We start from the raw sequence: 144,179 nt of genomic DNA, 5'->3' as shown, positions 1-144,179 counted from the left end.
TGACTAAAGCATGCGAAGACCGTTTGAGATATACACGAAGACACAGATGTTTTAGAAAAGGTGTGTCAGCAGACCAGTTTCACAGTCAGTCAGCCTTGTATTTTCATGAGTTTTCAGTGAATGTCTTGCAAGTCTGTCCAGGCACCTGGCTGTGTAGGAGTCTAGGCTTTGTTCTAAACTGACCTCTTTCTCAGCATGTTTCCTTTTCTCAGTATATCCCTTCCCAGCATCGTTTTCCTCGGCGGCCAAACGCCTACCTGCTAAAGCTGTCTGCCATTCCTGAGCCCTGCTTTTTCAATCTGTGTTTGAACTCTCATCTCTCTCTCTCTCTCATTTAGCTACTAGTTTCCAAAGGTAATGGATTTCTTGTTCAACTAAAAAGATACCTGTTATAATTCAATAAGCGGTTTATTTCTCTGTCACACTTAAGAGCAGCTTTGTATGGCCATGTTGGAGTGTTCAGGTTCCCCTCCCCCACAGTCCTATTTTGGTGGGTGCTGTCTCCACTAACAGTAATTCCATCCTCCTATTCCGTCTTGTAATGATCATTTTATACTTATTTCACAAAGTGACCCATTAACCCAGCACCGGGAGGTGATGAGTGGGGGTGACAGGGGGAAGGAAGACCACCCACCTCAGTGGAATGTGAAGTCCTGTGAAAAATCAGCATTTCTCGGTTTACAGGTCACCCTTACAGTAATGGCACGCCGATGCCCTGTCCTAGACTCAGCGTTGTCTCAGCGTCGCACATTAATGTGAACAGCTCATATTAAAACTCCAAAGTCTGCAAATCCAGGAACTTCAGAACTGTATTGACCAAACCAACAAACACACTGGCCCAGAGCCAAGTGTTATGGCTATATAGTTTCAGAGAATACGAATGCTTTTCAAGATCTGAATACGATTTGTCTTTGCTAGGTACAAATTACTATGGACCTGATCAGGAAACCACGTTACTTTCTTACCAGTCAATCTCAGGACCTGTGACCCTAGATTGACCTCCCTGTAGCTGTGTGGAAAGGCAGTGGGCGAGGTAACAGGAATTTTTCCAAATGCCCACTCCTGGGGGCTTGGCACTCCGCCATAGTCAACACTTGACGTCTGAGGAAAATGTAAGCAAATTTATTCACTTATTTATTTATTTATGTGTTTATTTATTTTGGTCAGGCTTCTCCTGGAAAACTTACATGAACAGCCAGGGCTTTGCAAGAGCAGGGCTGGGGGCACTGGGTGCAGTGGGTGCAGGGCCGGCTGGCCGGTTGATGACGTCCTGGTTTGGCAGATGTTCGGGATTGTGCAAAGCTTACAAACACTTTCCATGAACTTCGCGGCTGTGACAGGCAGCCAACCTTAAGCTCACAATGGTGCCTTTTAGGGGACATGCGACAGGTGGCGAGACACACAGTGCTCTCTGGTCCCGTTTTAGTCACACCAGCAAGCAACTCGCACTGTTCACAGCTATAGTATGTTATGCCTGCTTTCATTTTATTTAAGTTTATATCACATTTTGCTAATTTCTACCAGCCCTCTCATTTAAACATGAAAACGTGTCTGTTTCCTCGTTAGTTGTCATATATTGTGTTGTCTGTGCACTGTAGTAAGACTAACAGACAAATGTTCGATGTCTAAGCCCTGAGGAGGGAAACGTCATGCTGATTTTACCACAGCCATATGAGATAAATGACTGCAAGCGAAGCTCGAGCCATCAAGAAAAGGCTCATCGGAGATCATTAGACGTTCTGGTGTAGAGAACGAAGAGTGTCAAAAGATGATGGATGATGTGGCAAAGAAAAACAATCTTGTGAGTAGCTGGAGTTTATTCAATGACAACAGATGGAAATCAGTACACAACCATTTAAGAAATAAAGTATATAGAACAATGCACCCGTGTCCAACCGCTCTTACGAACACACAGAAGCAACAGAGACTTCCTCTGATAATCTGTCTGACCTGCTCATTTCCTCAGCCAATTCATTCACCGTTCACAGTGGCGTAAGTGCATCATTCATACACAATTAAGGAAGTTTTTTTCCTCTGAGTATCTAAAGCAAATGCAGCAGGGTTAATCTTTTCAGATTAATATCCAGTTCGCCTTCCTGAAAGAATTTGCCCCCCCCCCACCTCAGTTTATCTCCGGTAAACAGAATCCTACAAGCGCACACAAGAAACCCAAACTGCACGGAGCATGCAGGCTGGGCTGCTGGTTCTTTTGCAGCTTGAATGAAGTTATTGTTCAAATGCCCTTGAAGTATCCTTTGCAGTCCAAAACTCTTATATTGACATGAGATGTAAAAAAACACCACCAGGCCTGCAAGGAGGCCATTTACAGGTTTGGTTCAGGCAGTGTTTATATTTGCTCATGATAGAGTCTACCACATAATAGAGTGTGTGCCTCCTAGCCTGTAGTGTGCGTTTTGCAATTAAGTCATAGCAGTTACTTGAGTTCATTCAGAAACGCAATAAATATTCCCTCTGGGCAGCCTGGAATAATGGTCACATGTTCATCGATAGCTGTGTTAACACATTAGCAAACCAATGCAAACTGCTGTGTGTGTTTTGAGAGGTAAAGCACCCATCAGAAGAAGTTTAGTATCTTTTTGGAATGGTGCCACCTAGTATTGTTTGTACTTTGTTTCATTTTTAGCTCCCGTTGGCCAAGTCAATTGGATTTTAGTCTCCGGATTGCAGAAAAACACAGAGCTTATGAATTTCCATCCATCATAAATGTTTTTGGGAAAATTGAATGAAATGGGTAATAAAATAGATGAATCTTAAATACTGTATTCATATTCCATCCCTCTAACTGACAGCATTCCTAAAATATACGCGTGGAAAAGTGAAGCCAGCAAACCTAAAATCTTGAATCATCATAGAGGAATCAACTTGTGATCCTATATAAGGCAGACACAGGTGTTTTTGATTATTTTTTTTATTTTTTTATGCACACAACTTAACAATGAAGGCTTTGAACAGACAGAATCCACAGTTCATTATAAAGGTGGGTCATTCTGTCATCAGTAGAAAAATTGACAAGTTTAGGAATAATAAGCTCCTTCTCACTGTGAATTAAATATTGTTCACGTCCCTGACTCAAAGGTAAAGACCGAAGTCAAAACATAATTTAGTTCAGGATCTGAAACTGGATGAAGGAAGCAGTGGGACAGAAACTTCACTGATGTTGGCTGAGTGTGTCCCTTTTCAAGCCTAAGACACACTTACTGACTTACACACTTAAAGTTTGACACAAGCCCTCCACCCCTCCCATCCACCGCATTATAAACTTGTAAACAAAAGTGAGCCTGTCTGGATGCACAGTTGCTTAATTCTTTCAAAATATTATTTAAATGTAAGGTGGGGTTCAAGCTGTTGTTGGGGCTGGGAATGGGGTAGGTAACTTACTGAGATAATACAATGGTAGTGTAGGATCTCTCCTTTTGACACGTGCAGTAACACTGACTATTGTAGGTGGTTAGGTTATTTTTCTGAAGGTTTGAATCTTTATGGAAATCTTCACTCCAGAAAAAAGAGTCAGTTCAGATATATGGGACATAAAGCTGCTGGCATAGAGAAAAGCAAATACACAGAGAATTCTGGCAAAATAATAATTACACTTCAAAGATTTTAATCAGGCTTTCCTTTCTTGTATCAATCTGTTGTTTCCAGTGCAGCGTTCAATTAATAGGAGAACGGCACCTTTGAACATTCAGTTCTTCTCTTCAAAAAATCACGACGGTGTAAAGACTTGGTAACTTCATGGTTTCTAACCAAGGAAACAGTTATTAAAATTGAAAGGCCAACCAGAGAGCTTTGAACTCGCTACTTTTATTATTTCCTAATTTAGGAAACAAAGCAGATTGGCATGGTTAAACCACATAATGAGTAGTTTTGCCATTATTGTCATTATTCTTTTAACATCTTAATCCAGACAGATTTGAAAAATTATCCAAGACAGGTGGTCAAAGGTATTGTTGTATTTTATATCTGGTACAAAAGTGGTTGCTTTAATGGGGACAGATATTTTGATTAGGTTTTTTCTATGGGGTTGGGACTTCACTATGGAACACACTTTAGTTTTAACAAAAACATTGTGATTTCTTAGTTTAGAGGTGAATTAAAAAATAGTCTAGAATAATTAACGAAGGAAAGCACACAATGTGACCTTTTTATCCATGTGTTTATTCACATACTTATTTATTTTTAGTTATCCACTTTGGCTCAAGATTAAGAGGTGTACGGACCATGGAAGTCAACCTTTTGTGGCTCTCAGGTCTTACCATGTGGCATAATTAAATTCAATTCAAAAGAGAAAGAAAATAAGAAGTTCTCGACAAAAACAATCCCGCAATATTCAATGAAAAAAAGACATGAAAGGAAAAGCCTTTTATTTCCTTAATGGCTTGTTTGCTGTTTCCATGTCTTTTATGTTAGATTTTATAGTGGGAGTACCAGACAGAGAGTACCACTAAAACTGCATAAAAAAGCCATCTAATTTTCACGTGAATTGTGTGGTACTCAATATTTTTTTATTGCGGGGGACTTTCCTTATGGAATCGTTCTTCCATGTGTAGGCAGACAATATCACTCAGTATTCACAGGAGTGGGTAAACATGCAGCCATGTCCAAAGAAAACACCCAGCCGCCAATTAATTCTTCATTGAGTTCTTCTGGAGTGTGACAGCTAGGTTCCCTCAGCACATCACTTGACTGGTGTGAGTTCAGTTACCTCCTGTTATTCGTATTAATTAATGTTAATGAAGTGTTTTCTTTAAATATTTACAGGCACTTTCCTTCAAGTTGTACCTGCAATTGATATAATGGCCGTGAAGCGATGTTCACCACATAGCTCCTTGACACCCTGACACTGCAGAAATTAAGTACAGTTTTGACAAATTATCCATAGCTCGGGGGTCTGAGAAGTATGAAATGCATTAACATCGATCCATTTAAGCGATATTTAAACAATTATTTGGGGTGTACTGTCAATGGTTCTCAGCTGCTGCGTTTAAAAATTAAGAAATTAGTTTGCACGTGGGCTCAGGCAGATTTAGCCGAAATCCTCAATCTGTGCAGAAAACACAGGAAAAGCAGGGGCCAGAAAATGCCATGGTTTGCATAGCAGGCCACCTCGATGCATTTTTTTGTTTTTTAATACAACACAATTGAATTCTTACAATGTATGTCTCAGTAGGAAATGTGAGAGGGTGATTAGAAAATGTCCAGTAAAGTGAATAGACCCAGCATTGTCTGCATGGTAAATAATGCCAGCAGTCTTTGACAGAACAGGATGTTTTATTTCTAAAGGTTGTTCTTTGTGTGCTGTTCTTCGGTTGGTTTCCAGTTACATGTTTATAAAACTAAAACGCTGGGACGATTGAGCAAATCTTTACGATTCCCGTTTTTATCTTATATTTGTAACACACCTTAATCTGAAGTTTGAAAGAAAAGCGATCTCTCTCTTCCTCCAATTGTTTTTTCCCCTCCTAATGTAAGCTGTAAAATCTATATCGGAAAAGATAGCCATCCCCTTTTGTTAGTTCTTAAATCTGCCTCCCACAAATCCCGATGATGTCATGGCGCATCTGTGCTGAAACACAATGATACAGTTTGTTTCTGTGTCATTTACAATGCAGAGCAATGAGTCACTCTAAACACTGGATATCTGCCGAATGTCATTGATTCGTTCTATAAAAACAATCACGATGAAGCGCATTTTCTTCCTTAAAAGAAAACTCCCTCAGCACCAACCAAGTTACTTGCCCCTTCGCAGCCCTTAAATGGTCTGTGAACCAGAGGCCGAGGATGATTGATGGCTGGAAATTGAAACAGCACCTTAAAAAGTGCAGGACCATACAGGAGGTTGCACCACCTAGCACGGTTTTAAACACTGAGCTATTAACACTGGAGAAGTGGAGCTCGGAGGCATAAATCCCAGAAAAGGGAGACTTCGTTTCCAACTCTGTGTTTGGAAAGCAATGGGCTTTTTGCATGTCACAGGAGAAGTGTGTTTCTGCTCATATTTCACAATGAAGCGGCAAATGATGTCTCACAGCTGAGAAACACTCCTCCGTTGCTTAATTACAGCTGGCTAAATGTGCAAGTTTTTAAATATTTATCCTGTGGAGGCCCAATTTACCCCCGGAGACACTCAAGTAGGACCCTTGGGGGACGGGGACGGGGGGGGGCTCCATACCTATAGGCTGGGAACAGGACAGGGTTAGGGAAGAGGCTGTTTTTGATAATTGGTGCGATCCCTACATAAATACGAAGCAGGCCTTCTCCAAATGTTAGCATTCCCTGCTAATGGAGGACTTAGAAGTGTCAATAGCAATTTGTTATCTCTGTTTCACAGTGGAAGCATTTAGAAATGCTCCTGCTTCTGTCAGACAAAATAGGCTTATCCAAAGGAGACGACATCAAGTGGGTGGTGTAGAAAAAACAGCTAAGGGGACACACACACATAAATACTTAGGTTAATGCTGGAATGCTCTTCCTTACTGCTACCAAGTCTTTACCAGTTCAGACCTGGAAAAGCCTACCATGGATAAGTATTTCAATAGAAAACAGTTGATTTCATGGCCAGCTGGCCCAGCAGATTATGCAAGAGACGGGGAACTGGCCTTTCCAAATATAAGGTCTGTAAACAGGTATATTACACGACTCAAGAGAATCATAAAATTGTCGTTTCTGTTTCCTTCTCTGCTTTAAGGATGGGATTATGCATTCCAGGAAGACGACTAAATGAGATAAACAGATCAATCTTCACGTCAAAGGCAGCTTCGATTCTAATACGTCCGCATGTCATAGAACAATCCGCTCATGTGCGTTTGCAACACAAGAAAAGAGCCGTGTGATATTTTCTGTTGAACTATACATCTACCACCAGAGCCAGACGGATGGTGTCTGTCCATTTGTCTGATTTTGTTTGCTGCTGGTGTGAGCTGAATTTAACAGCCCATTAGTGAAGAACCTGAAGTCACCTGCATTCTATGGGACATAACAAGAGTTCCTTGCAGGTTCCTTACAATACAATTCAGGCAGATTTGATTATTCGTTTTATTCGTCGAGATTTATGAGCATCCAGTGAGGCAGAATTTACATTCAAACTGCAGTAGAAGTCACTGAACTGATATTTCAAAATGGAGTGAAAGATCTCGCTTGTTAGCAGTCTCTTTAGCTGGCAGCATTTATACTCCATACTAGTAAGTCTTTTCAGAGATATTTTGATGCTGCCATGGCCATAGTATGATATCATTCCTCAAGGGAACTTAACTGGGCAGAACCCACATGGCTTCAGCCTGTTCTTTTCCAGTTGAAAGTTAATACTTTGCATATTGGGCAAAGCTAATGGGAAGCATGCCCCGGCACAGCCTGGCCAACAGGTTTACGAAAGGACTCACTACCGGTGGACCATGGAAAGTGGTTTGCCATTGGGAGGTGTCAGCAGCCACTGATCATATATAGCACCTGCTGCTTAACCGCTGGGAGGTATTTTTTAACTAATAAATCCACGGGCTTCCTCTTAAAGCCACCACTTACACAGTTACTCAGAAGACTTTGTGGTTGACAATAAGGCACAAAATACTTTGGCGTCATCAGGGACGCTTATTCATCAAGGCCAACCATAAACCATAAACAGGCACAAAGGGCCGCCCATGTGTCCTTCTCAACAGCTGCCACCAGGGAATGGAGGTCTACACTCAGCATCAAGAGAATTGCTATGTGTTTCTTGATTCAATGTTTTGCCCATAAGGTGAAAGACCGGAGTCCTGATTTTCATTTGAGAAACATGCCTGGATAAGACCCCACTGTTCTCATAGTTTTAACGGCTTTACAATCCTAACTGTGTGTACTTTTCAAGGAGCTGGCGATATGTGACATCATGTGGATCAGCGAGGGGTGCATTGCCGCTCTCAGAAAAATATGTTAAGAAACAAGGATGAATAAAAATGAGACTTATTGAATTAGTTTGATATTACTTTAATATTTACTCATTTGGCACCCAAGATTATCCAAGATTAATTTATTATTCTGATAAAGGGCACTTTTTATTTATGTATTTTTACTTTAACTAAGAGCTGATTCACTGAATGACTGACCCTTTTAAAGAAGTGGGTTGTTGAGGGAGTTGGGTTGGTGTAGACTTTTATCAAACTTTATGGGCCTTTAGGGATGACTAATTTCCCTGGTTTTGACTCAGTACCAAAGTGTAGCTCTTTCCCAGAGTTTTATTTTTTTAAAGAGTATTATATCATTCTTGTAGTCGGGCACCCATTTACCTTCCCAGGCATTAAAGCATCTTTTTGTTTGACAACATCTTTCTTTTTAATGGTTAAAATTGTCCTCCTTCAAAACATCCACAACGGAAACCATCTGGAAAAGAATATATTCCCTTAACATTAACCATCTATCCTTTAGAAGTTTTATTACGCCAGGCAAGCACGCGCATGTTATTTTTTGGAGCACTGAAATACAATACATGCCATTATCTTAATGTACAGAATGAAGCATACATTTCAACGGTATAAATACCAAGATACTAGAGACAACGTGCACTGGAGGGATCTTAAAGTTCACATTTTATAAGATTTCAATGCTAGATATTGTGTGTGTGTTTTTTCAGTCTTCATTTTTGTATTTTTACAAAATACTTGTATTGTAGCAAGTATTAGAGGTTTGCCATGGTTTCCTAAAAGTGAAAAGGTTCCCTGGGGGGATACAATAAATATGATTTTTAAAAAATTTAACACATTTAGTGACAGTAAGAAAATCTATTCATCACTATGACTACGATGAAAACAAAACACACGAGTTACCAGACGTGTGCAGATTGCATCACTCTCTAGATTAAATCGCAGGAGCAACACCTGTTTGCTGCACACGGCATAAATCACGTCGATTTTCAAGATGATCTTGTTGTGGTAGATCAAGGCATGTGCTGGACTTTCTCTAGACAGGAAGCATTCCTATTGAATCAGATCGATCTGCTACATCTCAGCTATGCCTCACTGCACCGGTCCTAGGTGTTTAATTTCGATAAATCAGTTAAAACGAGCGTTTTAATCTGTAACGGGTATCATGTGTGTGACGGGGGTGTGGGTGTGCACGGGGGCAACAGGTGCAGCACAGTATAATTACCTACTGGTGCCAGAGAGGAGTGATTGGACACTAGACATATATAGGAATATATGTCCACGGATATGTTTTACTGGCGTGTTATCCCAGTTACTTCTGTGAAACTATTAACCCATATAATGGAGTGTATTTTGTCATCTCAGTCAAATCCTTGAACAAAGTATTTAAAAGATGGTGAAAATCGAGACAATCAACTACTAGTTATTTTAAACATAGAGCCTGAAGGAGTTGAGGAATGTATGGAGAGTAAGACAGAGTGGATACAGGGGAAGACTAAGTATAATAATCAGGTCTTCACGATTACCGGTGACAAGATTTTTAAATTGGTGTGCTGGCCTCCCCCGGTCCCTGACCTAACTTTACTGGTACACTAAGCTTCACAGCAGGGTGCTCTGGGTTATTGTATGAAATCTCAAATTTATGCTATATATTAATATATAATATATATATATATATATATATATATATATATATATATATATATATATATATGTATATACATCACTGTGGATGTGGCAACTGGGGCCTTACCATCTATGACACCACAGACGTTGGAGGGGTGGGTAGCCAGCCATCATTTACAATTGAGTGCCGCATATTTGAGTGCGGCTAAGAAGGCTGACTGACAGCAAAAGCAGGACAGGCGCCTCCATAACCGGGGCAGGACCCAGGGAAAGTTGGCTCCACACTGGGCTCCCGACCCCTTTATAGTAGTGTCGTGTTTGCGGGACGGGGGGTGGTGTATCAGCTACGCCCAGAGGGTAGGGAGGGTCCTATTCAGATGATTCATCGGCGTCACCTAAGGTCTTGTCAGGCTTGGGAGGAGTTGAATGAGGAAAGTGTCCCTCTAGAGACCCTGATTGAACACTGACAAAGGAAAAGGAGACTTGCTGGAAACACCAGAGAGTCTACGGAGCATTACGTATTCCACATTTTGTTTATTGGAGAAGGAAATGGTTAAAAGAAAAGAAGTATACTTGGAGTATACATCAAATCCTTTTAATTGAGACCTTGTTTTTCTGTGTTTACCTGGACAGAGAAGGGTCTCTGTGCCGAGTTGCTGAAACTGTCACCGGCTTCCATCCCCATAGTCCTTGCGGTGTGGATCTGTGCCTGTAAACATAAGAGGGAAAAAGATAGCGATTTGATTGCATTCGGGCCTGTGCAATTTGAGACTTGACGTTAACACTTATTTCTTACCTGCAGTCTGGTTGGGGTCCCAGTTGGCCTACAGGGTCCCAGCTACAGCCGAAAGAAACTTGTTCAACATCCTCCAAGAAGAAAGGGGATTTATTCTATGCTATTGCACTTTCCTGCGAAAGAATCAAGAGATTGGTTGCTGCTACTTTCTTATTAGAACAAGGAAATTGAGTTTTATTTATTAATTAGTTCCTTACCTTATTATTTTTCTTGTTATTTTTGTGTAGGGTTTTTATTTGTTTTATTGCCATGTTTTATTATTGTTTATCAATTTTAGATTAGGATTTATATAATTAATTTCCCATTTCCATATGTACTGTGTTCCCCGCTATGGTACAGTCCTCATGCCTTGTCCTAGCTGTGCAAATAAATTACCTTTCTGTGTGGTGGTGTTCTGGGGTCCGCTCGAGCCTGCCCAGGGAGAGAGTTAAAGTGGGTGAACAAGGTCCTCTCTCGTTAACAAAAGAGGTGGCGGGGTCACGCAGTGTCGCCTCTAATCACCCACTAGGGCGTGATGTATACACATTGGATTTTTCAACACCAATTCACATTGGATATGATATTCATAATTTTACTTCTGCTAAGTCAAGAAAGCACTCACACAGGATTTCAAAAGATAAAATAAAATAAAGTTTAGCAAATATGAAATTGTCACATTTCTGGACTTGATCTGGAAATCCCCCTCTCATAATTTCCAGTTTTTCCTGAGGGCAAGTGAAATCAAATCAAAGTGTCATGTTTCCTTGCACTACTTTATTTAGAGAATATGAGCACACCTTAGTGCTCTCGGAATACACTACCCTCTCTACCTGAAAGAGTGCGGTGAAATATGCTTTAAAGTGCCGTCTGCGCGGCTTTGTGGAGAGGGTGCAGAATTAGGAGTTTGAGGCTGTCTTTGAGGTCTCTTTAATCCCTCAAGTATGCACTTGTTACAAAAATGTGGAGGATTCTAAACTTGTCATCTACAAAGTGCTGAATAGAAGAAAAAAAATCAAAGCAAATCATTGTAACATTAGAATGCTCTGTAGGTCTTGTCGTCTTGAGTTGCATTTGTCTCTCGAAGTATTGACTATACAGCACATGTTCTTCCCCTTCTTCTTGCATTTAATACATTTTTATATTTGTGCTTGGGCTATGGTTGAAAAAGAGCTATTAATGGCTGGTTTCTCAGACTTTAGTTCCAGTCTTTAGGCTTCTGACTGGAGTCGTCACTAAATCCATCCAGGGGTCACAGCAGTTAGGGGAAAAAAAACACAAAACGAACATCAACTGCTTGAGTCTTGGGCTACGTTCTGACAGGTTTTGAGATGCCCAAGCTGGTGTGCTAAGAATGATGGAGGCATGCTGAAGACACATCTAAAACCCGTCCTCTGAGGCCTCATCCCAGATGTCACCACTGAGAGCAGATGTATCGGCACAGTTCGCAGTCGGAGGTGTAATTTCATATCTTAATAACAGGCCCTGGAGGTGAGGGGAATAAGGCGAGTGTTGAATGGGTTCTCTTTTTCTTTTTGAAGGCTGGGTTGGCTTATGGGTCTCTGGAAATGAAAAGCTTCCCTGTCAGTAATCCTCAGTTCCTTACAGCCAGGGTTGAGTGATGGATTTATTAAGTGACTGGGAGGCCAAATAGCCGTGCGAAGGACCTAACGGGCTCAGATGAAACTGTCAGTGAAAAATTCTGTGGCCCATTTTCCCCTGTTCACTCCCCTGTTCACTGCCTGTCAGAAGTTCAGGAGTCTGGGAGAAAGCCACCTCAGAGGGTATTATTAGCATTCGGGATCCCAGCTGACCCACCGCAGCAGAAATACTATTGTAATGCAGAGCCGGAGGCGTGATTGTTACTGCTTTGTACTGGTGGTATTTGTATTTACAAAAAATTCTATATTTGCAAAATGGGGGGAATGTAAATATTGGAGAGCAGTTTCCAAATTCTCTTACACAAATGAAAAGAGAGGATAATATATAATTCCAACCACAGCAGTGCAATTTACAGTGGCTGTTTATGTGGTTCGTGCCTCCGGTTTGACATGTTGCCTGACAACTGGAGGACCTATTTGGTGCTGCTGAAATGACATCCTATGAGGCCTCCATCGCAATGACCTCATGAACGCATTACATCTCGGTGACAGAAGCAACATCGTGCTATAGGGGGCGCTAGAGTTGCAGGCATTGGGCTCTCAGACCTTTGCCCATGGAAACCTCCACCAAAGAGGGGAAATTGGCGCGTGTCAAAGGGCACCGCGCTGAGGAAGTGGCGCTCGAGCACACTGGATACGAGTGTTGATGTCTGTCTCGCAGAATTCCCCGTCAGTGTGTCAGAAGCCTGTTTACCGTTTTGAGGCCTCAATCAAGGCAGGAAGCCTGTCTAGAGGCGTATTCCCTGGGCCCGCGCTCCATGTTGCTATATTCAGAATGTGCTCATTAAACAGTCTGTGGGGGAAGCTGAGTCAGGATCCTACTGTACCGGCTGAGGAGCAGGCTCCCTCCCTCCCTCCCCTGCATTTCTTGATGCTAGGAAAGACATGTCAGTCGCATTGAATGGCACAGGTTCAGTTTCACAGGGAAATCACTTGTTTTGTTTGAAGAAATTAGTTACTAACCAGTATTAGAGCCTCCAGGCCCAATGAATGAGTCTATCTAATCCTTTACTGCTCTTGCTGATGATGAATGAATGAACTAACTGACTGACTCAAGCAGATAATAAATTAGCCCTTGTGAAAAGCACAGTTATCCAATTTAGTGCTCCAGGACTGTGATTTACACAAAACAACAGCTCTGACCAAGGGGGGAAACCCAGCGATTAGAGAATTCCCATTGCAGCTGAGCTCAGAAGTGGGCCAAGAACATTGCAAGCAAAAAGCAGATTTTGGAAGTTGTGCTGGAAGATGAGAAAATGGCAATAAAACAAGACAGGGGAGAGATTTATTTATCTGGGCCAGTAATTTACAGCTGAAGTCCAAACTGGAGGCATTCTGAACCAGCGGTCTTGCTGAAAACCATGATAACAGCCATAAATGTGTGTGTGAATTGTGCGTTTAGGTTATTAACACAATCCTTCTGCCACAGCTGTGCTGGTGAAAGTCTGTTTCTGCCCACTTCCAGAATCAATCGGGATTTAACAACCTGCAGCCATACCACCAGACCCACGTTGTTATTGCGCTGATTGTTGTAGTGCGCTGTCCAGGAAATTCCAACGGCAAAATAAACCTCAGGCAAAATTTAAAACCATAAAAGTCTGAAATGCTACAGCATGCAGGGATTGGTATATTATGACAATAAGCACAGATCTCTCATCTTTTAATTGTGCAGATTACGGGGGACGGGGGAGAACTTATTAATAAAAGACATTTTAAAACAAACAAGCACCTACAACTAGTGCATCCACTTCTGTGTCTACATTAACCAATGGAGGTCGTGTAATACAACTGGAAAACTAATCACATTACCAGTATCACATTAAAGAGTGGAATTCGTCAACCTTGAAAAAACTGAATAGATCTCCCATCCAAGTGCTTTTCACATTTGTACATGACACCTTACTCAGCACTTACTCAAAACTATGCCCGTAGATCCTTTAAAAAAAACATCTCCCTCCTTTGTGACTTTCTGTAATCACTAGCACTGCTACCTGACAACACACTACACAAGACCAACATCAAGAGCAGCTCTAAACGTGAGTCTCAGGGATCTGCAAGTCATATTTTGCCTGGCAAGTCCTGCTTTTTCAAATTTTGAAAGACAGCTGGGGGCAGAAATAGTGCATTACAGTGCTATTATCATGTCTCCCAACATGGAGCCATCTAAAAGAATTCTCTCTTTAAAAAAAATAATTATTATTAAAAAAGTAAAAAGTTTCCATTTGATGTGACAGATAGTCCACCTCTGGTTACAGGTTGTGACAGTGCACAGGCGTCACTCTGACCTCAGGGAGTTTAAATAAGAAGCTGAAATATTATTTTTATCATAAGGAACATCTTCGTGTGTTGTAAAGGTGTGGAAAAATGTAAAATCAAAAATAAAACGTGAGACACACAGATCCCTTTTTGTATATTTAGTGTACTGGTGCTGTTCTGACTAGACTCCCCTGGAAAATATAATTTCACTTGACAGTTTCTGTAAACCAGATAACACCCTACTATCTTTAAATCCGGATGCTGTCGATAACAAAGCAACTCAGAATAAACTTCAGTCAGAAACAATAACTCACTTTCAATTAAAAGGGTCTACGGTGATGTGTAACTGGCTTGAGGTGGTATATTAATTTCTATTAGAACAATTTCACTCAATGAAATACATTTTTGAGAGAATTGCATTCTTTGGTTCATACTGTCCTACTGAAACAAACCACATTTTAGTCTAGATGACATTCCTGAACTCGACCAGTTAAAAAATAAAGTATCAAAACCCCTCAGCCACGTATCATATAGTACTGAAAACTATTTGTTAACATTTATATTATTATTTTAAACAGATAAGTAAGATTACCTTGGAGATTACAGAGCAAAGTATACAGTATTACTTTATCCCACACTGAGGCAGCGACGTGATGATGTATAAGAAGAGCTATGTTGTTCATAAACCAACTGCTTTCTTTTTAATCATGTTCAGAACCTGCAGTAAAACTTCCCCTTCGTACTCAGAGCACGAGGCTCCACCCGAGTTGATTCTCTCAGGAAACAGTTAATATTTATTTGAATCTCCTTTAGGCCCCTGTAGCTTCACAGCGCAGAGGGTCTGAATGGTCTACCTACACTCTGTGGGATTATCATAACAGCTGTGAACCACCTGAAGTATAAACACACAACTTTAATTAACACCTCCACAGTTAATAAGTCATTAGACCTCCCGAGTTACAAGCATTCTTTCCTGTTGGAATCAAGGAACAAATGGCTCTACGAGACAAATGATAGGTTTTATGTTCGCAGAGGTACACCTGGCTGTCGTAGAGGTTTATCCACAGCCACCGCTAAGGGATGGCTTTTGTATTTGAAGTTAATAAGCAGGGATCTTAAATGAATAGCCTGTTCGCAACGCATGCATTTAAACTTTCACCTGAAGCATTTTAGGCGGGAATACACCTTTGAGTCATTCACCAAGAGAAGAAAGACAATGAACCATCGAACAATAGTGAAACTGAAGATCACAGTTGAGTGACAGCAGTCTGTGGCTGCTCTCTATCGCAAGTTTTGTGGAAAGAAAATAAATGCTGGCATGTGTTTTTGCTTTCGAAAATTCAGAGAAAAAAAAAACGTTAATACTCTTTTTTTTTCCAACACTATTTTCCCTAATTTAAAGCTGGCTCTGTCGAATTATACTTAGACGTCAACAAGTCCACATTTAATCTTCTGGGGTCTGAAGGATGTGGTCAGCTATCATTTGAGAGCGGGGATGCTCCTATTTTCACAGAGGCCGAAATCTATATTGCCGCATGTGTTCCCCAGCCAATAACAACTTGGTATGTACCTGCTGCGACACACAGAAGCTCCTTACAAAAGCTAGAGACCCATTCCCCAGTAGGTTCCACTGTGCAACTTGCTCTGGGATGTTTCCCAAGAAAATAAGACATATCAAGTTTCTTCATGCAGTTTGTTACACAAGACTTTAATTCTTTTTTTTTTTTTTTTTTTTTTTTAAGTAAGTGGTTCAAAGTTGGGCTCTGTGAATGTCAACACACCTGAAATGGCTTAGATGTTAAACCGCTTACAGACGACCCTGGCTGCGTGAACATTCCCCTGAGTAAACGGGCCCAACGCATTATATTTTCTGTAAATCCAACTGTGTCTTTCATGCCAAACATTTAGCCATCTTTGTTCCTTTTTCCTCATCCTCATAAATCATCCATAAACATCAACGGCACCCATTATAAAGCCACACATACTGGGGGCATCACAGTTCTCCTAGGCCTGACTGGAGCCTTGCTTAGGACAGGGAATAGCATCCGGTCAAGTGCATACATTAAAAAATCTAAACAAACAAATACGTCTCTGAAGTATATTTAGAGAGTAGAGGATTATTATTTCATTTGGAAATGTTTTTCTGTACTGTGAACAGTCACTGATGCATCCAGAAACACGACATACCAGCCTCTCCGAGAGCATGCAGTATACATGGGACGTTGGTAGCATTTATTTACAGACTTCAAGAGAAGAGAAGGAAATAACAGGATGCTTGATACAGCCACGAGGATTAGCCAAGAATCTGTTTAGGTTTGCTCTCAAGAAATAATGTGTGCGCGAGACATGGAAAATTACCGCATACCTCGCGTTATACTATGCCTGATGTTTCAGGAATTCTGATAACATTCCTCTCTAGCAGGGAGACAAATAGCTGGATGAGGGCACTTGCCAGAATAGGAGGAGTGGACTGCACAGCACAGCTCCTTCCAGCAGGCATCGAAGGCAACGGCATTTTGTAATCATTACATTGCAAAGAAAGAGAAACCCTGAACAAAGCAGCCTGAACACAGATTACAGTGGTTCAATACATTCCAAAGGAAGGAAGATAGGGTGCAGAAGGGAGTGAAAACCACACTCGGGCTTTCAAACTCAATTTGGTATAAAAAACACTTTCAAATCCAGGATGTAACCTTCTTGACCATAATGTCAACTCTCTCATCTCTGTAATAAATTTCTGGGCTTGTGTGTGGCACGAGTTTATTTATACTTCACTTTTAAATCTTGTGTGCACCTGCTTTGAAACGTTATGCGTGCCACCGACGGTCTTTTATCAGGACCAGATTTACTGGATCTGACATTCAGAAACAAAGCTGTCTCTATTTGGGTAATTTGATGGTGACTGACATTATTTTCAACAATGCCATCGCAAGCGGTTGTGGATCTGTTCCTTCAAACACATCATGTTTTGCATGAAAATAAAGCATTACGAGGCATACATCTGCCAGCAGTTTGAGCTTTCATCACTTCAAATTACTGATTCTATATATAACCAAAATGTGCCATTGTTAATAACTCTGTTGCAAAATGTGCTAAAACCATATTTTTTCATTTGCCGGTTTGATTCCTGTCCTTTTAGGTTAACAAAAACTTGCCTGACATAAAGCAAGGGGGATAAAGCATTCCACTTGAATACCTTGTAGACTTATTATATCAGCTTATCAGCTATTTCATCACACAACCAAATTCACAGACTTGAAGGTTAGCTTGACAGATGTTCGTCACATTTACAGCACCTATATTGATGAACCAGATGATGGAGAATGAGACATATTCCTTGGTTGGATTTTAGAAAACCTGTATAACTTTCCAAATGCCCTGAAAATGCCCCTTTCAGTTCTAGGAACCAGACTGTTTGCTCAGAGCCCTCCTGCTGGCAAGAAGGGTACTGCAGCACCGCGGCCCGACCACAGAGCCACCTCTGCAGCTTTCCAGGGCAGCGTACAGAAGACAAAAGCGTTCACTGTGATTTCTGGGGAGTGTCTCCAAAACCCAACCTCTAACCATCTGCCTTGTGTACAAACAACATCAATCTCCGGTCTACAAGGCACCATTCACAAAGCAGTCCTCTCTGGATTTTCCAACACGAAAACCTCATGGTGGAGCTGTGCATAAAAACGGCAGAGTCAAAAGGTTAGACCGAGCTGGAAACAGCCTTCATTACGCGAGCTAAAGTGAACCCCACCAAAGGCAATTAGAGTGAGTTAAAAAGGCCTTCCCACTGTGGAAAATCCTGGTCAAAATTAAGCAAAGAGGAAAATAAATGTAAAAAAAAAACTGATGTCCAGATTATATTTCCATTAAAATATTATATACAGTTATTACTTATTATACTTATATTTTACTTAAAATAAATGTTAAGGTTCCTTTGTGCAGTCATGACATCACTTGATCTATAAAGTCAACAGGCGTGTTTTTATTTAGCAACATTAAAAGACACCAAGGCCGGTATTTATAAAGCCGTCTGACAGTCATAAATACTTTAAGGGGCTTTTCTTCAGCTGGCACCCTGAAGCTATATGTATTAGACATCCCAAGTCGTCTGGATACATGCTGATGTATATCTCCAGTGCCACACAATGAGGTTTGTTGAAAACCTTCAAGTGACTCATAGGATTTGGCGGAGTGCAGGGCAGCTTTCATGTTACACACACCCGCAAGAGGGAAAATATTTAAAATGGCAAATTATTATTATTATTATTAGTAGTAGTAGTAGTAGTAGTAGTAGTAGTACATTAATCATTTTGAATATATCTAAAATGACCCGTCTCGAGGCCCCAGAAACGACGGGCTCCTCGACCCTTTTCATTCCGACACGGGCTCCTCTCCAGTTCACCTGACGCTGCTCTGAATTGACGTGACGTGGGATGCGGCCCTCGGGAGCTCAAAGGAGACCACAGAGCCCTTTCCCTCTCCATGCCAGCCCTTGTACATTCAAATCGCTGCACTGTGGCAGTAGCCCCAGGCACCACCGTCTAGTACGCGTGGTATAAATATCACTGGGTGGGTTTGCCTGGCTTGTGCGCGAGGTGCAATAAAGTTGGGTGGGAAGGAATGACTCAGGCTCTCTTATCTCACAGCGAGGGAAACCAAAAGCCACGTTCACTCTTCAGATGACTCACAGGATTCCTGACCAGGATGTCTGAGGCAAGGTTTTACGGGAGCTTTTTGATCTCCTACCAATGGATGCTGAATTCTGTAAATGATGTCACACTTTACTGACTGCATTACAGCAGGAGTTGTGCCATAGTCAGAGAAATTCAAACCTGTGCTTTGTTCAACTCCCCTAGACAACCCTTACCTCCATAGAGCATCACTTTACTCCCCTTCTCCCCTCCGCCTCCTCTCCTCCATTAGACTTTTTCACCAGGGTACAAATCAAAGGTTATCCCAGGATTTGGGTGGAATTGTTCTTTTTCTAAAGGAAGCTGTGCAAAGCTCCAGTCTCTTGTTACAGCAGCCGGCATTTACCACTGTCAGCAAGAGCTTTAGCAGCCCTGTGTGTGGCAACCCCCTTTATCCAATGCTCCTTGTGGCCACAGCCGCGGCCCCTGGTGTGGTTCTCCTGAAATTCCTCGGCCAACACAAGAGTAAATCTGACCTCAGGCCACCCCAGAGCCTTCGCTCCCCGCAGAATATATCTGTGTCTCTGAAAGGCTGTTTGTAGTGGTCAACACAACTAATCCCAGAAAATGAGGAGGACTGGCCAACGCATTTCATCCATAAACCTATGACTCTTAAAAAGCACATAGTGGGGTTCCCAAAAATAAAAAAACAACCTCTTCACGACAGAATTTGATGTTTTATGTTTGAGAATGGTGGGGTGGGGTACAGGTGTTGCCAGCAAGGAAACATCAAAAAAGGTGAGTCTAGTTTTTCTTTGCTGAACTCCTAATATTTCCTTGACCTGGAGTTATAACACTGAATTAGTTCAATCTCATAATGTGGCAATAACAGATTGTTGCATAATGGTGAGTTCATAAACTGCATGTATACAGACAGTCCAAACAGCAGGAGAAAAAAAGGAGGGAAAAAAGCAATAACAACTCACTCATACAAAACAGCTCACCCTGAAATTGAAGTTTGAAGGACAGCCATCAAGTAGGTAGGTGTGTTTGATTGGTTGGGGCAGTAGCTCTGAAAATAATACAAAAATGCCACAATCCCTTTGGCCTGCCAACGGTTTCCATGTAGAATTAGGTTCAACAGTCACTAAACACACTTAAAATATAATAAAAGCATTTTATTTTCCCTTTTAAAGAAGCACATTCACCTTATTAAAAACCATGAACGACCACCCACAATTGCAGATCTCTGTCCTTTCAGAGTCCTACCGATAATTTTGACCTTCCTGCTGTTTTTCCTGGCGAAAGAAGACGAAAGCTGAGGGGGTTTTATCTAAAGGCATCCCATGGTTTGGGTTACCTTAGACTCACCGTACAGTACCTGCTAAGCAAACAGTACCGCGAGTGGTCTGTCGCACATTGTAGCTATTTATTGCTGCACAAGCACGCAGAGTTTATGTAGACTCAAATTCCCCTTTAAAATTAGAAACTTGTGGACAGCCGGCTGGAAGGTTTTTATTTTAATTATAAATATTCATTTGTGGTTCCTATGCTGCGATTATTATTTCTTTAATCTAGGGAATTTATTCTTCCCAAAAATAATCAAAACAAATATTTGCCCGAGTAAAGACCAGCCTGCAGAAAAGCGGTGTGGTTTGACAAGTAATTGCAGTGTGGCCGAGACCTCCCCAGCCCTCCCTTCCGCGGAATATCACTGCTGGTGGCTCCGACTTGGATTCGGAAAAAACAAAAAACAAAACACAACAAAAAAAAATCTAATGAAGGACAAACATCAACCTTTTTTCATCTTTCGGAAAAAAATCCAAATTCATCGGTTTTATTAAAGGTTACACAAGTACACAGACAAGCATTAAACATTTCCTCATTTGGGGTTTTGATGATGGTGGTGGAGTTATTTATTCAGTTTGGGCCCAGGTCTTTGATGTCAACAGGACAGTTCATCGAATGTCCAGCAACAGAGCTTTGTTTCAACACAGACACTGCTTGTTTTGCGACTCCAAAGCTCGAGACAAGCTGGTGGAATTGGACCAGTCAGCATCCATAAAGCACTGAGGGGGGCGAGAAGGACAGGAAAAGACAGAAATGAAAAATCATGTAAAGAAAAGAAGAACCCCCTCCAAAAAAAGATAGAGAATGATGCAAGAGATATGCAACACAGTGCAACCCTGAGGGATACAGTTCATGTCTGATTGGCGAGGTCAGCAGGACTGAGCTGCAGTGAGGAGGAAGCGGTCTTCAGAAGGAAAAGGCCAAAGCAAGCATTTGGACAATACACTGAAACACACAGCGCTTGTTCTTTATTTTTATCTTATCATTACTATAAAATCAGTGGTGGAATTTTTTCTGTGTGGTACTTTTATTTAGAGTGGGCTCAGTGCAGTATTTTCATACATTTTCCTGATGGCAAGATATCCCAATATCTATAACCAAATCTAACACCTTATAAATGAACTCATGACATAAATATCCAGGGTTCCTGGAAATGATCAATGCTTCTTGTGAACTAACAATAACTCTGTCTAGGGAAATTGTGTGGGATTCAATTTGAACAGTAGCGTTTACTCTCTGCTTTACAAACATATAGAAGCTTATCTCAGTTCAACATTAAAAATAAATCAAACAAGTTGCGCCACTACACTTTTCACTTGGGCTTCAAGTGATCTGTAGAACAAAAACTGTTATTTCCAGGTGGAGCTGCTGTCTACCCAAGATCAAGATCAAGAATTAAGGAAGGTATATGTGAACGCTGCCCTTACTCGTCCTTACTGTAGAAGAACATTTCCACAGAAGGAATTTGGTGAGCTGTGACTCATCCCAAAATTGTTTTAAATATATAGTATTCAATAAGGTTTTATTGTATTTTTAGATTTTATACGCGACTGGATACGTTAAGAATGTGCAATGAAAACAAACACTGATTAAAGGTTGTACAACTATACCCCCTCAAACACACACACATACACACCATCCAATATGGAAATGGGAAATAGATGTCTTGTGTTCCTTTAATAATGGAAAAATTGAAGAAAATAGTCACGTAAGACAAGGCAAATATTACAGACTGGAATAAGACCGATATGTACTTTAAATGTGAATCAGAAAGACTTTGCGCATGTTATTACCGCCTTGCCAGATCAGTTTGCAAGGTCAGGAGAAGTGACAGACAAGTGATTGATGCCAACTGACAATGGTTTCTGCTGCGAGTCTCCACAGTGATGTAATCCGAACTACAGCCCCCCCACACACTGTAAGAGTTCATTCATTGTCAGGGGGATGCTTTTAATATTTTATTAGAGGCTTTCTCTTAAAATACTTTTTTGGTTATTGGTGGGTTTTTGGGTGGAGGAATTTTCAAATTTCTCCTGTGCTTTCCTTTAGAAAAAAACAGGTGCTGTAGTGTTCCTCAGCACACAATCTTGCAGGATATTGTGGGCCAGATTAATTGTGGCTTCCTGCAAACATCCTATATTCTTCCTCTTAACCCTCATAACTCTGTCAGGTTTTAAAGCATACTTCAAAAAGATACTGTGATATGTCTCAATTCCCACATGGAACTGTCTCTTGTGGGTCCCGAGAACAAGAGGAGTTAAACTGCATTAAAAAGCCATTAATCATCTCTTTTCCTTTTCACTTCCTGTACTCCTGCTCTTTACCCCTCTACATCGGTTGAGAAATCTTATTTTTAGATTGGTTTGGTGCTTTTTGTGCACGTTGTTCCTCAACACTGCATGTCCTACTATCATTATTGTATTATTTATATCTTGGCAGACACCCATATCCAGGGCGAAACAGTTTGCTCAAGCATTAATACAGTGCAGTAACACAAATCAATACAAACTTCAATTCAATCATTAGTAGTACTGTATATCCCCTCATTAACAACAGGTGAGTAGCACAGAATATTAAAAGAAACTTGTAAAAATCTGTTAAAAGCGGTCTTGCCAAATCAACAGATCTGGTGCAGAGCACAACACCCCCTGAGCCCTGTCTCTTGCACACCATGTCACCAACAGGAGCTGGCAGGTGTGTCAAGGTTCATATCCCACAGCACTGCACACGTGACCTCTGTGAGGACAAATGTAACTTTTATAACAGAATGGTTTTGCATTTTGCACACTTATTTGCAGGCACTAAAAGGCTACAGTCTGAAGAACAATGGGCAGCTGGTGATTTCCCTGCACCGAACCCAACTCACTATCTGATTAATGGAATAACGTCAAAGCAGATTCAAATCGACATGTATGATGTGGTTTGGCTTGCCCATTAAATAATGTTCCTTATTATGCAGTAGCTAGCGACAATGGGATTTGCTTGCGCTTTCTGTATTCTTTTTATGTTCATGTTATCATTAGAAATGTATCACTGAGTTGAGTATTATGTTTATATATTATTAATTCACCCTGTAGTGTTTAAATGGTGAAGGCATAAGGTTTAGTTTCATAGTATTCTATAGGTCAGTCATAAAATTGTATATGACGTATATATCTGCAGCCGAAAATTCAAAATTCAAGAAATTGGTTAATTTGCATAAAAGCAAACTGTAAAATGTAATTTTGAATGTTGCACCTTTGCCAACAAATGTAATTTTCCTGTTCATTCTGTGAAAAAAAATATTATTTATAATAGACAGTGTCCTGGACCACTAAATTAAAGCTTGATTGAGTGTGACTTGCAGTTAGCAAGTAGGTCAAAAGTTTGGATGGTCTAGGCCTACATGTGAATACCTGAATTCTTATTTATAATGTGCACAGACAATACTATTTTAGTCTGTCCATTGACTGTTTCTAATCCAGGAAGCGAACAGCCTGCAGCTTGTTTCAGATGGCCGCTGATAATCTCCCCACATTTCTGTTCTGCTCAGAGCTTCGAGAAGCTGGCCTGTTTCGTTGACCTTTTCAATGGGTAATTGTTTCCAAAGTTGTGGTTACAGCTACTAACAGACTAAAAGGGAAGCCTCTAGCAGTAGCACAATTATTTCTCTATTGTTGACACAGATGACCTGACAATCTCCCAGGACCACCTAAGTTCTCATACCCCTAATGCTTCTGAAATACCTGCATTTTTGGCATGTTGGCTTTAAAAACAAAAAACAAACAAAACTCTGTATTCTTTACATTCCTTCGCAAAACTGAAGTCATTAACTTCGAGAGGGGCTGACAAAGACAAGTTGAGGTTGAGAGAAAAATAGTTTACCTGGGTGTTGGAAAGAGAAGGATGATTTAGGAGGAGTGTGTTAATCTGACCCTTATAGCAGCTTCTCAGTGTATCCCCCACCCACCGCCTTCACCTCACTACCACCACCTGTTGGGGTAACTTGGAGAGTTCTACTTCAAATGGTTTATTTCATTGCCATTTCCAACATGACTCACTGGTCATTCATGAAAGCCTAATGCAAAAGGGGGATTGTCTTGTCCTAATGTATTTCATAGAGTTCTGACGTGTAAGACCAAACTCCGTACCGCTTCCCACCCCCAAAAACTCAGGACACGGGGTTAGTGAACTCTAAAGGTCACCCAAGGTAAGCCGAAACTTAATGCGTATTTTTCAGGGGAGTTTTGGGCGGGTTAATCGTTCCGCTCTCTAAGGCATCTGGTTCCCATCAGACTGATCGCAGATCGCAGGCACTGTCTCATGTTATCATTTTACACATCATGACAATTTTTATTCTGGGAAGAAATTCCTCATTTGTATGATATTAACTGTTTGTTTGTTTGAAGACGTGTTTTGCTGTAACCCCATAGCTGCGAATGAGAGAGACAGCACAGACCCAATATAAATAATGATAACACCCAAGCTGTACATATATAGGTCTGCGATTCTATATCAGGCTCTTCAAATTATACAGTGAAGAGGCTGTGTTCGTCTAGAGAAGCACAATGGAATGCTGAACCATGAAAGACCTTTTAATTTGAGCTTCTTTGTGAAACCACCTCAAACCACGTCTGATTTTTTTAACAACTGCCACCAGCACGAACCATTCAAAGCAGAAAAACAGAGGAGGGAAAAAAACAAAAGTAAAAAGAGACATCAACTAAGACTTGAGGATTTTAGCACACTACTTTATGAACTTCACGTTTTGAACAATGGGATAATAATAATCATAACACACTTGTGTGATATAATTCACTGTTTTAACACTCTCACTGCTTTATTTCCAGTGCTATCAGGTTTGGATATACAACTTAGTTTGGTGCAGTTTTGTTAACCCCTCCTGCTCCCAGGTACTACAGTGTCAGTGCAGTAAGAAAGATTCCTTATTCCTTCACACAATTAATCTAGAGGTGTGTATGTCGTTCCACAATGTTCACAAGGGTCTGGATCAAAGTCAAAAGCTCGACCCGGCTGACAATCGAACATTGTGTTTGGTCAGATCCAGAAGACGTCTAGTGAAACGAAAGCTGTCATCAACTGACAAGTGCGGACAGTGTGATGGGCGGGCAGGATGAAGTTTTTTTTTTTTTAATTCCACCCCAGTTTTGACTTGTCATTGACCCTGCATTCCTCAATTCACACAATTCGTAATGGAACAAGATGGTACCATCATCAAACATTGATAAGGACCACAAACAAATACCTTCACATACCTTTGCACACTTTTTACGTAGCACAGCCTTGGCTTGAAAACATCACTGCATTACAATCTGGAACAAACTCCCCAGCAATGTGGTTGAAGCTGAAAATTTGGGAACATTGACAAATAGACTTGATAGGATCCTTGGATCAAACCCAAACGAGCACGATGGATCGAATGGCCTCCTCTCATTGGTCAAATTTCTTATATTTACAAAAAGAGGGCAGACAGAAACGCAGATCAGCAAGCTGGGACAAATGGTCTCCCCAGTGTCTATAGAAAGCATTTTCCCCAACCCAGTAGTGCCTCACATGTATCTCTGCTGGAATGAACTCCATCGTGCAATTTTGGGAGCAGAATTGTGATGTGATGAGAACAGACAAAAGAGGAGACACTACATGACATTGGGGATGATGTCATCAATTGTCTTCTGATTCTTCTGTCACAATCTCTCAACTATTATAGTTTGAAGATTATTATCTACAGCCAGGACTTCGAAAGGTAGTGTCATCTCAGTCCCTTGTTAATATCACAGAGCATGATGTTACTTAATGATACGCCACCTATAAGCAGGTAATTTTATCCCCTCATCCTAGTGTTTATCTAGTATCTCACAATACAGTTCCCGTTCAGGAACGTCCCTCCTCTCATATCAGTGTGTTTTAGGCTGTTCTGCACATAGAAAATTGTGTTGATGGCATTCGTGATTTAACAAAAAAAATGGTGATGCTGTGATTTTCATCGACTCTTTCTAAGAGACAGCATCCACACTAAAGATCTTTGTTTAAGGTGAATGACAACAACAACAGCTACACGGCCTTGCTGGAGAGCAGTACAAGGAATTCTTCATGGGTTGAACACCTGAAGGGAGTTGGATGTGGAATAACTTTCCACTGGCAATTTCGCATGAATGAAATGCTACTTGAGATGCATGAAAATAAAATGCATTTTAGTTTTATTTCAGGTGGAGTTTTGCAATACAAAGTAAAACAATTCACTGGAAGTTCAAGTTCCCCTATGAGCTGTTACAGCATCCGTTTGTAAAAGGAAGTCTTGTATCTTTTAGTTTTATTTTAGGCAAAGTTTTGCAATACAAAGTAAAACAATTCACTGGAAGTTCAAGTTCCCCTATGAGCTGTTACAGCATCCGTTTGTAAAAGGAAGTCTTGTATCTTTTAGTTTTATTTTAGGCAAAGTTTTGTAATAGAGAGTAAAACAATTCATTGGAAGTACAAGTTCCCCAAAGCTTTTTAAAGCCTGCAATCACACTGGCGTACCATGTGAATGAATGAAACGGTAACATCTCCAACCAGGTTGTGTTTTCTCTCCTTGACATGAGCTGGGAAGGAAAGCTATACTTTCTAGACATTTCTATAATTCAAGGTAAACATGGACTGTTCCAGTTTGCCAAGCCAAACAGTATTTGCACTTGTTCCTCTACTTAATCGGTCATCTAAACAAGCTCTTACGAAAGGGAGCTTGCCAAAATAAATGTATGAATGCGTCCTTTCACAACCTAGTCTTTTGAAGTGCGCTATAATTGCACTTCTCCTCTTCAACTGTTAGACCAGCAAACGGCTGTGCTGAAGAAGCATGAAGCAAAAAAGATTGTACTGTAAGGGCAGACTTTGGGACTGTTGGTTCTGTCATTTACAAGACTGTCTCTTTCCATATATTTCAGGTCGTTTTCTTTTTGTTTGTTTGATGGTTCTCTCTTTAACTTACATTCTGTAGCCATTCTCTTAAGACTCCAGTTTCTAGGAATGATACTGGATGCCAAAACACGCAAGCTTTGCTTCGCAGCTCAATATTCAGAAAACATTTGAATATAAGGACATTTTGTAACTGTCCATTACACAACAAAGAAGTATATATACATTTTTTAATAATAATTCTGATTTGTACAAAACCCAAAATGAATTTGTCACCCTAATGTAAGAACCCTGACGATTATTCAAAAGCATGCAGCACAGAGCAATCATTAAATTAGAATCCATTAGATCATCTCTTGATCACTAAAATACATAAATATATTTAGATCTAAAACAGTATCTTTCAATCTTAGATGTTTACGTATTTATGCTCGACTGTGTTGGAGTCAGGAAAAGACTGCTTCTTTTAAACAGCGAGGGCTTGTAAGTGAGAAAATATTACTACATGACAGACCCTGTCACTGGTATCAAAGGAAAACGGTACAAACACCTCCAGAGCTCCACCCCCAGCTGAACTTTTCGATTTTATATTCATAAAGAGACATTCATCACTAAAATATTCACTTTTTTAAGGGTGTCATTTAAGTGACTCAATCTCATTTACACAACAAAGCCTGTGTATACTGGGAAGGGTGGGGGATCAAAAGCAGGATTATGTTCTTTACATTTTACAGTCAAGGGACGTGTGAGAATTGTGAACCTTGTAATTAAAGTAGACATCTTGTATCTGCCCAAGTTATACATTTTTGAACACCCTGCTAACTTCCCGATCTTATTAAATTTCTCGGCAGAACACAAGGAACAATGCGTCTGTTTAATGAACACTTTTTTTCCCCCTCCAGGGCATGGGTGTGCTGTAGTTTAAAGGGTGAAACCCCCACATTGTGTATGTTACACAAAACCTACAATTTTACCATGGTAATACTCAACTGTCTAGTGGGCCTACCATTCGTGTTCAGGACTATACTGCACATTCACTGTTGTCTGAGGTGACATTCCCAGCCGTTTAGGAGAGTTATAAACAGCTCTTTCTGTAAAAGGAAGTCTTGTAGATGGATGGAACATGTCTTTAGCCCTGGGTTTCTTACCGAACCATGCACAGTCCCACAAACCACCCACCACATCATGAAGGTGTTCCCATCGCTCCCGAAGACCCCAGATGTGTGCCATCACATGTGCCACACTGGGAAGTTACAGGTGCTACAAAGAGGATGCTGGGAACTGAATCTAGTTGGGCAGGTTTCTTATAATTGACCGAGGGGGATGAGAGCCACCACAAAGATGCAGACCACTAGTACTGTTGAGTAAAGTTAAATTATACTATCATTTTCTTAACATCACTTTCCCTTCTGCCTGCATTGCCATGAATGCATTAGTGCACCTCTGAGGTGAATGTGCTACGGCTCAGTCCTGCAATTCTGGTGTGGGCGACTCTTCACTTTCATGTCAGGGCCCCGTGATCTAAAATAAAGTAAACTAAGAACAGATATGGTCATGAAACATAGCTCTTGCGGGTTTCCCTAGTAACAGATAGTTTGTTGATTTGTTTTTTGGCAGGCATGGGGGGATTTTGAATCTGCAGAATGTTTCTCAAATTAATTTTAGTAGTCTTCTTCATACACACACACACACACACACACACACACACACACACAAATGTGACTTCTCACTGCCAAACACACTATGAAGAATCTCCCTCCTGAAGCTAGGCAGCACTACTGTTATCTTCTTCCAAAAAGCTGGATTTCCACTGAGCAATATCACTTTCAGGGTGACTGGTGAGAAACGAAGTAAAGCACATTTTTAAAATCCTTCTAAGGAGCCTGGAAGCAGTTTGCTTGGTGATTTAAAGCCTGCCGATGTTCTCACACTACAGTAAGAGGCTTTCCATTTGAATACAGGACAGTGTGGGGCTCGAATAAGGTTTCTCTTGAACTGGAGTGGAATTATACAAGTTCTTTTCCAATATCTTGCAGCATGTGAAATACATTTAGCTCTTGCTGACTACCATGATTATAAAACACTGTGCAGCCAAGTTAACCATAAATCACATGCCAACTGCCCAAATACGCACCGCAACACTTTGTATACCGCTCCATTTCTATTTTCTGATGTTTCTCGGTTGGCAGGTTCTAAAATACTGAGTTGTGTTGTTTTTTTCTCCAGTTATTTTGTTTAAACATCAATTTTCACTCTGCTGAAAATTTGGATCATGTTTTTCAGGGGTACAATTGTGTAAGCAATCTTCAGATTCTTTTGCGTAAAAACACATCAGCAAAACAAATGGAAAACCTTCCCCATGAAGTATCACAGGTCACAGTTTCCAGTTATTTTTTGCCATCAGCCATTGTTTCTGTTGCAATTAACCCCCTAAACAACTCATTCAAGGACACTATTATACACACCTGAGAAGACAAAGGCCCTTATATTGGGGTGGGAGCAGAGAAAAGACTTGTTTAACGTTCACGTACATATTGCTCTATTGAGCTGGAGTCATAACTAACACCACAGACTGTAGGAACAGTTTCACATTGTACAGTTGTGCGTCTTAATGTTTCTCTTTAGGATGAAATTACATTAAACCATAAAGGCTTCAATCCTGCCCATTATCCACGCATGACAGAGGACCAGACGAGACAAATACAACAGCCTTACACAAGTTCTTGTATCTTGATAAATTAGCAGTTTAAAAGCTACATTCACATTTTATTTATTCCATAACTTCATGGAGGATAGATTGCAACCAGGTTTTGAACTGAACAGTGCAATATCTTTGTCAATCATAAGGATCTCTGCTCACTTGTAGACCTTTACTTATAGAGTGGTGTCGCCCAGGTGGTCAATTAAGTGTTCAATTGTCTGCTCTGACAGGCAGACAGCAGACTCATCCAATTAACTAGCCAGGTGACTCTACCAGCCCCGGCTCCCAAAATAGACAGAAAACAAACACAAAATCTCTGGGAGAAGAAACAAACCCCTTTACTTGTGTAAACTATTATAAAATATATTCATAATATAATGGAAAATATACCATATATTATAGAAAACATATGTACATTACATTTTTTTAATGAATTTAAAAATAAATTAATAATTTATATACATGTTAGCAGCTATATATATATATATATATATATATATATATATATATATATACATTTACATTATCTGTATTTAATACATTAACACACCAAATATTTAGAAAAAATACATACATTTCAATTTAAAATGCCCCTCAACAAAATACATTTATTGTTTGTCTGTTTCTTTACAGTTTTTTTTTTCCAGTTGTTTGTAAATCTATTTAAACCTATATGGTGAATTAATGTGACAAATACGTGGATATTAAACTATATTAAAAACATACAGGTATAGATCAACACATACATATCAACATATTAGTCTATTCTGTGGGGATTTTCTGAAATATTCCCCCAACTCAAAGACAGAGAAATAAATCTGATGTTGTAGTATTAGTATGAAATAATGCACAACAATGGGTTTGTGTGGATGAAAGCTACTGAAGTGAATCTGTCTTGATTGATGTAAAAAGACAAAAGGATGTAGCGATGGTGGCTGTTTCAAAGGGAAATCCAGGTGGTCCAACTAGAACAGGCAAGTCTCAGGGCCGTCCTGCCCGAGTCGTTTAAACAGAACGGATACTTTTTACCCAAACCTGAGAGAACAATGGGCCTAAATTAAAATTCCCTGCAACTGATAGAACGGGAATTACCATCCCCTCCTACAACGGGAATTCCCCAATTCTGACAGACATTTTCATGACGTGTTGGGATTATCTTTCAGGAGAGCTACCATCTAAAATAGTTTTCTGCCGCTGGTCCCGATCTGACATCGAGACCAGCAGCAGAAAACACTGCACATCACGGGCAAGAAACATGAGCTTCAGAAAAACTGGCAGTTAATTAGACATTTTGTGTTTGAAAACAGATGTATTATTAGTCAATACATGCTCGTTCTTAGTTTTTCTTTTAATTTGTCATCATATCACTCCATATGGTCTCTGCCCATAATGTAAAGAAAGGTAAAGCACAAATATCACATTATTTGGATGAATGTCACATATGGCCCCCCATGCAATCCCGTCAGGCTTTAGAAAAAACTATTCCCTGTGCGTGTCTCGCGACTCGTGTTTTGAGGCCTTGATGATAGCATCACACCTGCGTAAACAAAGCCGATATGCGCAAGCTCCTGCAACCTCCTCGTCACAGAGCACCTTGATATTAACTTGATTCGTTTCTAGCAGATCTACCCCATTGCTCCACAATTACGCCCTTTCTTCGGTACCTGCAGTCGCTATCGGAACATCTCTCGTAGCGCATTGTCTCGTCAGATCAGCCCGGTTGCTCTCTTATCACTCACCCCTCCACGGTGTTGGCAGCCTTCCCAGATCATCTCATCTCAGCCATGACCAGAACGGGGCTGTTTTCTTCCTTAGTATCCAGCTCTCAGCACCTGGGCCAGAGATCTCTGGAGTGCCAGGCTTCTAGGGACTACAGCGTGTTTGTGAGAGTGCCATCAGGGGGGGCAGATGCAGGCTGAAAAGTGTATGATAAAAAAATTAATAAATAAAGCAGTGTTAAAACCACACAATGCATTCATTCAACCCAACTTTGAACTTTGATCGAAAACGTACGCAAAAGTGTGGAAGCACTGACTAAACCTTGGATGACAGACTGAATCAAACTGTTTCATAGTGCAAGCTCTGTCTGAATCAAGCGTTCCTGCTGTAGCTCACAAACCACATTCAGTCAGTTGATTCATCCGTCAGTTCAGCATCCTTTGTGTCTCCTATCACCCAGTTGACGACTGTGGGTCACACCTTACCTGCTGGAAAGCTTGTAATTGTTCAGCTGAATAATGAACGATCTGTTTGAGAGAGTTTGCTCTGCAGAACGGCTGCTACTGCGATTAGTGTAAGATTTCAAACCACAATACTTTTTTTTAACATTGCAGTTCCTTCTCCTCAGACACTGCTTTAAAAGGTATCAGGATGTTTAAACTAAAGTGAGAATTAAAGGCCCAAAGGGAAGAGATTAATCCTGTGAAAGCTAAAAGGTAGAGCATTTAATATTTCAGCTATCCGCTTCTTAATTCACAATTTTCTGTCTAAGGCAGGCATTATTCCATAATTACATATAGCAAGAGCACATAATTAACCAACTTAGATAATTAATATAATTCCTTTACTCTCAGAGCCAAAACTATTGATTATTACAAAAGCAAAGCATGTAACTCTTTATTGTAAGAAGTTAAATAAACATATATATATATATATATATATATATATATATATATATAATTTAACTGTACTGTATAAATGCAATTGATTTAATACAACAAATGTAAAAGTCACATAGCTGAACATTTTAGATCAGTCAACGGTGTTAGAAACTAAAATAAATATAATAATAACAAAAAAAAACATTGATATTTTTCCAGCATCCTGTATCTTTTCTAAGGGAAACATGTGCAGCATTTTGGATCAGGGAAGAGGTTGTAAAAAAAATAATAATAATAGAAGAAACGGTTAAGGAATGGAAAATGTACTTAACTTTCAACAGCATATGGAAAGTCAAACAGACTGATTTGTGTAACTGTTAAAGTGAAACGGTAATGGAGATGCTGAGTACTACCATATACACATATGAAAGCTAAAATAAATATAATCAAGAATACATATTGCCAGACCTGCTGGGGTTTGCCACTGTTTTCAACCTGCTTGTCATTCGCTGTTGACAGCTAAAATCAGCGCCACCCCCCACACACACCCCCCCCACCTGTCAGTGCCAATTAATAAATATTAACTTACACACTGCAAGAGGCCGCAGCTCTGACCAAACCACGCATACTTGATGCTATTCGACTCTTTCTATCTAATTAGCACGACTGCTGAACAAGGGGCCTTTCAGTACTTCAGATGTTATTTTAAAGTTAATCTACCTCTTACATGGGCTTCAAACAGAACAGAACAGTATATACTACAGCCCAGCTCTCACCGGAAATAAATTGCATCCTTCTGCAGTTTTCAGATTTCGTCTCTTCAACAGACTTTTCTTACACTGAAAGTGGGATATAACTTACAAAATACCAAATCATTTATAGGCAAAAGAATGCAGTTCAATTAAGTACAGTATACTGCACGGCTACATGTGGCTACAGCTGTTTCAGGAGTGTGCCAGTATACTTTATTTTAGTTTTCACACAGATTTGTTCAGCCAATCAATCAGTCGCTTTCAAAACAAGGAAGCTGCACTCTGTGCCATTTAAAGAGACTCACACGCTTGAGTTCTTCTGGGTTGGTGATTTCTTGATGAGATCCTTGAATCAAATAAGGTTTTTTTTTTTTAAGAGAATCATCTCTTCAATCGGTACAGATAAAGCATTGATCTTAAATACCTGTACTCTCTCTGATAAGTTGATACCTTGCTGTTTTCATGGCAATGTGAGATCATGTTCTGCCAAGCCCTTTGATCTCACAACTCTGCTGAGCTGACATATTGTGGTACAGCATGTTAGACTGGGTTTCAGGATAAAAACTAAAATATCTAAGCCATGATCAAGGAATAAATACATTTATTTTAAGGAGAGCTGAAAAGAAAAGTGTCACCACATGTTATCAAAGGATGTTTTTGGAAACATTTTATTGCTGCATTGGGAGACTTGTGCTATTTCTGAGGATGTGTGATGCTTTCAGATAACCGGCACGTTTGCAAGACTGTGAAAACAAGGACCTGCACATTTAGGCTTTCCAAAGACAACGCCTAGTGACTAAAGAGTAATTGTGTCTAGATCTGTCCCCACGGTAGCACTAGCTAGGAAAACATGAAAAGTCACATACTTTGGTTGGCCAGGTCAAGGGAAATATATAAATATATATATTATAAAAACAAAGCACTACAAAATTAGTAACCAACAGCCAGACAGGATAAATCTGATAGACCGGTAAACAGGTGAGTGTTTTGGCTCCTTTTTTAATTGCATTTTTATTTCTGAATGGGTGTATTTCATTTCCAGTCTGTATTATTTATTCCTCATAAAAATAAATAAATAAATAAATAAATAATCTTTCAGCTGCAATATTTCACATGTTTTACAGCTGTTAAGGTGCAAAGTTTCTGAAAGGCATGTGGCAAATCTTTATAAGCACATCAAAGATATTTCATCGAGGTTAGACTGACCCAGGCAATTAATTCTACTTCAAAGACGACTTTTTTTTCGCCAACGCCTTCTTCCTACACTTGAAGGTATTTGGAGCAAGTAAAGTAAAAAGACATCTATAGGCATATAGCTGCACTGATGAAAGAAAAGTTTCTCAGCAAGTCCTAACGTCTTTGTTTTCTAGTGTTAAGCGTCGTGATTTATTACATGGAATGCTGTCAAAGTGTGGTCTGCATATTAATAAGTTTGTGAAAATAAATGAGAGGGAAGGTGAAACAAAAAGGGAATTTATAAAACTCTATGACTATAAATTCCACATTTGCTGTGTTACAGGCTGTTTGCTCGCTTGATTTTTATCAACATGCCTAAAGTTCAAAAAGCCTGTTCCCGTGCAAGGCAATGCTATTTGTTTTTCTTCCCAAGCACAATTAATCTAGCACACCACGCCGTGCATCACTGTTCACCATATTTCACCTATTTCCGGCATAATCGAAGCCCCCATAATGAAATTAGTCGGATTATTGCCCACTGGGGGTAGAGCCATGACAACACAGGGCCCGTTTTGCATGTGACCTTAACTAGATTTGAACCCAGAGGTTAAAGACTCCCAAACACCGAGTGAATTAACCTCCCACACCAGCATGACTTATTGGAGGTTGAATGGTGGACTCTCTGTGACTCTCACAGGCCGGCCTCCACGGATCAGGCAGACAGGAGCGCCTCTCTCGTATCCCACACCAACACAAGAGGAGCAGGAGACAGTTATCGTCAGGAGGAGGCTATTCAGGCCAATTTGCTCGTACCATATCCACCGTGGAACACCAGCATGCCACCTCTCATACAATCCCGGGGAGTCTGATTCAACGGCCGGTATCTTTTCAGACACTGGTGACTCCCTGACCAAATAAGTGTCTCTTTCCACGAAGTAAATTACCACTCATGTTCTGTGGTCCTCATCTCACTCTCTTCAACTCCTTCCAGGTCCAACTTATCATTGTCGTATCAAGGTGCCCAAAACTGAGAGCAGTGTATTAAATGAGACAATACAGAGGTATCTTTGACATGTCTCCACCCACAATAACTATCAGCTCTTCCGTGCCTAATCCAAATTGTAACCCAAATCCATCCCACAGACCTAATGCTAACCATAAATCTAATCCTTACCCAAACCCTAACCCTAATCTTAAAACACGGCTGGCGTGTTCAGGCTACAAACACCCTGTATATCTGAATACTCCCATCACGTTTGGCTGGATCAGGAACGTGGTTTTGAGTTTCCCGCGGACACCCAGGCAGTGTCAGTTTTGTTTTTCTTTTTTTTTTGTATTTAGCCTTGCAGTAGCCAGAGAAAAACATACATTTGTTAACCACATAATAAACAATTACTTTTCAGAACTGGGCTTCCCACCCATCATTTGATAATTGCATCAAAAAACAGCATGACTCCCTTTTCCTACCATTACACAATTTTCCCTTTTGATGACATTCAATTAAAAAGTTAAACTCCGGTTTAATAGCCGTGATTTACTGGGCCTGAGCAGCGTACAAAGCAGACTCCTGCTTCGCTCCTTCCCCCTTTATCTCAGTGAAAGTTGCCATACATTCCCACTGTACCTCAGACAATTCCTCATTTGTGTAAAACCTGCACTTCATTAAAATGGAAAACCTTTCAGAGAAAAAGAAACGTTTCTACACAGGAAAGAAATCCTCTGAAGATTAGATTTTTCACATTCAGCGCACCTTTACTTTAATCTTCCCGCAAAACTCAGCATCTCACAGCTTTGTAATCCCTCTAAATACTCCAAAGCACTTTTAAACACTTGTGGCTTGCCAAGGACGTTGTATACAATCAGGAGGCATGGACAACAATACCCGATGAACTTACATTTCATCAGGATTTTTTGTGTGTGTGTGTGTGTGTGTGTTGGAACAAAAGAAAACACACTCCATTTGTTTGCAGGAATCCTATTTCAGCTTCAACAGGTCTCTTCACAACCTCGGGAAGTGTGCGTTGTGCTTGCTGCCATCAGCCATGGGACGTTTAAAAGGACACTCAAAGGTGGGCGACCCCTGCATTTTTTAGCCGATTGTGTTTTGCATTAGACTTCGGTGTTTGTTCTTAAAGTAATTCATGAAGGTAAATCAACCCCCCCGCCCCCTCTCCCCCTTGCCTAGTAATGGTACACTCCTGCCACTTTAGTCAAACTAGAAAGGGGCAATAACTCAAAGGCAGTGACTGTGGTGACGACAAGCTTTCCTCGATTCAAGGGTCGCTAATGATCTCTGTGGAGTCAAATAAGCAGGAGACCTGACAAAACATGGATCTTGACAGTATGAAAAACAGCCACACCAAAAAAACATCTCAGAAACAAAACAAGAATGACTGTGGATCTCTCCGCAGTTCCGCTTCAAACAAAGCAGGCCCTTTGTTCGATTCCTTTGTAGGTTCAAGCTCACATTCCAGATAACATCTCTGCCGAGGTAATGAACTCTGATATGACCATTAAGGAGATTAAAGAGGGTGAGTAGATTAGTGCTATCAGCCAGAACCTAGGTGAGCAGGGTAAATGTGTATTTATTTTTCTAGCCGTCCGTTCTCCCTATTGCTTCATGAAAAATAGCACTGAAGACACATCACCTGAGAGAGGCCGTGGAAGACAATCAACTGAGAGAATTGTTATTTTTATTATTATTTTATTTTTTATTTTATTTTTATTTCTTGGCAGACGCCCTCATCCAGGGCGACTTACAACATAAGTGCAAACAAAGTGCAAAAATACAGTGAAGTACAAGGCATCAATCAAGCAGCACATTGATTGATCCCAATGTGCTATTTCCAGCACATTGGGATTAATTAGATGAGCTTCTTAAATACTTAAATAGGATCGTTGGCTGATAGAAAAGACCGTGGAATGAGGTGAATGAAGTACAACTGCAGCAGGCTCATGTACACTTGATGAAATAGTTTCTAAGAACATAAGAAAGGCTACCAGAGGCAATTCAGACCCTTTATCTCATTTAGCTGATTGTCGTTTATCAATCCAACGATCTCAGCCAGATGTTTTCAGAGGAACACATGGCCGGGTTTGCTTCAAACATCCGCGACTCTTTGTATTAAGTAGAGGCTGCTGTTTTCAGTCCTAAGTTCACCCCCAATTCATTTCCATTTTGTGTCTTCGGGGGCTTAATTCTGTGGGTTGACTTTTTCATTAACTTTCAGGACTTTTTAAACATGAATGAATTAATGCCTTGAAATGCTCTCTTGAAATGTGACAATAATAATAATTCATTGATTCTGTCAAGCGGTTCCTTTATTAAACATTATCAAGGAATGGGGTCTGTTAATGGATGGTGTGTTTAAAAAAATATGCCAGCCATGCCAGTTTGCAAAGTCTTCTCCAAGGGCATCTGCTGGCCATTGCCCAAGAGGGGCTGATGGTTAGTGACAATTGCTTGGAGAGTTGCCAAGACACAAATGTTCTCCAGGGCTCACAGCACAGATTTTGACTAATCTCCCCCCTCACATATAACCCCCTTCTCTATAAACCTTTCTATCAGAGTCTTTGACCAAACCACAATTTAGAGCATAATTCAGGACCGTAATTTAAACATGAAAGCCGAGGTTTACAGCCGTTTTTTAATGGTGCTCTACTAATGACCTCTTTCCAGGAAGCTGTGGTGGTACAGTACAATCTTTTCTGTACAAGCACGGCCTTTCTTCTGCCTCGTCGACAGCCAGGGCTACTTTATACAATGATTAAACCTGCAGCAACCTATTTTTAACATCGCCTTTATATTGAACGTATGGTATTGACTGTTAAAAGCACGCCAATCTACAGAATGGAAACACATTTTTGATTTAGAGACCTTACATCTTAACGATATAATACCATGAAGGACCACAAAAGCGAATTGAATTGAATTTTAAATTAACATTATAAAATGTATTACAGTGTTTGGTCGTTTTTTTCGGAGCTCGTTTTTGTTTAACGATCCTCTTATCTTAAGAGTACATGATCTCCAACTGGCTTTATGGAGTAATAGATTTGTTATACATTAGGTATTAAATGACTTAAAATATGAAATACTTCAGGTTGCCTGATGAGTAATTGAAAGACCCTGGAGATAACTTTGTTGGTGTGCGGGGGGGGGGGGGGAGTGTGTAGGAGGATGTTTGCACATTCGGAGCAGGATCTCTCCTTTCAGGCGAGCAGGAGCTGCCGTCAATCGAGTTGTGACCTCTCCCAGTGGTCAAGGGTCACCAGGGCTGTGTGAGAGGAGGACCCTTGACACCCCAGGAAGAGAGAATCTATAACTGAATATGAAGGAGTACGGAAGAGGAAACGGAGAGACGCAGAAAGAAAATCTCAAGTATCTACGAAATAAACAACAAGCAGCTGAGAGCACCTGGGCTTCACCCCTCACCAGCAACAACAACACAACTCCTGCAAGACACCCAAATCTCACTTGGACCTTACAGGTTCCTACAAGTATCTTATAAGATGCCTTATCATTGCTCAAGCTCAAATTAATAGAGACATGACCTCTGCGCCACCTTACAGTTGCTATAGAAAGAAGATGAAAACATTACCTCACAAGATTTATTTAAAAATATCAAGATGTTATATATATATATATGTAGACAAAAAACAGATTGAGTTGGACACAGCTGCCTAAACTATCAGTCAATGCTGGAATACCACTGAAAGAAAGAAAACTAATCCAAAAACACACTAAACTGAAGAAAAGTGTATAAATTATAGGGGTGTCACTCAAGACATCACCTCAGCAGCATCCCTGTTTTTGTCATCTCCACGACCCCTCTGACTTCCAGCCAAAAGCCCATTCCCAGTCCTCAATGGAGGCTGGGGAACCGGAGGGGCAGCCCTTGTCTTTGGCTGCTGGGTTTCAATGCTTTATTAATACTGATGGAATGAGAGCTGTTAAGGTGATGGTGTAATCCAACTGCACATCGTGGATTTCTTAGCTGGCGCAGAAGGAGCAGTTACATTTCAAAAAGATATCTGATACACCCTGTTACATTTCAAAATGATCTGAATGTTTCCGTTGTTTTCTTTGGTTGAGGAACAATTTCTTCCTGAAGCAAAACATTGTATGTCAGCTTTCTGAAGGAATCATCGACTGTCAGACAAGCCATGATCATTTCCACACTCCAGGACTCCAAATCAGTGAGACACAATGAAGACAGATTCATCTTCTCAGACATCCCTGCTCCCCTTCTCACATGAGGATCTTAATCAGTAAATGTCCATCACCCCCCCCCCCCAGGTATAGGGAACAAATTGTGACCTCTCTACCCCAATGTAAGAGCTTCTCACTTGATGTTTGCCCCAAGCTATTCGGGGCATCACGTTCTGTGGAAGAGTTTGATTTTAAGCAGATGAGGGTATAATATTTTCCTGTAGTTCTGTTTCAAGCACTAATAATCCTAGTCACTCCATGGCTGCATGGTATGTCAAATACAGATGGCTTACAGGGCTCCTGTTTGGTCTAGAATGCAATATTTCTTGAGGAACTCTTGCTCAAACTGCTCAGAGACATGGAGAGGATTTCCACAGACTCTCTGTCCGCCTCAGACCTGCACCTCGGACCAGAGGGAATCCATAGATGATATTGAAAAACATTGAGGACAAAATATGCTTTGTTTTGTGTTGTTTTTTTTATGTTGGGATTATAATAATAGAGCCCTGATCCTTTGATGGACTTCAGCATTAAATTGGTACAATATAGAAATATCCCGCTGAAATATTTACAGAGGGACTTTCCCGTCTCTTATTAATGAAAAAATAATAATGTCTATAATAGTCATATACGTGGTTTAACTTTCTATGTCTGGGATTATGAAAGGACTGAGGAGCATGTTGCCTCCCTTGATTTGAGTTAAAAAATGTTTTACAATATGCCCAGGCATTCGGTCGAGTTTCTTTATTGCTTCCACCTATTGTGTAGAACAGGAATTTGACAAGTGAGCACAAACACCTAAATCTTTCTTATAGGTTGCCTTGTAAAGTTCAGTACATCCTGAATGATGTTGAATAAGTTACATTCCTCCAACGTGCGTTCCAATGCCGTACATGTGCTTACACTGAAATTCATTTATCACGTACCAGCTTTCAAATTTCCTTTGTCACTGATATAGTCTGTAATTACCTGGATCAGTCCCATCCCCTTCCTTGCAGTTTTCCCATACGGTGGTCCCTATTTTTAACACTGCTTAGAAGGTCTCTGTTACTGTTTGTCTTGTGTGCCAAAAAATCTCTGCCGAGTACAAAGGACTTATACGAATCCTACACAGCTTCAGAAATGTCCAGCTCTTTCCAGCATGTATCAAAGCACACCATCAGCAAACTAACACCCCCCCCTCCACCCTGCGTGTTCACATATTTTCTAAGGCCCCATTCCACTTTGTTGTAGTCACAAATAGATAGTCTGGGTGCACAGGAAGAAAAAACAATAAAGCAAATAATTAAAAAATAAAAGAACGCCCAGCGGAATAATCAGTATTTTCACATATAATGCGATTTGAATTCCCGCCAGACAGCAGTGCAGTCAACCACAAGAAAAGTGGGTCGGGCTGCTTCCAAAACTGCGCCTGTGAAGTGGCTAATTTGTTCAGATAAATAATGTCACAACCACACACACAGTCAAAAGGTCAGCAGGGAACAGACGGCTACAGTGAGATTTAGCAGTAGCAGGGCATTCCTGAGTCCCCACATGTCAGACTCGGGCAGTGATTTGTTTCATATGGCTTACGAAGACTCAAGGACAGAAAACGAATTGTTGGGGAATTGCACAATAGCACCTCTGTGACTCTGGGTTTCTCTTCTAAATTAAAAGGAGCCTCGGCCGCTAAATATAGCTTCTTCTTTTTTAAGATGACTATCTTCCATGGCTCCCTGGTAAATTACACACACATAGGGAGAAGAAGAAAAACATTTTACTGATAGTTATCATTGTAGCTGCTGGATAACTTATTTCGAGATTTTGTTTCATTTTGTTATACTCTTGGCAAAGCATAACAGCAAACACATAATCGGCTCTGATGTTTTCAGATTCTATTCATAATAAAACAATCCTGGTCAGGTTCAAATGGAAAAACTTTTTTTATGAAAAAAACAGCATTTACTGCATCCCATAATGTCTGCCTATGCATTCCAGTGTTTGTTGAGTTTTCCCAGTCTATAGAGGGGTAATTACATTCCTACAGAGTTACATTGTTACCTTTGGCACATACCTTGCTAGTGCTGTCATAGGTGTTTACAGTCTGAACTTGGTGGCCGGCTACACACTCCCACTGTCTGACCCTTATCGCTTCTACCTTTAAATTTCACACAAATATCCTCTTTCGGGCTCGGTGATTCACTTACAGCACCATAGGCATCTTCTTATCGCACCTTTTTAACTTGCTTATCTTTCATATGTAATGGCACCTCCTACAATCTAGATATAGATGTTCGGTAATAAGAGTTAAAAGAGAAACACTTCCCTCTGACAGTGATAAGTAATATCAGTGTAACACGTTACTGTTTTATCATCTCAATTACTGGAGTAACTAAGGCAACAAAGCTGGAGGGGGATCTGCATGTAGGAGAGCTAACCAGGGCTTTATTTGCAAATTCATTGCCCCATCAACGTAGCTGAGGCTTCCAAGAGCTGCAGTCTGTGGAGGGGTTGCAGCACAGGACACAGCTGGGCACCGGCGTTATATAGTTTCACCTGGGAGCATGTTGGGTTGCACTTGGTTGGGTGGGAAGTAGATTATATGCAGAATATGTAGCCAGATAATAAATAAACTAACAGCTGGTTGTCACTGCATGAAACATGATTTTAGAGATGGTAATTGCAAAATCAATCATTACCTGGAATATAAATTTTACCAGAGTATTAAAAGAGTGTCATTCACCTGATTTCTGCTGAAGAAGAATTGTGTGCTACTAACAAAAGGTAGATTCTAATTCAGTGTTAGTAGCCATTCATTTGAATTTCAAATGACCGCAGTGTCACAGGAGACGAAGCCCCTGGTCTGTCATGCAGCTCACCGATTTGATGATGTAAATCTTGGCTCACACTTATCTGATATTGACATCTCCCCTGTTGGCAAGCCGGCCTGCTCTCTGAATGTTGTTGTTGGAACAAAGTTTGGCATTTAGGAAAACATCCAATATGAATAGATGCTTGTTTCTTTTAAAACGATATCCAGGATCCTAAGATGACAGCATCGGGCAAGCACCTCCATGGGTCGGTTCAAAGCCAGGCTGGAATCGCCAGAAAGGAACGCGTCAGCGAAAAAGAGATTGCTGGTGACGGCTGAACCACCACAAACATGGCGCATTTCAAATGGCAGTTTTCCACCCCGTCGTTGTTCATTACACCCCCTTCTCCTTTCTCTTCCACCCTCACTGGCTGTGGAAACCAAGCGAGCAGTGCAGACAGCGAGTATCTCATGGCCTGTCTCCACTGGGTTGGCACACTTCTCGTCTGTACTTTACGATTAGACTTTAAATTGAACATGGCTCCACTTCAGATGGGCATGTTTATCAGGGCCACTCTGACCTGCAAGGGTAATTCACAGCCGCATCAAAAATAAAACAAAATGCTTCTACTGTGCTGCTGTGATCAAATTTAGTGAAGATATTTACATAACGAATGCAAAAACACCTCGTCAGTGCAGTCTGTAAGAGACAAAAAACTGCAGCTCTTGTGGGGTGTTCCCGGTCTGCAGTGGTCAGTACCCATCAAAAGTGGTCCAAGGATGGAAAAGCGGTGAACCGGCAACAGGGTCATGGGCGGCAAAGGCTCATTGATGCACTTGGGGAGCAAAGGCTGGCCCGTGTGGTCCGATCCAACAGACGAGCTACTGTAGATCAAATTGTTGAAAAAGTGAATGCTGGTTCTGATAGAAAGGTGTCAGAACACACAGTGCATCGCAGTTTGTTGCGTATGGGGCTGCGTAGCCGCAGACCAGTCAGGGTGCCCATGCTGACCCCTGTCCACTGCCGAAAGCACCTACAATGGGCATGTGAGCATCAGAACTGGACCACGGAGCAATGGAAGAAGGTGGCCTGGTCTGATGAATCACCAGTTCAAGGTGTTGACTTGGCCTCCAAATTCCCCAGATCTCAATCCAATCGAGCATCTGTGGGATGTGCTGGACAAACAAGTCTGATCCATGGAGGCCCCACCTTGCAACTTACAGGACTTAAAGGATCTGCTGCTAACGTTTTGGTGCCAGATACCACAGCACACCTTCAGAGGTCTAGTGGAGTCCATGCCTCGATGGGTCAGGTCTGTTTTGGCGGCAAAAGGGGGGCCTACACAATTTTAGGCAGGTGGTCATAATGTTATGGCTGATCGGTGTATTTACAGTGCAATAAATAAAGGGTCTTTAACACAGAGTCCTTCAAGGAATGAAAACATTACCAAGTCACACATCCCATCTATGACAGAGTTGTCCACCCCTTCAATACACCACAGGGTTCAATTCTCAGGCGTTGGGATATTTGAGATCCCACAGCCGACAGGACATGGTCCTTGTTACACCCCCACCACCCTCCTCAATTTGAACAGATAATAGGGGAGAAAAATGAATGTTGCTTTTCTTGCCAGCAGGGGATTTGATTTCACATCTTTTATCGCTCCCCCCCGATAATGCAGTTAATCAGACCCATCGGCGCATCGGCCTCATGAGATCAGTGCGGTGCGACGTGGCTCCTCAAAGGGCTGAACTGTTTATTGTGCTTCCCTTATTTAATGTTTATTTTCTTCAGCATGACGTTGAACCCTCCGTCTGTCAGCACGGCCAGCCAATGGGAGCCCTCATGGATTCAGGACACAGCCCAGCTTTCTGTTACTCTACTCCTCTTCTCTCTCTCTCTCTCTCTCTCTCTCGCTCTCTCTCTTATCTGATAGTCCTTCACAACAGCAGGCCTTCATCATTCTCGGGAGCTTTTCCCTGGAGTGTTAAGAACCTTAATTGGCTATCCTGAAGTAGTTAAAGTGAAGGGATATTGAAACCCCCTGTGCCCTGCATTGATAGCGTTGACATAATAAGACACCCTCTAACAAGCCCCTTCTTTGGCAGATTAATGTTGAATAGCTCTTACCAGAAACTGTCGGCTAGCATCTCTAGCGATGGTTGGATTTGCCAGCTTGGCCCCGTAATTAAGCTTCTAGAAGCAGCAGAGGAATAAAAAAACTTTTGACAATTCTCTATCCCGTCGCTCTGTTCACACACACTTCATTAACTGCGAGAGATGGAGAAAAACAAACAAAACATTGGCCCAATTCTAATTCTCTGCATTTAGACATCACACATGACAAGTTAAAACAGAGGCAAATGATTCTCATAAAAGTCTACTTGGAAATTTTAAAAACACTTTTAATGTTGGCTTCACAACCATCAGTTTATGCATGACATCATAGAGGCAGAATGTCAAACTCTATTCACACATACATACACACGCATGCCTGCAACACGACATACCTGAAACTACCAGATAGATCAGTGCAGTAACTGAGAGCTCTGCTGGAGTGAAAACCAAACAAACACCCAATGCAACCAATGTAATGACTTATAATCTGAATTATTTCTGGACAGGTCAATTAACAAACAAAACTCACAATGATGTTGGTAAACTTATTCAAATGCAATTTGTCTAATTAAAGGGATAACACAATTATGTATGTGTGTGTGTGTTTAAATATAGACACAGCATTATTATTTTACTTTACAAGAGACTCTTAATAGTTTCATCATTAACAGCACCATCAAAAGCCTTTACGACAACAAAACACTGCAGAGACTCAATAGCTTAGCTGATGTCCAAGAGGGGCGCGGTGTGGCTCTCCAATGAGGGATGGCCGGCGCAGGAGAGTGCTGCAGGGATGAATATGAAGGGGCTGGCCATTGATGCCGCGCTCCGTGTTTCCACAGGGGATCAGCAGGACAATGGGTAGCAGCATGCACACGGCTGGCTTCATTCACGCGCTGTAGTCGGAGGGAGAGTCACAGATCACCGTCACTTAAACCAAGAGCTTCTTTGTCAGCCTCTTATCTCATTGTCTTTGTCACGCAATGAAATGCCTAAACTTTCGGGAACAAAAGACGGCTTCATTTAAAAGCTCTGCTGGGAGAGGTTCGGTCCTTTCATCAAATTACCGACTGCCGATTTCAACCAGCCCCCCAATAGCCGTTCAAGTGTTAAAACCTGAGTTTCAAACGTGCTTGATTGTTACGATCAGTTTTCATTCACTCAACAAAGTTAAAACCACAGATATTACACCAGGCTGAAGGTATTTGGAAGAGTTTTCAAAAAATGTATTGCAGTACATTTCCTACATTGAAAAAAATATTGAACACATCCATTCCTCCCAATTCCAAAAGACGTCCAAACAAAAAGTGTATCATAATCCCAAACATCATAATTTTCCACCATGTAAGTGGTACGTTCCATTCTACAGCATGTTTAAAGTAAGCGGGTGATTTTCGACAGCACCGGGACACATTTTTATATGGGCTAAGAGGGAAGTAAATCTTTTACATCAAGGCCTCAGAAGACAGAAGGCACGCATGTTAGTAAATTAACCCGCTGCCCCAGAAAATGTATAAATATCCCCTGCCACTCGCTGATGGTTTCCAGAGGCAGATATTTCCGTGCTCTGGAGTCCTCTCAGTCGTTCCCAGGGCCCGGGTCAACGCCTGGGCTTCGGGTTGGGTGCTGGGCCCCGCAGGGTCGCAGCGAGGCAGGCACAGCAGGCTTGTCTGAACGGCTGGTGGCCGGGTGCCCAAACGCACTTGAAAGTTGTTTCTAAAAGCTGCTGACACACCTCTCCTAATAGGTGACACATGGACGTAAGAGCAGTTAGAGAACGGGACTTGCCTTTCCAGAATAAAGCATCTGACAAATTCCTGTCTGCTGAGCACATGCTCTCCTCTCTTCTTTTTTCTTCTGTTTTTTGTGCTGTTCTGGCGGAATTCAGCAGTCAGATTGGGGAGTGGGGGGGGGACTGAGGGCCGTGCCGTTCCAACACACTGGTGATTTATTCTTGTGGGATTGTGTCGAAACTTGTGTGTCATTTAAAATAGCAGGTGTTCACATACTGCACACACACACACACACACACAAAGGAGATGGGGGGATGACAATAAATTTGGAATATACTAATGAAGCCAACTTTAGTGCTTTCTGGGAATGAACAGCTTTGACTTGATTGTCTTTTTCAACAGCTGAGGATTCAACTGCTTTTTCCAACAGCTTGCTTCTCAGAATGGTCAGTACCTCTAATCTCACTCTGAAGGTGACATTACACAACACAAACATAATGGTCAAATCCAGTTTTTCTTTCTTTCGTTGTCTGTGTGGCCAAAATCTGTCCCTGATTCCAAAATCTATTCCACAAAGCAAGACCTCAGCCTGGAAGGGGGAGACATCTACGAGCAACAAGCCTTTTCACAGCCATGCTGCTGGGTGGTTCAACTCCCAGGCCATTCCCAGCAAACTTTTCTTAGACATTAGACAAAAAGCAATTCGAAGGGCAAGGGTTGAATATGTCGAGGAAGCTGCGTTTTGTTTTTATAAACTGCACCGGAACACCCAATGACCACCCGACCACGGGAACAGCCCAAAAGGGGAATGGGTCAGGAAACAGACTTTCTCCTCATCTGGGTTGGGGGTAATTTAGGCAAGGAAAGAAACAGATGTAATTATTTGCTTAATTGGGCATATTCAGACTTCATTCCTGAATGTCTCGTGCTGTGTGTCCTGAACTTTGGATGAAAATACAGATCCACAAAAAATGTTAGTTTGTTTCTTAATTACTGAAATAATTGAGGCAATTTGCTGAAATTGAAAGGTTATCTGCAAAATAGTGCATGCATTTTTTTGTTGTTGATTGCACAAAATGCAAACTCCTATTCTAGCAATACTTTTCTCTTTATGCCATTCAGTCCTCTTCTTAGAAGATGAATATTTGAGTATCTTGTTTTCAAAACATGTTTTATCTCTATGCTGGTTCGCACAGCGAGATCTGAGTGGGAAACATTCTGAAGCCACAGCTGGGATTCGGAAGGTAACAATGGTGGGGTGAAGAACAAAGAAATTAGGGCCCTAAGCTGAGACAGATGGAAATCATCCACATGCCCCTGTCCACTGGGGACAACAGATTATTGTGGACAAAGGTTTCCTGTACATGCTCAACTGTGAGCAACTGCAAGCCCTCTGTGATATAGAAGGGTGACGGAAGAGGACAGGGGTTGAAGAGGAATGGACAGAGGCACTTGACTGCAGTGGCAGAATAGGACAAGCCAAGACCCTCTGGATACCATCTGATCACGTGTGCCGTCCAGTCCGAAGAATCAGAAGAACAGACAAGTGCAACAAACTGCTCGGATGGGAGTACTGTAGAATAGGGGCCAGCCCGGGTCCCTTGGCCTCCAGTGGGAACCCACACAGTTTAGAGGCAGCTGGGAAGACAGGCATGGGGGATCCTGTCCAGAGAAGCCCAGGAGCAACCAAAACAATGGTGCCAAGAACAGCACCTGACCTGCAGGGCCCATCCCAAGGACAAGATGCAGGGGGAACAGCAAGAGCCGGACTGAGCTGCCCACAACTTCTGTGAGCCACCATCAGAAGAAGCTCTGGGACTCGGCTGATTGGTGTGTCACAGCTCCTGATGTCAGGTAAGACTATCAGGAGCTGCAGGACTCTTAAAAGGAAAAGAAGAAAAAAGCAAATGTGGACAAAGTGCCCACATTCAGATTTCGTCTTTCTTTTTTTTCTGTAAGGACTGGGTCAACATCAGAGCGGCTTTTCATGATCAAAAGAACAAACAAAGCATTGTGGGGAAAAGGGCTCATTCTGGGATGTTAACATGTTGTCAGCGGAGCAAGGCGTTCAGCCATCAGGGCTGCCTCCCACACATCCCCCGACAGTCTCCCCACACTTTCAAAGAGGTCTCCTCTCATCTGGGGCTTTCTCATCATCAAAGGCCGCGTTCTGTGTTTTGTGAAGAAAATCCTGTCTAATGGCTTCTCCTCAGAAGGCACGACTTAAACTGAGGATTAGGCCAGTTTAAAAATGGTGATACTTGCAAGCACTGCAATTACCAAGGTATTCCTGCTAAGTCATAGAGAGACCTCTGCTTCTTAACACCTGATATTTTATTACCATAATTATTATGATATAACATTCGCCCACTTTTCTCGTTATTATTTGCTGCACCTGAAGACTCTGCCAGTCAGTTTCTTTATGTGCAGCTTTTGTGAAAGGCTTGCCTGGCCTCTGATTCAGAACATTCTTGATTCCTGTCATTTATATTACAGAGATCTGGAAGAAACCGGAAAACAGTCACTATGGATCGAGCCATTGCCTTCTCCCGGAGAGTGTCGGTCTGCGCAGTGTGTCACATAATTTTTTCAGCCTTTGTTAATAAATGTGCTTTCCCATAATCAGATGCTTTTCCTTGTCAGTGTCTCTGCATTAGGGGAGTTGTTGAGCTGGGAGATGACCATTGTTTCTGTGATAAACTTGTCATAAAGGAAAATCCACAACAGCTGTATTTTTATAGATCTCATTAGATGTTTTGTCACATCCAGTCATCTTTGGTGGGCAGTTATACTGTCTATTGCTAATAAAAGTGCCGGAACGCTTTTAAGATAAGGACGTCTTATCGCCAGCGATGTGCTTTAAAAGATGAGATTAAAAGGGTTCAGTGGATTAACAGAAAGACTCTATACAGACCCCCAACCCTAAAAGAAAAACAGAACAATTGCTTAGCACCTTTCCCACTGGAAAAGACAACCTTGGGAATCCAAAATATAAAGAAATGTGGACTCTCCTTTCATGGATTTTGGCCATAATTAAGATTGTTTAACCAACGACAACAAAGAAAAATCTCCTTTCTGTCCAAGATAACCAGGAAAGGTTTAGTAAGACTGGCTTGTGTTTAAGGTTGAAATACTTTCCCTTATTCACACGAGCATGTCTTCATGTTGGAGCTGCTTTGGTTCCCATGTTCTTGAGTTCGATTACTGCCTCACTAACCTTATTGTTGACAAGGAAGATTATGCCAGATAATAAAGACATATTAATAATGTAAGCCTTTGTCCTGAGACCTTATTCTTATTAAATAATCCTTGGCTTTAGGCAGTCTCCTGTGAAGGCCACTCCGAGGGGATGAGCGCTGCCAAGCCTTCTGTGTTTTGAAAGCTCGTTGTTGACAGGTATGTGCTGGGCTGTCCCAGAAAAAATGAAATGCCAGTTATAGTTAATAATATTGAACATACATTTGAACTAGACGGGAGAACGCCTACTGTTAAAACAGATGGTTACAGACTTTCAAAACTCTTGGTGCAAAAAACATCGCTTTCAGCAGCAGGACCAGGAATTGATTTCAAGAGCTTTGAAACAAACCCAGGTGACAGCAAAAGCAGCAGCAATAATCAGATCTGCTGATTCAATGGGATTCTTCAGCAACTGACCCTCCGAGCACCTCGTATGAGTCGCCCCGGCAGGCCGGCCCAGTCTGTACAAGTCCTCCTTCTCCAACATCACAGCACTGAACACATATCCGGAGATGTTTTGCATTGTGTCTGAGTTCCTCTGTGGCTGGGGCTTTATTTAATGGCCCAAACCAGACTTGAGCTGAAACAGGCTATAGAGAGGCTCAAATCACTTCATTTAAAATCTTCCTTCATGTGGCTTAATGACACACAACAGTTTCCCCCAGGTTTGCTCACTGTCCCATATTAACTGGACACATGGGGGGGTGGGGGGGGGTAGGATTTAATAGTTGCCTCTAAGCCGACATACATACATTGCAACTGAGCTTGATTAATTAACGTAGTTTGTTAAAGAGTAAAAACTCCACCAAACACTGTCAACTATGTGGACAACTGATCATTGATCATTTTTGTCAAATAATCTGAAAGACACAATTATCAAGCATACAGCAAACACACAATATGGGTAAGCGCACACAGAAAAAATGTGAAATGACCAAATATGCCAGGTAACTGTGATGAGACTTTCCTGTCCTCACGCTGCCTGGTAATAACGCAGCCACGGTGTCAGTCCTTGTCAAAGCAAAGGACAGTTACGAGGCAGGTAGTTTCAGTTCAGTGGCAGCCTGACAAACCTGTCCCGTCTCAAAGTGTCCAGTAATTATGGAGCCAGTGGGTAATAAACCTATTTGTACCTCATGAGTAACAATGGTCATTAACACGTCAGCAGGAGGCCCAGTTTCTCCTCACGGTGACCATTATCCCTTCAGAAAAACAACGCAGAACAATGCATTCATTCCAAGAGTGAATCTGGCCGTATTTCAGATGTAGGGCTCAGAGAATATGTGTGTTTGTGTTTATAGGTTTGTTGCTTTCTCTGCTCTTCCAGGCATATGTGAGAATGCCAGCGCAAACTTGATTACATCATCCGCGGAGGGATCTGATCCACAATTCTCTCGCCCCGCAAACCAAACAGTGTTTCCTCTTCCTGCTAATTATAGATGCTTTTTTATGAGAGAGAGAAAAAAGAAAAGCTCGGTACACAATTTCACTCCACCCACAACGGGCATGTAATCTCAAAGTTAACCATTTCGGTTCGGTCAGCATTTGCTTTCACTGGGTAGTTTTCCCAATCCTATGCAAGACCGGTGAACTCCCTGTGGCATCCAGGGAGAAAGAGTAAAAAAAAACCTGACACAACAAACTAACTAGCTTACTTTTTTTTTGCTAATTCTCAGAAATGCTTTTCATTTTGAATGTCTGACAAAAGCTACAAAAAAAAAGCCTGCAGACAACTACTCTCTATGCAACAAAAAGTCCTTTGCCTTCATGCTTGGCTTACCATGTACCTCGCTGGGGCTTAAGTGCTGACTTCACAAGGTAGAAAGAAAGAAAGGGAGAGAGAGAGAGAAAAAAGAAAAAGGAATGACCATTTATATGTCATTCAGGGAAATTTCCGGTCTATCCGGCATTCTCTGCAATCGGCAATATCACAGAACACTAAGTGCTATTTCTGATGCCCCCGACTTAATCACTGAGCTGTGGCAACTGGGAGCTCACTTGTCTGTCACTGGGAAGGTGATCTGTTGACAAGTCAAGCAGCTCCCCAATTTTCATGTCAGATTTATCTCGCAAATCGTCATCTGGGGAATTCCTGGGGATCATGTTAGCCAGCCCGGTGTCAGTATAATATTATTTGGGATGTTTTGGATAGTTGATGTGAATCTACAGTTGTCTTTGCAGGAGCTGAGACTGACATTAGTATCCTGGCCATAGAAATCATTATTTTCACTCCCTGACTGTCAGAAAAACAGATACGTATGGTAAACTTTTTTTTTAACAAATAAATTGTTATTCTGGAGGACTTTGTGACTTGATTGTTTCGGTCTGTGACGTGAGATTCTTAAAATATATACTGTTTTAAAGGCCACGTTAAGACAGTTCATTATGCATAAAAATAACAGCCTACAATGCAGGCTTCCATAATCGGGGATTTTAAAAACTTAATACACTGTTTACATATGGATTCACCGTGTAATCATAGCTGTGGGGCTCCACTGCACACTACGAAACGCCACAGAATATGTTTTTACAAGACTGAAAAACGTTAAATACATAATTAGTGGGCAATTTTTTAACATTTTGAAATTTTAGCAGTCTCTTTATGACAAAGAGGACCATTCACAAACATTCCTTGTAATAAAATCACAGGGAATCCTCAAAGAGTATTTCTGTATTCCTTCAAGAAGAGCCAGTGTTTTTTAAAAGGGGTGGGTCTTTTTTGAGGCACAAGGTTATAGTCCTTCTTTCGCCGAGAGATTTGTGATGTTTTCAGAGCGCACAAGGTGATACTAAACTGGAAACCCTTTATAGATGATCTCTTCTTGGTTTCCGAATAGAGACGTCTCGAGTACACACCATCATGTGTTTCTAGACTGGGAGAAAGAAACAGCACAGCTTTTAATCGGAGAATACTAAATGTGTTCATCCCCTGCCATCCCTGCCTTCAGTACTGGGAAGACTGAAGCAAACTGAAATAATTGGAAACAAAAGATATTAACCGCTTATGGCTACAGAGCTTGCTTCGTATCTATAAACCCCGGAGTTTGGTCAATCAAACCCTGGAGATGGAAACTAAAATCTATAGGATAAAACATTATTTGTTTAAGATATATACATACAGTATATAGTTTAATATATTAAGTCACATTAAGAGACACATAAAATCACATCGCTGTACCCATTCAGTGGGAATAGTCACATGACTGGGGTCTGAAGCATTTTTAAAAACCTACAAAGACAATTGAATTGTCTCTTTGGTTCTGCGGGGGCCCTGAGGCCAACTCTGATACCACTTGTCTCTCCCTCATCACCACACTATAAACAACTTTAGGCACGGGAGTCAGAATGTCAGTTGGAGACGTCACAGCAGATTGAGTGACCGGCAAACTGGGTCCCCTCCGGCCTGCAAGACCACAGTGCTCCTCGCCTCCCTGCAGGACGCCCATTTTTCTTCCCCGGCCTGCACTCTGACCCCTGACCCCGGGAGGGCAGCCCAGGCAGGTGACGGGTCCTTTCCGCAGGGACGGGGAGATGTCACGCACATTCAGACAGACCTCCACACCGCATTGTCCCGGCTTTCACACCAGCGCTCCTTTTGTTGGAACAGATTTAACTACGTCGCAAACAACCCCTCCCCTCCCCCCCAAGGAAAAAAACCTAGAAACTCCCCCTTAGAGTCTGATTAACAATATCCTGTGTCATCTTAATCTGATTCCCTATGGCTTCTTATTTAGGTTTGCTAAGTCAGCACTTTCGCACCACAGTAATGAAAAGTTCTGCCGCCTGGTTGAGAGCAAATCTTTTCGATGAACCCCTCGTTGGGGATGCCGAAGTACAGCAAGTCCATCAATAAAGCTTCTCAAGATCATGGATGCTCGGGCACATGGCCTCCGTAACTTTTTCTCACAGCTGGCACCCGAAACACATGGATCGCATCTCCTGTGACGCATTGTGCTGAATACGGCATTCTTCGTGGTATTGCAATCATTTCATCCCAGCCCTTAATGCTGAGCAATTTGTTTGAACTTGAAGTTTGCCACGATTTTGAATTAGCTATACGGATTTGTAATCAAAGCTCGTTCAATTTTCTTTTGGAGGTTTACTGCCCGGCTTACATGTTAAATTCATTTCAGATTAAAAGCACATGGGGGAAAGAAACAACAACCAAGAAAACACGGCCCATGTCTCAAACTGAGGTAATACAGGGTCAGTGGACAACCCTACCTCGAGCCCAGGTGGGGAAATAAAGCAATTCCTCCTACAGCAAATACAAATAAATGAATAATATCTCTACCTAAGAGCAAGGCTTCCCCCACAGTTTAACTCAAACAGGACTGGGAATTGTGTTGTGTGATCTAAACAAAGCCAGGCATGAAGGATTAGCTGATAGATACATTCCACACACGATTTAAGACCATACCAATTAAGACTAAACCTTTCCATTTCTCTGCAGTCTCTGATTGACTCCTCTCATTGTCCGCGCAGCCACATCACACAGCCCTCTGAAGGCAGGGTCAAAAATGAAGCCTTAACTCCCCGTCTTTGTTCTCCTCCTCACTTTTCTCTTCATTTTGTTAAACGCAAGCTACAATGTCCCTTTTTTTTTTCACAGTGAAGAATTCACAACTAAAACACGGGATCAAAGTGGAGGAAGCCACTGCTAAGAACAATTTCATGACTCTTAAACCACTTTGGATTAGAGCATCTGCAGCTGGGTAATAACTTCTCATAGCCTGAAGGACACCTAGTTGAGATTGTATTTTGTCGTGCTCTTTTCTTTATACGCAGCTCTCCACAGGCTATGGCAAATGCCATATTTCTTTGCACAAAGTCCTTACACTCAAGTTTAAAAGCAACATAGATCCCTAGATTTTCGACTAGTAGGTAGATTTTAAGCAGGAATTGCACTGAGTTGGATGGAGAAAACTTGCTTATTTATTCTCTCAAGTATCTTATATTTTTTTATCAACTTGGGTTTTCCTATTAATAAAGCATCTCATGCGATGCATTACCACTGCGTGTGTGTTGTACTGAAAGCGGTTATCTGGCACCGTGTCACCAGCCGTTCAGAGGTGTCGAGAGCTCGCGTCCGCTCTTATTATGGTGTGGCTGCTCCAGCGCTACAGCGACAGATGTTGGTAGCAGCCCGCCCCGCACAGATCTCTCCAGCAAGTCCCGGCATGTCGGCCTGTCTCACGGTCGTTTTTGCAGCAGCTGTTGGCAGGCTCCATCCCACACCATTAAAAATGTGCGGAAAATGCACTTTCCACTTCATGCATGGGGTTTCAGACTCTGTCCTGCCCTTTTGTTATGTCTTTGGGTCTGTAATTCCAGCCGGCCATTAAAGCGGGCTCCTGTAACTGGACCTCTCCTCTGAGATGCTGCAGTGGCATATCCACTTGCGGTGGGCAAACGCACAACGTACCCTCCCTTGCACGTCAGCAGGCAACACGCGGCCAGCCAACCGACACTCAATCTCAAAGTCGTTATAAGGACTGTGATTGCAATTACCGGCACTAACGCCGTGCTGTGTAATTTCCTCTCAAGCATATAAATAAAATGTGATTGAGACACTTGTGATTTTTGATGCTGCTCTTGCCCCTTTCTTTTCTTGCATTTGTTTGGAGAGGAGAGAAAGGTATTTCTGCACAAGGTGCTTGAACAGAATATCCTACGGTACTGTGTCCAAACTCAACAGCTGTAATGCATTTAACGCAAACATCATGGCTAGATGTCAAAACGTTCCACAAACGAACTGCAGAGAAACATTTCAAAGTGTGTAATATGTCTGCAGCAGTATTTCTAAGATGTGGTGTCTGGCATTTCTGGTATTTCACCGAGCCGAGATGCTTTGCTGTTCTCCCTTATGATGGCAAATGAGGATGCCTACACTTCATCAGAAAATTGACAGGACTGCCCTACCCAAACACTTAGGCGTCTTCTCATCAATTACAAACACATTCATGTAACCACAAGTGGCTATAGCTTATAATACAGCATAAGCGAACATTAGGCAAACCGGCTCAAATATAATCAACAGCACAAATACCCTTTCAAATGCAGCACGAAGACTCAAGAATATATTTTTGTATAAAGTTTAATAAAGCAGAAATATATTTATTGAAACCATAAATATATAAATTATTTGTTCTTCCAACTAGCCCCGAAAAACTTGTGGGACATGTGGCACGTTTACGGTGGAGATGGTCCCAGAGTTCGGCTGATGGCTGGGAGAAGGTCGGGGCTGGAGCCCAGGTCATGGACTGGCAGGCTGTGAACACTTCTTTTAAAAATATATATATATATATATATATATATATATATATAGCACCGATTACAATGTTTTCTTTGAAGATCTGACCTACAAAAAGGAAAGCAGCAGTTTTCACTTTAAATAACATAGCAGCAGGACTATCACGTAGAAAAGAAACACACATACTTTGAAGACATTCCCTTATCTCGCTGTTTTCACCTCCCGGACAAATTCAAATTGAGGGTCCAATGGACAGGTTTTGGAAATGCTTACATCAGACATGAGACTAAGTGCATTTTATTCCTACAACATGAGGAAGGTGGTAAGGGGGTCTTTAACCTCCATCTCTTCAAAGGAGTTTCAGTCACCAAGGACCCCTGTATATGTTCTCTGATCTTTGTATACAAGGCCGCCCTCCGCTATTGTTTCTTGTAGAACTAAACTGCACTGATGCTGTTGAAGTTAATGTTACTTTAGTTGTAATCTGATGGAGAGTAGCTATTGCTGATTTGTAAAATGCATAAATTTACACGACAAACCATATAATCAGACAAAGAAATAGCTGTGCTAGGGTCTGTTTACTTGCATACAATATCTGAACAATTTCTCAGTGTGAGTCAACAGAGCAGGGTCTGAAACTCAAAGGTTGTCTGTGTGTTACAAGTCATATTTAACTCTCAGAATTGAAACTGAATGAAAAGAAAGTTAACTGAAACTTTTAAAAGAAGCAACATTAAGTTAAGAAGAGCATTACAATAGTTCACTGGTTGTTTGAAACAAAAAAAAAGTTACAAATACAAACATTCCAACACAACAAAAGAAAATATTTCTTGATGAATATACGTAAGCTTAATATTTTACCAAAAATAAAGGATTTCCCCCCCTCCCCCATCTTTTCTTTCAGATATTTGCAGCCACGTTTCTGTCACTACCATTTTTCTTACACTGAACAAAGCAGCTATTCAGAAATAGATTGGTTTTATTATTATTATTATTATTATTATTATTATTATTATTATTATTATTATTATTTCACACCAGCTGCACGTGTGAAATAGTTCCAATACAATGGAAAAATAATAACTAATAATGAGAGGAACACAAAACACACAAGGGATAACAGTTCATCGATATTCCTACAGAACATGGTGAAATAAAGGAAGAACCACAATAAAAGTCTTTGATTTTGTCCTGTAAACTTATTCAATTTGAATGCCGTGGTTAATATTGAAAGAAAATAAACGTCCAGGTGTATAAATAGTTTATAACTAGACTGGGCGAGTTGCAATTACTGCAGTCGGATGCTCAACTTTTCTTTTGCATTTATGTAAGTTGTCCACTGCAAAACAAAAAAAGGTTAGAAGAGGTTAAAAGAAAGAGGTTGTTTTAAAAGATCCTTGACGTTTGAAACAAAATCAGCTCTCTCTTTAAGGGTTCCCATGAAGAAAGGACTTTAAACTACTGGGCAAGAATGTTCCTCAGCAGCTCTCCAGATCCCAAATGGCTTTTATCCACCTCGCCTTCATTGGCACGAAGTCCATTAATGTCCGTCAGAAAGCAGCACGGATTTTGAGCACAAAGCGCCCCCGACCCCTTCAGCATCACCCCTTTATTCCCTTCAGACGCCTCTCCTCTCCGTGTACGGCCTCAGCGCACTGCTCTTTTCACCGCCTGTCCGGAGAGAGAACGGTGGCATAGTCCCAGAAGACTGCGATTATCCATTCCTTTCTTTTGGTTTCTGTCCGTTTTTATTATTTCACTTTGCAATACCAAAAAAAAGAGGGCGAAAGAAAGGCACACATTGTTCTCTCTCGGCCCCTCAGCTGTCTTGTATACCTGCCAGCAGTGCTGTTGCTATTGAAATGAAGCGACCGGTTTCACATTTCGGAACAAGTTCCCGTCATTGTGAGGAAGCACCTTTGGCATTCTTGTGGTTGTTGCTTTTGTAGTCGTCGTTGGTTTGGTTGTTGGTCAGGGAGTCTGGAGAGACGGCTGCTTCCCTCCCCGAGGCAGTAGTCCTTCCTTAGGCAATTTTCACCTCACATCTGCTGGAGAAAGAAAGTACGAAGATGTTATTATCAAAAGTGTGATGAAGGCCCCTCACCAAATCGATTATATTCTTAGTCTATATTTTCAGTTTAAATACAGTTTAAATTAAGTTTAAATACAATTATATTACATATACTAATATTATAGATCTTTCACTGAAGGGTAGCTCAACCCTAAATTATTTTAAGGAGAATAAATACTAAAAACTAAATTATTTCCTCCCCCAATTTTCTGGAAGATGATTTAAATTCAGGATATTATTAGATCATGGCTGATGAAGTCAAAACTATAAAAAAGTGTCTCAAATACACACACTTGTACAGATATTTTAGTACCAATGTGAGTTTCCTTTCAGTACACTTTGCCCTTATTCCATTCTAGCTAATAAACCTTTCCAAGACATTTTTCAGTGCAAACCTCAGAGATTTTTATTATTTATTTTAAAACACATATATTTAGGCAAAGCATTCAATCAACTTTCCAGACTGCCTTGATCCACTCCTCACCCTGGAAAAAAAAGAAGGCAAAGCTTCTGCACCTTAAATCATTTACATCGTGATTATATAAAGCGTGCCTTTGTGCTCGCTGGAAGAGGAAATCTGGATTTCCCGCGAGTAGGTGCAGGGGGTGGACGGCCGAGACTCAGAGCAGCAGCTCACTCGCGCCGGCAAAGCAAAGGCAAACAGCAGGGAAGACGAGAGGGTGAGCGGACAGGTGAGGTGAAACACACAGAACCCTCAGAAGAATTCGCCAGCAGGTAGATGCATCAAAGCCAATCAAGTCTGATCTCTAAGCAGTCTCACAGTGAGAGCCGTGCCAGAATTATATAAGCGTTTCGCAAGTGGCATGATCCAGGTGATTAATTTCTGTTTTCATTGCTTGTGCTGGCTTGTGATTTATAGCCTGTCATGTAAAGTCCTACCTGCACCACTCACAGGTCCGAGGGACATCTATTCTGTATTTTATGTCTATGTTGGCAATAAATCCTTGTTGCGTTTAAATTTTTTGCGTTTCCATTTTTTACCTGTGACCCTAGTTCTTCCTGTGAACACAAAGGGTGGGGCTGTAGAGAAAGAAGCCCAGAGGAGATGAATTTCAGTTGAATATACACAGAAAGCCATAAATATTTAAGATGTCTATCTGTTCGGCAGCTCTGCTTATCTCTTCAGAGAGCGCTGTGAGCACATCTCGGGATTAACCTGTTGTCTACATGGCAGGGGGTCTTGGGCCCCTAATTCCCAGCAGTTGACTGCTATAACAATAAACATGTTCATTGATTAATATAACTGCAGTGCTTCTCCAGCAACAATGTGATTTATTAAAACTGCGTGGTGGGAGAACTGCTATGCAGGGATGTTTTCTTAAAGGTTCTTGAACCAGAAGCAGTAAAATAATATATTTTTCCGAAGGTATAATGGTCGAAGATAAAAATAAAAGAAGCCAGTAAAATTAATTGAATTTCAAAAAATTCAGCGTACTGGTTAGTGTTATAGTGTATGAAACACAGGTGGCTAAAGCTCTGCTCTCGAGCCTTATCAACTGTGGAGAACTGTACCAGGCACCGACTACATAAAAACTAGCCTCTCCGAGCATGATGGATTCCTCGTGTACTAATTTAGTTTAGATACAAAGGTTGCAGCAGGACGCCCAGTAGGGAAAAAGGTCATTCAGATAGGGAGAGCTGTGGCAGACTACATATCTCACTGCGAAGCCTAGCAGAAGGAATCCGCATCGGCTAAGGAGCGTTAGTAAATCGGAAAAAAAGAAAAAAGCACAGAAACTCAAATATTTAAGGCCCACCCATTCTAATTATTTTTTTTCATCCCACTTAGTTCTCAGTGGTGGGGCTGAAAGTAGAAATACATCACAGAAGGTTCATAAAGGGAGAGAAACGGGTTCAAGCTAACTGAAACAACTGAAAACAGTATGGCGACAACAATAGTGTAGTTCAATACCATACCTGAATCGACATCTGTGTGTTCTGTGACATGGTGCTGTTGCGTACAAACACATTCCAAATGCTCTTCTAACCTCACAAGGACCTCTTTTAATTTCGGTCTTCTCCTGACATATTCAACTTTAGCCACCTGTAAAAAACAAACAAAAACAAAAAAAACATAGGTGGTAAATGCCTGAAGCACAATCCTACCATGGCATGATTAAACAGCCAGCCTAAATAACTCGTTTGGTGCTCAAATTGAGACACACAGGAGCGCTGGAATGTTTTAATCCCTCTGTTATTACCACAACCACACCGTCTGCATCTTTTCATTAAGATCACAAAGGCAGACACCTCTCTGCATCTCCGTGAATGAGTTCACTGCTGCACGAAATCGTCTTGCGTTTCTACAGCCCCGATGGGAAATAACCATAAAGATGTGAAGTGGAAATAACTGATCAGAGAGTGAAACAACTTCAGAAATTATAGACTGATGCACATATGTATGCTTCAGACATACAGAGTGCATTTAGTTTATTTTGCTCAAGAGTGAACAAAGGTTACCCAATGTTGGGACTAGTAAAACGTTCAGTTAATTAAATGGAGGAGGCCAGTACTCTTGTCTGAAACCTCCCACACACTGATATTCATGGCGCCTGAACATTTTTGATTCACTGAGCGCTTGTAAATATCAGCGTTCACACACACAGGGGAGTCAAGATTGGAATAGAAACGCATCTTGCAGAATTTCTGACATTTCCGCCATGGAGATGAAGAGAACAGGATCCCGATTGCAAAAGGCAACAGGCAGAAACCACCACAGTTCTGCAGGCGAAGCTACCGCGAATACATCGCCCACATTCTGTAATATTGCCCGATGCATTGCACACAGTCCCTCAAACAGATGGAAATGATATTCTGCCTCTCTCCGGGTGCCTTATCATTGCACGAGGCAGGATATTGACAGGTAATCTTGAACCGTTGGTTTTATTTTGACAACACGACTGCTGCCTGCAGCCTGACAGCTAAAACACTCTCCTTCCTCTCATCAGAGGAGCCCGATGAAACGTCTGCCTTCAAGGACTGAACGGGACGGTGGGAAGGCAGGGAGAAACTTGCCATAGTCCCAGAATCTCTCCCAGGAACGATCTGATCTCTCAGAACTCAGAATGATTAAATACAGCGAGTCTTGGCACCGGTCCTAGAGCACTTCAGGTGCGATTGCATAAGTCTGTGTGGTTGAAAACAAATGTCTCTCTTTTCGAGCTTATCTGGGAGAAAACAATGACAAAATGTCCATTTGATCGATACAGGGAAAGGTGCAGTACACTTGTCAGGAAATTATGGAACATGAAAACAATAATTTGTCATTCCAGAACAAGAACGATGTATGGATTACCAGAAGAGCCACAAAAAGGAGTCTAAGAATTATAGATACTACAAATGTTCCTTAGAAATTCCAATTCTAAATAATATAGACTTTAAAAAAACAACACCTGCCACTAAAGTGACACAAAGTCCTGTGAAGTGTTCGTTGCATGATGTACATGCAGTGACCCTCAGGGGGAAAACATCCAACCCTGAAGCCCCATATAGATTTCAGATGTCTCCAGGAACCTGCCAGCAACGAGAGCAGAGTGGATTTCTGAACAGCGCACAGGAGCTTAAAGACAGCAGCGCTGACGGGATACAGATGTTTTTATAGGTGCAGCTCACCTCAGTTTACCATGAGACAATGTAGCATGGACAGACAGGACTTTATGTGTCCTACAACAGCTTCTATTCAGCTAAACTGCTAATTTGCAGCTGCATGCAGCCAAGTGTGGCGCAGGTCAAGGACAGCAGTCTGCGTCCCAGTCACACTGTTATGACAATAAATCCATGCAGCCCAGCCTCTCATATCAGCTCTGGACAGTCAATAACAATGCTAAAGTGTCTCCAGTCTTCCTAGCAGCCCAGGTGTGTGCCATCGTCCTCGCCCTGGTGCAGTGCGGTTCACAACACACAAGAGAGACACCGTCACTTCACTTTGCCGACGAGACCCGACAGACAAGGGCCCAGTCAACCAACAGCGAGTGCTATAGTGCCGGGATCGCCACACAGCTCACCACGCCCGCCCACTTTGTCAACAAGGAGTGGGGCCCGCACTCGTTCTGCCAGCAAACAAAAGTCCCTCAGACAGACGAAGCCAGGGACAACAAATTTTTCAAGGCTGTCAGATTTACACAGAGAAAGATTTAAAACTGCCTCCGACATGCAAGAATGCTTTGTGGCGGAGGTCAGCGACGGGTCACAGCCATGTATTTTCCCTCTTCGTTTCGGTCCCAGTGTATAACTGCCAGCCCCTTTGAAAGCCAATGTATTTCTTTTTTGTTTAATCTAATTTGTTTCATCTTCCCAAATAATTAAGTAGGGCAACTTCAAAGGAAGCAAACATGCCCTTACTATTTATATCGGTCGGCTATAATGCAAAGCTTGGAATCTCGGGCCTGAGAAAGAATTTGGGAGCAGTTCTGCAACGATATCCGATATGCCTCGAGGAATTAAGGTTTACATTAACTGACGGGGCAGCCTGGGTTCACTCGTGTGTGAGAGCCTAGTGTCCACTGAGGGTTAATTAAGAATGGGCACGTATGTAAATATTCCTTTACCTAATGTTTGTTGTTAATCCATGTCACACAGGACAGAGAAGACACCTGGGAAATAAGTAATTAGAATAAAAACACACAAAAAGGCATATTTTAATAAACTGCTCCGTAGCTAAATTAACCAATTTAAAGCATAATAAAATATAAATCTGAAATATCAATGAAGCTCTAATGCAAAGAATTAAGCTCTTTATATACCATTAATCCATGGTATGGTGAGAAGGTGAGATGGGACCATTTCTGCTGCAAATTTATATGAATGGCAAGTCAGAGGGCTAAAAATCCACTGCGGTCAAACCAGTTCAGCTATTGATTTAGAGGGTGTCAGTCAGTGACCAATGAACAACCAGCTCAAATGCAACAAATGATCCCAAGACCAGAACAAAAACGCTTTAAGTTCAATAACTGAATTATTGCACGGGACCCAGACAAGACAGCACAGACAGGGAGTTTGTTAACATTTGCAAATCGCCTGGAAAATTCTAAAGTATCCATAACTGGTTTTCAATATAAGGAAAATGTAAATTGAGCATGTTTTTTGAAATGCATGTAAAAATAAAGACCAGTTATTATAATAGCCTTCACTGTACAGAATGATCTCATGGGGAGTTTTAAAACACTCTGCTTTTGTGCAGAACCCAACTCTTCTCATGCCAAATACTGCTGTTAGGCCAAGCTGCAGCGCTGGTCCATTTTCATTGTATAAAATCTCAGACATTCCTATATCTCCCATTACAATGGTGAATTTATCATCAGGCACTGTTCATGCCTTTCATAGTCTGGTGTGACCAAATGTCCCATCACAGCCAGATGTGAAGGAGCATGTTGCTACGGAAATCTGATCACTTGAATCAATAAAAACTCAGGTTGGTATAATTACCCAAAAATCAATGTTTTTATTTAGAAAAAACAGAAGAAAAAAAATGTAAGAAATCCAACCATCCAACCAATATCAGAGATTGAATTGTAAAAACTATTTGCAGGTAGCAATGGCATTGTTTATTTTTGTTAGGTATTATCTTTCAGATCATTATCGATGATGCCATGCATTACTGGTTCACACGGCTAACTCATTATTTCTTAAAAGGGAATACCATCAGAGCAAAGAACAAGTTGCTTTTAGGGTCTTTATTTAACACTCCACACCCTGTAAATAAATTAAAAGCATCCACACTGAGGCACTCCTCCTCCACTAATTATGAAAGTGACCTTGGCGTTAACAAACCCCTGCCGTCTCCCAGCACATTGTTGACCTTCAGGGGGGAGCCCCCCAGCCCAGGTTTGGAAAGGAACTCCGGTGATAACAGGACCCTCAGCATAACACAAATATGGAAACAGCTGTGAGCAGGATTTCCAAAAGAAAACCCTCTCGATACGTGATGTACAGGCGGCAGCATCATAAATTAAATTAAACGTCACAAGGCTCTCTGTGTATTTTTAATGCAAGATCTACGCATCTGTATTCCGGTTAAAGCTTCAAGAATAGCAACACTATCTAACGCTGATCTAGTGTTTCCTGGAAATTTAAAAGACAACACACATTTCACTGTCTCTGAAATACCCATTTGGTACTTTAGGAACCTGTGATCTGTGTCCCTGCATTCTCACTCAAAACCTTAGAGTCACAGAGACCTTTAAGATTACTGCGAGGTCTTTCAAATGGGGAAGCTTCACTCTTGTATTGTTCTTCCCCATGGGCAAAAAGCAGTTAACCGTGGAGCAAAGACGGGGGCCAAAAACACCAAAGACATATTTGACAAGTCAAAGCACAACTGGATATCATGAAATCCTTGCTGTTTCATCTCTTAAAAAAACACCACCTGTTGGGGAAACTGTAATTAATGATCTCACTCCAGCTGTACACTAATAGACAAGTTTATCTTCCCATTTTCAACTGTTATACGGCCTACCTACACCAAGACATCTTTAGCATTGCGTCTCCGGCTTTCAACACAGGAGAAGGATCGCATCTTGCTAACTGGGTATTCCTTCGCCTCCCGCATTCGAGCACAGGGAGTTGAGAATGGCATGTCAAAACCGTCAGAGGAAACAAACCGAATCCATCTCAGATTCCATCAGCCACACTCTTAAAAACACTATCATCTCATTGGATTAATTGTGTCTAAAATGAGGGCCATTGTGCTCCTCATCTAGATATTCCTCCCGCCCCAAAGAGACAGTGAAGGAGAAAGAAAGAAGAGAATGAAATAGCTGAACGGATGTCTCGCAAGCAGGGAGTGGCGTCCTCAGAGTCAAGAACAGCTACGCCAGCAAGAGGCCCTGGCGACACCGAGCGCCAGCCACCCAGACGGAGAGCCAGTGGGTCAGAGACCTGCCATGGTGCCCAGGGATATACTAGATGTAATCCACCTAACGCAACAGCACTCTGGAATGAGGGTCAGCCTTGCTCGTCTTTGAGGTCCTCCTCTGTAAATTTACTGGAAATGTAAGGCTGCATGTTTGAGCAGCAGCCGGGTTTCACTGGAGACTGATAGCGGTTGACCCCTGCAGACCGACTACCGGATTAAGTGTCTGTCCGTCCCCCCCAGCCCCCTGACAGAGAGGAAGTACCCTAGTGAGAACAAAATCGAGAAGCTAATCTCACAGGACTAGTTTCTGACGTGCGAGTCCGTGGACAGGGAGCACCAACACCATGAGGAGAGACACTTTGGGGAAGCAAGGAAAGCCGACAGACCTGTTCTCTCGACCATTTATTTATTTATTTTCCAATACAGTACATGTTTAATTTCACCATAGCTTTCTAAAAGCTCTTGAGCACATTCTTCTGCATTATGTTACACACCCTACTAATGTTTCCTTTGAGATCTTCTTATCGGTAGAATACTCCACGGGGCGTAAAAACTAAAATATGGTTTTGGATTAACATTCCCCAGAGCGATCTCATTTACAGACTGTTTTCCTTTTTTTACCACACTATTTCTGAATGATGTGTAGACAGTTTGTGGTCAGAATTAAAACATTAACCGAGACTTCCTGCACACATGCAAAGCAATGAATATATGAGTGTGTTTTTCCCATAACTGAAAAAATGACTCTCTAAAAAAAATCCCCTTTCACTACACCCTAACACCGACCCCTTCAGAGTCACAACTTGGCACGGGATGATGTTCGGTACACAATATCATAAATGTCTGAACCGAATGGCGCAACCACGGCATCAGTCCCTGACCTTTTCAGAATAAAGCTTTTCTAAGACCCTGTTTTGTGACTCGAATACGGAATGCCTTGACCTCCGCCGAAACCAGCTCTATTAATACTTAAATATCCTGAAGGGACCTTGTTTGTCCACGATCACGTCATCAGAGAGAAACAGAAACAGCTATATGGAACTGCATTCCGGGAGTAACCCACACAAACCACCGGCCGCAAACACGCCCGTCTTTCCCCCTGCGCGATCTGCTCAATAATGGCATTCATTTCCCCTTGCGCAGACATTTTAAAAAGCTCCCATTGATGTCTAAAAACAATCCATTATATCAAAAGGAAGCCCTGGCAGTCGCAAGTTAATCAGAAGAGGCCAGCGCCCTGTGATTCAGTTTGCGATGGCGGGGGTCAGATTCAAAGGCAAGTCCCACAATGAAATGCTTGTCCCAACTGACCTGCTGTCACATCACGTCTTAAACACAACAGGCCACCAGAAAATGGACAACCCCCACCCCTCCAACCCAACAAAAAAAAAATGGATGGGCAAACAAAAACAAAAATGCAAACTGAGAGCTTGTCAAGCATAACAGTGCTATCTTACAATTAACACAAAGGGCCGTCCCACATCAGACTCCTCAGGCAAGTCAGTCCTGTCCAGATCTACCAGTCTGCATTTGTAGTGTCTCCCATTGCATAGTACCGTGAAGTATTGCATGGCAGAAGATAATGTCCCACTGGCGCGTAACCAAACAGGTCTCATGCGATATAAAACAACATAAAACCGCCTGTTTCCCAACATAAAATAGCTTGTTTCCCAGCACACACATCTAATTTTACACTCAAACTTTGTAAAGAGATGAAAAAAATGTCTGGCTAGTCTGGCTTCTGTTCTTTGCATTCGCACTGGCTTCCTCCAACAGCCCTACATCCTGTGAAATCACTACACAACATAAAGAATATCAAAACACAACATCTGCGGAGGCCCTCCAACAACTTTCTAACTAGCAACATGTGATAGATAAAGATACTCATCCCGGACACTAAGCACGCTCCTCAAAAGAAGATTTGCAGATGAGTGGTAGATATGGTGCTTGTCAACATAAACAAGCTTGGCCCCCGGGGGCTGCAGGTCACTAGGGGAGCGTGGTGGGCCGTCCCTGGGTGAGGTGGACAGCGTGTGGAACTGCGGCGGTGAAGACGGGAGACATGGACGGAGGAGCAGCAAAATTGCAAACCTAGTGAGGACGTTAAATATGCTACCTCAGGTACGCACTGTAAACCTCGATTATCTGGATCAGTGTCTTATTTCACAGTTTTTTAAGTTTCCTCTTCTAATATATATTGGGCGTATATGAAAAGACAGAGGGGAAGCGAGAAGCATCGCCCTGTGACCGCTACAGTAATCTGGACGCCACATTCACAGGCCGGGATCAAAGCAGAGCTATTATGTTGCATCGCCGTCCAGCAGTTGTTGCACTGGCGACTGGAGATGTCTCACTTACTGCCTCCGCAAGTCTGCCTGGACGAGAGCCAAGGCGGGGGGCGGCTGTGTGGGATGGTGGGGTGTAACATGGTGGGGGGTGTGGTGTTAAGTGCGCCGGGCTTCGTCCTTACCTTGACCGTCCTGTGATGTCTCCGCGACGGGTGGCACTTCATGTTGTTGGTGTTGCAGCAGCCGGTGCAGCGCTTCACCTCCACGCAGGGCGGCCAGATCAGGAAGTTGGCAGACGTGGGGTCGATCTGGCTGCGCGGGATCTCGTAGATCACCGTCCGTGTCTTGCACACAGCTGGGACGGCTTCCTCTAAAGAAAGGGACGCAGGGAGAAGGGCACAAAGGGTTAAAATTACAAAAACTGCCAATCCAGACCTCGAGGGAGATAAACACGGTCATACCTGTAAAAATGGTATGCAGAGCTCTGCTTTCAATGCGAATGCAAAAAATGACCTCTCAGTTCTTTAGTGCTCTATAACTTGTCTTAGTAGGGGAACATACTAAGCCAAATCAACTTTCTTCAAATAAAGATCCAGAAACTGGCAACTGAGGACCTCACAACGCAGGAGTGAGGATGGATAAGGGAGATAGGATTCCTGAGGAGGCTGCATTTCAAGTGCTTCCTGGTGAGGGCAGATATAAATTATGGTGAAGGGAACTAACATTATTCACTTCAAAAAGAAGGTCCTCCATTAAAAGTCCCTCTCACAGAATGGTGACAAAGCAGACGTATTAAGGTCTCTGTTTCTTGGTTTTGTTCCCATGCGACGAACACAAAGGGAACTGTGGCCACGAGGCAGCGTCCCCGATGCTCCCGAGTACCTTGGCTTCCTGCACACTGAAAAAGCATCTCAAATAGTAGCCATCTCCGTCGCCCGCAGGACGTCCTGCCCCCTCATCGGGAGCTCACTAACGCACGCACCACTTCTCTCTTATAAATACCTTTGCGGTCTATATCTGTCCACAGTGACATTAAATGTCACAGAGGATTCACTGTATCGCGGTTATGGGTCACCACACCCAAGCGACAATGAGCTGACGTTGCTTATTTTCACGTCGCCCCTGGAACACACACACACACATTAAGATTTGCTTTTCAGCACTTTGCGCGACCCCCTGTTTCCAAACGCAAGCATTTCACAAGGTAATCCAGTCTCGTCTTTAACAAGCTGTGACAGGAAAGTGAATTTAAGGAATTTCCTTGCTTGGGGATATATATTTTGTTCCTGTCATGTGCTCTAAATTCTGCAGAGCTAACTGCAAAGAAAATAAGTGGTTGTTTTACCACAATTCTATCCTAAAGTGTCTGTTATTCCTGTATCAGAACGTGCACTATTTATTTGCACTAATATTTGCAGTATTTCGAAATGGGTTTTTTTTTTAAGGAAAATGTCTTAAATGTCTGAGTTTTATAGGAAAAGACAATTTTTTGTCCTGCTGTTCTTTTGGTAGCATGCACTCAATACTCACAGGATTGAGATGGCCCCTCTCCAACCCACAAGGTGAACGACCCAAACCCATGTCTTACCAACACTGCGCTTCTTTCTAACTAGAGTCTGAGAAACCTTCAGGTCAGTGTGACTCGAGGAATAGTCCTTAGAAGATCTGTGTTTGGATTCTGGAATGACGTCATTCCCTGAAACAAACAAAAAATAAAAATCACAAACATGACATTTAAAAACATGTTCTCTCTATAATATGGTTTAATCAGCAAGTTAAAACAGGATTTCAGAACTGAAGGCGAGGAAACAAGTCCCGAAAAGCAAGTCCCGGCTCCCTGTCTGAAGGCAACCCAAACATTTCCTGGCAGAAAACATATTTCCATTGTCAAAGCAAAACTCAGTGAACTTGAATTTTCTGTCAATTGTTCATTTCAAATACCTTCAATAGCTGGATGCGTTTGTGGCAAGTACCGACAGACAGGAGTACATGCTTTCCTGCAGAAATCACATTCTTGCCTTCATATATTAATAAAATAGGACCAGCCAATAAATGCAATAGATTTGTAACAAAACTTCTATCGACAAAAACGATCATGCATGCTCTAGATTATTCACACAGTTATAAAAGTTATATTATAGGCTGGTATTTAACGGGATTCAGAGAACAACCCAATTCCTTTCGCAGATGCAGAAATAAATACTTGTCAATGACCTACACAATCATTTGGCAAAAGTTGCAGCATCGCTGAATAAGAGATCGGCCCGATTCGTTTATGGGCATCAGTGGATATAAACTAAGCTAAAAGACTCTTCAGATGGAGCAAGAAGTATGTCAAAAAGTACACCAACAAGCCTGCTTCGCTCTTTGGTAGAATACTAGGGTCTGAGACAATATGTTAACTGCCTCCTAACATGGGAGCAAAGTTCACACGGAGATTAAGAGGAGAGGCCTAAAGGTTTATGGCACCCAGAGTGAAGTACGGTCAGGGTTCTGTCACTGAGTGGGCTGGGTTGAACTCTTCAAGAAAAATAAGCTGTGAAGTATCAGGTGTGACTGTAGGTCATAGGCAAACTGTAGGTAACATGTTTTTTCGGCGACACCAATCCAGAAGACAGTAACAGAAATTGAGGAGACAAGAACTGGCCATCCATGTGACACATGACCCTTCCGAATCCAGCCATGTCAATGATTTCAGCGAAGACATTCGAACCACTCATCCAAAACACACCTACAATATCCTCAGGCATTCACAAGCTGAAGGGGGATATAGGCTGTGTAATACCAGAGCATTTAAGTGGAGAAACATCCGCTGAGCACAAACATTAGAGAACACAAACTCCTTAGGCTGAAGTAATGAGGACTGAACACGATCCAAACACTATTCGATCAAGAGAGGAAATTCATCTGACAGGTATTTATTTAACGTGTAACAGGTGGCTAATTTGTGTGTTTTTAATTTTAAATCAGTTATTTAGGTAACCTTTGAAATGTGTTTACTGCTTTACCCTGTTAGGTTGACAGTTGTGTGTTGACATTGTAACCTTGTACATACCGTCTGGTTCTCTGTAGCAGTATTTACAATAACACAATCTGTGCTCGGCCAGCTACTTAACAGACTAAAATAAAAAAATAAACGTTGGTGAACAACTAGAGCAAAAGGGAACAAACGCAATGGATTGTGAGAGTGCTTAACACTCAAGTCAATACAAATCCCACGGATACATGGTCTGTATGGCAGAGGAGGCCACGGCTCCACAGCAGGACACTCCAACAGCTGAGCTATTAAACCTCAGACAATATAACGTCTCCAAGATCTTATATAACTGAAGTTTTTTTTTATATCCTTCAGTTGCCTGTGTAGCAAAGCCATTTTAACCCCCACTGCACTTGTGCTGATATGCAAATAGTCACTCAATCTGAGCTCAAAGTGCGTCTTTAAAGAACAACTGTCCCAGATTCGCAGGGAAGATAATGGTGACTCTCTGTCAACGCCTAAGCTGCTTTGAGAATTACCTGGAAACAGGACCGTGTTGTAAAAGCCCACATCAAAATAGAAAGGGCTCAGAGTAGGAGGGATAGTAATATGATAGTTCTGGGACAACAGGTATGATGTGATGCTGAGGAAAGAGGCGTTTTTTGTAGTCCGTGTCCTCAGGCAACAACTGAACAGAGAAGGTGTATTAATTCATATAGATTTGCTTTTCAGTCTTCTAACACCAAAGCATTGTACCGAGACCCCCGCCAAGACCGCCCGGGAGGGTAGGCCAATGGAACTAGATGACTTTCTAGATCGTTAGTGATCCAATGCGCTGAATCTCGAACGCTTTACATTCTTAGTACTTCCTTTAGCATGTATTTTTGACATCTCTTAGTTGGCGGTCTCTTAACCAAATATTTTCCTAGCAGTAAGTGTGAAAAAAGCACAATCCAGTCTGGGGTTTTTCAAGTGCAGCTTCCAAAAATTCGAGCCGTATGCCCATTGCATGTTACCCATCCCTTGCTTGTCTTTTTTTGTAACCACTGCCTTTGTAAAAGGGAGGATATTCAGTCAAACAACTCTGCACAGCCTTCCTGTCAGGGATACATCTAATGACAGGTGCCAGGCCTTTGTGAACCTACATTTAATAGCCCGGGTCGCTACAAGAGAACTCCCAGCACGGGAGCTTCCACTTTCTAACCTTTTCACGGGTGCAGCAACCTTGCCATTAAAATAACATGTGTGAGGCACCTTGGAGACAGGAGTTGTCAGTCAGGGGAATTCAGACAAGGGAAGAGTTCTTTTAGGATTCTCGTTACAAAAAGCAAAGACCTTTTTGTTTTCTTTCACCCCCTGAAAAAGGACAGGGTGGCCCACCCATAGAAAACTGAAAAAACACTTTCAATCTTTGTTAGAAACAGGTGACTGACAGGGTGTGACGGCCCAACTTAAAGAAAAAGACAAGCCAGGGGAACATTGGAGGTACATTTACAACTACCCTTCCGTCATTTGTTGAATCCCAAAGCCACGAAGTCCCTCACTGGACCCTCTGACCCAAAACGTTTCCAAATGTTAAGCAAGAGCTGGCAGGGTACCTCAGGTGACATTCATGTTTTAAACCATTGTTAAATTGCATTTTACACTCTGCAAATATCATGGTGCCTAAATTAGGAGTTAAATTCCCTGTCGCACTGAGACGAACGCACAAAAGGCAGATCATCAACTACATGCCTGATAGACTGTGCTGGAACACGTTGATTGCACAATGCATTTGGCCAGATATCTGAAATTCAGTGGAACAACTTACTCCTCCATCTGAAAACATAGCCTTCGGATATTTATAACGGGGCCATCTGAATTCATCGGGGTGCACTGAAAGAGATGATTTATACCGTCTCCGTCATATTTGCTTTTTCTTTTAGACAAAGAAGTCTTGGGAGATTATCTTTCATTTGTGAACTCTGAAAAAGGTCTGCCAAAATCCAATGCCAATGGCTGCTTAATACTTTATACTGAGACCTGGACTAGAGAGCAAATAGAAGACCCCAAACGTCAGCAGATATATTATATAAGGAGGACTGAAGCCACTCCAGACTGAGGATCTGTGATGGATGCGTGTGACATTTTGCTGCGTTGTCTCTAGCTGTATTGTAGTTAATTAAACCACTAGATTCAGGTTGTATTAGGTAAATGAAGGTTGACATTTCTCATATCAATCCCCATGCCTCTCCAGACACCACTTTGGGAGAACCGTGACTCTAGAACATGTGGCTCTAAGGATTCTAACGGTTCCTAAGCTCCCACGGTCTACGGATGCTTTTTGCTGCAACGTCACATTGTGTATAGCTGTAGCTGAGAGCATATGGACCACTTTCTGGACTCACATAATTACAGGGTGACAAAGTGGACTGGCCTGGACTGAGCAAGCACAGAAGAAGTGAACACAAACTACAGCTGCTCTCCATACCTTCTCATCATCAATGGTAACTTCTAGAATGATGCTCATGTACGCACACAGAAGACCCCATTTCCACAGCCTTATCCTCGTGCCAAATTCAGGTCTCGATCTAGAATCTCAATCTATGCCATCGTCAACATCGCCAACAAAAACCCGCTTCTGGGGGAACAGTGAGTCTGATAAAGGGCTTCAGGTTCTTATAGCGTCATGTACAACTCAAGGGCTGTAAATACACTCTGGCGATAATGGCTGCAAAGTCCCAGACAGTCTAGGGCCTGGCAGTTGAACCTCGTGCAGCAGTGATAGTGTACAGTTACCCTGCAGAAACATTCCTCTGGTTAAAGGGTAGCATTTTAATTCCTTTCTAGCACCTCTTCTGCTGTGTGGCAAGTTCAAAGAAGAAGAAAAACTACTTCCACCATTCTCATTAGCCCTGGGCAGTGCAGTAGCTTACTTAAACATGCATTCAAAGCTTCATTTGGATAGCAATACACTCACCTAAAGGATTATTAGGAACACCTGTTCAATTTCTCATTAATGCAATTATCTAACCAACCAATCACATGGCAGTTGCTTCAATGCATTTAAGGGTGTGGTCCTGGTCAAGACAATCTCCTGAACTCCAAACTCAATGTCTGAATGGGAAAGAAAGGTGATTTAAGCAATTTTGAGCGTGGCATGGTTGTTGGTGCCAGACGGGCCGGTCTGAGTATTTCACAATCTGCTCAGTTACTGGGATTTTCACGCACAACCATTTCTAGGGTTTTCAAAGAATGGTGTGAAAAGGGAAAAACATCCAGTATGCGGCAGTCCTGTGGGCGAAAATGCCTTGTTGATGCTAGAGGTCAGAGGAGAATGGGCCGACTGATTCAAGCTGATAGAAGAGCAACTTTGACTGAAATAACCACTCGTTACAACCGAGGTATGCAGCAAAGCATTTGTGAAGCCACAACACGTACAACCTTGAGGCGGATGGGCTACAACAGCAGAAGACCCCACCGGGTACCACTCATCTCCACTACAAATAGGAAAAAGAGGCTACAATTTGCACAAGCTCACCAAAATTGGACAGTTGAAGACTGGAAAAATGTTGCCTGGTCTGATGAGTCTCGATTTCTGTTGAGACATTCAGATGGTAGAGTCAGAATTTGGCGTAAACAGAATGAGAACATGGATCCATCATGCTTTGTTACCACTGTGCAGGCTGGTGGTGGTGGTGTAATGGTGTGGGGGATGTTTTCTTGGCACACTTTAGGCCCCTTAGTGCCAATTGGGCATCGTTTAAATGCCACGGCCTACCTGAGCATTGTTTCTGACCATGTCCATCCCTTTATGACCACCATGTACCCATCCTCTGATGGCTACTTCCAGCAGGATAATGCACCATGTCACAAAGGTCCAATCATTTCAAATTGGTTCTTGAACATGACAATGAGTTCACTGTACTAAACTGGCCCCCATAGTCACCAGATCTCAACCCAATAGAGCATCTTTGGGATGTGGTGGAACGGGAGCTTCGTGCCCTGGATGTGCATCCCACAAATCTCCATCAACTGCAAGATGCTATCCTATCAATATGGGCCAACATTTCTAAAGAATGCTTTCAGCACCTTGTTGAATCAATGCCACGTAGAATTAAGGCAGTTCTGAAGGCGAAAGGGGGTCAAACACAGTATTAGTATGGTGTTCCTAATAATCCTTTAGGTGAGTGTATATGGTAATAGTTTCTGTCCATTGTGTAACTCACACCGCAAGCTTACTCAAACACTAATGTGCGTTAAAAAAAAAAAGCATATTGTGCAAGATTTACATGACCAAACCACTTTGCTTTCTTCTATAAATCTGTATCAGTTATAGTCCACATATATAATTTTGTTTTCAAGTTATAGGCCTACAGATACCTCCTATATATTTGAACTTGAAATGGCCAAAGACCAACTTGCTGTATTTTGCTAATAAATGATGATTAACCTTTGTTTTGTTAGTAATTTAAAGGGGTTTCCCCCACTTGCCACCTGTGGCCAAACAATAAGAAAAGCACAGTGATATATGGCACAGGGCTGAGTAAATATAGGTTCATGTGAAAGCAAACAGCTTCAGCATCACCCTGAAACACAATCTGTCGCTTAGAAAATGGCCCGACATGGATCCACGTCCAGCACCCAGACCCCCCTTGGTGTTTCGGACTCTTTTTACAACATGGCATATTTTCCCCCGGTGTCATAAAAACGAGATTATGGTGGTGACAACTGCTCGAGGAATGCGTGCCAATAAATACCACAGTGAAAGTTATATGGTGCATGTATGTATATGTATAGATTTTTATTATTGATGTTTGCTCCATCATTCTCTTGCAGATTTTGATTTCTAAGTAACCAACACATGCATATTCTGGGAGACCTTGCATGCATGATAGGTATTCCTTTATGTATTAGACCTCTTTCTTCAACACACAAAGATAAAAAATAATCCTAATAATTGAATACTCTTGTGCCATGGAAAAATAATGGGGTAATGATCCTGTGGACTGTAGCTTGGCTCTGTTTCCTGCGGCACCTGGCTTCACAAACTTCATTTCTTAGCCACTGATGGAGATGCATGCTTTAGAGTTTGGCACATGAGCGCTAGGTGATCTAATCGTTAGTCTAAGAACAACAAAAAATGAAAGAGCAAACCATTAGGGGTAACCATTATGCGATTAGAGATTATTTTTTTCTTATAACAATCTGCTGTCCTATAGGAGCCTTTATTTTTCTCTCCTCCATACCTAATGATTTATTTGTATTGTAATGTACTAATTGATTGTGATTTATTTACTTGTTTATTTTTGTTTGTTCATCAATCTTTGGCCACCCTGTTAATTGGGCTATACAAAATAAACTTAATTAATGTATTATGTTAATATAGGTTGCATGGAAATGTGTTGTTGCTTCATGAAGAGGACCGATTCGCACGCTTTGTGCATTAGATGATGGCTCAAGCATCCATATATATATATATATATATATATATATATATATATATATATATATATATATATATATATATATATATAATCTATTATAGTCACCGCTTCTGCCACCGCTCACCGCATGCCACCGCGCTATCTCTTGGGGTTTTATTACGAGTAACTTATAAACACGGCAAACGCTGCACAACAGACTCTCTTTTCACTTAGCAGACAGAAATCATGGGCATGAGCAAAGTTCAGAGAAGAAAGAAAAACAGGATTTACCTACGGAGTCAAGCTCAAGGAGGCGCTGGAGGTCGCTGATGGTGCGGATCTCGCTGTGAGCCAGACGCTCGATGAGCTCCTGTGGGATCGGCACTTCCTTGGGGCAGACAGACAGACAGACAGACAGACAGGGCAGGATTAGGGGAAAGTACAGTCAGGCATTTCTGTGTACCAGGGCCACAGACAGATACATACACACAACCGAAAGCGCGTCTTTCTGCGTTTTGTTGCCGCACTTTCAGTGGTCTTGAATCCCAGTCCTGCGACAGCATTTGATGGGAACAGGGCGGGCGGTGGGGCTGCAGTGGCACTTGTTGCAAACGGGCTGTCTTTTAGAGGTAGAGGAAAAGCGCATGGGGTTGGAGGTGGAAAGAAGGTGCATGGGTTTGGGAAGCTCGGGTTGAAACCAGACCGACCCATGCGCAGTTAAAACTGGACTGGATTCAATAAGCATGTATTAATTGTGCTTAGCCTACAAGCATTGCAAGAGAGAGAGGATATCGATATATAAATAATCAATCAAGCATTTACAAAGTTACAGAGACAATGCAATGCCCATTTGCTTTAAACTGGGAGCGCTATGGTATAAATTACAGCAATGAGTTAGTGTGGAAGGCAGGGTGGCTGCTGCAGGTCTGCAGTGAAGACCCGGGACAGACATCTGCAACACTGCGTCCATCTGCTGGAGAAGCCTGTCCGGCTCGTCACTGTTACTGTAGCCGCTATGGTGTGCATGCGTGTAGTTTGAGTTTTGATTTAATTTAATATAGGCAACTGCGCAAAAGTCCTATCAAGAACAGTGTATCAATGTAACGGCGGAATGAATTGAAACAGTGTTGCACCGCATAACGTATTCTTCCCCCCTCACCACATGGGACAGCGTTATTACAGGGGAGACACAGTGAAGTGAGGGGTGCACCGGTCCCGTCCCGCACCCTTACCTCAGCCCCGGCGCACAGCAGGTACACCCAGCAGACGAGCACCGAGCACACCGACGTCCTCATCTCCCTTTAATTTCGATTTGCCCCAAACCAAGAAAAACGTGTACAACAGGAGCTGAAGAGTGGCTCCCAACCTCAGAGCAGTCAGTACCATCCCTTAGAAAGAGTAACGGGTGGGTGCAGATCTTTATTGCCGTTTGATTGTGAATCATAGAGGAAGTTCACAGCTGGGGTCCTGGGCTCCGGGCTTGTCCGTGAGGGTGATGAGTGACCAGCCGAAACAAGAGCATGTTTCTGTGCATCAGAGAATCATCTTCACAAAACCTGTTTCAAAGCCACATATGTGAACAGCAATGACCGGGTTTAAACGCAGCGCACCTCCAGTCTTAGGTGTTTCAGTGTCAAGGGCAGAGCTCGGGTTATTCTGTTCAGCTTTTGCAAACTGTATGTGATCCTTGCACAGGTAAGCTTCAAGCTGAAAGTGGTCTTTTATAAGATCCTCAAGCTTGTCACCCAGGAATAAAAGTTTGTTTTTAGTTTTCTGGAGGTCTCTTCTTGCTGGCTTGTTTTAATTCCTGATGTGACTGAGACAGATCCCAGCTGCCCGGTAAAGTCTGAAGTCTTGCACTGAATGAAGCCCAAACCCTCCCAGCAGAGGATATAATTTAGCTCCCCCCCCAATGCGCCTCCCCCCGCCGGGGTAATAATGTCACATCAGCCCTGGTTGGCTGCTCCCTCCTTCCCTCGCCCCTTAGATCTGCCTGCAGGAGCTGTGCAGGCTGCGAGCAGGTCTCCGGCTATTTTTCCACTTTTTCTTTCCAGGCAAACCCAGTAAAGCCTAAGACCAATTTGCAAAGCTGTTATTAAACCTCAGCGCCTCGACCTTGTGTTTGAAACCGGTCTCTTTCAATAGAGCAAGCGTTGCCCCTCTCATTAATATAAGCACCTTAGACCTTGGTCTTGCGTGTGTTATAGCTTCATTGCCATAACTGGTTTTAATGGATGCGTTAAGGGTGATGTGTATAGACAATATAATATATAGACAACAATAATATATATATATATATATATATATATATATATATATATATATATATATATATATATATATATATATATAACATATAGACGAAACCATAACCCCACCAACATGTGATAGAACGAGGGGCTCAGAAACAGGTCCTCCGGCTGCGGATAAGCCAGGACATATGATTGATAATAGTGTTATTAGTGTGGTGTTTTTGAGTTAGTAGTGTTGCTATAGTTGATTTGTTCATAGCAGTTTAAGAGCAGATAGGCCATTGCCATGCGACTGTCAGTGGGAAACAAAAGTATTGACCATATACAAATATTGGCATGCGATTATTATTCAATCGGGCCATGGTAAACTTGATGAAGGTGAGATTTCACTTCAAATATGGAATGTTTTAAAGAAACTGTTCACAAAAAGCATTGAGTTATTCCATATTTGAAGTGAAATCTCTTCAAATATGGAATAACTCAATGCTTTTTGTGAACAGTTTCTTTAAAACATTACAGTGATAAATGAATTGATTGTTTAATTAAAAACATCCATTCATTAATGTCGGTTGATCGGTTGTATTTTAAAGCGCAATGTCTGTAATGCATTGAAAATTGTCCAGAACAAGAAGTGACATCATTCACACGCGGGTCTAATGACGTTCAGAGAAGAAGCGCAATCAGGCTGATCTGCACAGACGCGCTTTTAAAAAGCCTGTTTAGCATCTAAACGCGCGCAAAAGCGCACCATTGCAATGCTCTCAAAACAGCCATTATTTAAAACAATAGACTGTAATGGAGACGATAACCTGCCACCTGCTTCCATTCACACTTCAGCGTTCATTCAAAACCAAAAGGCAAACAAACAGGACAGAAAGTTTGCAAAATGCAGACCGCCAGGGATATAAATAAAACTGTGTAGTAAGCCCTGGGAGGAAGTACCTTTGCTTGCCCACATGCTCCGGTTTCCAACAGCAGTGCTAATGTTGTTCACACGTGAAGCATAATTAGCCTCTCAAAGGTCACATGATACAGCAGGGTCTTGCCGGGTGGTCTCTGTCCAGTGGGACACGCGAAAGCCTACCTTTCACAAATCCCCTGGCCTGCTAACGGAACCGGCGGAGACCGTGGGGACAGTGGCACGTAGTTGACGACAAGTATTCCCCCCAACAGTGTTTTAAACGTCCCTTGAGAGAGATCTAAACCTCCATTAGACCTCTCAGTTACCTGCTATCAGTGAGAGCTGCGCTATAGCCGAGCCCCCTGAGCTGGGACAGATATCTGGAAATGCAGTAGTATGTTGCTTTGGACAGTTTCATTTTATTTTGTAAAGGAATTATTTTGTTGAATTGATTCATTTCAAGGTAAACAGAAATGTCATGAAACAAACGCTTTGCAGCCATGGGGTGAATCTCACCGGTGAAATGATTTGTGCCGCATCAGCCCCGCATCCAGTAGCTGTGAGGGCCACACTGTACCTCAGCCCACCGCAGCGCACTCCTGTACTGTAACTACACAAAGCAACCCTTTCAGTTCAGCACTGAGTTTGTGATGCGCAGGATTGCAGAGCTATGTGAAATAGTGGAGGGATAATTCCTTAAAAAAAAAATAGACAGTCAATTACAGAAACAAGAACAAAGAAACAATCAACCCCCCCCCCCCCCCAAAAAAAAGGAGGAAGTTAATTGTCTACCACTGCAAATCCACTGCAATTTCTAAGCCAGGCCCTCAAGCTGAATCACTAAGCAGCTCATGTTCATGTTCAGGTCAAAGAACATCCACCGCCACCTACCCAAGCTCCGGTCCCATCTGCCCGGAGATCGGACCTGGCTGCCAAGTCCAGATTTGGGTACGTTCTGTTACGCAGCATGTTTGCTGGTAACTAAGGTTTGTGTACCTAACAACATAAACCCCAATAAAGAGTTTTATAGGACCTTAACGCAGTAAATCTAGTCATAAAGACGGGGCTAAGAGGACATTTTTCTGAGTAACGTGATGACTCCTGTTTCCCCAGGCCACACATAACTTAGATTAGAAAAAAGCCCATTTCATTTTAATTTTTTTCTCAGCAAATTCCTTTGTGTACTATGAGAAGTGTGACCTCCCGGACTAGAACCAGGAGATATGGCTTTCCTTAGAGGGCTGGTTTCACCTGCTGCATTTTTCACTGTGTGTTGCAAATGCCTCACAAACAGAACATCCTTGTGTTTTGTATTTTTATCAGCTGTAATCTGTCAACAGAAAGAGATGGAAAATTAAAATGACTTCACATTGAGAAAGAATTTCAAAGGAAGAAAACATCATATTTGAAACCATGACTCACATTTTTTTTCAGGAGACAGTCTCCTTTCTGCATGAATCTCGGTGCAAAAAACAACAAACAAAAAACAAAACTAACAGAAGAATAACACAGTTATGCTAAAATCGCTCCCCAGAACATTCCCTATCCTGCAGGTCTGACATTTCTTTCAGTGTTAACGAGAACGTTAGTATGGAATGCTGAAAGTTAATGACTGAAATTAGTATAAAAAGGACTTAGGGTTTGGTTTGATCACCCTCCACCCTGCTGAGATAAACCACAGCTGGCATTTATAAGAGTATTTATAAGTGCATTTTACAGCTCCCTGAATTGGTCCTGGTTGCATAATCATGCTGTAGGTTTTAACATCCTCCCTCTGGGCATCCAGGTGAAATCACCACCAGCGTTGGTAATGTCCCCCATTCAAGTGACACCACACACCCGTCCCCTTTGTCTCCAGTGAATGGTGTGTGTCTTAACCCCTGCTCGGTGCCACATAGAAGCTGCTCACGTTGTGCCATTGAAAGCGATGTACATGATTTTATCTTAATGCCTCTGCATGGCGCCCCAGCCACTGAATGTTTAATGCGATTTGAGTTCGCTGAAATTTTAATAAGTCAGCTGAACCATTACAGAATGAGGGCGCCAGTAAACAGCAACATTGCTTTATTTATTTATTTATTTATTTAAATTACATTTTTTAAAAGCTTTAAGCATTTTAACAGTTATTAGAAATAAAACCAAAGTAGCCAGTCATGTGAGGCTTGGGTTCCCCAAGTGGATGAGACATAACGAAAGCAGCATCTGTGCTTCATTCTCCAAACCTCTCCAGTGTGTCTTTTTCATTTCTGTGCAACTGGGTGGCAAGGCTGTGATTGCTGTCCTAGGATTTAGGTTTTGCGTGTGGGGAACTATATTTTTAAATCTGTGACGTGACTCAGCTACTGGAAGCGGCAGTGAGTTCTTGTCATCCGTCTTGTCTGCTTCGGAGAGCGACAGCTAGAGGAGATTTAAAGAACACCAGGGCTTTACTCTCTCTGACCACAACGCCTCCATACCCATCTATTCACACTATACGCCCTACACTCTGTCTCTGCCCTGCGCCTCACAGCCTACTGTAAACCCTTATCAACTCTGACTGGTGTTATTTAGCACATTGGTGAATGTAAGTTGCCTGGGATGATGACGATAATAATAATAAAACTGTGAACATGGTTACAATCAGAACACACACTGCTGATAAGGCTGGACAACTTTGTCTATTGTAACCCTGTCTTGATTAATGCCAGAATGGCCCACAGGGGTCAGTCCAAACCCCACGAACTCAGAAATACCCCGACACGACTGATTAATGAAAGAAACACAAGTTCCTATTCTGCAGCGTGTCTCGAAACAAAACCCCAAAACAGTGACTCTTTATTCTGCGTGTGCCAGAATGACACAGCATCGCAACAGGAAAAACAGCAGCGTAATTGCTGGTGCTCTGCGATCTGTCAACTCCTGACCTTTTCAACATCTGTATAAAGCTGGCTCTGAATCCATGCAGAAGCAGAGGTTCCCCTGCACTGTTTCAGCCTGTCTGATAGGCCTGCTCTCCTCAGACCGCTCGGGAGCGTGGGCCTTTAAATTATCAGGACCCATCTAAACGTGTTCCAGGAGTATTTGTTTTAGTTTAAGTTTTGTTTTTGTTTTTCTTGGATGAAGAAGTTTTGCCAAAAAAAGCACAAAACAAAATAGGGGAGGTTAGACAGGGCCAAAGTGATAAGATGAAATACAGGATTTGGACAGAAAGGCACAGAAACCCTGCTCTGCATGGCTTCAATCTTCAGCTCAATGATCCTGGGAACACAAGGCCGTCTTCAAAACTGTATTAGGCGTAAGCCCATAATTACCGAAATTGGCATGACTTTCTTTTTTTCTTTCTTTCTTCTCTTCTTCTGGTGACTAGTTTCCGGCGATCTCAATAGTGCCGAGTACTTCTGAAGGACAGATGATTTTGGAAATGAAGGGATTAACGTGGAATTCGCTGGTTCATCTCGATCCCGTTGGCAGAAGGTCAGAAGGTAGAGAAAGGCCTGAAGCCTGAAGAAACTGACTTCGGGGTTTTCATGTGGCTCGATGGTCCACCACCCAGAACAACAAGTGCAACCCCGTGCCAGCAAACTCTAGTGGTGAGAAAAAAAAGATCACAACACTTCTGTGTCAAGTTGCGGATGCGGATTTGATGCGGAATCTTCTGTGTCTTTTTCTCAGTCAAGAGATTTCAGGATCAACTCAGTTATATTCTGAGACTTTCTCCTGCTGTTATGACCCAGTATTGTACAGTGGAATCAGTTTTATATTGACATTTCCATACTTGTCTCAGAGTACAGTCTGTAAACTGTTGGCAATGCTGCGGTTCACTTCAGTAGCCAACCATCGACGTACTTTATGGACATTATATTTGCAATTCTATATTTTTTTACGTAGCTAATGTAGACTACTTTTAGATTTCCTCACCATGGTGATGAGTTAAAAGAGAAGAAGACAAAAAAAGAAAAAATACGATACTGTATTTTTCCAACTTAGTTTTAAATTGTAATCTATTTTTAAAACTCAACACACACAACATAAATCCCAGATCTGAGAATGCGAACTATGAAGGTAATAACAGCAGAAGTAATGAAGTGCCACGAGCTATGACTGTTACGTAATGATTACAGCAAGTGGTTTTGGAAATGCTAGAGAGTTTTTACCCGGTGATTCATTGTGCTCCAGACCACTGTTGTTACCGCGTCTTGCATGAAGCTGTTCGGTTTTCTCGGGAATAAGGACCCCGTTGTTGAGACTTGTCAGGCGGCAGAGGGAAAAGTTTGTTTTGGAATTAATTACTAATTCCCCGTCTACAGCTATTATAAATGTCCGAATACTAAGTCATTCTTCTGCCTGGGATATTTTATGATGGTATTCATGCAGTACCACATCTTTGTCAAACTAAAACTAAAAACTAAAAACAAAAAGAAAACACAAAGAGCTATAAAGGAAGAACTAAAATTAACTTTTTTATTCTTTCAATTTAAAAATAAAAATACTGTCTACTTATATTGGTCATTTATCATTCTTTCATTGAAAGAAACTGAACTACTTGATTCATCAACCAGAAGCACTGCCACTGTTTCAGGGGCCCCAGGCCGGCCTGGTCTCCCTCCCACTGATGAGCCCTGACCCCCAAAATAACAGAGAGCCGGCTCTCCCCAAACATTACAGCAGCCTCCTCTGGGGATAACGCTGATTTATTTTACTGTATCCAACCTCAACCTCAACATTGGACCTTGCTGAAGTCTGCAGTGATTTTTTATGCATCCATCCCCCAGTGATCAGACAGTTGTAGATTAGTTTCTGGCAAGAATTACAGACAAACTCATAAACATAAACAAAACCTTCTGGCATTGTTCTGTACGTGAAGTCCAGATTTGCCCTCCCCAAATTAATGCACCACCAAGGCCCAGTGTTTAGAAGGAAACAGTAAAGAAGTCTCAGAACCCAACATGCATCCTCAGTGATGGTGATTTGTCTTTTTTGTGCAACACTGGTATGGAGTTGATGTTGATGCCTTTTCTTCATGGTTTTGGTCAAACGGGTTGGCATGTGAAGCCGGTCTCCAGGGGTTTCCCTCTGGTGGTGGTCTTGGCTCGCTCTTTGGAGTCACGAGTGAAGCAACTTTGCAGGTCTTTGCTTTTCTACCGAAGCTGGGCTCCTTTGTTCTCACACTGGGCGACACAAAAGCGCCACTCAATTCGGCACAGTTCAAAGGGCCAGGACTGAACGGCGGGAGACTCGCAGGCGTTCAGATGCACTTGACATGCTACTGTATGGGACAAAGATAACATGACGCTCAATAGCACCGTTCCTGACTCTTCCCACTGCCTTTGGCTGCTGCTGTTTCAAATAATTAATTAATCTGCATTAAAGGAATTATAATAATTATACCATTAGTGACTTTGTATATTTTTATAATACCGTGTTTTCTCATGTGGACACACACATTCTCCAGGACTCGAATTGAAGGAATTTCTTCATAAACTTTCCATTTAAAGTTATAGGTGGCTCATAAATGTTTGCCCATGGCTAAGGCCTCCAGCCAAACTATGTGACCCTGTAGTGAAGACTGCACTGGCTGTGTCCGTGTGTAATTAAACATGGTGTGCATTCAATGCAATAAGCATAAAATAAAATTAATAGCATGAGCTTTACCGCCCGTGGGGAGAAAGTGTTGGTTCTCGCAATCACAAAGCTCATACTGAGTTTTGCTCAGCCCTTTGCCCGCAGTAATGTGATCAGTCTCGTGAAGCTGTCAACGTGGATGACATACTGCTTCTTCATTGACAAGGCCCTGTTTCAGAGTGGGCAACCGGGCGATATCACAGTGAACGGGATACACAGAAGCCCCTTAGCCACGGAGGCTTCTCCTAGGGTTTCCCACCCTTAACTGGTTTGGAGTTTAGGGGTCCGCATGTGTGCCATGAAAGGAGAGAGAGGAGAAGTGTTTGGACTCTGAATTATTGTGAAATGATTAACATCACCTGGACCGCAAGACTAATGAGTCTGGAATAATAAATAATACAGACAATAGGACGTGCTCCATTATAAGATTAGGAGGATTTCAGTCTCCAGTTACCCTCTTTGTTAAATCAACAGTGTGAGAGGAGTAGTGTCGCCCACACGGCAACTGCTTCCAAACAGTGATCGGGTTATCAATGAGGATTGGAAACCCAAGGAGAGAGGAAACATCTGGGGGAGATTTATATAACCACAACGCTCTGCCCCATACGCGAGGAGAGAGCCGTCACCGGAGAGCGGCTCCTCCCTCCTGCACTCAGTGGATCAGTATGTCTCCCCACTCTCGGGTTTCCAGGGGGAAATGAGGATCCAGCGAGAGGGTCAGAGGACACCTGTCAATCACCCGTCTTGACTGCTGCTGTCTGCGAGTCGCAGGGGTGAAGCATTTTGAACAGGACATGGACATTTGATTAATAAAATACATCAAGATGCCCTGAGGAAAGGGTATTCCCTGGTGAAGATGCACTGCATTGTAACAGCAATTAAATGTTTGACCTCTTTTGAACGGCCCTGTTTTGGCATAAAATCCTATCATTATCATTGATCAGGATGATGGGAGACTGACCTTCAGCACACACTCTGGAATGTGGAAATCTGAGCACATTAACCGATTTCACAGTAAGCCAATGAAGACACAAAAAGGACCTCTTTCTCTATTCGATAGCAATACAAGAACAAAGTGACCCAGAGTCCTCTAGGTAGAGAAAGACTGGGATGGCTTGAAAAGGCACAAGCACCAATGCCGTGTCAATGATGGTAGAGACAATGCCAGCCAAGTCAGGAGGAGATTGAACTCGAAGGCCAATGGAAAACGCCTTAAAACGTAAGTGGAAGAACAGTGAGTGAATTCAGATTGATTGCAAAGCAACACTCTCTGATAGCAGGTCGTGAAGTCTACACTGAGCAGACCAGAGCTCGGACCACTGGGAACGGCTGTGTTAAGCGTCACCCATTGGGTTTCAAACGCCACCCCCCCAGACCATGGAATCTCATCAGTCAGTGTTCAGTCACCTCTGCCCCAGCAGGGCTGTGAACTCTGACCCTGTAGGGTGAGATTAAAACCTGGTCAAAAGATTTTCACCCCGGGCTTAGCGTCAGCCCAGAAAGTAAGTTCAGTCACACTTTAAAATAAGACCCGCTTATCAATTCATGGTGGCTAGGGGTCAATTTGTTACACAGAAAGGGATTTGTAATGAATCAAGGCTCTCCTCACTCAGCTTTGATGGGTACTTCTGGTGACACGTTATTTAATTGGTCTCCTTATTGAGGTTTATGATGTTTTTTTTAAAGGGGAACGAGCAGGTGACTTGCTGGGAAATCTTGTGAAGTTGAAAAGCCAAGAGGACTGGCTGCCAGGCACAGGATTCGCACGGTATTGAAGCCAAACACCATGGCAAGACACAAGACGCAGAATACTTCCAAGTTGAGGTGGTATCAGTTCTTATACCATCAGTAACTTTAATGCCTGAACTTCCACTGGGTTGAAGTCAGTCAGTAAGAAATTCACCTGACAACTGACCCAAAACCGCGAGCCACCGGATGCTCCACACTTAACACTAAGAAACCTGGTGACCGTGGGGCAGAAATGACCACAGCAGCTGGGCAAATGTCCCTGGAAGGGTTTGCCTAGCAGAGCAGATCCACAAACACACCTGTGAAAGTGACCTGTCACCCCAGTGGGCACTGACTGGCTATCCTCCCATAACTCACGACCCTGTCCGGAGGGACACAGAGGGAGCTTTGAAGTCTTGAAGTCTAAAGCCATGGAAAAAGAGACCTCCAGCCAGGGTTAGGTCTTGTTAGTTGTCAAACAAAGTCCGGTGTCAATCAATTGCAAATAATATCCTTATCGGTTATAAAAATGTGCCGTTTCAAAGGAGGTAGCCCTGGACCGGATTGGGGAGACCATTGCTGGTGAGAGATCGCCTCTCAATGGTCAGACCAAGAGCTGCGGCCTTTCCAGAAGTGTTGCAAGGTGATCTCTGGTTTTTGCCACGGCAATAACCTCCAGCGTTTGCCTGAGGACCCTGCCTGTCTCACAGGTTCACTTCCAGGTCTGACCATGTCCTCTTTCTGCTTTGAAATGTTTTAATTTGCCTCAGATAATTAACAAAAATCTCAGTGAGGATAAACATTGTGATGTTGTTATCTGGATATAAACCTACACTGTACATTGACAGAGCAGAACTCCCTTCGTTCGGAGCTCAACGTCATGAGAAAAAATCTAGCCGAGTTGCACTAGTTCTCGTGATTGTCTTTGCTATTGTTACAGAAGGGAACTAATCAAAAACCTCCTTTGATGGTACTGTCCTGTCCTTCGGTGCATTTTTAACCTGTTCCACCTCACTAGTGTTCAGTCATTCTGTCCAAATTAAACAATAAACAACAAAACTAACTGGTATTTTCTAGAAACCATTAACTGTGGGATCTTATGCTCATGTAATGCTTGTGCAAGGCGCTGGCCTTTCTCTTGCCTCAGCTGTTTGTTTGACAGAGGAGCCCAGTCTCCCCTCGAAAACGTCTTCTCCTCTAAAACAAAGAAGCAATTGTGTGCGAATGCCAGTGCGCTCCCGAAAACCCTCAAGTGGCGAAAGCCTGCTGCCTTGCGATTCCATTCAGGCCGTTGTAAAGCCTGGTGAAGCAGCAAGTGAATGGACTGAGGTTTTATGGGCTTCTCAGTGTTTCAGCCTTGTTTTTCCATCATTCACTCCCTAGTCTTTTGTCATGCAAATACAAGGTGGGGCTGGAGGAGTGAGAGCTCAATGAGGAAAACCCATGGCATTAATTAGATTCACATAGCTGTTAGATGTACAACATCACTGACTTTGCAGAGCGACATAAAAGGGGAATTTGCAGGAGGAAGAGATGCTGAGGATTTGCAGCTCCGGAGATGAATAGGAAGATTAAGCCCAGTTTAGACTGCAGTCTTGCCTGAAGGAGAATGTAATATTTTCCTCATTTCATGCAGTCAGTGTGAGGGTATATTATGTAAACAGTGGTCTTTTCTCTCTCTCTCTTTTTTTAGCGTGATCGCAATAAAATATTGCCCCGGGGCCAGCGAGTCCTGCAGAGAATGTGACATAAAGAATGAAGGTAAAAATATACAATTATTATCCCTTCCTGAAAACTATTTGTATGAGCTAAAGTCACTGTATTCTCGCATGGACTCAGACCACCAAATGTTCCTCTTGTGTTCAACATATCTGTCTGTGAAAGCTTGAAATTCTTGAAATTCTCAAAAATAATTAAATTGCCTGCCCTCCTGTAACTCCTTTATTTTATAGTGTTTTCTTGCCAAATTAACATGAACTATTTACTAAAAAATGCAAACAAGCTATTGTGCATCTGACAATAATATGAAATGTACACGGTATATCCTGTTTGCTTTTAAAGGCTTAAAAGCACTCTCTTGCCATGTAAAAAACAAACAAACAAACAAAAAAGCTGACGGAGATGGAGAGGAACTGAACTGTTCAAGTTCCTGCAAAACAAGCAAATCTAGAATTGTAGAAATGGATGTCAAGTTACTGTGTTAATATCAAAGCCAAACAGTGCACAGTGTTTATGACAGGAGCCTAAATGAATCACTTATAGTGTCTGGTCAGAGAGAAGGCTGGCTGTGCAACATGCTTTCCTCAGCCGATTTAACAAGCTTTAAGTTGAAAATGGATGTGTCCAAATCTCAGCTTTGTAAGTGTAAACTGTCTTTAAAAGATTCCTAGGAAGAGGATTCCTGTTAAAAGCAGACCACTTCATAGGAGGACAATAAACTGAAACAGCTGAACCATATGTATTTAAAGGATTCTTGTTTTTTTAAATGTAGTTGTTGCTCGACACTCTTTGTAGAGATAAGATACACTTTAGTTTGAATGATTCTCAAGAAAAGGTTGCTAGGCAGGGCGTAAAAACAAAACACACAAAATAAACTGACACATCCTTGTTACTTGTTGTGGCTATAGAAAATGGTAAAACATTTGTGTTAAATACAGTAAATAATTAGCAAACCAACTGTCAGCTGACACCCCAGTCCACTCATGGAGAAAGGGATGCTAAAAATAAAATAAAATCATGATTAAAACATTTCTGAGACACAGCAAGTTCAAACAGACGCTGTTACACCCCCGATCAGATGGTACTCTTTATTTGCTTTGGGATCAGATAAATCCATGTGTGAATAATACAGAAATATGCAATATGAAAGACTTAGTAAAACGTAATTGTGCAGTCTGCTATAGAACAGTGTTCTCTCTGACTTATATAACTAAACTACGTCTAAACAGTGTTTTTTTTGTTCTCGTTTTAAGAAAAAAATAGATCTGGGTTTTCTTTTGTATTTCCTCCATGGTTTAAGACAAGTAACCCTGTTCCTCCACAGATTAAAAATGCCATGCCTTCGCTCTCAATAAAAGATTCTGTTTCGTACAATGTCAGGTATGGGTGATGAAGTGTGCTCCTGAGATTTAAGTTTCTTTTTCTTTTTTCAAATGAATGTTAATAATTTATAATACTACTGACCGTTTGCTTTGGAAAATAAAGACATCATTAAGGTGCATATACCCCATTACAAAACATCATAAAGCACAGAATACATGTCCAAAGAAACCGAGAGAAGTGTTCTTAAATATCTTTCAATGCTTACTTAAACTTCCTACTGAGCTGTTCATACATGTATATACCTACATGAACAGTATTAAACTTAATGACACAGCCAGAATAGAAGAATTGTTTCAAAAGGGATCAATAAATTAATTATTGTAAAGTAACTGGCTGTAAATAAACATGGCACAGAAATCTAATAAACTGTCACCAGCACCTGGACCAAAACCTACGATCTGCTGGCGAGGATGCATCTCGAACTTTCTTCTTCCGTGTTTCTTTCATTTGCTCTCGTTTTTGTTCTATCTTCTGAAGGACCCATGTACTATATAACGAGACTGTTTTTTAAATACACATTCCAGTGCATCTGCCATTCCTTACATAAAAAAATGCACATATAATGCACGATTCATTTTGATAAAGCTACGCGACGGCACAGGTCAAACTGCAGTGCACAGGATAACACACAGAGGCAGCGATCCGCACGAGAGACTCCTAGACGGTCAGAGAGATGAAGCTGTTGTATCTCTGGATGTTGCGCTTCAGGATCTCCGAGCAGGGGCCGAGCACGCGCTCAAAGCGGGGTCGGTCCAGTTTGACGCACTTCAGGGGCCCCCGGGCCACCACGGTCGCCGCCCTTGGTCGGTTCAACAGCAGGGCTATCTCACCTGCGGGCCAAGAAGAACCGCAGATAAATAAATAGACGGTAATGAACGTGACACACTTTCAAGTATCACACGACACAGAAACAAGAGAGAGGAAGAATTAATTCTGAAATGGAGTGGTACCAACCAAAATAATCTGACGGGCCGAGCCTCCCGACCTCCACATACTCCTCGTTGTCTGAGCGGCGCTGCAGGACGGAGGCCGTGCCCTGGACAGAGAGAGGGAGACCAAGGTTAAAACAAATCATGGAGGGAAAAAGAAAATCTTGAATGAAATCTGCATAGCTGGTTTAATGAGTGTCACGTGAGCAAAGAGCAAACATGCAGGAGCTTCCAGTTCGAATTCCCAGCAGATCTACTCGCCTCGGGGCGTCTCTTGTGCTGACAAAACAAAGCGGTTAACACCGAGTGTGACCTGAGTTAACCCCTTCCCACTCTGCGCAGAACAAAAGCAGCAGGCCGGGTGATTGACACGCTCAGCGCCCTGACAGGTTTACTGCTCTGCGGAACCTGAAAGACCACCCCTCTCCACGTAGACTCCAAACCACACCTTGCAATCGTTTTAATACTGAGAAATACTCTGCCGTTAAATTGTGCCAATGCACCCTGAACGAACAAAACCCTCATTGGGCCCCGTGGTGCTCTGGGCCCTGCGCAGCGTCAGTTTACTGCACGCCGCTCCACTGCATCGACAGCGAGCGATTCCATCGAAAAACCTGCGAGACGTGGCAGGACGGGGTCTTGGCAAACTGTCAGAAACCTGAGAGGAGAGAAATTCCAGCGCCCACAGCTGTTTATAAAGCACACGTCACTCTCTGTTAAAAAGACATAAATACAACAAAAAGGCATATGCAAATACGCGCTCCAACAGCCCGAAACCGTCTGCTGCCGCTGACCGTTTAATACGACAGTAACGTTACAAAGCAGGAGCAGCTGACCACAGCGCGCTGGCCCCCTGTTCACCGTGACCAATTACAAGTGCTCGGCGCCGTGAATGCCCTGAATAGCTTCACATTGTCACGGCTGCATTCCCGACACAGCCCAAATGTGTGATTTATCTTGCGATCGGTGGAGCAGCCCCAGATACAAGTATATTCGTTTAAAGCAGCTGCAGACAAGAGACACATGCATGTGCGTCTTTCTGGGTTGTAGGGATGCAGTGTTCTTGAAAACCTCTCCACCTGTACATTTAAACTTCTGGAAATAAATTAGAAATGAACACAGCCCCCACCCCTGCAGACCGATATTAAACATGGCTACAGTAGCACAGAGGAGGCAGAGAGTAAGTCCGCGGGGGAACCAAAGTCCTGAACCTGTGACGATGTCCCGGTGTGAGCAGAGGCACCGGATTCAATGGTGAGCAGCCGAATGCGATTCACTAGGAAGGACAACCCGCAGACACTGACACAGAGCTCACAAATCCCCGTCATAACAGGGCTGCAAAGGTCTCCTGCAACCAGCAATAATATGTACAAACAACGCCTAATCCTATCAACGATAATACAAACCAGGGTCATTCCTTGTCTTGAGCATCCCACAGTTTTCTCCCCTCCCACACTAGTGACTGTGTTACACACAACCCCGGCCACAGCAGACTCTACGGCCGGCTTTTACTTTCACTTCTGCATCAACACTCAGGTATATTAAACAGTAACAAGATGTGTAAAATCGGCCCTCGTTCACCCATATTACCATTTCCTTAAATTGGGATTATTTCCCTGGCTTCTCTAGGTGCCAGATTTAAATTAGTCACATATTAAACATTGGCCTCGGGGTAGCAGTTCACTGTCAGCTGCTGTGGGAAAACTATCAAATGAAAGTTAAGTCTAATGCCAGAGCAGAGGAGAAGGAGACTGTGTGCCAAATGCTGTGGAGCACTGCCAATAACTGCTCTGTGTCTCCCTGCTTCTCAGACGCATCGTGGAGTCGGGGCGGCACAGAGTCACAGTGGATGAGCAAAAAAATATATATAATGGAGGAGAGAAAGTGGAACTCTCTTCCTGAATCACAGCATTCATCATCTTATTTGTGTCCGCCGCTTCCTGGCACACAACGGCCCACCGAGTCAATAAAACTGCACGTTTATATTGGATTATTCATCAGGGGCTTAACTTTCATCACCGGCCACCAAGATTATCATGTCTCTGGTCGAGACAAAGGCGAGGGCCACCACCCACCGAGCGGCACAAAGGGGCGCGGGACAACGGGCCGAGCCCGGAGTCTGCTGGAGAAAAAGCCAGCAAGGCACATCAATGTATGCAGTCTGCTGTGCACAAAAAGCCCAATTATTCACTGTGGGCATAAAGCTAACAGTTGCCATTCGACTTTTAGGATCATTTATGCCATTCCTCCAGAAAAGCTTTCCGTCCCAGTTGCCTCTGTGAATGTGGGCACAGTTGGGTGAAGCGCCTTCATAACTGCGTACTTGTGATTTGTTATTGTACTTTTTTCTTTGGCACTTAATGTTATGGAGGATGATCTCGGCAGCGGCACGATGGAGCCAGGAGACGCACGGATGAGAAGCAGAGAGGAACACCGCGTTGGCAAACTCTCTAGCAAATAAACACACAGAGTGAAACAAATGGAGAGGACGGCTTTCTATGGAAATGAATGGCAGCCAAAGGGGGTTAGGAAGTTCAGATGGTAGAGAAGGGGAGAGAGAGAGAGGGAAAGGGACAGGGAGAGAGAGAGACAAAGAGAGGGAGAGGGAGAGAACAACTCTTTCCCCTCCCAAACAATTCTATTCATCCAGAAGTGTGAAGGGGTCACACAGCCTTCATCACAGCTAACACAGAAAGGCTCAGGTACGGATGCTGTTGACTTTGGCGATACCCAAGTAAGTTGGTGGGGGAGGGGAACTGCTTTGAGGTGGTAAACTTTGCCTCAGATCACCGTTGCTTATGAACTGTGTCAACAACAGCCTCTAAAGACGGCGTTTCTGAAAAGGAAAATAAAGCAATTGAAACTGGCCCTTGTAAATCAGAGCAGAAGCAGGCGTGTCCCGCCGTGGAATCTGAGATAACGTCGAGCACGGCTTGGTTCAAAGTTTATACACTCGAGCGTGCCAAACCTGGAAAGCCCCGCAGACGCATGCGTGTTACAGACACACAGCACACACACACACACACACACACACAAACACAAATGCTCCGCTGAGCCAGGACTGATCTCTCTGCAGGTAAGGAGAAAATAACCCAGACTAATCCCCAGGAAAGATCTCCATTGCCCTCCCTAGCAAATGTCAGTTTCCAGACAACATCCATCATCCTAATTAATAATTAATGGTGTGCTGTTTCTGGAGAGATTATTAACGAGATAGCCATGTGTGCCCAAGGTGGTGACTGTGGTAATCCGTGTAGGAAGGACCTGCACCTTCGCTCTTTGATACGGTGAGAGCGCCCCACCAAAGGAGGTCAGCAGTCAGGTGACATGTCGAACTTCAAAGCAGGAAATGACTACTGAACAAACACCAGGACAGAGCAGAGAGAGCAGGGCAGCTTCACCCACCGAGAGCGGATATGGGAACAAGACTTTTGGACCAGACCTCTTACCATCCACACTGTGTTAACAACCACCACCACAACCACAACAAAGAATGGATTAAATATTCTGGTCATCATGGGTTTGAGACTGAGACACAGCTTGATTCACAACATGAAAATATAAATCTCTCTGTAGCGAGGGGTTTAAATTCAATCGAACCTTTTCTGCCCCCTAGCAACCATCCTCTTACTGTATCAACAGAGGTGAGAGGGAATTTTGTGTGGCTTTGAAACAAGATTAAGACCGATCGATAAGGTCACAGTCCAGCCTAATGAGCAAAAGCTTCACAGCCAATCCAAGAGCACTGAAGTATAAACAGACAGGATAATGGTGTAAAAAGGTGGAAATGGCATGATATTTGTTGTGGTGATGTAGCTTACCAACCTTACCTTACCATAAACACCTGCAGTAAACTATTAGGACATTCTGTTACTATGCTAGCAAAGATAAAAACAGTTGTTTGAATACAACAAAAACACAAATACTACTTGATTTTTGTAGACAAATCTAAAGTCACTGCCTTTGTGAGCTGGAATCACACAAAGGACACAAGAATCAGACCTGCTTTGCAAAGACTTGTTTGCAAGAATAAAATGTAAACATGTCAATTTTCATTAGGCCTCCATTCCTATGGTTATAAAAGAAAGTGATGTCTTTATACATTTTGTTCCCCATTTGCACCGTGTAATTAACATTTTAAAGTTCCCTCTTGGCTGCCATACAAACCACAGGAACAAAGTTAAAAGCAAAAGAATAGATGGCATACCTAAGCTAAGCCTGTGGGGGGGAGGGGTAAATACATGTCTCTGCAATATCGAGGAGGCATCCGAGTGGCATCTCCTGTCTCGTTAAGCGGCGCTGGCGACCAAATGAAAATGCCATTTGTCCTCACAGCAGCGAGTTTGCCGAGACCACAGAAAGTCTTCACCCTATTTTCAGATAAGCCACATGGGACAGTTTCCTGACCTTGGAGACCGGCGCACATTCCACATCTGCACTGTCTGGGAAAGTTTGATTTTCTGCTTACTCTGTGTGTCGAGGGCAGTGGGAACCCGGCGGATGGAAATATCTGAAAATTAAATGTTTGTCTCGGCTTACAGGAGGAATTTCGCAATCGGGCTTCCCGGGCCGAGAACGACGCGGTACTCTTTCTCAGGGTCGCCGCAGACATCACCCTGATCCGATCGGGTCTGAAAGGGTCTCGTCTCCAACTTGGCGGAGCGGGAATGAAAATGTCTTGAAGATTTAAACCAGGATATTTTTCATTGTAATGGTTGAATTGTGGTTGTATATTAACTACCTTCTCACTTAAATAAAATACATGAAAAACAAAGCAGCATGTGTGTTTAAAAAACGATCAGACGTGCTCTAGTTATCATGAGAAAAAGTAAGGGGAAATGGAGCTAAATAGAAAGCCAGCGGAGTGGTTGTAAGCAGCAGGTTAATCGAGGCCGTGGATTAAAATGGCAGCCAAGAACAGCGGCAGTAAAACAAAGGCCAGGAAGGTGATGGAGGAACAGCTGAAGGCTGCAGGTGGAATCTGTGAGTCAGACTGAAAGGATCAGGGCAAGATGTCTGTCAACAGGCTGATAATGGGACTCCCCTCAGCTGTGGCTATTGTTAGTTGTTCAGCCTTCAGTAGCTACATTGTTAGAACAAAACACAACGCTGATACTCGGCAAATAAAGGAGAATGTTGCATTTAAGAAATAACACACTTTTCAACACGTTGGGTGGAATTAAACAGGATTGATTTTCCCACAGAGAAACTATGTAAAACATCCCTCTCTTCAACAACTGGAAGTACAGATGCTTGGGAATCAACATGCATCCTTCAGAAAATCCATCAGGGTTTCCTATCGTTGCTGTTATAAGGAACAGCTGATGTTTGAACCATGCTGTATAATGCTGCCGTATACCTACAAGCCTCACACTGCTACCAATCCCACAAACAAAGCTTTCGCAATGCCGGTTCCTTGGCACTGCAGCCATAACCCCGGGTACTGAGGAATTTCCACAGTAAAAAGCAACAACAAACATCAGTTTATCACTGTCCTGATCTACCCCAGACTGAGGGTAACATCAATCCTTAAACAGCGCAGTTTCATGCCAACTCATCTGAAACGCCCAAAGTAGTTTTTAACGAGACTATAGTAATTAAGACATTATTGCCCTCACTGGTGAACATCTCCCCAGTGTGTGTATTGGTTGGGAAATAAAAACAGGCTGTCCAGCCCCCAGATCCCACAGTGGGTCGTGTTTTACTCCGGTCCAGCCCCGCGGGAATGTGCCGCCCCCCGGCGGACCGGGCCTCACCTCTGTGATGATGAAGAAGTCATCCCCCGGCTCCCCCTGCACCACGATCTTCTCCCCGTCCTCGAACTGGACGGGCTCCAGGGCATCGGCCACCGTGAGGCGCTCCCACTTGTCCAGCGACTCTGCAGTGGAGATAGAACAGCGTCAGGGGACCCGGCGGTGGAAGGAAAATAAAAATAAAAGATAATTTAAAAGACAGTTTGTCTCCCTGAATTTGTCGGTTAACTCTGGCTACCTGATGCGTTTCTTGTCAAGACTACACGACATCCTTTGCTTTTGCTCTGAATATTAACAAAACAAACTCTCTGACCGCAGGGAGATCAACCCCCCCTCCTGGGACCAGCCCTCGGCTCTTAGAGAAGGGGCACGGGGCTGTTGTCATGACGAAGTAGAAGACAAGAAATAACACCGCTCCGGCTCGGAGATGACAAACGACTACTCCGAATACTCTCTCGGTACATTCATACTAGACCTACAGGATTATTACTGAAAACACTTTTTTTTTATTGGGAAACGAAGGAAACGGCAAAATATAAACACATATTCATTAGGCGTATTTTGCCAGTGTGAGTAAATCTGAGAATAATACTAATAAATAATATTATTAAGATGAGATGGAACCTGCAGGGTGATTTACAAGGATTTACAAAACATTTAAAAAAGGTTTAAAGTGGCCAAACAATCAGGAGACAATACAGATCAAGAAACTGTTTTGGAACATTTATGTTAAAAATAAAAAATAATAATAATTTCCTAGAAATCATTTGCTGTTAGAAGTAGAAATCAAACACGTCAGACTCGGGATCTAAAAGCCGTGGAAGTTGTTTTTCTAACCTTTCAGACTGCCATGAATTACGGAAGCGATGCTGCACCTGAAGCATGCCGGCATTGCCAACAGGTAGGATGAATCCGTCCTGTGCAAACACTGCCCAGTGTTTGAACGGCCCTTCCCACCTCGTCTTAAACCACTCTGTCAGTGAGTGTCATTACTTCTCTCTCCTCTCTGTTAATCTATGTACTAAACCCTGAGCCGGTGAACAAAATCAACAGAGCTCCACGAGAGACTCTCCGGAGAAACGCGAAACCCGTCTCTTTAAAACTCCGTTGCATCTTTTCCTGGCGAGGTAAATCCCATGGCTGGACTTATACATGCGTGTATTGTCTTTTAATTCCAACAACAAAAACAGCCCGCAATTTAACTCCTCCGGCTTTGTGTTCCTTTCACAGGCATCAAAGCAGAAACACTTTGTACCCTCGTATAAAGCAGGGCCGAGGGGAGGGCAGGACCTGCGCGCTCAGGAGGTTTCAATGTCCTGCAATCCGGCCACGGCAGTCCATCATCCATCAAACAAAAATGATGAAAGGACTCCTGCCTTTCAGAGAGTCGGGCCCTAAGCACTGCGGCAAACGTTCCCCGGGCACCCACTCCCCGCCAAGGAATCCCCGCTCCGACTTCAGCAAGATGGACGGCTCTTAGCCAGTGCCAGGTCCTCACCCTGCCCACCACACCGCTACTTAAAAGATTATCACTTCTCCTCGGCACTGACGCCCCCCCGATCAAACGGCTTTGCTCCCAAGATCAACTTAGCGGGCTACGTTGACATAGACTGCCATGATCTGAGAGGTTCATGCTACAGTCAGAGCTCCAAAGAGAGATAACGAAGAGAAGAACAATGGCCAAAGAACAGTTAGTCAGATGCTTGGCCTTTAAATTATCTCCCTGAAAGTAAGCTCAACAAGTCACATGGTTGCTTTCAATAAATCGTCTGTATTGGACAAGAAGCCCAGTGTATTAAGGCAGGGTATATACCATTCAAGCAAAGCCTTTGATTTGAAATTTTTAAAAAGCTTATTCAGGGGTTCTCCCAGACTATGGGCAGACCTGGGCCAGAAGGATCATCCTGTAAACCTCTTTAGGTACAGATCTGCCTGATTGCTCATGACTGATGGCCACTTTATCAGAGATGGTTCAAACATCACCCCAGCGTCGGGGATCTTAACCATTCAAGTGGTAATGCGATCCCACTCCCATAGAATTGACATTTCACGGTACAGTTAACATTTCCCCACTTATGGGACGTTTTTGTTTTGAGAATGGAGATTGGTCATTGGGGGATTAGGCCTTTGTTGTTCTTCCTACTGAAGGACATCAAGAGCTTGTCCCAATTTCGTGGCTATCAAAATAATCAAAGAAAAACAAAACCCAAGGACAGAAAGGGAACGAGACGTTTGAAGAGAGCCTCCGCGGGGCTGTAAAAGGCACACAGGGACAAACCCAGAGCCGGCCCAGTCCTTTGGTGTTTGGTTTATTTCGCCTGCATTGATAGAGGCTATTTCCTCATCCAGGAAACTCACTCTCACCTTTCCAATTTGCTTCCGATTAAACACGGCCTCTAAAGACTAATAATTGCCCCAATACTGTCCGTTCCTCGGCCTTCCTGAGTTCAGGCCCATTGTAGCTCAGGCCCAACGAGGAATCCCTTCTGGATGCTTTATGGACACCCCCCAGACTTCCTGTAAGGCAGTGTGTTTGTGTGTGTGTGTGTGTGTGTGCGTGTGCGTGTGGTTCAATATAAGGTTGCATGCTTTGCACTGGAGCTGTCGTTAGGCGGTTAGCAACTCAGCCATACAGGTGAACCACCGACAGCTGCTTTCTTTCTTTCTTTTCTTTCTCTTTCTATTTCTCTGTCGCCACTGAATGGCCACGGATATGCCTGAGACCTTGACCGGTTTGTCCACTGTAAGTCTGGTGTGGAACTGTCAGTTTCAAACACAAGGCAACTGACCCAAGATGGAGACCTTGCTCAGGAATTCCTCATACATCTTCCGCTTCCTCAGTGTGCTGCCCTGTTGGGAAAAAAGAAAGGGAGAAAGACAACAGGAGGGAGAGGGAGAGGGAGAGGGAGGTCAGTAACCTGTGATTCTAGCTGTGATTTTGCTCTGGGGTTTGGATGCGGGCGAGATCCTCAGGCACATATACCCTTAGCAGAAAAGCCCAGAGACACCAGCGTCCTCAAAAAGATACACAACTAGAGACGTGTGATTATGCAACACTGGCGGCAGAGTCTGTCAATGATGACAGCAGAGTGATTTTCTTCTCTTCTTGTTTTTTAAATCTGGTGGAACGTCTGCCGCAGCATGCTGGAGAGTTTGTTTCATTGATGGTTTAAAAAAATCAACCTGAAAAGGTTAATCCTGTGCCGAAGATTGAAAATATGTTGTGTATCCCCACCCACACGGAGAGGGATTTTCCTCAAACCCTTTTCTACATTTTTTTTCCAGCATAAAAAAGCACTGACTGACAAGTCTAGACCAATTGGAAAGACAAGAAAATTTATTTGTAACTGTGATCAGAACGATCTTGTAACCCTTAGGAAAAATGAGAGGAAAAAAATGTGCATTTTCATGTATGGAAATAATAGAGAGGGGGTCTCTTTAAACATTTTATTCCTGTCTTCTAATTTAATATAATTATCGAAAAGGCAAAAATGTACTCCTCCGTTTCAACATTTAAATGTAACAACACACAGATTAATGTGAGGAATGTGTGATGTTGCTTTAAAGGTATTTATTTATTTAGCAGAACAAACGAAACATTAACAGCAGAGCCATAATAAAAGGGTAGACTAACGACAGTCTAATTTCACACCTTTCGACGACAAGGGGTTATAAATAAAGGCCCAGGAAAGTAGGAAGGAGGTGTTACTTAAAATCTACAGCGATTCCTTCATTGAAAGTGAACTGTAATGTCAGGCCAGTCGACAGATCAAAGCTGAGCAATTGGCCTGCAATAGGTTTCTTTCAGATCCACTCGGACTTACCTTCTGGTGAGGAAACCGGCATCATCTGTAACCTAAAGAACTAGAAGCATCTCAGCACACAGTAACTGCCAGAGGACTCTCAGCCCTGTCAGTTTAACTGCGGTGTGTACTTTCTCCACCAGTTCTTAATTTAAACATAAAACAGCGGCTTCTCGAACGTCACCCACGCAACAGAGCAGCTATTGTTCAGACGGTGGCAAAGACAATGGAATTAGTGTTTTTTTGGGAGGAGGCATTAAATCGGCAGCAAGACAGCGTTGGGAGGCTGCCCCGTGCCAGGACGGGCTTATAATAACAGTTTTTAATCTCCAGAAATAAATATCAGCCGCAGAGAGACCGTGTGACTCGCCCGTGAGAATTCGGCTCCCTAGTTCCACCACGCTTTCATCGGGGGCGCTGCTGTTGCTACGAGGACTGCCAGCGGTATTATAGGCAACTCCTCTGAGTGAGAGACCCGGCGGGCTGAGGGACTGCGCCTCCCCAGAGCGCCGCAGTGCCGGGCAGAGCCGAGGGCCCCGCATTCACCATTCACTCGGGTTTATGGTGGAAACTCTCACACAGAGAGCACTGCCGTCTGAATAGCACACACTGTATAAAGTAGAGTGCAGTTAATATAAAATCTGAGCAGCCTAATGATTAACTTCAGGGTAGGCACAAATGTTTGTTGTTGTGTTTTTTAGTAGGATCCCCCTACAATAATACCATTGTCAAGGCCACATGATTCCACTAGTATTTCCTGAACAAGGTTGTATTTCTTTCCTTCTTTTAACTACTATGTAGCATTTTCCTTCCCGAACATGGAAAATTTGTAATTTCTTCAGTTATACATTCCTGCAGATAAGAGTGAGCAGAGCTGAATACGCAGGGGCCATGAATCTGATGAATTCGCTCTCGCCACCGTGCTTAAAGGCCAGCTAAACTGCTGCCTCCAGAGACCTGATTCAACAAAGCGTCTTGCTTGCAAACATATGTTACCTGGCTCCTTTTCAATGTTTTCATAAAACCACATTTCACGACACATTTCAAAGTGTATTTCTTGTGTAAATATCCATGCAGCTAAATTAATCTGAGTTCCTCCAGCGCCGTTAGGCTGGGTCTAGCGGCTGCGGCCTCCGAGGCGTTGGGAAACAGGCCCCCGCTACCCTGATTAGACACAAAACGGTTTTCAAATCCTCAGGCTTCAACGAGGAAGGAAAATAAACACAGGGCGGGCTGCCGAAGATAGTTGCAGGTTTGTTGCTGGAAGTGGTTACCAGGGGCCTGGGGTGGTGGGGGGGGTTATACATGTTTCAAATCAGAGGACCAGAGTTTATTTAAAAGGATTGCAATTTATAATTGTGACAGAAAAATACATCAATAAATAAATACATATATACATAGAGTGAGCTTGAGTGAAGTGCCACACTGTCTCACATACCATGAGAATGCGCCGGTAGCTGTCCCGGTCGATGCCCCACAGTTTGAGGTCGGTCTTGGCCTTGACGGTAGCGGCGCGAGGCGTCCCGTAGATCAGGGCAAGCTCCCCGAAGCTGCCCCCCTCCCCGATGCTGGTCACCCACTCTCCATTCACGTAGACCTGGGCAGAGGAGCACAGGCACACAGTCAAGAGCAGCCCTGTGTTTGCTCTCGCTCTGCCTCACAGAGAAAACACCCTAACAGTCCCCTCTCTGTTTTCACCAGGCAGGAGAAACACACAAACACAAAAGCCCAGCAGCTCGCTTTGTCCGTCGCAAAGGCGAAAAATCCCCTTTTGCAGATACTGTGTCAGCTTGGGTTTTTAAACACAATCCCCTTGTTGACTTTGAGAAAGTCCAGCCCCGAGAGTTAGTGCATCGCCTGGCTTTTCTTTCCATTCTTTAACACTTACGATGAATCGGCAAGCAGAACTGTCACCATTCTCAATTTAATCTGAGACTGTCAATCCTTACAGGGAATGGGTCACCAAGTCAGGCTCAGTGAATTGGTGAGAGATGGCCGAGAGAACATCAGGCCAGTCCTAGCTGAGAAGGCTGTGATTAGGGTGCTTTATACTTCAGAGAAAAAGGAGAAATATACTGTTTCAATAGTTTAAAATATATGTTACACTGTTTTGCACAAAGCATGTTTTGCTTTTTTAAATTTAAATGAAATCCCTGGCTGCAGCTATAGATTTTAGGTTTTTGCAAACAACCTGACTATCGCTTCTGTACATCAGTGAATCTTATGGCCACCAGGACACAGAAGTATGTTAATCATCCTGCCGGAAAACTACAAAAACGGAATATCTAAATTAAGATGAGAACCGATTTTAATACTGTCGTTGCCAGCTTCCTGCCCTCCAAGTACAACCATGGCCTCTTTGGTGGGAGTCTATTTGGGAGATATGTTTGCAGACTCTCTGCTCCACACGTCTGGCAGGGCCGTCTGCTGGCAGCCTGGACTTTAATCATTGCGGCACTGGAATGAGGAGACAGACAGCTGCTGGTCTCGGATGGTCTGGGCTTGAAAAGGGTCCAAAATCACGGCCGTGAGACTTTTATGTCTTAGTTTTTGGAAAAATGAAGTCAGCTAACGACAAGACAATGTACTTTCACAATATTGGCTTCAGAGAGAGAGAAAAACATATTTTCGGGAAATCTGTCAAATTCATCCATCAAATTTAAGGGCGTACTTTTCTTATTTCACACAGTCAGGTTACGGCAGGGGTTCCATTATTCCCCCTCCGGAACAGAAAGCAGCTCGTATAAACACTCCCAATTTGCAGTTAATCACCTTTTCAAAGGTGTCCTTTGATAGGAGACGACCAGAACCGTGGCATTGTAGCCATTGTATCACCGCCAACCATCTACGCCACGCTTCACCCCACCATCGACAAGAGCAGGCGACGCACTTCACATGTTTTGAACTGAGGAGAGAAAGATGGTTCTGTCTGATCCGCCACTTGGTTTGCATATCTTTGTTCTTTTCGGTATAAAAAATGATAAGCAGCTTCCTGTTTATATTTCCCAGACTAAATTCCACGGTTTATCTGCAGGTTGCGAAACAATGAGAGCTTCTTCTCCGCGGGCCTTGCCATCTTAAAATCAGCGTATCGATGTCAAGCGCTAAACGCTTATGAGGACGGCGCTTCAAAGGGGAAAGGAAAAAACCCAAGAACTATTAAACAGAATAACAAAACCGCATTGTTAGGCAGTGTTTGTGTGTGCCTTTCCTTCCTATTGCAAACTTGGAGTGTGTTTATGGTTCTCTATTGTTTTGAGTCTGGTATTATATTCCTAAATTGAATGTTGATTGTACCGTGTTGCAAAGTATAGGGCTGGTGCACCTTAAACACAAAACATGCATGTTCTGTAGGTTGCTGCAAATCCCCAACTATCAAAATCAGTGTTTTTTTCCTGCGTTTTTATATGGACATCCTGTTGCCAAAAGTATTCTCTTTTTTATGTTTTTGATCAATGATCAGACCTGATTTAATCTGCATATCCTTCTTACAGAGACTTGGGGAAATAGAAATGACTCATGAGTTACTTACGTCCACTTCTCCTTGGTCGATGACATAAAAGTTGTCTCCCTCATCGCCTGCAAACCAAAACAGGACATATTAAACGATGCAACGAATGGGAGCGTAGCCCCTCCCCCTCCAGGCATTTCTAATAGGATTTTCCTCATTCAGAAAATCTTTCTGCAAACACTCGGCGGTATTAAGAGATTAAAGCAGTTTGTAAAGCACTTAGGCCACTTTTGCCGTCCCACCTTTCCCCTACAAAGAAAAAACAAATTCTTGTGTTTCACTCCCAGGACTGACAGAAATGCCACAGGTTCTTTGAGGACTCAATTGTCTGAACTGTATCCCATCTTCCCGCTTTCCAGAAGGCAGAGATTAATGAGCGACAGATTTCTGAGAGCCGTTAAAGTAATTTCAATCCAAACAACTCACGGCTGAAGAGCATATTTTATCTCCTTCCTAATAACCCAGTAAAACGGAAGTCTCCAGCACTGTGTTTTATTAATGGGTAGCTGTTGGCTTAAGGATGGAAACTTGAATGAAGATTGCAGTGTCACACAAAAACACCTAGACACCCTTTCACTCATTGATAACGTTAGCAAACACACAAGTAAATAACTTGTGTCAGACCAACAATGCGGCTCCGAAACCCTCCACACAGCCATGGTCGGCCAGCAAACTCTCCACAAGCGCCGGTGACTGAAGGAGAGTGAATGCCCATACTTCTACAATGTGACAATCAATCAATCAAAACTCCAGAACGGTTTCCAGACTTGATCCCTGGTACAAGACAACATGAAACATTTGTGTGAAGCATCAGTTTCTGCGTAATATCTCTGGGTTGGTTTTGTAAGACTAGCTGTCTGTCCTGAACAAAACAAAGACATCAAAATGTTCCAGAGTTGGTAGAGATATATTGTAACCCACAAACAGCCATCTCTGAACTGAGGGTCTAGATGAGGTTTACCACGGTTTTAGACTCTCTGACCAATAGACAACGCATTTTGGGAAAGAAGAGACACATAATCCCTTTATAAATATGTTAAAGCCCTGACACGTACGGATGCATACTGACATATAAAGTACTATGCTGTACTTACATTGAATTCCATCTCTGTATCCAAAGTAAGTAACATGCAAATCAGACTAAAGTATCGTCCCCTTTTTAATGATTTTAAACCTCCAAGCTGCACAACTCGTTCAACTACACCAAGTTGTATCATGCCTCTGTGGGACACACCTGTCTTTCCAAACTTAACCCGACTTTTATCACATGTGAGTTCCTCCACCGCCTGTCTGCCACTTGGCTGCTGTCATACATGCTAAATGTTTTCCTCAGATACATTACAGACATAAGAGGAGCAGTTTGTTATGAAACAAAGCAGGCTTGGATTTCATAAGTCAGTGTATATATGAAAACAAGGACTGCGTTACCCTCTCGCTTTATCACAGAGATGTCTTTTGTTGGTGTTTTTTAATTACTGGTATTTAAAAAACTGCCAAAGCCCTAACACAAATAAAAATGTATACTTTTAATTATTTTGTGCTGGAGATGTCAGAGAGAACTCCCTGGAGTCACGAACATTGTCAAGACATTCCTTTGTCTTTCAACAACAACGGTGGGTTCACAGCTAATTAATATTTGCAACAAGGTGGCCGTAAATCAGGCAGATACAGCTCTCCGAGTGGGCACATACACAAACTCGCTCATTATCGAATACCATCAGGACCACGCTACAGTTGCTCAGTCAAAACACTCCTCCCCGCTGTCTATTATCACCCCAGCCCGCAGCCTTTGTTTTCACATCCACCAACCTAAGCCCGAGAGCGAGTACAAATATTTACCAGCCGCCTCGCGCACAAAGATCCCTCAGTTGAAATGCACTCATTGTGGATTTGCTAACTTCTTTGAAGCCGACTTCTTTAATTCCCCATTTTACAACAGTATCCAGTTTCAAATGCAGAGAGAGAAAAAAAAATCGAATCACCAGAAAATTGAAGGTTAAAACAAATACTTCTGTGGTTGCCTTTGTGCGCGTACTTCCGTGAGCTTTTGCACCTAGACGTCGCCCAAATAATAATAGATGTATATGCATATACATTCTCAAAACATAAACTCATATCGTTATCCTTTTTTTGATAAAGTGGGAATAAAATATATATATATATATATATATTTCCCTGCACTGCACGTCTTATATTTTCCACAGTACGCAACCTTTGCACTGTGTAAGGCGTCTGCCAAATAAAATAAATACAAATACAATAAATAATTATGCCTTCGCCTTTCCTAAGTGGGAAACTCAGCCAAGTCCTTTTACAATCGCAGTGTCGGTGGCTAAACATCCACTCTGGAAACAAAAAAAAACAAGGGAAAAGAGAGCAGCTCTTTCACACAAATTGAACGTTTGTTGACAACTTGTATCGTCAACTTTCCCTTCACAGAATGGTCTGAGAAAACACGCTGTCTGTCTCTGGGCTACTACAGGCTGGGTGGGGGGTGGTGGAATATTTTCGGGTCTCTCTTTCAAAGGGCGTCAGTATGTCCACAGGCCCTGGGTAACATGCAATGTTTTTCTTAGGAACAAACATAAACAAGTTGGGAATCATGTGAACTTTCGAGATCATAAGACCTCGGTTTTTATTTATTTTTATGTCTTTCACTTACACTTCCGCTTTTGCCGATTTGAAACTCTGTGTTTTCCAACGCCTGGGCTCCAGAGAAATGCAGGCTGGTGTTTTTATTTTAGGCATCAATCTCAATCCGGGGGGAAAACACCACAGCAAACGGGGGGGACTGGTCACCAATCACATGTTAAGAGATGTAAGAAAGCACTCTTAACACGCTCTGGGTTTATTGAGCATGTTCAAGCTCCACCACAAGGTCTTTGCCACAGAAATAGTGCTTGAATGTGTGATAATTCATCAAGTGACTGCAGGTACACGGCGTTTTCTCTCTGCTTAGTAAGCGTGCCGGAGATCTGGGTGACCGCAGCGATACAGGTGATCAACTCCAAACCGTGTGGTACGTGAACACGCTTGGCAAAGTGAGAAAGCACGGGAAGTCGCCCATCTCTGTGCCAGGCTCGGGCAAGGCGGAGCGGCCTGCGAAACGCTGTGGTGGTTTAAGGACGTCTTTCATATCCGAGAGCCTGATAGGAAAAACCATTATTTTTTAAGTGATGCTTCTTCTGCCAAGATTAAAAATGAGTAACGTGCGCCCCGAACAAACAATGAGTCGCCTTCAGGCTTATTTTTACATTTTAATTGGAGGAAGTCGGCACATTGTTCTTGCGAGAATCACACCACATTCCAAATGCACAGAGTTGTGAGCTAATAAGCGATAAGTAAAGCGATTATCCTACACATACACTGCACTTCTCTTATTATCACCAAATTAGGGCTCAGAAAAGAGGCTTGGAGTGAGGCTGTTTGTGTGTGTGTGTGTGTGTGTGTGTGTTTGTGTGTGCGGGCGTGTTTTTGAGGAAGGAAGTTCATTTTTCAAACCTTGTTGGATGACGGTCTCTCCTGCGATGTGGGTGACCGGGAACATGGCATCAAATATATCACTAAAACAGAAAGAAAGTAAGAAAATGGTTATTATCACTCTCTGGCACTCCCTGTGCCCCCAGGTCCATCGGACATGTCTTTACGGAGAGTTGCAGTATTCAGGGTACCAGTCGTGTCTAAGATGGATAAGTATATGACCTCTGTATGACCTGCAGACATCTGGGCACTTCTGGCTCTGTGGCACTATATGCCCAAATGCTCTTCGCACCTCCCTGCATTTCCTAAATCCAGCTTACATTGCATGGACTGAGGAAGCCCAGTCTGTTTTCACACAGCGCCTCAACAAAAGCAGCTAACCTCCTTTTGTTTCTGAAACCTGCCCCCATATGATCCGAGAAGAGCAGCTCAAACAGCAAGCTGGAGAGACACAGTCGCTGGGCAGATGTGCATGTTTAAGTTGTGCTTTCTCCCTGCGAACGCCTCGTTGGTGACAAACGCAGTGTTTGTGGTTCCTGACCCCTGGCACCCTTGCAGGACCTCTGCTCCTCTTGTGTTGTGTTGTGTTTCGTCTACATCCACCAACAAGAGAGAGCAGAGCTGGAGTGGAAACAGGGATGTCACTGTCAACAAGCCTACTTAAAGTTTATTGTACTGCAACAAAGCAGAGTCAGTCGAGCCGAACGTCACAGTGGGAACGTTTCTCTGTTTGTTACTGTTGTTGTTTTTTCACAATGAAGGATCAAAGAGTGTAGCGGCTCTCCTTAAGGCACATCCAGCCACAACAGAGATTTAAAACAACACACAAAAACAACATATTTATTTAAACCTTTAAATAAGCATTTTAAGGTGTATGCGTTTAGACTTGAAGATGTTGCAAGGCCTATTTATCTATTTAATCAGCTGCATACCAGCTGTCTGATAATGAAATAGAAAATAGAAAAGGTCATGAATATCAAAGGCGCGCAGAGTAACGGGGCTTGCTGAGTGAATGAGCGCGTGTCTCGGCCTGTGTGTGTGCGTGTGCATGTGTGATGGCGGGCATTAGCAGACGTTGTGCGTCTCCTCGTGTGTCATTGGCACTGAAAAAACAAACACAGGACCAACATAAGAAGGAGAGGAAGCTGCTAGTCCTGCATGATCCTCCGAGACGAGCACTGATCGTTTTCAACATGGAGCGAACAGCAGAGCCGTGGCATCAGATGGAGGGCTGGACGTGATTCCCACAGATAGCTCTGCATCCCTCCGACCCCCCACCCCCGACACAAACACACAATAATTGAGTCTCTGAGCCCAGTCTGATACATGACCAGCACATTTGGACACAGTGCAGCTCTGTGACTCATTTCCCCAGAATTTCAAAGCAGGACGGATTTTCCATTCTCATCCCCAGCAGGTCAGGCAGGCTGAGAAAAGCCCATTGACTCATGGCGGCTCCTGCCTACAGGGCACAGAGAGGACAAGTGATGCACCACGGGGTGAGAGGCATCGCCAGGGAGTTACCCGGTGCCCTGTTTGAGTAACTTGGCATGGACTCCACCGGGCCGTGAACACCTGGAATGACTGGATCTACAATGCGTGTACATGTGAGTTAAATTAGGAATAAGCCAAAGGGTTTCTCTCGCAAACTCTGCAGGCTGATTTTTTTTCTTTATAGAAGTGTTTCCTCTTCTTCTAAAATAATATACATTTGCCCTTTATTCCTTGAGACGGGGGATAAAACATTTTGATTTGTGACCCTCAGGTGGAAATTACATACTCCGACCGGACGTGCAACTGAGCAGAACAAACATCTTTTACACATAATTACTTCCGTCTCTGCCTTTTTTCCCCCTCCATGATATCGATAATAAATCTAATTTTCTATGTCTGTTCTTCCTGCTACCTACCAGAAACCGTGGGTCATTTTTTTTTCCCACAATGGCTGTGCTGTTCGGTTTGGAGCGGGTGGACAGGAAGTCCAGACGCCCGAACACAAAGGGACGGCTGTGGAGACAAAGCCTCCTGTCAGCAGTCGGCATATTTTCCCTCTAGGTTATAATTCGTCAGCCTTCAATCGCAGTGACTCCGTGGCGCGATGACTTATACCTAAAAGCATTCCATTCACAGGAAACATTCGTATGTCACGCAGAAAACTCTCCCTGTGCAGGTAAGAGCTGAAACACGTCCTGATTCATTAGAAAACCTTTGTGCGCTGAATAAACAGCAGCCACCTTGAACACTGAAAACGGCCTTCTGTCAGCCAAAGCTGATGATCTTCAATTTCTGTAGGTGGCTTGATACATTTATGATGTTGCTGCTCTGATCATTAAACAGTAGTTACTGTGTTTTTTGTTTGGGTGGGCCTGTGACTGGTCAGCGATGACGTCAGGGCAGACGCACACCACACAAGCACTTCGTCAGTTCACCACGTGTGTATCTGCCACGAGGAATTCTGCGGTGGTGTCTTCCACCGAGGGCTGATAGCTTTCAAAAGGATACAAGATCAGAACAGGAAGAGAATTAGCCTCCTGTAATCCCCCTAAATCAGAAGAATGGAAAACACAAAGCACGCAGGAAAACAAACAAACAAACAGACAGACAGACAAACACACACGACTCCGGGTAGCGCATGTGGTTGCGTCTGCCGCTGCCGCTCGATGCCACGATATTGCTATCAGCGCTACCTGCGGTTGAACTTTATCTGCGACTCGCTCCCCCCTGGTGATCAATGGGGACTCATGAAGAATTTTATCAGGGCTATCAGTGGCTGGGCGGCCCAGAGCGCCGTGCTGTCAGCACCCGAGGGGAGAGCGTACAGGAACTGGGCTTTACAACAGATATGCAATCAGCAGCAGTGCCTAATTCTCAGTATGTCCTGATCACTTCAAAGAGCCCAGGTATACCCTCACCTGAGGCATCATTCTGCCTGTTCCTGAGAGATTGTTACCATTTAATCACATGGGTGCTGGACACACCGTATAATTTTAAGGGAATGTGGAAAACAAAACAAAAAAAAAAAAAAAAAAAACAACAAAGCCGACTGTATGCCGAAGTTAACATTTCCTATTCTCTAACAAACAGGGCGTTCTCTCTATCGCGAATTACCTCCTGAGAGACAGTTAAGGCGCTGCAAAGACAGGCTGGGTACTCTAGGATTTTCCAACCTGCAGGCAATGAAAGATATTGCTTTAAACAGCTTGATCAGAGCTCAGATAGATTTCCACCTGGAGCAGAGATCTGAACAGCATCTTAAAAAAAGAAGAAGAGGAGAACGAGAGTTTCTTCGGCTTCATTTTATAATAATAATTTGCATGATTAGGTAACAGTCAGCCAAGTCTGTAACTGTAGAATGCGTTTTCAGATTTATATTCCTTCCCAGCACTTCAAACCCTTCCTGTCCAGTCCTGCGCTCACCCGAGTGGATGCTATATCCTACGTGCTGTAGATTAATCATATTATTCATTCAGATGCTATTAATCTTTTCCTGTGAAGACTTTTTTCCAATCTTTAAAAAACCTAGTACTACAATGGATGCAATCATACCCGTTTCAGTTCGACAATAATCAAGCAGCTGTTTGGATAACCTTTAAGAATTTAACTTAAGCTTTCTGGAGAACAGGCGGTGGCAAACAAAGTGAAAGAAGTGGCTTAATTGTAAATGGAATGACTTACAAATTAATTCTGTGATCTTGGCAAGCTTTCCGACTTACCCGAGAGAGAAGAAAACAAACAGAACTAATACAAATGAAGTCATGGCCATTCACCAAATGAAAATGCTGCAATAAAATAAAAATGTTGGGTGATTATAAAAAGCTTTCATTTGAACATATCGATTTTGCTCTGTTTCCATTACAGGTCCGAAAACAATCTCATTGGTGGGAAACGTTTCAACCTGTGTGTTCCCCCATCAGGGGCTGAAGTGTTTCATAACTAAGTGGTTTCTATTAGTTTAGGATTGGGGATTTAAGGACTCGGTGTCAGAAGTTACACATGATTTACATTTCATACATAGATAATGGGTTTGGACAACCGCCAGGCTGATGGGGAGACTCAGCGGGAGCTCTTGGGTGTTCTGCAGTTTTCTCCCTGAAACCGTTTTCGAATCCAAGACAAACTCTTTCAAGATGGGAAAGTAAATGAGGACCATTCAGTGATGATCTCACTTCGTCACACAGCCTGGGTCAGGAGCCCACAGAAGTATATTCATATAAAAGGAGCAACACAACGACAACTACAACACAAAGGGATTCGGGTGTAAACCTTCAGAAAAGAGGAGGAGATATTTAAAAAGACTTGTTGCGTCTCATTGTTCGCTGCCCTTGCTGTATCCCACAGTCAGTCATTGTGTGGGCCGTGACCATTGTCTCTTTATACATCAGCTTCATGCCGGTTTCTTTATATGTCAAAGCTTGCTAGTAGGCTACACTCACTTCCAGTAGTATAAAAAAGGACTGGCCTGTTTTGCAAGTCAACAGGAAGGAGATCCAATTATATGCAGACTAAGCCAAAGCAGAATGTGTTTAATCCAGACACCTGGTCGTTTTATAGCAGATATAAAATTTAAAAAACAGTGCCTTCCTCCTTTCTTTTAAATGCTGTACAGGGACTCCGTGAAGCACCTGGAAGGCTGGCTTTATGGTCCCGATGTACCACAACTTGGGTAACGCAATTAGCACTCCTCGACCGAATAAAGTTATTTCCCAGGCGCAGCCCACCTGAAGGGCTGTTCCGGCGATCGAGTGTGTGCGTATGCGCGTGTGTGTGAGGATGTCAGCGGCCCGCTTTACGGCTGGGTGGGGTCCAGACAGGGGGAGGGAGGCTGTTGACGCGCCCCCAGGTCAAACACTGACTCACTGGCTGACACCGGTTTCCCAGGGCCTGGTACCAAACACTGGGCTGCACGTCCTGCCCTCCACAGCACTCAGTCCACACAGACTAAGGCTCAGGGAGTTGGGGGGATACAGAGATAGGAGGATTTTGCATCGGTGAGTCTCAGTGAGATGTCAGTCTTCAGTGCAATGAAGTCACTCAAAACCAAAGTAAACCACAGTGTGCTTCTCCCAAGAGGTCAAATCAAAAAGCCGTGTAGGGAATGCATTTAATACTTCTGTTGGTATTCATGTTTAATAGGGTAGCTGATGGGTGACACGTGGGACGTATGATTCACGGACCATTTGCAGGACTTGGGCCTTGGCAAACCGTTTGACTGACTAATTTCAACCCAGCTGTGAAACGAAAACAATCATCTCTGATACTTTTCTGATTACACAGTATTTCTTTCGTTTATTTTTTTTTATTTATTTTTTAAACGAGATGCCAGGGAAGTAAGTGAACTGGTTTGTTTAAGCTAGGATTGGCAGGACCCCTGTCTCTGCAGAAGAACACAGGGTCGTGAAGGAGGAGGGTCCCAGAGCAGTCGATAAAGGGCTAATTTACACACTGCGCGAGATAAAACGATTTAAACTCACCTTCAGATTTTAAAACTGTTCGCATTCAATCGTGTCAGCATGCGTCTTGATTAACTCCAACAAGTTAAAGCTTTTCTACCATCAGATTTGTTCGTTGTTACTAAAGCTGTCCTTATGATACCGAAAATCTGCCACAAAAACACTGCCTCCCACTTACTGTCAAAAACAACACACTGACCTCCTGCCTCATTATAATTCACTTGTCTAACTTACCCTACTGTCGGCTACTTTGCACTTTTTCTTGCGCACCTTCTGTGTAAAAGAGGCTTTAAAACTTCCCTGGGTCTAAGCGAGAGGAAACTAATCCCTGCTGAGGGGGAAACAATGATGATGTCATTATTGTATGTGCGAATCAGATTAAATAATAATAAAGAATTAAAAAGATCTGGGAGCCATTTCAGTGTTTTGAACGCCACAGAGGAACTGTTGTAATGTCATTCTTTCAGTGGAAGGTCCTTCACATGTGCAGGGAGTGATAATGGAAGTAAACAAAACAGAAAACCCTGAAAATCAGTTAAGCAAACATAACGAGATCATGTCACGGCCTCCTACAGTGCGATTTCTCCAGTTACTGGAAGTTAGAGCAGTTAAAACCTAACCCCAGCTCATGATGTCACACATTAAACATGTTAAATACCATCTCCTCTTTTCAGGCCCTCCCAGTTCACTAGGTTCTGCTAAGTTGCGCCTCGGGCTGGAAAACACAGGATTCTTTGCCCGTTTACCAAAACCCAATGAATCAAACGCTGACAAGACTAAGCCGCTCTTTGACGTGTCTACAGGGGATGTGTCACGGGAGAAAGAGAGACATTCTCACTTCTACCTGCTCGGTCAGGCCGCGGTAACGAACCAGCCACAACAAGGGTCCAGGGCGAGGGGAGCCCAGCTTCGCAGGAGGAGTGGCTCAGAGCTTCTCGCCGCAAGTGCTTTACATTTGGTGAAAGGTGAAGTTAATCTCAACACAAATTGTCCATTGTCAGGTGTAGTGCGGTATTATTTACACAATATTGCGGTTACAGTAGAACCACTCTCTCACCACACCTGGGGCCATGAGAAATATGTCTCCTCCGGCAATCAAAAAAAAAAAAATACAAATAGGCAATATATTTTCTGTCTTTCTTTCTTTTTTTTTTACCTGCAGGTAATTTACTTTGTTTGTGCAGAAAGACCTGAAGGGTGAGGAGTTATGTTACTTACTTTTCTCCACACATAGACAGCTGATTGACTAAACTTTTCTAAACGGATTAACTGTGTTCTTACCCTAAACGGACATATGACTGTAGAATTATAAACCATTTCGTAATGCCTGGGGACGTTTCTGTGAAGCCTCAGAGAGGAACTAACATGCGAAACACAGTACAGCGCCAACGCCGTACGAACCAGTGCAAGAGGCAACAGACTCTGAAATGTCATTTTTAGAAACAGTTTTCCTGGAGTGGTCAATTAGAGAGCCTGCAGAATAAACAACACAGGATAATACACACCAACGGCAGGTAACTACTCCTTTAATTTCCATCTCTGTCTATGGCTGTATGATATCATGTCATTCTCTTCACATTCCTGAACTCCAGCTCTCTCGGTAGATGATGACGAACAAGCCCTTGTTCTCCTGACCGCAGATCATTGACTGGGAAAGCACGCTGTCTCAGTTCCATGCTGATTTTGACAGCGAGCCTCTTGCCGTGGAGGACCCACACGCCGACCGGATCTTATCTGTAACACCTGCAGGAGTCTGACAACACCAAGCCACCGTACCTGCTCTCACTGCCTCCAGCACTGTCTACAGCCCCACACTCACAGTAGCCTTGTTGGCCATAAAAAGAGAACAAGCAAACAACAGCTTCCTGCAGACTACAGCCATGTGAACCCCAGCTCCCACTTACTCCACTTGTTCAAGTCTGTCTCGAAGTGCTACAAGGTCTTTCCATGCACACCAGCACCACCCTGACATCTACCAGGACAGACCCCCGCTTCCTTGCTCGAGAACATCCCAGGCCCTTGCACAAATGGGAGACTAATGCGATTCCTCACAGCTGATTAAACGTCTCTCCCTGCAGCCAGCTAAACACTCTGTATTTTATTAAGTTACAAGGTGCCGCTGAACAGCTCCAAAATTCCTCAGTGACAGTTCTGCTTCCTTTACATTATCGCAGGTAATTGCCCTCCGCGGTTCCTCGTTATGTCGGGGACGGGGTGGATTTGGTTTCTTCCCTTCAGAGTTCGTCAGCAACCATTTCTTGGATTGGATGAAAAACGTCGAGACCTCCGACTGCCCCGAATCACGTCCCAGTGTCTTTTCCTCTAGCCTAATGTGTGAAAGTTCGACCATCTTAAGAAATTAAAGCAGTTGGGGATGCTGCCCTTTTTGGGTGTCCCGTTTGGGCCATTGACCATGATATCCTAAGTGCCATGAAAGAGGAACAGGAGGATAGTCAGAGAGGATATTGCCAAAGGAAAAGTTACTCTACATCAAATCAAATCTTTTCACTGCATATTTCTACCTCTACAAGTAGGAGTCACTTACAAAGATTAAAGCAGTCTGATGGTAGTTAATTATTGATATCCTTCAGAAATCCCAAACTGGAAAGGTCAGGCAGTTCTGCAGTGACGCAGAACAAAGACATCCTGTAAATACAGCAAGTTGCTGTAATTCTGTACCTCTAAGTATAGGAGACACTTTTTATATTGCAGAGACAGTCTGCCTCCTGTCAACATTATGATTTGCTATCAAAGTACCAGATCCCACTTAATTCCCCCGTCATATTATCACAAACCACAGGAATGTAGTCTTGCCCACTTCAGATGTGACCAGTGCTTACTCTCTACCCACGGAGGGGTATCTCATATCCCACAGTGCCCAGCGCACTGGGCCCAGACAGTTACTGTCCTTATGACTCAGCCGGAGTCTGAAACTCCCTGGTTAAACTTTAATTGATCGACCCCCACATCGTTACAAAAGCACCGTCTTCAAATAAACTTGTGGCAGGATTTTCACCAAGTGCCTTAGAGGGAAAAACAAAGGTAACGATGCTGTTAAGGTTCCAAAGCTTATACAGTATGTGAAGAATTAGAGAACCGGCAAGTGCCAAACTCTGCTTGGGGACGATTGCTGATGTTTAGCGCTGCTGCCTGAACCAATCACACAATAACGGCTTGATGGATGCGGATCGGTCCACTGAGAACAGAAAATCATGAATATTTTGTATTTCGTTCCTCACTTGTCCTGATACCTAGGCTTATACCATTAGACTTTCTCTGTACGATTCTGCGTTGTTTGGATTGCATGCTATTCTAAATCCAGTTCCAGAATGATTAAGACATTTCTAAGCTGAAAAAGAGGGAACAACACTGAGAGGTGTGTTGGTTTTGAGAGCCTGCACGCAATAATACTTCAATGATTGTGTAATGTCAATTTGATTCACACTTCCTTGTGGCTATTTTTTGTGAATCAGTTAGTTGATGCGGCAAAACTTAAAGCAGAAGTAACAGAGGATGTTACAAATCTCACTCAGCAAAACATGCAATATTGGATAACAGCCAGAAGATACAAACTGCTGCTGTACATGAAATGGTTCCTGCAGGAGCAGGTCACATTCGGGCAGCAGGTGCAGTGCATTATGGGAGAATAAGGAAGTCTGCACAAGTGTAACCAGTAGGAGGCAGGTGAGTAAATATTGTTCTTCTGTGTAAATATTAAGAGGAGAGAAGAAAAATAAACTATAGCAGCATTTAAAAACGGAGGAAAAAAGTGAAAGCTTCCTCAGACAAAGGGTAGTCAATGTTTCGTGAAATGAGGACAGAAAGGGGTCTGGCTGAGTGATCTCCGGGCGAATGTGTAAATGAGGATTACTAATGAAAGAGCAGTTTGAGGTTGTGTGCACTCAAGCTTGCTCATGGCTTCCTCCTTTTGTGAATTACTTCACAGATCTTCAGAAACCAGCAGCTCTGATGCAAGAGCAGGAAACAGTGGCTGTGAATGAGTCACAGTGGCCGAGGTGGGAGGGGCCCTGTGCCGCTGCGTTCGCCACAGACACAGCCTTCACCGCCGCGCTGCCGGCCCGGACCCCGCCGAGAGACGGCAGAGTGGCCGCTTCATAATTCATCAGTTTCCTGTTAGCACAAGAGCCTGGCACTGTTGACGGCTGTGTGGTCTGCGCCGAGCTTCGTGTTTTTAGCCACGAGTCATTACAGATGACGGCAGCCACCTGCTGCCAGGTATTTCTGCCCCCCCGCTCTGCAAAGCTTTTCCACATCGAAACCTAGTGATTAGATGTAAAGATTTAGCAGGTGTAAACAGTTACCCTTGGAAAGAGTAAGGCAGCCTGATCGTAGTTAATTATTGAACCTATCTCCTTTAGAAAAATCCCAAACTGGAAAGAACTACAAATTGTATAGAAAGACACCCTGTAAAAAGGGCAAGTGTCCCTTCATCATAAAACTTGACTCTGGGCTGCCAGGGCCGTGTGTTCCTTCTGTTACAATACGCTGCCCCCAATGTCACTGGCAGGTCGGGTCGTATTGGGATTGCTCAAGGAATGCTCGAGACGTTTTCCAGGAACAACAGGGTTTTTGTATGAAAACTGTGTCTCCCTGGCGTTCACTCAGAAGGCAAAAAAAAGATAAAACCAAAAGCTAAGGAACAACAGAAAAACAGAAAAAGGATAGTTTACTCCATCTCCACTACACCCCTAACAAAAACAAGAAATGGAGGGAAAAGAAGGCATTTTCACGTAAGGTTGTTATACTGAACTCACTCCCCGAGCCTTTGTCCTTTCTGAAGAACGACACCCCCTAGAGGTGCTGCTTGTCCATGATATTAATGAGCCAGTTGAGTCTTTCTATCTTTGTTCTTCATACAGTTCACCAATCCTCAATGCTATGCTTGATATTTCTGTTTTCCCATAAACTCCAATGGACCCTATACAAACATTCGAAACCTGGCAATTTAATGAAACACACACTCTAGTCAACATCCCTGTGCGGTACCTCAGACTCAGACACACTCTCGGCTCTATCTACCACAGGGTGCGAAGCGTCTGTCTTCGGAGGTCAGGGGTCAGGGGTTGGGGGTCAGGGGTCAGGGGTCTTCTGGTTTTCATTCAATTTCCAGGAAAAGACCTTGATGCACCTTTAATTTAAGGGGTTTTCACATATATTTTAATCTAAAGGGTTTTACAAAGATTTAAGGTATTTGAAATTCCACTGTTTAAAAAACAAACACCCGTACTATAACACGTGTTGGGTTTTGCAATTAAAACTATATAGGATTTAGGGTGCCAATAATTTTGGAAGTGATTGTAAGTTGAATTCCATTTTTCTGCTTAACACTTCAATGTGAAAGTGTTCTCTCTGTAAGACAAGTGGTCCTCATCAAAGGGGAAAGACCATCTCGCTCTGCTCTCTGTTGGCAACCAAACATAAGAATCCCTGCATTTTAGTTTGTGTAGGAAGATTTAAATGTTATAACTTCTTATACGTTTCTTTCCTTCTACTGTACTTGCCGTTTTCCTGCCTCTGCCTACCAGCGGTCACATTCCTCAGTGTCTAAGAAGCATATGAGTCTTTTTAAAGTCCCGTTTCTCAATGGAAGGTCCTGTGAAACACCTCGGTTCATCTTTGGCCAAGGTCACTCACCCTTTGGCAGTGGATGTTTGGTGGCATGGGAAAGACAGGATTTAGGAGGCCTGCTTTGATCATCAAAAACAGAAGAGAACCCAGCTGGCCTCGATCCCTAGCCCATGTTAGCAGAAGATGGGGATATTGGAGAGTGCTGACAAATCGCACTTCTTCCCGTCCCTCCGCACAAAATCAAAGTCAGAGAGCAACACTCTGTTTATTGTTAATCTTTTTTCTTTTTCTCCAGCACTATTCTTCACTGGCTTTTACATAGGAAATGTCTGTATCTAATTTGTGCGTAAACAGTAGAGCACTCTACCTTAATAATGACACAGACAACTTCTATCTCTGACTTAAACCCATTTTCAGTGTTTCATGTTTTTTTTAAAGTGTAGTTGTGTAACAGATAGAATTGACAGTGCATGATGTTCTTCTCCACGTGTGACTCACAGACCACAGACACGACACCCGTTTCACAGGAGCAGTGTGACTGACACCTTTCAAGGTCCCGGATTCGCGTCACATTCACTCATGTTTGTGTCAACTCACCCACACAGTTGGGAAGTGTTTTTTTCTGCAGTATATTGATCATGCAAAAACCAGCAGTTTAGTCATCTGGAATTAATCCAGGTGGCTTATTTGATCTGGTTGCCCAAACGACTCTCTATTAACTTCAGTGTATTTTGTTTGCTTTTTGGTGACGTCTTTTATTTCATATTTTGTTTCTTTGTTTATTTATCAAAGAAAAAGTTGCAGACTACATGAGATAGACTCTCTTGTTTTACGACAAGGGCTTCTGAGGTACCTTTACTTGTGTAACTCGTTCTGTTGAGGCAGCGACTGCCTGTTGTTCAAAAACAACAAACAAAAAGTATGAAAAATCTGAACAATGAATCACAGCACATACAGCTGATGCACACAAATGTTAGCGACACAACAAAAACAGCAGAATGACCCTCAGTCAAGTGAACTTGGCAAAACTGTGACTTCAGATAAGATTACACAGAGGTTATCACCCACAGGTCACAATATTGATTTATACAGGCCTGTGCCAAGTCTACGACAGTGTTTTTTCCCTCACAGGTGCAGTGCGCTCATACACGAGTATCTCTTGTCCATATCACATAACTGAGCACAACAGGAAGTTTCTGATTTTACTTATAAGCTCACTAATGCACAAGTCTTGTCTGGACTGCTGATAAAAGAGCTTATCTGGGGTGTAGCATACGCCTGCTGCCGGTACCGGAGATAATCGTTAATACATCCCAGAGATGTAGCGCACACCTGTGTGGACAGCTTCCTCAGAGTCGCACCTTACCTGCTGTAGTATCTACCTCTCCGCTCTGGCTACTGTTTATAAAACACGATAGGGGACTGAAGGGAAAACACAGCAAGGCATTAATCTCCGATTACAGGAGTCACAAGGAGGTATAAAACGTTTCCATATGTTATTTGCTTTGCCTTAACTGATCGGGTCTAAAACAACAAAACCAGCCTAAGCATTAGGAGAGATTAAAGCTCATTAAACAGCAATATGCTGAAGTATGAAGTCATGAGCAAAGGCAGAATAAAGCACAGGCCTTCGCTGTACCTGTTATCAGTCCATCAGGGCAGCTTGTTCTCGGGCTGAGGGGCTGCGATGCCCGAGCTCATGCCGAAACACAGGATCACCACACCTGTGTTTGAGAAAGGCAATGGCCTGCTGTATGCCGATCACAACACAGCGCTGATAAGGGTCCTGGCAGTGTGAAGCAGGAACTCCTAAAAGCATCAGCGGTCCTTTCAAGGTTTAGCTGTGAGCGGGGCCTGGGAATTGTACTGCCGAATCAGAGCAACCTGAGCAGCCTGGATCTGGGTCCGAAACAGTGAGCTGCTCCGTCGCATCTGATCTACAGTGTCATTAAAGTAATCAACACGTCAGCTGACACATATTTATAACAGAAAGAGGGGCGAGAATAGTAGCCTTTCAGACAACAGATGCATCGAGACAGTCGACAACCCAGAATCAGGCAGAGAACTGACTCACGTTGAGATCCCTGCTAATCTGGACTCACAGGTTTAGTAAATTCCGTTTTAGGTGAAGCTTTTACAATACTATTAGCTACGAGATTTGTTCCAACCTTTTGGTGATCAAGCGAGTCTAAACGTGGTTTGTTTGCTCGGGCTGCCCTCTAAGGTGAGGTTCAAGACAATACCGAGGAGCCAACGAGGGACAGGTCTTTTGTATGGTCTGCTCTGAGCCACACTGCCGATCAGATAAAGACACTCCCAGCTCGCTTTCCTAAAGGCAGGTCACTTTTCCAGTAGCTTTCTGTGAGGATGTGACCCTTTGTTTGAGATCAAAGGCACAGTCTCATAAGAGTCAGAGATGAGAAGCTCGGCTTGTGGAGAACGAGAGGACTCTGTGTCCCAGCCACTCACAGCTGGGGGAGGGATGGGGGGACAACATCACGCAGCTGTGCCCCTCAGAAACAGCACAGCGTTGTTACGAGATTGTACCGTTACTTATTTTCTCCTTCAGGCTGTCAAACAGCTGCTTCCTAACAATGCGTCTTGTGCTCACTCTGTGTTTGGGGCAATCTGTGTGCTTGTGTGTGTGTGTGTTTTTAATTTAAAGAAAAAGATTTTTGAAACGGACCAATCTTCTCTCTGCGTGATTCACATTCCACACCACTTCAATCTAATCAGTGATGAGTAATTGTTATGTTTCTGCATGTGAGTGCGTGTCATTTCTCTGCACTACGACACAGGCTGACCAAAGGAGCCCACTGCTTTACAGTCGTGCCAGCTATGTGTGGGTGGCACAGGATCAAACGCCACGTTCTCCGGTTCCCTGGGTCTTTAGCCTTGTCTTGTCATCAGACATAAGAACAATCCTCTTCACTCCCATTTTTATGAATTCCATTTAAAGCTCTTTCTATAAATCTGCCAGAGAAGCCCCAGAGAGGCCACTCTCCTGGGGGGGCACAGATTCCTACAGGAAGGAGCAGACCACTCTTGACGATGGGGGGCCACACTGCTCTGCTTCACAGTGAGGGAGGATCATGTCCTTCTAAAATAAAACCCACACTAGGCCTTTTCAAACGTACCGCCTCACTGGCAGTTGTGCGATGTCTCTGAATACAGGCACGCACACAGTAAGCTTAGTAGGTGTTAACGGCCTGCACAGTAAAGCAAGGGACGCAGGTACTAGTGAGGGGATCAGCCTGTAGCTTTACCCCACATGCCCAGCCGCCCACACTGAGACAACACCCCCGCTCAGGGGCCAGGCAGAGGGCCGCACACATCCATCAAGGGGGCTGTCTATTCTGCACACATCAAATAGCCCTTAATAGCCTTTTCACAGAAGCAAGCTGCTAAACCCGAATGGAAACTGATGAATGCCCAGATCAAATCTCTGCTTCCCATGAACTTGTTCCCCCTTTTAATCCTTATGGGGGAGTTTGTGTGCACCGTCCACCTGCCTGTCACAGCCCACAACAGAATAAACTTCTTTACATTTTAATTTTGCAAACACCACACAGACAAGGGAACTGAAAATCACCGAAAACAATCTACATTCCTCAGTTACCAATCTCTCTCGTTCAGATCACCACAGCCTTTTAAACTCAGTAGTGGCCAGTGAAATGCAGTGACTTTCCCGATGTCCGTGTGCAGTGATGCGCTGTCCTCAAGGCCGCTGTCCTGTCTAACGTCACGAGCAGCTGCAGGAGAAACGCCAACGTCTGTGACGTCACGATACACAGAACTGACGTCAGACAGGCAGTGGCCTGGAGGAGATCTGCGCATAACTGCAAGCTGACATCTTCAAAAAAAGGACCGTGTCAGACCTGCTACACTCGGTTGTGTAATACCTCACCAAGAAGAAAGCAATGAAGAGAAACAATACTGACACATTTCTTCAAACAGCACTTTGTGGTTATATTATGGAAGCTCATTCACAGCTCTTTCATCATTCTGCATCAGTCCAGCGACACACAGTGGGAAGGCTGTATGTTGTGTTTTGCACTAACAGCACTATCGGCCCACCTTGCTCCTCTGGTGAATCTCACCCTCCCGCCCACAGCAGCAGCCATGACCCCTAGTCATTAGGCCCATTTAAGTCCTCCCTATCTGTTTTATCTTTTAGCTCGTTCCTCCTGAAAGGGGCTGTAGGAGCACATCTGTGGCGGACCGCAATCAATCAGCCAGACGAGACAATAAGTGCTGTTTGGGTTCGTGTCATCTGTAATCATTACAGGGAGACAATGTCCTGGGTCAGGAGCTCCAATGCTGGCTACAATTGACATGGGATACCACTTGGTGCTACTAATGCGTGCCATAAATAGTAGAGCGAGGCCGACCCCCTGCGCCGCTCTCCGAGTGTCTGGGTTGAGAGCACTTGTATGAACCTTGAAATTCAGCCTGAACACAAGTTCCAAACACTGCAGTGTCTCAGCACATTCATTCCAGGTCAACAGCGTTTGTAACAAATTATATTTAAATACGGTGGCATCTTCTTCCACCCCGAAGATTGATTTTTAAGAGGAATAGAGGAGAAACATGGCTTTGGTTTTAACAGAACCTCAATCTTGTTATTAATCTGTGGAGGGTGCAGCGAGAAACATATATGTATTTCTAACAAAACCAAAAGATACATTAAACAAATATTACTTGTGTCCAATCATTCTACATCTGAATTATCCTCACAGAAGTATCTCACTGTGTGGAACAAACTGTCAAAACAGTGAGTATGAAGGTTTTTTGTTTTTCAATGAGATGCAACATCATTCTGAACAGATCCCAAAATAATCCCGGTTTAATCGGTGTCTGTTCCACATCATGCCATTCTCTTCACCGATAAAAACATCCCACTGCAGTCAGTGCCACCTTGAGGTTTCCCACAAGCCACGGCTGTTAGGCAGTGAAATATTACGAGGGTATTAGTTATGGAGTTTAGCCGCAGATGATAACTGTTCCAACCTACAAACACGTTCTGCAACATAATGCGAGAAAGGCAATGCTCTTCCCTCACAGGTCATATCTGAGGTGCAGTGCATTTGAGTGCAGTGGTATCCAGAGAGTCTGTGACTAGGCCTCCACTTTCCAGTAATCTGCTGAAGTCACACGGCCCAACACAACAGGGAAGGGAGAAGAGGGGTGGTACCAAACTAACAGAGATAAACACTCCATACATTTAAAGGGTCGTACCTTCTCTCGTTGTCATCAAGGTGGGCAAAGAGCACGTTCTTGGAGATGGCCTTGGCCAGAGCTGTCATCGTTTTGTAGTCCTTTGGTATTACCTGTAAGACAAGCAGGAGCAGAAATAATCAGAAGAAGAAAGTGAATCACTGCCACGAAACTGTATTGTAAAAGTGTCGTTGTGGTGCATTTCGGTTCTCAGAAATGAATGATGTTTTATTAATTTAGGAAGAGTACAAGTAACGCACGGCCTCGTCCGGAATCCACTCCATCAAGTCAGAAAGCAAGGCCTCATTGTGGATGACGTGAGACGTACACTTTCCACCTCTGTCCTGAAAACTGTCTCTTAAAAGCTTTACAGACTGCACAACAGCGGCCAGTTGGATCATCTGTAAACCACTTTTGTGTTGTGCGTGTCAAACAGGTATATTAGCAGAACACAAGCAATGAATCATAAAATCTGCGCTGCTGTCACGGGGTTCTCAGGCAGCATTTGTCCAGTAAACCGGTGCAAATGTTCTACATATGGTATTAAATAACAAGAGTGAGTAGGATGTGGAAAAATGTCACTTGGCACCGGCAAACAAGGCAGGCTTTAATTAAGGGCCTGTGCCAGATGGTTTACCATGAAGACGACCACGCAAAATGAAAAATTCATGCGTTTCAATACCAACATCAATTTCAGACCATCATCTGCAATTAGGCTGTTTACTTAGAGGAACGGTAATTGCCAAAACGATGTGAGGTTTCTGAAAATCCACAGGAATAATTCTTCTCCCAGACAAGGGATGTGAACGTGAACCACCCCCCACCCCCCCACAGCGGTCCCGCGCCTCTGCCGAGACTGGCTTCTGGACCGTCCCGGGAGTGTTACATAACCCGGAGCTGGCTTTGATGTAGCTTCTTTGAAACCAAGGGAAATGGAATGAGACTTTTCACTTGATTGATAATTAGGCAGTTAAGTAAATTACCACAGACCAAAAAAGCCCTAAAAAAAACTCTTATTTTTGAGAGAGATGGATGAAATAATGTGAAAAAGTATGAAAATTACAGGCCAAGTCAGTAGTAAAAACTTCACCGCAAAATCTGTGCAGTTTGTGTCTTCCATACTGTTCCATCATTAGTCATTAGTCATTAGTCACAAACCATTGACAGGTTCAGCTATACCTGAGGAAACAGTCCTGGGGATGTATTTAAACCCGACTCATCTGAGACCTAACGGAGATGCTCACTGACACATTTAATCTCGAGCAACACTTCTCGTTCTCGGCCAATCTTCTCACCCTTCTCTAGCAATAACTTTTAACTGTGTAACTGTGTAATCTTGTATTTCCTGGTTCTTCTATTCCTCGTGAGCCAGACTGTATTCTAGACTATACAAATCCTGTGCTGTGTATTTCCACTTTGCTTCTTACTGCTCCGTTCAGCTGATTACAGACTTCAGAATACGTCTCCATATTTACCGTGGTGATGTAATGAAGCCAAATGAGTCACTATCCATGTATCCCTTATGCACCCCAGTGGATTCTGGCACCTTCGGCTTGATGGCATCACATCTCCTGGTCTTGAACGTGCCTGGCCCCCGTGAGTCATCCCCAAATCAAGGTGGCAGTCAACTGAAGAAACGTGCGTCGGCATAATAATTCGTTTGCAAGTTGCTTTACATATTTCCAACCTGACAGAATCGTGTCAGAGAGAGAGGGCTGATAAATTCACCATGCCAACACGTCAATTAACGAAGGGCCACAGAGCCAGGCCTGACCTTATTCTGCCAAACCCTGGAATCAATAAACCCTGATATCTCCATGCAGCAAGCACAAAGATATACCCTTTGGACACAAATGCATTTTCAGAGATTTTGCCCATCTTCCAGCCTTTCTGAGATGCTGAAACTCTGAAACGCATGGGAAAGTAATTGAACTTTAAACCTATTTCCAATGCTGCGTGCTGCCTGCCTTCTGTGGAGAATAAAGCAGCATTCTCTGTGCAGCAGAATAATTAGCCTAAAACGTGGAATCCAATAAGAGGCGGCGAATAATGGTCAAGTTCAAACTTGCCATGAAGCAGAGACAAAATTACTCTGTCACTCCGCCAGCTGTGTGCTGGAAATTACATGTTGTATCTGTTGCTAAGTCAACTCTGACATGGGAACTGAAAGACATTTCACAGTGGAATATCAGACATGATCTGATTAAAACCGGCTGGGCCTGACACGGTGAAACGGCAGGGCTCGGAGCAGAGGCAGGGAAGCGCTGCCATGTCCAGTGCCCAGTGATTACTGTAATGCAAGCTGAAGCAGTCACTTTAACTCGCATCAATACGGCACAGTTATTCAGGGGCCCGGTCTCTGTGCTGGGCTGCTTTGTGGCTCCTCCGCGGCAAATGTAAAGTGCTGGCGTTTAGATGTAAGCCTGTTATCCATCTGCTTTTAGCAAGTTTAATACAAGTGGACTTCAATTTCGGCAAACTTAAAAGAGTATCAGATGACAGGAAAATCAATGGGTTTGTCCTTGAGGATAAAGCCATTTTCACATTTACTTAATAGAAATGTTATTGCGTATAAGATTGTGTCTCTTTAATCCACACCAAGAGGGGTCAAAATGAAAAAAAATGAGTTTGCCACGGGCAAAGCAAGAAGAGAGGAGCGAATCTTATCCAAACCTAGTTTTAAACACATATAAATATATTTATATTCTGGTTCAGAAAGTAATGCCAGCCCCTAAGGGTATGTCTTCTGGCTGAAGGGACCAGTGGCCTCGATCAGAAGGAGAAACCCATGTTTGAGCTCAAGGCCCGCGGTGCCAGCTGTGAGCCTGGCAGAGGATCACTCGGCTCCCCCTGCAGGCCTCGAGCACTCACTCAGACGGGCCTGGTGACCACAGGGACGCCTGGGTGGCAGAAGCACAAGGACGGAAAAAAGGAGTATAAAAAGGAGCTGTAAAACGTTGCATTTATTTGAAGCAGCTCTTAAAAAAGAAACAAAGTCTCATAAGGAACAACGATGAGGAACTACACACTCACGAGTTACAGTTCAACAGGCCAGTGACGTCTTAATATGAAGAACAGCCCCGAAGACAAGGTGTTCAGTGAGTGTGAATCATGGACAGTCTTTCCTTTTTCTCTTCTGCAGATGGAAAACCTGGCCTCGCCGATGAAGTGGCTCCTCATGTCAAGAGTCCTTATGCATCTGGAAGAAGCGTTTTGAAGCGATGGTTTTCTGTGTGTGTCTGTAAGCTTTGCCCTTCCGTGGAGCACCAATCGAATTTTGCTTACATAAGTGTGAAGGAGAACTGTTGCAGGACGGTCTCTATGAGTCACAGCATCGATCAATAATAATGCCAATAATTCCACACATTGAACACTGATGTGGGACATAATATATTTCAGGCGTAGACCGAGAACAGCTGACGATGCAGATCCACACATAGAGAGATAATTACTTAAAATGAATAAAGCAGGAACATATTTATGTTCATAAAAAAAAAAAAGAGTCAATTTGAAGTACAAAAAGAACGAGAACCTAAATTACCACACCAGTCTGAGCAGAACAGGGTGCTGGACAACTGGACCAGGAGGTAATGGGCTCTGATATGAGGATCAGGGGGCAGATTTCTTAAAGTGGATAATCATTCCTTATTTGGTACAGCGCCTTTCGCAGAGTTGCCACACTTCACACATTGATGTAAACAAAACAAGCTTGTCTTATTAATTATAAGGCACAGAGGAGAGAAAAACCAAAACTCCTACAGGATGGCAGACTGTTATAGGAGATAATAAATCTCTGGGGGTCCATGTCCCCACCAGGCAGTTTAATAGAAGGACTGGATAAGACTTGAGTGATCAGATATGCCCGACTTGATGCAGGAAATCAGACTAATCTCATACAGAGATAACAAGTTAACAATTTCAGCACTGGCGGACACAATGAGGGGTCTCTCTCTCTCGCATGTCCCACTTTTCTGAGTCAAGGCAGGCCCGCTCTGGTTCTTCCAGGCTGTTCAGGATTTAATTCAATGAGAAACACACAGTTCCTTCATTTAATTGATTGGTGTTTTACATGGACCAATGCAGGAGCTTCTCCAGGTCACACGACTGAGAAAGACATTTATATCCCAGCAGGCCTTTAGACCCCTAGGATTGTAGCTATCCTAAACCCCACCCCATCATGGACATGGGACTCCATTGGTCTTGTCACCCTCTCGACGGGATCCACTCACCTTCCTGACGTAGGACACGGCGTCTTCCTCGGTGTAGACCTCGGCGCTCACCCCCCCCCTCCGGCGCCGGGCCTTCACCACTGGGTTGGGAGGCGGGGGAGAGATCTCATCGTCGTGAGAGTCCGACTGGGAGTTGGACTTCTGACGGGCCAAGATTTGTTTGCATTCTTCCTACAGGAGCGAGAGAAAGACACAAAACAAAAAGGTTGACTGACTTCCAAGGACGGCTTTAATATGGCATTCGTGTCCCAGCTGCTCCGTTCATTGTTGTGCACAGAGTCTGATGCGAAATAAAAGCCTCCGAACCCACGCACGTGCCCGGGATTAAGCCGCTTTAATTACCACAGCACCTGCATCCATTAAAACAAAAAAACAACAACATGCAATCAAATTAATTGCATAACCTCGGGCAAAGTTCTGATAAACCGCTGCATAAACTCATCATATGACAGATGGGGATTATTACATTGATATTTCGCTCATAATATTGTGTCTACATGATTTTAGACGCTATAGATATGAAGCTTCAGGCGCTGTCCTGACATTGTGTCCCACCTTGCAGGGAGCATCTTCCTGGCTCCACCTTCTCTAGCACACAGCTGATTGGCCGAAGCATGGAAGGCACACACACACACACACACACACACACACACACAACACGCACAGACTCGTACTACAGAAGGTCCCACAAAGTCACACATTCTGGCAGTTTCACACATTTCCCTCTTGGACGTCAATCAGTACGTAAACAGGAAGCAGATAACGGCTGCAGCTGAACCTCGCTGGCTACCAACTGCAAATCCGGCCACAGTTTTGGGAAAATAAAACCATTTCGGACTGCTATGTTATATCCCCCCTCGCGCTGCGGTGAAATCCATTACAAACAGGCATCTGAATTAGCCTGACACTGAATATCCAGAGAGCCTAATGTTCGCCAATTCAGTTATCCATCCCATTGTTTTCCCTCCAAAAGAAACCGTTTGTCGTTTCCCCTCGAGGCCGAGTGACGGGTCTAAAATAGATGCAGAATTTAAAACAGAGCAGCCAAAACAAAGGCAGCGAATGACTTACTACTGCTTAGCATAACACAGACATTCAACAACAAACCACTGTAACACACGCTCGGCACACTATCTACACAAACACATGAAAGAGCCTATCAAAACACCACTTCCTGCAATTTAATTTTCTCTTACTCGACAACTCAGCTGAAACATATACACACACACACACACACACACACACACACACACACACACATCCTTCTTACAAAGGTATCCAAGGACAGGACACACAATAAAGAAGAATACAAAAGAGAGAACAGCAAGAAAAATAAAATGGTAACTGCAAGTAATCTATCCTCCTAATAATAATAATAATAATATCATGACTATAGCTCTTCTCATTCCATCAATTATATCGCCCTCCACTAAAGGAGAGCTGAGATAAGGCTCTGTCGGTATTTACCATGCCATTCGGTAGTCCTGCCCAGGTCTCGGCGTTACGCAGCTCTTGTGATCCGACAGCAGGAGGCCAGCACTGCCCCGTCGCTCTGTTACACACAGGCAGGGGGACGTGGCCGAGACACACCTGCCATTACTGAGCTAAGGAATCCCTGCTGAAGCATCCAGCCCGCGAGAAGCCATCCAGCATGGCGTTGAATGTGTGTGTGTGTCTGTGCGCGTGTGCGTGCGTGTGAGAGAGAGAGAGAGAGAGAGAGAGAGAGAGAGAGAGAGTGGATGGGAAGAGAGGTGGGGGGGTGAGAGAGGGAGACGACTGCAGTCCTCACAAAACGGCAACACTGACACAACACACCACGGCGCCAGCTGATCCTGCAAGAGCGTGCACGAGCACAAAAAAGGAAAAACTCTGCACGCTCTATTCACCTCCCCCCCCACCACCGATCGCCACCCAGCACCCACTGCGCAGCCCCAGCGCAGCCCCAGCGCAGCCCCAGTGCAGCCCCAGCGCAGCCCCAGCGCAGCCCTCTCTCCCGGGTAAACACCTCACTGCTCGCCAGTTGTCATGACAACAGAGCATCTCCCCGTCTCTCCCAGAACATGAAGCGCGGCTCGGTGGCTCCAGCCCCAGCAGCACAGACTGGGGGCGGGGGGAGACTGATGCAGAGCGACAACAGCACACCCAGGCGCTGCCGCACAACGCCTGCCACCTCCCCGGCGTGGCACACTGGAGATGGAGAGATGCCCCATCCCCCACCCCCCACTTCTGCTTCACACGACCGATGGAATCTGACGAGACCTTGTTCAGGAATCAGCAATCGGTCGCATTCATAGTAATGAGGAATTAAATGTCACCTAATGAGACAGCGGGCTGATTATGTGTGCGCTTCATGCAGCTGCACACTCGGACGTCACAAGCAGTTACACCGACGTGCCAAGATATTCAGCTCCCCGAGGCAACAGTGTCTCCTCACAAGATCACAAAGCAACTTTCTCCCTTGGTATTTCTCTTGTACTGTACTGTACTGTACTGCGTCACTCTGGAGATGGATGGGGGTGTGTGGAGGCCTGCAGGACAGATGGTTTTTTTTGTTGTCTATTTATTCTATTTTTCTCAGATGTCAGAATTCACTGCTTGCCCCTAAATCGCATCTTCACCACTGACGACTCCAGAGTTCAAACAGAGAAACTGAAAAAACAAACTAACAAGCATTATCTAGCAGCCTGTAGAAAGCAAAGGCACAATAACAGCCCGAGTGCATAAAGAATGGTTTAATTTGAGCTTCGAGGAGAAAGAGAGAGAGAGCGAGAGCATATCTGATGTCTCTGGGCAAGGATTTCAAGGGAGACGATGCGAAATGAGAAAGGGGATGGTCATGAGAAGACGCAATGAAATCTCCAGACAAAAATCTTGTTTTAGAAGATAAAAAAACAACTGCCCTCCAGCTGATCGGCGCTTCTTCATTTATTTATTTTTGAATGCTTGATAAAACTGGCAGAAGAGGACAGGAAATCTGGTCCTTCGGTTACTCACAGGACAGATACAGCTTGTTTAGCGCCACTCTTCGACTTGTATTCATCACCTGTCCCGCCACAAGGGGACCCCCCATTAAGAGGACTGGAGTGCATTGCATCCTACAAAGCCAATAAATCGTTTACACCTCGAGCTGCCGAATCGTGTTGGTGCCACCCCTGTGGTGCTGGTTGATATTCAGCAGAAGAAACTAAGAGAGCACTGTACACATCATGCCTGGGACCCTGGTCTCTACAGGGGAAAAGCTACATTTCTCTCAATAAACAAAAAAAATGTTCAGCAACTCATATCTGGCCTCCTTTTCTTGAGGTACACAAGATGGCTCTCTCCCGTTTTAGATCTGGTGAGAGATGCACTGTCGTTTAACTGTTATATCACAGCCAAGCATAGGAACACAGTAAATAACTGAGGCTAAGACCATAACCTTGACCTTGGAAGGAAACAAGCAGACGTTTCTTTAATAAACATACTGGCAAAACTGTTTCCCCTAGTGGCAGCACTATTAGCAATTTCTGCATTTGGATTTTTGAACACAGAAATTCACCACCTCTATCCACCCACATCCTCTAAAGCACTACTAAAGATCACACCGACCGGATGAACATTTCTCTCTGCTCATCAGCACGAGCAGCCAATTACCACACAAACTGCATAGATTCATATTGCATGTCCTTCTGCCTTGGAGCAGCTCTGACAGCGAATCTTTGCCTACTGGCGAGGCAGTATATAATAAGAAACCTGATCAAAACTCTTGACCTTGACTTCTCATCATTTTCCACTAAGGCTATAAGCCTTCTGTACAGTAAGTCACTCATTGTCAGCATAAGGGATCATTAGTAGTTATAACTGATTTTGCTGAGAAGGATTCAAGAAGTTTTTATAAGAAAACAAACTATCAAATTACAAATAATTTTTTTAACCTCCAATTATCGCTTTGTGACATTTGGACCGACACAGATTGCATTTTCAAAATAATCCTGTGTGCTACTAAAACGACACATCTGTAGCATTTCCTGAAAATATCTGAGATGGTATGTTGCACCAGCATCAAAAGCTTTCTTGCCAAAAAACAATGGAAACAATGAGGCAACGCTCACTGGCGTGATGTACCGTCAGGAGCACAAGAGCACTCTGCAAACGACAAGGAGCGCCCAAAGTTGTTTTCTTTTCTCCCTGTTGGGTTTTCCTCACAGAGAAGAACAAGTGCAGATAAGTCGTCAAAGAAACAGTACAAATTGCTGAGGGCTGGTCCCAGCCTCCCCTCGTTAGCAGAGGAGACAACATTCAGTAGACAAAACACAGGACAAGTGCGCAGTGGTGCTATTGTTTCCACGTGAAACTGAAACAAAAACAACTAAAAACAAGACAGGATATTTTTATTTGCTTGAATTTCTGTAAATCACAGGGCTGTAAATCATCGGCCCGGCCGGGCTGAGAAATGCCACTGTGTGTATTGTGCTCAGGGCCCAGGAGACGTGTGAAGCCACCCACCGAGTCTGCCACACCTTGAGCAAGACAGCCTTGTTAAAATATTGATGGTAATGTCCCCTCTGAACCACTCTAGATTCACTGATACAGCACCTCCGAAATCACAACAGAAAGAGAGAGAGAAAAAAGAGCAAGAGGGAAGACCACCATGCTTTCAGCCACATCCACCCCTTGTCACTTCGGTTCAGGTCGACGGAGAGATGCATGCAAAGCCAGGTCAGGACAGCGGTGGCCTGACTCCCTGCGCAGCACCACCAAAAGCCCCGCTTCATGCCCCAACATGTCCTTGACACAATGCGCTCTTCCTTACGGGGGGATTGCTTTGAAACGCATGTCTCCTGGGTGTTTCTGTCACTCACTTCAATAACCACAGGCAGAATACCAACCGTGCAGAACAATTCACTTGATCCCACTGCTATGTCAGAGAAAAGCTGCCAGGGCAATGCAATTTTATGGTGCATTCCTCCATAATGGTTGGAAAGAGATTACCGATTTCAATGGACCATTATACACTGCCCTCGATGTACTGTATACACACGTTCTCCATGAGGATAACAACCAGGAAATATATATATTTTTATGGGCGGCTGCAGTGATTCGACAGGCCTATAACCACATAACACCAAACTCCTCAGATACTAGATCATAGAGTGGAGAAAGTGTTGCTTGGGTCCTCATTGCACCTGCAAGGTCACGTTCCCTCAGAAGTAATTTGGGGAAAACTTTCATAGAAGAGGAAGAGAGTTTCACGCGCACCGGTTCATCAGACGAATACGCCCATGATTCAAGATCACAGCTGCGGCCGATACCTCCACCCCGGTCACCGTGAAGAGGAAAACCTCTGGGCCATGGCCACCAAACCCCACTGTACCTCGTTCACTGACAACTTTATTGCCCCTCTGCCATCAGCGCAGTTCTGCACCGACATTCCTCTCAACACCACACATGGCTTCACAACCGCAGCTATTGTCTCGCACCTGAAACCCCCGGCACAGACTCGGTAATGTAGCTCACATTGATGATTTTCAGATACTGCTTTCATGAACACGTTTACCTCTGAGGAAGCACTCTCCACCTTCCCGTTGGCTACTGCATAATCCCCAATCTAGCACTTTTTGCCTTGTATCCTCAGCACTGCAATCTGCGACTTAATTACTAGCTGTTGATGGTAAACCATAATGTGGGTCCAACTGGAATCCATATGAGGAACTTCAAAAGAGAGGGGGGCCCGCGCTCTAGTTTAATCTTTCAGAAAATTAGAAAGAGCTCCAGTTTTTGCGGCCGCAGCCTGCCCTTCAAACGAAAGAGGGCAACATAGACGGCTGCTTGTTTGTGTTGTGGGATCGCGAGCGGAGGATTGTGGCATCGAGAGTGCTGGCGATGCGATGAAATATGCAATTCCCCTGCCAAGTCACTTGTTGGGCCGGGAATCACAGTGAAGGAAACTGGAAACTACAACGCAGTAATTAATTTCATAAATCATCGGCAGCTGTGTGGGGCTCGGAGACCGCAGGGAGATCAGTGATCAATCAGGAAACGGACGCCAGGAGCTCAGGAACAGGGACACACTGCCCCAACAATACAGAGCTGTACAGTCCTTAAACAGCTAAGCAGAAACCAAACAGCCCCCCTCAAACAAAATAACATACACAAGAAAAATCATTGAAATGCAGCATGTTGCGAATAAGAACAAACATTATTCATAGAGCAGTCACCTACATGTCTGTCTTATCTAATTAAATAGCAAGATGACACCGTATGGCACATGAGCTCGATCTCTTCCTTCTGTTGATATGCTTCTCTTACACATTACACTACGAGATGTTTGCTTTCAGCAAAAACACTACTTCAGTCTGTATGATTAAAAAAACACACACACACACACACACACAGACCGAACCACACACAAGAGCATTCTGCTGCTTCCTTTCAAAGTTAAGAACATAAGGTTAAACAGCCTGTGTATTGTTAAACGCAGTATCAGATATCCTGTGATTATCTCAACTAAGATAACTTAATAAACCCTAATCCACCTCATTACAATTTTGTGTAAGTCAATACACCTGTAATCTAAGCACTGAAACACCTGCATGCGATCTCACAGTTTACAGAAATGGGATTTAATCAGTGAAATGGGTGGCGGAACGGCAGAGAGCAGATAACATGTCATTGTTGTGTCCCTGATACAATGAAAACCCCTTTGTTATGAATGTTAACTAAATGGTGAGGTAATTTGTGTGCGGTCCGTAATGAACACCGGGGCCGGCTGGTATCGGCTTCGCAGAGGCCCGCGAATTGATGCAGAAGAAACGGCCCACACCACCCGCAGAGCCAGAGTCGCTACTGAGGCACTGGAGAGCAGGTCCTCTGGGGCCACAGCTAGGCGGACTGGGGACCGCGTGAGGCCGCCGGACCATGTGTTCAGCAGCTGAGGCAGCACAGAGCACCCTGTGACATCACACAGACTGCAGCCTCGAGGACACCCCCGCTCCTGCACACATGCAAGCCGAAAGCCACTGCGTTGGCCTTCAGACTGGAAAACGAGTGTAAAAATCCCATGAGGCGCAATCCTTCAGGAGGCGACACGCAGTGATTTTTTAACCCCGGATAATTTCCACGAGCCCGCGGTCTGCTCTTTGATTTCCACCCTCTTTCAAGGCAGCGATTCAGAAAAGCCATATGTCTGGGCTGTTTCCACAAGTCTAAATCACTCATGAGCAGCAGCGGGGCGCTGAGCATGCACTAACCTCAGCACCTGCAGAGAAGCACTGACAGACCGGCACGGGGGTGACACTCAGCGAGCTGCATGTGCCGAGTGCATGTGCAGGGAACACAGCTGTGTTTTTATGAGAAATGCTCTGAAGGAACGCAGCTCTTTCTTGTGGATGCACGGCCATCAGGCCCGAAGCCGCAACGCACATTTTCACCACAAGGGCTCCTCAACTCTTGTTGACCCTGCGGAAAAATTGCAAATATGTTTTATCTCAAGACACTGTTAGCAAAGTTCAGATTTCATTAAGACTCATCAGTCCTCTATGGGGCTGTCAGGACACGCAACAACCAGTCTCTCCTATAAAACTGTGGTTGCCAAAAACAAGGTCTTATACCTACGTGCAACAGTGAAATATCCAGTCCGATTCTGGCCTTTATTTATTTCTCAGTTCTACTCCAAACAAACAGATAAACTCACTAGCACCTCAACCATGATTAATTGAATTAACCTCAGTAAGAAGAGCCACTTCGCAGGAAGGAGTTTAATTCCATAACATTAAACATTACGTAATGCTGTATTTACAGTCACGATCGCCGATCCAAAGTAAATAAGTCATTTTTAGACAGAGTAATTGCCTCTCCTTATCTGCCCAAGTCTACTGCCCTTGACTATATTTCAGCAGAATTTCAACACATATATTGATTTACCTGTATTTGTACATATCATTAAGTAAAATAAATCAACAGCACATACCTGACAACCCAATTTGTTATCAGTCAAGGTGTTCGGTCTGAACTTGTGGTTCTCTGCAAAACTTAATTAAGATAAGAGGGCCAGGCAGATTCTGCTAACTGGGATGTGCACTGAATACGAATGGCCTGGATGAGTCTGCTGCTAGTCACCGCGTTATTAGCCCAAGGCAGCAGCGAGGAAAGAGGACCGCAGGAGGCAGAGCGATTACGGTGCTCCAAAGTTACTGTAATTGGGTTAAGATGGGCCTAGCTCCACAGTTTCCACAAAATCCAACCCCCTTATTAATTGCTTTCAAGTTCACAAAGATACTGGAGTCCCAGATGGTCGGGCTTTGTAAACACACTTGCTAACACATAAAAGGGTCTCCCCAGTGGCAGGGTGTGTGGGCTGATCTTTAGGCCCAGCTGCAGATATTGAATATGCACCACAATATACACTGTCCACATCAGGGTCTCTGAGGCAGCCGCAGCCGCAAACAAATGAATAGGAAATTAAACATGAAACTAATATGTGGAGATTGTGTCACATCTGGCTACTGACAGAGCTGACAAGAGTCCAAACCCAAAGGGATCCACGAGTTTACACAGTGTTCAGTATTTATTTATTTTTTACTTTTTGAATACTCCAGAGATCTATGGGAACAGACACCAGAGTCATCTGCATGTGATTACACTTAATCAGGCGGGTCATAAGACAGATCAAGCCCGAGACTTCATTTGTTGGCGGTTTTGACGTATGGAACTTCTGAAAGAATGTCATACCTCGGTTAATTACAAAGAAGAAAATCATCTTAAAAATAATTGTATGGTAAATGAATGAACTCACCCATAAACATTTTAAAACCCTTTTACGTGTTTGAAAATTAATTGCATTAACACTCCACATTCATTTAATTAAGGCAGCAGCAGAACATCGACAATTATTTGTTTCACGTTGTTTGCTTTCATATAGCACACATAACAAGGGGACGGCGATTCGCTTCAAATTGGGGGTCCCGTCTCAAGGAAATGTGACTCAGTACCCCCCCCAAAGTCAACCCACAGCTGTACTTACAGTTCAGGGGAAAGTAAAACAGAGCTTTTGCATAAAAACTCAGATTAAATATGTCTATACAAATATGACACAGAATACAGTGCCATCAGATTTGGGGACCTACATCAAAGTTCCACTTATCTGGCTTCAGCTCATTTAGTTTCAGCCACCGACACCATCAGTTTGTTTCTGCTTCCTGTTGCCTCCTGCTATCGTTGCAGCCCCTATGATCTTTGTTGTGATCGTCACAGTAGACACATCCGTCCTCTGCAGTTATTGTGTTACCATCCTCATAACCACCGGAACATTAGTTCTCACACGGCTGCCTCTTTCTTACTAGTCTTTTCATCGACTGCATCCCAGTCTGAGTCATAAATTATACAGTAAAGTGTTCTTACTTGAAAAAGAGCATGAAGACCAATCTATAAATCAGTAACAACAACTCTGTATGCCGAAAACAAGTTAATTGTGCATTTTCAGAGGGTACGCAAAGCTCTGAGGTCAGGTATGATCATTTTCAAAAAGGATTACATAGAATCGGCAATGAACAGCTCAGCATAAACTCGTGAATTATACAAAGAACAGAGAAAAAAAGAAAAAGGCCAGTGAATCTCTTGCGTACGGTACTAATGCTTGCACGTCATGCCTTGTCTCCTAGGTTACTGCTTGAGATCAGCGAGAACGGCAAGTTAAAAAGGAAAAAAAAGAAAGAGAAAAAACACGCCAACCAGCCAGCGGTGAGAAAAGCACTGCACACAAGGTAGCACAAGCTATTTACAGGCCTACGTTTCCTGCTCAAGGCCTTGAGTCGTTGAATGGGGACGTGTTGTCGCTGTAGATCACCCTTCTTCTGCAGCGCGACTCAATCAGACGGTCCTTTGTGGACTTCAATGCACAGACCCCTCGATTCTGCCCTCCTCCCTCACCAGCCCTCTATCACAGAGCCGGCTCCTTCAATCCAACTGGGACCTCATTAAATTCTCGCCTGGAAGTGTCGAAAGCAATCTGCTGCAGCTGACTTGTAGATTAACTCATACAAACATCCCCAAGGCTATGGAGCGGCAGAAGAAACCTGGATCCTCCAAAACTGACTGTTGTTTCTTTTAATTAATTCCTTCATTTCCAAATGGCGCACCTTATTTCCATAGAGGGAGATAAACTACCCATCATGCATTTGCAGAAGATTCAGGAATCTGAAGAGCAACAGTATTTCGGGGTCTATCTGTTTTGGATATGCTTAAATTAAACCTCATTAAGCAGCTTCAATTAAAAGGAGTGCAGAACACCAAATAAAGCACTGGTAAACACAAATTATAAGGGCAGCTAACAGGAAAACATGTAAGTTGATCAATTTGATTAAACAACTGTATATAGGCCCTGCCGTTCCTAAAATATCAATGCTGACCTGCCTGAACTGTGACCTGTGACCTATGGACAGGACAAGGACTGTATGATAGATGTAAGCAAATATGAAAGGGGATATGAATCAGTACATCAAATCCACGTATTCCTGCAAGGAGTTAAACCCATATTGATATTGATATATTGTATATGAGCAGTTTTTACTTTGAAAAGGAGTGCATATATTTACATACTAACAGAATGGTTTGTTGTCTCGCTGTCATTTTCTTGTCCTGAAAATGGCTGGCATTGGTTCATTGAAAAGTGTCTTAGTGGATCAGTGTGTCTGTTATGCAGCAGAATCCGAATGGAACAGAACTACAACTTCAAAGTTTCGTCGGTCCCAGGGCCCCTGCACTTTTTTGAGAATAATAAATAAATAAATTTCACAATTACGGAGCAGAATATTTGCTAAACGATCACTAACTGTTCCTCATCCACTTCTCCACGCTTGCCTACTGCGTATGTTGCTCGAGAGAAAAAAACACCCTAACAACAGTGCTGCAACTGGTTATTAATCGCAATTCTGTGTCATCGCGGGTCTGGACCGATAACAGAGATGTATCTTCATGGTAAGTATGCTCGGCAGAACCGTGCATCGACAGAACAGAACTGTCGTACACAAGCCTATCGCAAAACAGTGTAAAAATCTCATTAAACCACAGCCTGAGGACCCGCTGTGGTGCCCGGAGACAGTGTGGCCTCTGCACCTGGGGGGGAACAGGGCAGGGGAGAGACCACATCCCATATGACTGATAAACTACTGAAAACAAGACCCACCTCTGAAAAACAGTACATGTACGCCATACTTGCGATCCCCCGTCATTCACCCTAGTCTAGAATCTTGTGTACCAGTGTGTCTGCTAAACAACTGATGATAATGAGGATTCATTTTACCGCACTCAACTAACATTAAAAGAAAACATATCTTATTTTCCTAATTGCAGTGTTTATTGACTATTCTTTAAATTGTATCTTTAACACAGTATCAGAGTATATTTCTGGCATCGTTGCAGCTATATATGAATATTTTAAAGATATACCAGGGCAAAGCATAAATTATTGCTGATCCTCCGAATAGATATTTATGGATCTGGATTGACGATAATCCCTCCTTCCATCTCGATCACCATCACCGCCATAATCCTGCACACCTCTCGAGACTCCCCACTGAAGAAGGAAAACTGTGCTGCACTTTAATGCAATTCTCCCATTGAGAACAATGACAGAGAGGGGAAATGTTTCATTCGGCCATTGAATCTCGTCGTCTCATGTTAATTCCCTTTGAGCGCCAAAGATACGGGATTATGGGGCTATAATCAGAAAGCAGGCATCATCAGATCTGGATATCAGACTGGCTTGACACAGTGCAGCTGACCCAGCTAAATTGCATTTGCGCACATAATCTGTGGCTTGTTACTTGTCAAACGCAGGGCAAGGAGAGGGCCTTAATATTGTCTTTTACAGCCATCTCAGAAACAGAGATGATAACCAAGAGGAAGACTCAGGCCTACACATTCCCAGGAGCCTGGATTTTATTCGATGTGTTCAGGGCGGTTGCAAAATACAGGACAGGACTGTTTTCCTGTTTGGGAAACGAGAAAACTGTCCTGTTGCATAGCATTGACATGAATTTCATGATTTACAGGCTGATAGCAAGCCAAGCCCAGATGCTTCCTTGCTACTATCAAGAACACACTTTGCACAGACACCTTTCCCAGCCCTGCCCAGTACAGTACAGCACAGTGTCTGTGTGCAAAGCTCTGCTGCTCTGTGCTGCTGTGCAGAGGGAGCCGCTGTGCTGTCACAGGGAAACGCGAGGCAAGCAGAGGGCAAATTCCTTCCTCTGTCTTATCGATGGCAGCACCACAGCCACAGCCTACCCTGGGCTGAGAAGTTCCAAACACTGCTTTCAAGACCTCAGAAGAGAGTGCACTATTCAGTTAATCCATAGAAGAGACAGACAGAAACTGCAAGATATGTATTTTAGGCAATGCAAAGGAACAGAAATGTGAGTGAATGGTGACATAACACACCAGAGTTAATACTTTTCCCTCAAAACAATTAAATGTGCCCCACTGATCTCACCTACTCGGTTTCTTGCAAGTTGTGAGGCGATTGTTTTTAATCTTCCCGTCTCTGCAAAGATGCAAGGATGGGCCATGAATAATTCATCTACTTTTAATCCTGTCATCAAGCAAGCAAACCATATGCAGCTATTACACTTTCCCAACAAATCACGGCCCACGATGTGCTCAAACACCAATCAGACTCTGTATGGTCTGCATTTCAACAGACATCGTCTCGGACTAATTTAGTGTCACCCTCATCTAAACTGAATTGTGCTATAGAGATTTAGCTGAACTGTAACTCCAAGAGCTATATTTGGGCTGCTGGAAGATGTCACGAAGCAGTGAGTAATACCTCATATGCAATGGTTTCATTTCTACATCTGTTCATTCAACGCACAGTGATCCATACAATGTGTTATTGCATTTCTCATCCTGCCGAGAGCCCTGCACAGCACCGCGAACACAGCAAAGCACAGCAAAAGTGTCTCTCTTGTACTTGTGGTTGTGTCTGCATTTTGGTCTCCATAACCCTTCCATTTTGCATCATCAACAGAAACCACCCCCCAAAAAAAAACATTGAATGCAGGAAATTATTCTGATAATAAGTACCTGACATTATAGATTAGGCCAAAAGACACAGGAAAAAACTTTTCTTAAACAGAAATTGTCCTAGAAAAATCCATTACACAAAGTAAATCAATACAATCACCCTCCCTCAGCTAGAGCCACTTCTACATACGTACAGCATCCAAACAACAATCACACACAAAACTCAACAAAAGGTTTCTAACCAGCTGAAAAAATCAGAGAAGAAAAAATATTCATATAACCACATAACGCAGTTGTCCTAATCGCTCAGTGACAATACCATGCCATGTTTAATTTATGACACCGCAAAGAGAATAATTGTATTTTATTTTTTAACCTTGCTCTCTACAGCTTTCAACCTTGATAATTACAGTTTATTTGAACACACTGTTACAATGTTAATTTTATTAAATGTATCACTCAATAACACTATCATTTCAGTATATTCTTTCATTTCTCTTTCCCTGTTGATTATCCTCCACCATTAATAAAGGTCCCATTCAGATTCCCTAGCCCCCACATTTGTACTTTCTGAGATCAGTGATAAAGTATGTTATGCATCAGTAATAACTGCACAACAGAGCCTATACTATCATATCTCAGGCTCAGGGATAAGACGGTCATTGTATCCATATTAAAAATGAAACAGACTGCAATTAAATGTATGGGTTACAAAACACTCATTATATTACAGCTCAAGCTACACAACGTCTTTAAACATACCGTCTATTTAACTCGCTCTTGTACAGTACAGGTCTTAGAATAACTGAGCCCAACATTTGAAACCATTTGGGATAGATAAATGTATCAAAGGTCACACATTCAGAGCGGAGAACTTAAATCGAACTGAAGTCTGGAGGAGACCCCAAAATGTGTGGTATCCCAAGACACGGCAATGGAGTCTAACTCCCCTCATGTGGACTGACGAGGCCTATTGTCCTCTCTAAGTGAAACAGTTTTAGTCTGGTTTTGTGTTTGGGGGGATTTTAAAGTTGAAAAACAAAACTATTCAACTACAGGTTGCCTTCCTTGGCACAGTGACAGGTCTGACAGGCGACTGAAAGACAAAGAGTGCAGCCAGCACATGCCCATGTTTTCTTTAGAAAAGGTTGGCAAGTTTTCATGTCAGTGAACGTGGTCGTACTGTTTTGCCCCTCCTGTCCACTACCTCAGAGCCAGCTTTGATCGTTCTCTCCAGAAGCATCATGGGAAACACTAATACCAGCAGGAGAATCAGAGAATCACTCAAAACACACAAAGAAGAACACAAAACATGTGTTGACATGGACCGGTTTCTTAGATTTCACTTACAAGACAGAAAGACAACAACGTAATAGAGCGATGTGTCGGCACCATTTAATATCTGCCATCGGAGTGAGACAAATTAATTGTTATACGTTATGTTAATTAGCGATATTTCAAAGTAAGTGCCGTTTCATTTCATAAGACCCAGCGGATGCATTAAAAATTCCACCAGAAGGCCATTGAAGTACAAGATCTGTTACACGCGCCCATCAAATATTTATTGAATATTGGTTGAAAGACTCGCTCCTGTCGGCCCCCAGAGGAAGGAGAGCAGCTGCCAGGGAGTCCACTTCAGCAGAGATACGCTCGCACACTTCTGATCTCCCTGGGCTTTCAATGGTCCGCAGTGATGGAGCTGAATTCATTGTTCTCACTGCCAGTGACACAGGATTTGCATCTGATACCATCAGTCCAGTCCACATCATGTTTTCTTCTGCCTGGCACTATGAACTTCCACAGAAGATGCTTACAGGCTATACTATATGCCAAAGTACCACAGTAACTAGTGTTCAAGACTATATCTAAACTAAAGTGCAACCAGGTGTCCATGAGCATTTATTTTTGTCATAATAATCTTACTATCTAGAGTAATAACTTACTTAATTTACTCTATCTCTATCCACAAAGCAAATGCAAACAATCAAAACATTGCAATCCTAATTTCACCCTTGTATACATTAAGTACACATATGTGTACTTCTGTTATAAACCTACTTGTATACATATAGTACCTCGGATTTAGAAATGACTCAACATGTGTAGGCACATTAGGTACACACACACACACACACACACACACGTTTGTATATAAACCACAGGGTCACAAACCTTTTCCAGTTTCTCGAAGTGATCTCTGAGGAATTTCATGGGCCGGTCAGGCTTGGCTATGCAGAGGTTCACAATGCACTCTTTCAGGATCTGCTGGATGTTGTGCTTCTGCACGAAAAGTTCACATCCTTTCAGACTCTCGTCTTCTTCTACGTTGGAGGAGGAAGCCATCTTATCTCTTCAGCAGGCAAAAAAAAAAAATGGACCTCTGTCGTAGTATGCTGAGGGGCCTGCCAAAGAAAGCAGCAAAAAAACTCAGTTTGAACACCAGGGTGGTTGAACAATTAATGTCTGCATTGTGTGTTTGAGTTCTGAATGATGCTGTTGTTTTCTCCAAAGTCCCATCTGAACAGGTTCTGTTGAGAAGCTGTCTACAGCACATGCATGTCTTCGTTTTGATTTGCTGTTCATTCAAATTAAGTTTCAAACCGCATTATCAACCCCCCTCCTGCAAACAAATACATTGACTTAACCTGACACAGTTCATACTTCTGTATTCAAGCAGTGTCATAACACTGACAATGTTATCAAACAGCATCCTAATACACAAACGCACAGTCAATGTGGACACCAGCCTTATTTATGTGTGTATGGTGGATGCGCAGATCTGGGTTTGTCTGAGTTATATATACACACAACTATATGCTATACTAAGTAGTAGGCTCTTAAATCAACATGGCATCTGTGGCGCTAAATATGTCCACCTTCACTGCATCCTTGATACCTCCCGTGCAGATGAACAAAACACCACATTCCCGGTGTGTTACGATGCAAATGACAATAATAAACACCACACGCCTGTATACACATCACGGACATCGCACATGCGTTGCAATTATTCAACACTGAATTCATCCAAACGCTGGACTCCCACCAATACAACAAATACTACTTTACACCATAATAGCCCTCCTAATAAGAGCACGGCAGACAGCTGCAGTGCTGCGGGGCGATGGTGGCCGGTGTGCGGTGGCGGATGCTGCCGAGGCACCGGGCATCTCCTCCGTCTGCCAGGCCACCGGCGCTAGGTATGTCATGCTATGCGCATCCAGGGGAAGACGTCGTGTTTTTCTGTCTGTTTTGTGACCCGGCCGCCTGAAACCCTGCTATGCCTTGCCGTCCAGGGGGCTCCGTCTCACGGTGACAGTCTTACCGTTGTTCCCGGAGATGCTGCTCTCAGATGCCGCCGCTGCTGCTGCTGCCGCCGCTGTCTCTCCCGGGTCGCTGCGCGTTGCTCTCGGTGACGTCAGCCAGCCTCGTTTATTGCGAGCGCACAGCCGCGTCTTCAGGCAGCAGATCCTGCGAGAGATGCTCGTCTTGGGGGGGGTTTGCGAAGTTACCTGTTCGTGCACGGAAGGGAGGGGGATTTATTTGTATTGGACTGTGCAGTGTGGTTTGTGTTATTGATCAGCCTGCACGCCGTGCGTCACACGCTGCTGTAAACCACCCACATTTCTCAAACAGTGTGCTCATTCATTGTGACAGTGCACAGGCGAAGCAGACATCTTTCCATCCTGCTGGGGTTTGCAGGCCTGTGCAATCCGAAGTGTGTGCACGGGATATTTACATCCTAGTGGGCTTGCTTGTCATACTATTGTTAGACAGGTGCATGTGTCTAGTGCAACTGGACTGGATTATCCCTTGCAAAACACACCCCGTCTCTTGTTCCCCTGTGCCACTTGGAGGGATGAGAACTATTTCCCAAACTTGCTTGTGTAAGAAAATATACAAAAATATAGGCAATAGAAAATAGCTGCCAGGGAAATACAAAGGGATAAGGACAACTTGAGTCCTTCAGCAGCAGAGTCATCATTTTCTGTATTTAGACACGTGGGGGGGTGAAAAATGCCCGTAAACATTAAACAATATCAATACATTTATAGACAAGGTTTTGTTTTCTTAAATTCTGCGTTCAATTGGGGCTGCCAATTTACAAAATAATACTGTGGCACCGGATAAATTTAAATACTAAAGGAATGACCCCAGATTTTAGAGGAATATAATACAGTACACAGTTATATTAAAGGAACTGCGTCTTGAATAACATAGACAGACACACAAAAATAGGTAGATAGATTGTAAGACACAAGCTCCACAATGTAACTTAATCATAAAAATGTGCCTTCGCTCCAAAAAGGCAGACTAGTTCCAGGATGTGCGAATGGCGCATCATGGCT

General features: G+C 43.1%; 2 protein-coding genes across 6 annotated transcripts; both read right to left on the bottom strand.

Moving 5' to 3' along the window:
• Positions 1-55,496: 55,496 nt before the first annotated feature.
• LOC136712336 (platelet-derived growth factor subunit A) lies at positions 55,497-77,142 on the bottom strand. Of its 4 annotated transcripts, none has more exons than XM_066688852.1 (7): positions 76,516-77,142; positions 75,575-75,671; positions 68,490-68,597; positions 67,084-67,271; positions 59,678-59,804; positions 58,640-58,780; positions 55,497-57,716 (listed from the first exon to the last, which is right to left on the bottom strand). In XM_066688852.1, exons 1-6 carry the CDS (start codon positions 76,576-76,578, stop codon positions 58,686-58,688), a joined length of 678 nt encoding a protein of 225 aa, XP_066544949.1. In that variant the 5' UTR covers positions 76,579-77,142; the 3' UTR covers positions 55,497-57,716; positions 58,640-58,685. The 4 variants fall into 4 exon arrangements, with proteins under 4 accessions (XP_066544949.1, XP_066544950.1, XP_066544951.1 ...); XM_066688853.1 differs by having other exon boundaries at positions 55,497-57,713; XM_066688854.1 differs by lacking the exon at positions 58,640-58,780.
• An 11,416-nt stretch (positions 77,143-88,558) lies between these two features.
• On the bottom strand, positions 88,559-143,333 carry prkar1b (protein kinase, cAMP-dependent, regulatory, type I, beta). 2 transcript variants are annotated; one of them, XM_066689251.1, is made up of 11 exons: positions 143,156-143,333; positions 142,003-142,232; positions 126,829-126,999; positions 122,621-122,712; positions 106,365-106,426; positions 102,885-102,931; positions 100,791-100,949; positions 98,339-98,399; positions 95,553-95,674; positions 89,822-89,903; positions 88,559-89,697 (listed from the first exon to the last, which is right to left on the bottom strand). In XM_066689251.1, the coding sequence occupies exons 2-11, from the start codon at positions 142,171-142,173 to the stop codon at positions 89,525-89,527; spliced, it is 1,140 nt and encodes a 379-aa protein (XP_066545348.1). In that variant the 5' UTR covers positions 142,174-142,232; positions 143,156-143,333; the 3' UTR covers positions 88,559-89,524. The 2 variants fall into 2 exon arrangements, with proteins under 2 accessions (XP_066545348.1, XP_066545349.1); XM_066689252.1 differs by lacking the exons at positions 142,003-142,232; positions 143,156-143,333 and adding an exon at positions 128,296-128,560.
• Positions 143,334-144,179: the final 846 nt, after the last annotated feature.

Source organism: Amia ocellicauda, chromosome 17, assembly GCF_036373705.1.
Source record: "Amia ocellicauda isolate fAmiCal2 chromosome 17, fAmiCal2.hap1, whole genome shotgun sequence".
Taxonomy (NCBI): domain Eukaryota; kingdom Metazoa; phylum Chordata; class Actinopteri; order Amiiformes; family Amiidae; genus Amia; species Amia ocellicauda.
Note: the sequence above shows the minus strand (reverse complement) of the source record. Positions and strands in the feature narration are given on the sequence as shown.

Excerpts from the sequence above, each read along its gene's own strand:
- LOC136712336 (XM_066688852.1), bottom strand. The coding sequence starts at position 76,578 with ATGAGGACGTCGGTGTGCTCGGTGCTCGTCTGCTGGGTGTACCTGCTG. Across the intron at positions 68,598-75,574 it reads CCTTGAGCTTGACTCCGTAG|GGAATGACGTCATTCCAGAA; the intron begins GTAAATCCTGTT and ends TGTTTGTTTCAG. Across the intron at positions 59,805-67,083 it reads GACATCACAGGACGGTCAAG|GTGGCTAAAGTTGAATATGT; the intron begins GTAAGGACGAAG and ends TGTTTTTTACAG.
- prkar1b (XM_066689251.1), bottom strand. The coding sequence starts at position 142,173 with ATGGCTTCCTCCTCCAACGTAGAAGAAGACGAGAGTCTGAAAGGATGT. Across the intron at positions 95,675-98,338 it reads GAGCAAGGTCTCCATCTTGG|AGTCGCTGGACAAGTGGGAG; the intron begins GTCAGTTGCCTT and ends TCTCCACTGCAG. Across the intron at positions 89,904-95,552 it reads ACTTCTTCATCATCACAGAG|GGCACGGCCTCCGTCCTGCA; the intron begins GTGAGGCCCGGT and ends CTCTCTGTCCAG.